This window comes from Rattus rattus, chromosome 1 (genome assembly GCF_011064425.1).
Source record: "Rattus rattus isolate New Zealand chromosome 1, Rrattus_CSIRO_v1, whole genome shotgun sequence".
In the NCBI taxonomy this organism is placed as follows: domain Eukaryota; kingdom Metazoa; phylum Chordata; class Mammalia; order Rodentia; family Muridae; genus Rattus; species Rattus rattus.
Window position 1 is genome coordinate 207644538 of NC_046154.1, and position 130743 is coordinate 207775280.

Here is a 130743-nt window from a genome sequence, read left to right on the forward strand (position 1 = left end):
CTGGCTGTCAACTCCTGATTCTGGTTCCTAGAGCAGGTCCTTGACTGGGGCCTGAGGAGTCTGGCAGGAGGCACAGTCTGTGATTACCTGATCAAATATGTGTGTTAAGTCAAGTATTTTGTACCTGTCCCTCACAGAAGTCCCTTCAGTCTTTGGAGATCCAGGCATGAAGATTGATGAATCTAATGGATGAGTTCCTTAGCAAACTCCTTAGAGAGGTTGGTGCAGAGATCAGCAACCACCTTTCCCTTCCGTAAACTCCTTGGCTTTTCATTTGATGTTGTTTGTCTTCAGTATATTCAGTGATGGCTGAGAGCATAGATGGCAGCAAAGCTACCAGTATGTTGGCATCGGAAGCTTGGGCAGCCTGCAGTTGGGTTTTATTAGTTAGCCTGTTCCCTCAGGCTACTTCTGATGCCCTTGCTGATGCCTGGGGCAATGAATTATGGCCACTTTGAGAGGAAGCCATATTGCCTCCGATAAAGCAAGCATTCCTTCCTTATTTTTGATGGTTTTTCCTTCAGCAGTCAATAATCCCATCTGCTGTCAGTGAAATGTTAGCTATGGCTCCTTTTCCCAGTTTGAAAGCCTGGGTTAGAGCCTTTAGTCAGCTTTCTGAACTAAAGTTCCCAGTGGCAAAGTAGTTTCCCAAATAGCAGATCCAAGTCCATTACCACTGCCCCTGCATACCTGATTCCACTCTGGATGAAGCAGCTCTCCTGTCCTTGAAGCAGATCCATTCTGTATCTGGCAAGAATATGTCAATCAAGTCCAGTCTGATATATTGGATGCGCCCCAGAACTATGGAGCAATCATGCTGCATATCTGAGAATGCGTCAGGCAGTGAGGTGGCTTGGTTTAGGGCAGATGATGGGTTATCTCATATGCAAGGAGGGATCCAAAGTAGAGCCTGAAAGTACACCAGTCTGGCATCAGATAGTCACCAGCTAGGTGGTTTATTCAGGGTCCCCTCAATAGCATGGGAGGTGGTGATAACAAGTTCCTGCCCCATGGTTATTTTGTCAACATCCTTGACTGGTCAGTGGCAGCTCTGATCTGGAGGCAAGCTGGCTATCCTTAGACCACCAAATCCAGCTTCTAGATAAGTAACCCAAAGGTCTTTTTATGGTCCCAAAGTTTAGGTGAACACCCTCTTTGCTATCTTTTTTCTCTGACCCACATATAGGTGGAAAGGTTTGTGAATATCCAGCAAGGCCAAGGCTGGCACCTCCAATAAGGTTTTTCTTAGAGTCTTAAAAGCCATGTCCATCTCAGGGGTCCATTCTATTTTGTCTTCTTGGCCCCTGGAGGCCTAATATAAGGGTTTGACTATCTCAGTAAACCCTGCACCCAAAGTCTACAAAACCAGGGAGATCCCAGAAATTCCCATACTTGCCTTTGGGTTGATGGAACTGGGATGCTAAGGATGGTCTGCTTCTAGTCCATCCCACAGCATATGTTGCCCAGACAACCCCCGCTTTAATATGTACCCTAGATAGGTGACTTCAAGTTGACAAAGTTGAGCCTTCTTGAAAGACACTTGGTAGCTAAGTTGACTCAGCTCCTGTAGCAGTTCTTGTGTTGCCTCCTGGCACATCTCCAAGTCAGGGGCCAGCAATACATACTGGAACACAGTTATTTGGAAGTGGGCCCACCAGCACTCACCCCAGTCCTCGTGCAGTACCTCCTCAAAAGTGGTGGGTGAGTTCTTGCATCTTTGAGGTAGGTACGTCCAAGTCAGTTGTCCCTTGAAGCCTCGCTCCAAATCTTGCCATTCAAAGGTGAATAGAAACTGACTTTTGCCTCAAAGCCATTCAGTGGCTAAAGTTTCAAATGGATGTCAGAGGCAGCTTGGTTAATAAAAGCCATGTTCCGAGCTGACTAGTGCTCTCTGGCTTCTGGGTTGGAAGGAGTATAAGTTCTATAGACTTCAAAAAGTCTTTGTAGACATTCCCCGGGGCTCTCATTCTTTCCCTGTACCACCTGGCTTACCTTAGATAAATTTGTGGGCTGTCTGGCAGCCTCTTTGAGGCCCCACATCAGAATCTTGTTGTATAATGACAGTCAATAAGGGTGGGAACAGGTATATTTGCATATTAAAGGTTATTTGGCATGAAGATAACATTTCCTTGGATTTAATTCAATTGCATCAGGAAATTTTTAATCTAAAATATGCTAAACCCCTGCAATTCAACAATGCAAATGCTACCTCTGAATAGTTAGAGCAATTAAGAAAGAACACACCTTCCTGGTCTTCATTTACTCATTTGGCCATTTCAGTATTTGCCTTGGGTACTCCAATGGTTATACCTATTATCACGTATAGTTAAGTGTGCCCTCTGGTCCTTTTTTAACATCTGTGCATATCTCTATCATATACAGTTCAAAACTATAACCTAATACGTTACATCCCATATTTCAGAAGCTGGTAGTCAAAGACAGGTAAGATTCTCTCAGAGGTGGATCAACCTAAGACAGGGCATGAATGCCAGAATTCATGTACCAAAGACAGGTAAGAGCCACACTTCTTGAGGGGACACATAAGACATGCAGAGTCTTTCAGTACCAATATCTAAGACAGCTTTGGCTTATATAAAATAAAAAAGGGGGACCCATTTGCCTGCTTCTGGGAAGCAGGGAGAGGAAAAAGAAGAAAAGTCTGCTGTCAAGGCAGATCAGCGTCTCCTGGCAGATTTCCTGGCCTTCTGAGGTATACTTAAGGCTCAAGTTGAGGAGCTGAACTCTCTATTGACATTGGTGGAAGGAACAGAGAGTCCTGTGGACAAGAACACATGTCCTGTGTATATTTCTGAGCTTGTGGCTTTGCTTCTCATAGTACTGTGGGGTATAAAAAGGCTATGAAAAATAAACTCAAGGCTGCTGCAGTATTGACTGGCAGTCCTCCCAAGTATATCTCTTGTCTCTGCATCTTTTTTCTGCCTTTCCTATCTTTAATCCTTGCCCCCCCACTCAGAGTCTGTTAAACTCATGCCAGTGGGTTCTGGTGTAAGGCACTAACAGAAATAATTAATAAATGGGACCTCAAGAAACTGAAAAGCTTCTGTAAGGCTAAGGACACAATCAATAGGACAAAAAAAGCAGCTTAAAGAATGGGAAAGGGGGCTGAAGAGATGGCTCAGCTAACTGCTGACTGCTATTCCAGAGGTCTTGACTTCAATTCCCACAACCACATGGTGGTTCATGGCCATCTGCAATGGGATCTGATGCCCTCTTCTGGTGTCTGAAGACAGCTACAGTGTACTCACTTATATAAAATGAGTAAGTAATATGAGAATTGTTTTAGGAAAAGATCTTCACCAAACCTAATTTTGACACAGGGCCAACTTCCAAAATATATAAAGAACTCAAGAAAGTAGACATCAATAAACCAAATAAACTAATCAAAAAAAAAAAAAAAACAATCTAAACAGAATTCTCAACAGAGGAATCTCAAAAAGCTGAAAAACACTAAAGAAATGTTCGACATCCTTAGCCGTCAGAGAAATGTAAATCAAAATGACTCTGAGGTTTCATCTTAAAGCCATCAGAATGGCTAGAATCAAATATACAAGTGCCAGTTCATGCTGGCAAGAGAACTCCCCCATTGCTGGTGGGAGCATAAATGCATGCAGCCACTTTGGAAATCAATATGGCAGTTTCTCAGAAATTCGGAAATCAACCTACTTCAAGACCTAGATATGCCACTCCTGGGCATATACCCAAAGGATGCTCTATCATACCACAATGGCACCTGTTCAACTATACTCATAGAAGCTTTATTCATAATAGCCAGAAACTGGAAACAATCTAGATGTCCCTCAAATGAAGAAAAAATGTGGTTCGTTTACACATCAGCATATTATTCAGCTATTTAAAAGAATGACATTATGAGGTTTGCAGGCAAATGGATGGAACTAGAAAATATCATGCTGAGTGAGGTAACTCAAACCCAGAAAGACAAACATGGTATATATGCACTTATAAGTAGATATTAGCTGTAACAGATAGCCATGCTACAATCCACAGACCCAGAGAAGCTAAATAACAGGGAGGACACAAGATATGGGCATATTAATCTCCCTGAAAAGGGGAAATAGAATACACATGAGTGGAAGAGATTCATGGGAGGAAACAGGAAGCATCATGGTTGGGGTGGGAGAAGGGTAGGATGGAGGAAGAGAGTACAGAGAGAAACAACTGGAATTGGAGGGGGAGGGTATCTTGAGGATAAGATAGAAACCTAGTCCAATGAAAATTCCCAGGAATCTACAAGGGTGTTCCTGGCTAAGAATCTTAGCAATGGGGGATATGAAGCCTAAATCAGCCATTTTCTGTAATCAGATAAGACTTGCAGTGAAGGGATTGAGACACCAACCCAGCCACAAAACCTTCAGCCTACAATTTGCCCTGCCTACAAGATGTGATGGTGTAAAGGTAGTGCAGAAATTGTGGGAGTAGCCAACCAATGACTGGTCTAGCCTGAGATCTCAACTCAAAAACAAGCACACCCTGACACTGCCTAGAGGGCCTGTAAAAGAAGTGCTTTGTGCAATGTATGGAAGCATTCACCTATCAATAAAAAGCCTGTCAGCCTGTAAGCTTAGGCAGAAAATAGAAGGTGGGACATCCAGGAAAAAGATTGGATTCTGGGAGAGAGTCAAGCCTGACAGGATTCACCCCAGGGACCCAAAGGAGGACAGACATATAGAACCTGACCAGAGGTAACCAGCCATGTGACTTAACAAAGAATAGGATAAATAGGTTATTAAGATAGTCAGGGAACATGCTTAGCTATATGGCCTAGATATTTGTAAACATATTTATATCTCAGAGTCTTTATTCCAGGAGCTTGGAGCTGGAAGGAAAAAAACATGAGCTTACAGAAAACAAGGGTCAGGACCCAGAGGCTGGACATCCCAGAGACCTAGACTAGAACCAAACATGACTGGCAAAAATAAGAAAAGTCAATGAATTGATGCCTAATGATATTCTGCTATATTCATAGATTAGTGTCTGGTCATCGGAGAAGCTTCATCCAGAAAATGATGATACACAAATTAGATGGAGCTCAAGGAAGGATTGTAGGAGCCAGAGGGGCCAAGGACACCACAAGAAAAAACACAGAATCAACTAATCTGGGCTCATGGTGTCTCACAGAGACTGAATCAACAACCGGGAAGCCTGCATGGGTCTGACATAGATCCTCTGCATATACGTTACAGATGTGTAGCTTGGTCTTATGGGACTCCTAACAGTGGGAGCAGGAGCTGTTTCTCTTTCGTGTTGCGGTATGAAAAAATAACCACAAACCCTCACTAGCCAGCACCGTAGGGCCACATGGCATTAGAGAGATACATTCATCTCAGAGGTGGCCGGTTCCAGGGCACCATGCCACGACACCTCTAGCCATTGTCTGCTCCAGGCCATCTCTTTCACCCCTCTTGCTAGCTGCCTTCTCCTGGCTTTCTCTCTGCCAGCCGGGAACTCTTTGGTCCCAGCAACCTAGTAAATCAGGACTCTAGAGGTCCCGGCAGTGACTGCCCTTCACAGCTCCCTGCCTCGGACTCTGCCCACAGTCCCAGCATCGGACCCCTGGTCCCAGCATCTCGCAGCTCTCTGCTGATGCTCTGTTTACATTCCCAGCATCTGCCCCCTAGTGGTTATAGAATCAACTCCCAACAACCCGTTAAAATCAAAACTCCAGGTGCTTGTAATTTAGCAATCAGATCTATATGTTAAATTCTCAATCCACAAAATGCCCACACAATAAACTGACGACAGATTGATAATGATAGAATCTTCCCACCTAGATAAGATAAATTGACCTATAAAAAAAATCCATTGAGTTGAGAAATATTCACAACTACCTGTGGCCATTTAAGGTCGTCCTTCTCTGCCTCCATCTTGGTTCCTCTTTTATTTTTCTCTTCTCTCCCGCCTTACAAAAACTTTGTCCCCGCCTTACTTTTTACTGTCCAATCACAGGCCTCGCCTTAACTTGTGCCAGCCCTCAACTGCATATAGACATCGACCTACACTTTGTATGCCTTGGGCCCTTTTGGTCCTACTGAATTGCCTTGTCCAGCCTTAATATTCAAGCAAAGACTAGTCTTGCTGAAGCTTGATGTGGCATATTTGGTTGATATCCATGGGAAGCTTGCCCTTTTCTGAAGAGAAATGGAGGCAGGCAGAGGGAGGTGGTGGGAGGGACTAGGGAGAAGGGTAAGGTGTGTGTGTGTGTGTGTGTGTGTGTGTGTGTGTGTGTGTGTGTGTGTGTGTGTGTGTGTGTAAAGGCAACAACAATGACAAACAAACAAACAAAAGACCCTTGGAACAGTTACCAGAGTCCATATACAGGGCACCCTGACAACTGGGGGATGGCAGAGAGCATCTCTGGCTGGTGGCCGAGAGCAGGAAGAACAGAAGGTTAGAAGAGCAAGTAGGAAAGAAGAAAGAGCTAGAAAGAAGCAGGCTGAGTCTGTGAACAGCTGTGGATGTGGTGCAGGTTTTACATTTTTCTTTAATGATTTTTCCTTGCATTCAGCTTCCAGTGTTGTGTTTTCTTTCTCTGCTGACCTCAGACCTCTCCATAGCATACTAGTCAGTTGCATAAACATTCTTTAAAAGGTTAATGATATAAATTTCCATTCTCCTTTCCAGTGTTTTTGCTCCCCTGAAGGAGGGTATCCAGCTGCAGGGAATCCATCTCTGATGCTCAACACTGACTCACTCCTGGATCAGGCTTGAGCCTCACAACTTTTCCCTTGGGCTTCAGAAACCAAGAAACAATCAGCTGGTGACCCAGGAACCAGCAGCAGCTGTGAGGTGGAGAGCCACATCTCCCACTCCGTGGGAGGCTTTCTGGTTAGTCATCCAGCTCAGAAGCTTTGAAGGAGGCATGAGAAGAAAGCTGCTACTGAGAGAGGCAGGAAGTGAGGCAGGGTGAGAATCCCACAGGCTTGGTTTGTTATCCTGGGAAGGGCTCACATGCCTGAGGATGATGACTGCTCAACCCACAGGGACAACATAACATTCTACAGTCTTCGGGTCAAACCAATTACCATTTAATAGACATTTACACGGTTAGGATTAAATCCTTTACCTCATCTTCTGCTAAAAGCCAATCGGAATGCTCTGCTATCAGTAACGAGAGCATAAACTCTCTCCACACATCTTATTTTCATTTACAGCCTCAAGTACGTCTATATTTTATTAAATGTCCCACATCCATCTGTGCATTGTGTCTTTGGTGAGTTTGTAGTAGAGATAGCTTCCTGTTCCCCTCATATCTTCTTTTATCTAATTTTACTCATTCATCAATATCCAATTCACGCTCACCTTATTTTGTTCATCTAGTAAATGCCAATTAAGTACCAATTATAAGGAAGGCTGTCTGGCTTTCCATCACGTTCTAAGGGCGAAACAAATGTCAGTTGTTAAATACAACCCTTAACTTTGTTTCAAGCATAAAATCTCTATTTGAATCCCCCCCAAGTATAGTCCCAAGTATAGTCTATTCCTGGGTACCAATATGTTCTAATTAAAGCCCAAATACTTGCCTGTATAATAAAGAATTTGGCTGAACTTCATTCCAGTCCTAGAAAGTAACCTATAAACTCTAAATTTCCCAAGCAACAGTAGTGACTTTGTTCTTTGGGATAGGCTCCCGGATGGAAGTTTGTAATAGTAAAGTAACCTATGTAAGCTCCTAGACACCTTTGATAACAAGGTAATTTGGAACTGGGACTAGCCATGTGAAAGGTCACCATATCATAGAGATTTGGTATCCCGGACTGAAGCGTTAATATTGAATTCAGTCATGACAGTAATGGTTCGATGAGTTGTGTATACATAATGATGGTAGATTAAAAAAATCTAGACACCGAGGGTGGATAATTCCCTGGTAAAGGTATTCTGTATATTGTCACACGGTGATGGGCTGAAAGATACATCCTGCCTCCACAGCTGGAGAGATTGGAAACTGTTTGGAGCCTCCTTAGACCTTGCCCTCTGTATCTTTTTGCTTCTTGACAAATTCTAATTTGTGTGTGTGTGTGTGTGTGTATGTGTGTGTGTGTGTGTGTGTGTGTGTGTGAGAGCTTTCTGGAAAAGCGTCACCCCTGACTCCCAGATCCATAGGCAGTTGGTCACAAATGAGTATGGCCTAAACCTGCAGTAAGTATCTGAAGTGAAAAATCTTTATTTTTAAAGTTCTGCCTCTAGTCTGTGACGGGGGACTTAGCTGGGAAGTTATTGTAAATGGTCATAGCACTGCTCTCCTACTTGAGCTGCACGTCAGGATTGCCAGGTGTGAGCTTCATTCACTCAGCCAATTAACAAAATCACATAGAGCCTCCGCTGCATGCCCAAACTGAAATACGGGTTGGGTAAACATAGAGAAAACCACTCATCCTTGCCCTTAAGGATCTTAAAATCTGATATAGGAGAAATTACATCATCATGATAAGAATCCCAAATATCAAAAAGATGAGCAAATGCTATCCAAGAGAGCATTTCCATTTCTCAAAGGAAGACATTTAAGGAAATGAGGGTTGGTAACGGCTTATAGCCTAAGGAGAAAGTGGTGGGAAAGGCTGGTATCAGAAACCATGGAGGTCGTATTACACTGACAGTCAGAAATCAGAGAGCCAACAGGAAGTGGGGCCAAGAAACAGAACCTCAAAGTCCACCACTAATGAAAAACCTCAAGTGAGGGTTGACAGCATGAAGATCCCACAGCCGCCAAGCTGGGACTGCCATCTGGGAAGTAAAGCACCACCTGGAGCCCAGCCAGAGTTGACTTTTTAACAGGCAGGCCTTTGGAGAAGACCGCGAGTGTGCTGAGGACAAATGCACATGTACCTGCAGTTTTCAAACCTCTGTGGACTTCTAGGATCTGGGGGAAATGGACAAAGTCAGTAAAGTTAGCATTCTAGTGGAAATCAAATAAAAATGGTGAGGAATGTTTAAGAAAATAAAATAAAAACAACTTTAAAACTCTGGTATATACAGTGGAAGGGGAAGCCTTTGGTCCTGCCAAGACTGAACCCCCAGTGAACGTGATTTTGGGGGGGAGGGGGGTAAGGGGGGGGGGATGGGGAGGGGAACACCCATATAGAAGGGGAGGGGGAGGGGTTAGGGGGATGTTGGCCCAGAAACCAGGAAAGGGAATAACAATCGAAATATAAATAAGAAATACTCAAGTTAATAAAGATGGGGAAAAAAAAACCTCTGGTATATAGGTTATATAGGTCAGTAGCTAAGTGACTGCATGGCATCTAAAGACTGTGTAATAATAATAATAATTTTTTTAAAAAGAGAGAACTGAAATAACAAACAACTTCCAATGCTAATTTTTTTTCAGGAAATCCTACAAATCTGCCTATGATCTAAAAGCAAACTTTTAATAAAGCATGTGTGTGTGTGTGTGTGTGTATGTGTGTGTGTGTGTGTGTGTGTGTGTGTGTGTGTGTGTGTGTGTGTGTGTTCAGATGGCCAGCTGCAGACAGATAGACAGAAACCACACTTATGCCAACTGAGGGAGAAGAGTCTTGGGAGACCTAAGGCCCCAAAGGGCTAAGCTCTGAAGCCAGGAACAAGTTCACCACAGCATCTGCCTCTGCACAGAGCACTGTTGTGTTGGTGACGATTGGTGGAACACTGTTGTGTTGGTGACGATTGGTGGTACAGTGTTGCGTTGGTACACGATTGGTGGTAAAGTACATAGAGATGCATCCTTGTGGCAGGAATGGCCTCCTTACAAATTCGTACTCTCTCCATGGAGTCTAGGTCATGAGCTAGAACTCTCAAACCTTGAATTGATTCCGAAATGTCTCTGTTAACAGTGGGTCTCAGGAGGATGCCCGTCTCTCTTCTGCCTCACGGAACTCTTGGGAGTTTTTCAAAAGCCTTGATCGACAGTCGGAGGTTATCAGACAGACCAGATGTCAACCTCGTAACAACTCACATTCAGCTTTACTGACTTCACAGTCACCTGGGAGACGGTTGAGCTATGCGGCTCGGTGTTATCGGTAAGGATATTTTCCGGGCAGAATTCACTAAGGTAACAAAGGCCCACCAAAGCTGTGGGCAATGTCATTCACAGACTGTGTACACTGAATGAAATAAAAGGGGAAGAAGAAAGTCCTCAGCGCACAGGTGTTCCCCTTTCTCTGCTTCCCGGTTACCATGGTGTGAATTACTCTTCTCCCTGCATCCCGCAATGGTGAATTGAAATCATGAGTCAAAATAAACTCTTCTTCCCTTGTTGTCAGTGCCAGTGATGTTTTAATGTAATTTTAATTACCATGTTAACAAAGTGGATCATAAATATATGCACAGGCAAGGAAACATTATCATCAAACAAAGTTCCAAAATAACAAAACACATTTAATAAAAACATTTGATACATCAGAAGAGGAAATTAATAAACTATAAGACATGTGGTGATTCTGGACCAAAAAGAATCTCATTTTCTAGTTCTTTAAGGACAAACCTGACTAACATTGTTTCTATTGTATTTTGGTATATTTCCACATGTTCAGTCATTTTTATGGGCCTTCCAGACTTCCTGGATTATAATTTCCTCTGCTTCCTCAGAGTGGCTGCAGTTCTTGAAATGTTTAACGTAGTGATTGAGAGCACTCATACCTTCCATCAGCAGCTCCATGAATGCCTCAATTCTCCTTCCCATTAAGTAGACAACCATTCACATCACCCAGCCAAGTAGTCAAAAGATGGAAATTTGCATATCAGACAGGGGGAACTATCAGGAAACATTTGATTAATACCTAATAGGTAAAGTTGATAATGTTTCTCTTTTTTCATTAAAAATGACATTCTTTGTTGGTCTGTATCACCAGCATCCTTTGTCGGGGATTTCTGTGGTTATACAAGTCAACAGCCCTCCTTCAATTTTATAAAGTTATGTGTGGTTGGGAGATTCCATGGCATCTACAGGGCTGTAGGGTAGGGAGAAGTTATCTAAAGTTTCCATGAACAAAATTATGGTAAAGACCTCTTTGCCTTTTGCTAATTAAAACTAAACTGCTCTCCTTTGGAGAGGGCCTCAGCCCTCTGAGGGCTGCCATGGAAACAAGCTCACTAGAGGCTCTAGCGTCTGCTCAGACATTTAATTTCAACCACAGAAAAACGCACTCTGTAAGTGCTCATAATATCAAATATATATTAGCAAGAAACTGTGTGTGTATTCTGCCAGGTACAGGTCTCCTCTTCCTTCTTTCTGAAGACAGCCATATGGAATGTTTAGCAGGGAGGGGACCTAAGTAGCATCACCACAAATAGCCGTGAAGACTGACCAAGAAGACTATGAATTATATCTTCAAGAAAAGAAAAAAATGGCTTTTCTGCCCGCTCCCCACCACCACCACCACCAGCGCCGCTCTGGCTGCACCGCGCTCGCTCTGCTCTGTCAGGCTAGCGCAGCTGTCCCCAACATGAGGGAGATCACGGACAGACTGTGCCTGGAGGTGGAGGGCAAGATGGTCAGTAGAACAGAGGGTACCATCAATGATTCGCTCATTGGTGGAAATGCTTACACTGAAGGTCCGGAGGGCGAAGGTATGGAAAGTCCAGCAGTCACCAGTGTTGACATTGTCAGGAACCATCACTTACGAGAATCCAGCTTCACAGAAGAGGCCTACAAAAGGTACATCAAAGACTACATGAAGTCACTCGAAGGCAAACTTGAAGGACAGAAACCAGAAAAAGTAAAGCCTTTTATGACTGGAGCTGCAGAGCAAATTAAGCACATCCTTGCTAATTTCAATAACTATCAGTTTTTGTTAGTGAAAACATGAATCCAGATTTTCTGGTTACTCTCCTGGACTACTGTGAAGATGGTCTGACTCCATTCATGATTTTCTTTAAGGATGGCTTAGAGATGGAAAAATGTTAACAAATTGGATCTATCACCTGTCACCATAATTGGTAGCTGCTTACCATCCATACAACACCAGGACTTAGGACAAGTGGGACTGATATCATCTTGAGCTTTTATTTTGACCTTGATTTATTTGGAGTAGAGGCATTTTTTTTTAAAGAAAAACATGTCATGTGGGTTGTCTAAAAATAAAGTACATTTAAATTCAAAAAAAGAAAAGAAAAAATGGTAAATCTGTACAAGCATGTGGGGGATCACACACACACACACACACACACACACACACACACACACACACACACACACACACACCGCAACAAAATGGAGAAATATCTAGAGGACTCCAGAAGAATGTTACACCTTGACTTACCCTTGTCCTATTCACCAAACCCCGCCCTGATGCTGAGGTAACCCAGCCATTTGTCCAAAACAAAACAAAGCAATGATGTTTCCAGTCGGGATGGAAAACAAAGGAAAGAGTAACAACAAGCTGTCTCGGAACAGAAAGGGAGATCTGGTCATTGTCTCCTCCTCTCAGTTTCTAAACCTCCTAGATGTTTAGCACAGCCTTTCGGACTGGAAAGGAATGAGCAATCATAGTCTAACACCTTTGCATGCTAAAAGAGGAAATCATACCCAAGAGCACGAGCAGTGTGTCCATAGCAACTGGTGGCAAAGGCAAACGCAGACCCCTCTGCTGACTGACTCCTCAGCAACACACTTCCCTACCTGCTCATCGCACCTACCCTATCAACCCTAAAGTCTGTGTCTCAGTTCCCACACTTTCCTTGCCAGTGCTTCTACGAAAGCTCTAGCCCTCATCACCTCGATTCAACACAAAAGAAAATATAGGTCAATTTCTGTGCCAAGCCCTGGGCAAACATCTTTTTCCTTGGAACAATCTATAAGATGAATAATAATGTCCGTCTCACAGATGAAGGAAAGAAGGCATGAGGGTTAAGAGGAGTCACACTGATGTCAAGGAGCAGAACCAAGATTCAACCATCTATCTGTCTGATGCTGGATCTGTGCTCATTGTCATACTATACCCATAAACCATTGCAATAACTCTCAGGCTTATTCTCCACACACTGTAGATCCATTCTCTGAAGTCAGATTCATCTTTAAACCATATTTTCACTATATCACTGCCTTCTTCAGAAATCTAACTCTCATCTTGTCATTGAGAACCTTCACAGTCTTGTCCCACTGACAGGTCCAGCTTTGTCTCTAGAATCTTATTTGCTGCGTGGTTGATGCATCTTGCAGCCTCGCTTCCTCTCTGACCTTGTCTTTCTCCCCCTTTTCTTCTCTCTAAAACCCTCAGCACTGCTTCTTCTGTGTACTATCTAGCCAACTGACTGTCTATTAATTTCTCTGCACTTTCTATTACCTGATTGGAATTATAACTCTGTGTAACCCTTGGTAAGTTTCTCAACCTTTCTGTACTTCTGTTTCTGAAAACATAACATGAGGCCAATTATAACTCCTAAGTTAAAAAAAAAGTGTTGGGAGGATTACATCAGTTAATAATGAAAAAAACCCCACTTTGAACAGTGTATGGAACAGAGTGATAACTCAAGATGCATGAATTAGTCACAATAGTCACTGTAGACATCTAATGCTAAGAGCAGAGAGGGGCAGTGCAGAGATGAGTAAGCCACAACTGGTCAATTTCCTCCTATCCCAGTGAAGAACACAAGCATGTCAATCAACAATCCCTGCCCAGCACTTTAATGCTAGAACAGAGGCAGGGGCACAGAGCAGCAGCAGGAGAAAGTAACAAATTCCTAGAATGAAGTAAGGTACAGTAAAGAGTGTATTACTTCAAGGTAAGAAGATCCTGGCTTCCTTCCAGTGGAACCTGAGTGCATCTGGCAGTGTCACACAGGGGTCGCTGGGTAATCGAGTGGTTAAAGTCAGTGTCTGTGTAAAGTGAATCTGGGAGATAACCAAGTGGCACTCAGGAGCTTCTTGAGAGCGTAGGCGGAAGAATTCTCTCCCCAGACTATAATGAGCTGAGTCTCTTCTGGTCCCCTTGCACATTTCACCAGTGAAACACTCAAAAGCTCTTCAGTATTTTCCTGAGTCCCCAGAAGTCCCATGCAAGGATCTCTGAAACACTTCCTCCAAAACCCTCCAGCAGCTCTTTTCTGGAGCATCTTAGCCTAGACTGACAGACTGCACCCCAGTAGCTCTGCTACTTTAGCAGACTAACTATGTAGGGCATTACCGCCTGGTCTAAAGACGACCATCTCATCTTTGGCAAGGGTTCTATAGGAGGTGCCCAGAGCAAAGGCCTGACTGTGTGGTAACCCTCTGTCCTAGAAGTCAACTGTCTGTACAACCAAATGTCTCTCTCTGGAAGCCTGAACATGGGACACGAGGGGAGGAAAACAGAGAGAGGCAATGAAAGCAAAAAAGCTCACCTTGAAGGAAGCACTGGACAGAAGGCATTAACCAAACCTGCAAGGGAGACCATCTGCAGCCCCAGAGAGTAAAAGCTTAGACATAGAACCCTACTGGCTGAAAGAGAAGAGAGAAGCTGTTATTCATCCCAGCCATGTCCTTCTCAGTCTCCAGTGCAGTGATATTTAAAGCAATTTTCTTTTCTTTTGCCTTTTTCCTTATTTCTCCGGACATCCTCAAAATGAAACCCAAGTTTATTGTACTTGCAACCAGAATGAGTCTGGACAATTTAACAGGCACTTGACCTTTCTGTTCTACTTCAGAGTAAGGCCCACAAGTGTTTTCTCATGGATGGTCAAGCAATGACTGAAAAGCAAGAATGAGCACGGCTTACTTATTCTAAGAGATTTCCCAGCTTTTGACAGAGAGAAGATAGGTGGCTTGTGAGAGAGAATGGAAAGACTTGAGGCAGTAGAAGGGAGGAACCTGCCATGATATGGAATCTAGACTTTATCCTACGATTGCAACATCGTATAAGAGATTAGAAAAATTTAAGCTGGGGATAGTGGTACTTCCCTGTAACTCCAGCACCTAGAAGGTGACAGCAGAAAGATCAGGAGTTCAAGACCAACCTGTGTCACATGAGACTGTCTCAAAGAACAAGACAGAGAGTCTTGGAAGAGACAGGAAGGTGGGAAAGAACACAAAGACAGGGAGGGAAGATCAGGTTTGACATTGCTAGATAAAATGTAACTTCATCCAAAATATATTGTTGACTCCAATGTGTTTTCTCTTTTGTTACTATTATAAAACACCTAAGACTAGGTTCTTATGAAGAAAATAAGTTTATTTGGTTTGTTATTCATTTCAAGGCTAAAACAAACAGCAAAGCTAATGCTTTGAAGGCTCTTCGGGTGCACCACCTCAGCGACTCCATCCCACAGCAGATGTAGAATCTCAAGGCAGGGAGTGGAAGAAAGGGGAGAGGCCAGGCTTGCCCTGTCATCAGGCCTCACTTACTAAAATTACCACCACCTCTGAAGCATCACTCTGAGGACCACCTCAGCAGCATGTGAACCACTGGGGAACAAATTGTAAACAGTCACAGCATTGTCTCAATGATAAAAGTTGATGCAAATTTGGAGACTCAAACCAAGTCCCTTTAGCAAAAATTACTGACCAAAGAGAAAATCCATTTCTCAAGAAGCATTTACCCTACCAAAAATATAAGTAGTTCAGAAGAGTAGGACACTCTACAGGTGTGTCCAACCTTTTACTACTGTAGCATGAGCTGTCATTTACAAATGTTAGACCACACGCACAGCATGGGATTCATGTAACCCATGGGCCACAGATTTGACACACCTTCTTGTGCCTAAATGGAGGACCCCACCACCAAGAGCAACTTCTTCAACCATTATTTCGCTAAGACAGATCACATGCACACACTGGAAGATGGAGCTGGGGTGGCTTTTCAAAAATGTGTGTATGGTAGAGTACATCAAGCCTCTATCTCAAAAAAAAAAAAAAAGAAAAGAAAGAAAAGGAAGGAATGAAGGGAGAAAAAAGAAAGAAAGAAAACTATCTCTACAGAGATTGTCCATGAACAGTCTCTACTTTACTTTATCTGGCCCAAATTTCACAAATATTAGCTTCCACTCCCCAAAGATGGGCACTGAGAATTGTCCAATAAGAATCATGAGCTGAGATCCTCAGAGTTTCAGAACATAACAAATTGCAATGGGAATCCAGATCCTGGCCTCCAAAGCTTCCTCTGCTTACATTTATCTTTTGTTTCTTCTTAATTGATGTGGTTATGCTGCCAATTCAAAGACCAGAGACTTCAAAGGAAGGAATCTCATGTGTACCCCCATCCCACTCCTAGATCCCCACTGGCTGTTCTATCAGCTCTTCACAAGAAGAAAAGAAAAGGTCTTCAAGTGTGATTCCTACTCAGAACACTGTGGGGTTAACCAGGGTTCCTAGGCAGCTCCTAACACCATCTGCTCAAACTGCCTTCTCCCAGACTGTCAGGCGAATTCATGCTGCTTTTCATCCTGACTTAAAGGCACAGAGATTCCTGCACAGGAACCTGGGCAAGTGGTGAAAAGGATCCTTCTGGGATGTGAGCAGACAGAAAGTCAGTGGAGACATCCTTCAGGGATGACACTAATGTCCCAGGTGCTATGCCAGGGATGGCACTTAGAATAGAGAGTTCAGTTGTCTTCTAAAAGCCTGCTGAATTCCAATTCCAACCCACATTTCTGTAAGATAAAATGATCAGTTCCTTAGCTGCAGCTGGTGGCAATCTCATTTCGAGATAGACCATAAGAAGCAGGAGAGTCTTAAGGACAATGTCTCAGACTCACTGTTTGTGACTTCCTCTGGTCTTGCCCCTACTGAATCTTTTCCTTCCTTCTTAGATCTTTCCAGTTTCGAGCCATGTGAAACTCACTTTTCAGGCGTTGGATCTCCTTGCTTTCTGGAGGTCTTGTCTGTTCCTGCCTCTCGCCTCTTGTTTCTCTGGTTTTTCTTCCATCTTCTTGTCTCCTCTCCATCTTAATGTAGAAGAAGAACCACAATGTCAGAGTTGGAGTGGCATTCAAGAATGCTAACAGGGACCACACAACCTTTTGCTCATAGAACTACTGGCTGAACTGGCGTTAGGAATATAAGGTTCTCTGCTTTCCTGGATAATAAGGGATATAAAGAAGTATGAGAGAGATCACGAGAGCAGACACATGGCAAAGCCCTCAGCAGATTCATGACTATGCAAAATTACTAATCAGCACAGAATGCTCATCTTTTGATCATGAATACAGCTCCATAAAACTGTACAGATTAAGGAGGGGAAACAGTCTCAACATCTGAGAATTAATCTGGGACTATAGTGTTTCTAGGAACCCATGCTAGCACTCTGAGCTGAGCCTTACTGAACAAACAATTCAATAACAAACCAGGCCACCTTAGGACAAAGCAGTTACACTCGGTCATGAACAAAAATGGACAACACTATCCAAAGCACAAAAATGTCCAAACATTCCCGTTAGACCAACTTCTGCTTCTTTGCCAGTTAAAACCACCTCCTTATTTAGTCCTTCCTCATTACAAAGAATTTTTGTGGTATTCAACCACAAGAATTCCCTGCTTCCTGAAAGCCTCCAACTCCAGTTCCTCAATTCTCCTCCAAACTATCAAACAAGCCAAAATCCTTCTAAAAGCCTGTCTTTCTGCTGCTATAACTGAAAGGCACAAGTTCATGGTTCTGACGCTAGTTCATTAGTTCATTATTTACTTCAATAGTTCAAGAAGCTAGTGTAGCATCATCTGGTAAGGGTCTTGTAGGGCCATGTCACAGCAGAGAGTACAGCCTAGGAAGATAAGACACAGAGGTGCTTACTTAAGTGTCTCCTTATTTAGAGACAAGGTCTCACTTGCAGCCCCAGCACACCTGGAATTCGTGGTCTGCCTTAGCCTCCTATGTGCTGGGATTACAGGTGCACACCACACACAGCTCTTTTCTTATACACCCATGAACGCATGATGAAGAACCACTCTGATGATCTCGTCAATCCTAATTATCTCTCAAAGGAACTACCTCCCAGCATGACTTCAAGAATTGATTTTAACATGTGAATTCTTCCATAGCAAGTCCTTCCTAACTCCTTTCAATCTCTGCCATTCACCAATCTTCTTCGTTCAACCAGCAATAAAGAAACTTGTTCAACCCTAGTGTGCTCTGGTCTTTGGCTATGGGTCAACAATAAGCTATGGATTTGTGTCCTTCCCAAAGCCTTGATGTTACTTAAGGATGGCCAGAAAGGCCCTCACACCTTCAATGAAGATAGCTGGTCAAGCGGGAGCTTGAGTAAGGGAGATCCTGTTCTCCATGTTATCCATCCCCTTCTCGGAAGCTTAATCCTGGAAAACTTCAAAGATAGGAACATAACAAAGAATATAACTCCTAGCAACAGAATAATGACTTCTGGATGTAGCAGGTGAGACCCTGACCTTATCAAGAGAGCCACTCCTGTGTGCAGGAGTGGGTGAGTGAGTGGAGGAGCACCCACACAAAGGCAAAGGCGAGGGAAGAGAGGGAGAATGGGATGGGAGGGCTGTGGAGGGGTAACTAGGAAGAGGGATATCATTTGAAATGTAAATGAATAAAATGATTAACAAAAAAGGAAGTTTTCCTTAATCAGAGAGAAAACAGACAAGTTAAAGATAATTGCCTCTTCGGGAGTGTGTATGACCACAGAAGACAGCTCTCTGGAGTCCTAGTATGCTTTGAAGCTGTGTTATTGCTGCTTGTTTGCTACCTCAGGCTACTCCTAACCCAGAACTAGTTGACAAATTGATAGACAGAGGGAGATTCTAGATTCTGGGGTGGTAGGGAACTAGTGAAGAAAATGAACCCATTTCCCTTCCGCTGATCTGTTTTCAAGTCTGATTCAGTCTTTATTCCAGAATAACAGTAAGCATTCTTTTCCCTGTCAAGATTGTCTTCAACTAACATGAAGGGGAGACTTGGAACAAACAAACATGAGCTAAGCCGTCAATGCTCTGTTGCATGATAGAACCAGTGCCTGCTCCTCAGAACATCTTCACCTTTACATAAGTATCAGTTTCCAGGAGCCTGGCTGTCTATATGATATGCCCATAGAAGATTCTTCCCATAGAGTAGTTCTTTCCTGATTCCAGCGACTTATATACAACATACTATCTCCAGGGGATGCATGATTGCCAGACAACAAATTACTCACGAACCAAAACTGAAGATTGCCCTTAAATTATTCAAGATGTTGGGAAAATAATTACACAAAACAGATCAATCAAAGGAATCAAATATATACCCTGCAGCTTTGAGACAATTACACGAGACAAATTCTGCAATCAAACACTGGCAAGTATTCCCTCCAATGAGGGGTACTAGAAAACTTAGAAAAATTAAATCATGGTTTCATATCACAGAATAGAAGGCTGCATTGTGAGCACCGGATATCAGTAAACAGAATTAGAAAGGTTAATAGAATCATAATGTAAACCTCAGAGAATCACCATCTTGAAAAATAAAATAACGGGTTTCATCTTATCCTCAGTGTCATCTTATCCCTGGACCAGGAGATTAGCTGTGGTAAGGGGAACCACTAATGGTTTCAAAGTTCTTTTGGGTATTACAGCTGGATCCTAGGATCAGACTGATTTCCAGAATGGTTGTAGCAGTCTGCAACCCTTCTGTGGATGCTGGGACAGAATGGATACAGAAAATGTGGTACATCTACACAATGGAATATTACTCAGCTATCAAAAACCCCAATACCTGTGGTTCAGAAAGTTTTAGCCCAAAGAGAACAAAGAAGAAACTCAAGACGGATGATCAAGTGTTGAGAGGGATACAAAATACAGGAGCATGCAGGAAACCAAACTGAGAAGGAATCAGAGAAAGAACTGGAAGAGCTTGAAGGAGCTCGTGACCCCATTTGTGCTCATTAAAAGATATATTAATTAGAGTACCTAAGCTGCTCTAAGAAACCCAAAACTTCTAGAACATTACTAAAATGAAAGTTTCTCAAATAAAGTGTAAGCATTGTGACAAGTGAGTGGCTTTCTTCCAACTTAGGACTCCACCACCCTATCTATCCCTAGCACCAGACCTCTGACTTCAGTATCTAGATTCATTTCATCCTGATCCCTTCAGATCAGTTAAATTATTTTAAGGGATGAGCTCTGAATGAGGAGTGGCCAGCCCACTTGGAGCTCACAGAACAAGAAAGAGGCAGGAATCATACCAGCTCTTCAAAGCCCTGGCTGGGAACTGGTCGAAGTGACCTCAAATAAAACTGCAATTGATTGTTCCCTGGCCAAGAACTACATTTATAATGTAAAACTGGGTGCAGAACTTTTATTTTTTATGTTTTTCCTATTATGGAAACTTTAAGAATGAAAGAACAGAAACTGACTGTATCTCCATATACCCCTCACTCTTCTTCATAAACCTCTCCCAGTTGCAAGTCCACTACATAGAAGGAGAGCTGGTGAACAACTGTCTTAGCAGAATCGTGGAAAGGCTAAGTAGTAGAAATGAAACAAAGAAATTAGGGTAAAAGTAGACTGAAAGGAGTGGAAAGACCCATGACAGTTAGAAAGTCAAGTGTCACTCAGGTCCCTCTCTTACTGGTACTATCACTCACCATTCACCAAGGAATATGAGCTCCAACCCCCATCCTGCCCTATCCAGTTTGTAACCACTGACTTCTTTCTTTCCTGGATATATGTAGCAGAATCGTGGAAAGGCTATATTGCAGGTGAAACAAAGAAATTTTGTATATTGAAAGACCCATGACAGTTAGAAAGTCAAGTGTCTCAGGTCTCTCTCTCTCATTCTCTCTCTATCAGTTTCTCTCTCTCTCTATATTCTCTCTCTCTCTCTCTGTGTGTGTGTGTGTGTGTGTGTGTGTGTGTGTGTGTGTGTGTGTGTGTGTGTGTTGGCATGCACAGGTATATACCTTTCCATGTGTATGTGGGTGCCTGTGTGTAGGGATGCATATATCCACATATATGTGTGCATATTTCTGCCTGTTTTTTGAGACAGGGCCTCTTATTTGGCGAGGAACTAAGCAAGTAGTCTAGGCTGGCTGACTAGTAAGACACAGAGACCGTTTTTCTCAGTTCCTCAACACTAGGATTACAAGTGCATGCCACCATGTATAGCTGATTTACATGGGTCTGAGAATGAGACCAGGGTTCTCGTCCTTAAATGGCAAGCACTTTACCATCTGAGCTGTCTCCTTAAGCCCAGAGTTCATAAGCAAGATCTCATTGAACAAAACGTTGTTTCTGAAATCAGCATCAAATAGAAAGCCAAACCCTGGTAGGTGTTCTGATCCTGCCAACTCACTTGAAGATCATGTTACAAAACCATGCATAGCCATTTCCTCTCTCCTTCAAGTGAGCAGTGCTTCGGGGTGTCTTTGGTGCTTCATACTGAGAATACATATGTGGTCAGCAAGCAGTAAGCTGAGAACTCTGAGAACATGAATGAAACAACACTGGTGGAACCCCACTAGCTAGGAAATCTATGCTGTCTCTGATTAAAGCTGAAGAGAAGCCCATCTTGTTTGTCTTCAATCTATAAATTACCCTTTTTACCAAAGCAAGCCAAACCAACAGCCTCTTGCTAATGCCATACTACAGGACAAAACACAGAAACAGACCTAGACACAGTATACCTGAGTGCAACTGTTCAGACCAGGAGGGAAAGCAGGTCCAAGGGTCTTGGAAAAAAACCAAAACCCTCTGATGACTGAGATCACTGGGAAGTACATAATTGCTAAGCCTGTTGTGGGACATCAGCCTCTTAAATATCATCAACATACATTCTAGGCTGAAAATGAACTGGGAGCAACAATAGAGCTAGACTCAAAATGTTCTACACATGCTAACAAGAGTCAGACACAGCCAAAGCTTGACTGGGTCAAGAACAGCAAATATCAAGTGAGCAAAGACCAGCCAGATGAGGACAGTGTGAAGAGAGAAGACTGACCAGACCACAACGGCCACCCTTCAGCCATACTTTGTAAAGTTTTCACCAAAAGGTAACAAGTAGAAATCAATCTCAAAATCCTGCTGGTAGCTGTTAATGATGACTGCTGCCAAAAATCAAGTGTGAATTACGCTGAGGAATTTGAAGTATTTGATTCCTCACTTAAGATTTAATCATTGCCAGCATACCATTTTTCTTTTTTCAGCATATTAGTTTTTACCTGGTATGGTATGGTATGGTATGGTGTGGTGTGCTAGGCTAGGCTAGGCTATGCTAGGCTATGCTATGCTATAATGTGGCATGATATGGCATGCTCTGCAATTGCCATACAACAGTATGGTATACTATGATGTTCCCTGTACTTGCCCTAACTTATTTATACAGCTACTCAAACCAGTAGTGCTCTGTCAAGATCAAGATAATCCAGACATAACCCCAGTGTCTAGTGTGAGGTATCAGAATGGCATTTCTTCCAGAGTAAAAATACCATCAGTAGCATTAAAGACACAAAGGGTGTGACAAGAGGAGAAGAGAGATGCAAAGAAGGAGAATAAGGTGAAGAAGGGAATGGAAAGTGAGGAAAGGATAATTTAAGAGATTCAATTCTTGGCTTTCGATAGATGTAAGATAACAGGCCCAAGCTTGAAGAAGTATGTGACTTAGTACAGGTTCTGGGAAAAAAAACTAAACTTTATGATCTTAAATAAGTTCTTTATTCATGCTTTCATGCCTTCTTGTAAGATGAAAATGATAGCCCAGAGGATCACAAGGATCTGACTTTGTGATTGGCTAGTCGATGCTGGAGATGACTGTGGAATAAAATAATCTATAACAACCAACTTGGCATCTTTTAAGAAAAAACTTATGAGGGGCTGGAGAGATGGCTCAGTGGTTAAGAGCACTGACTGCTCTTCCAGAGGTCCTGAGTTCAAATCCCAGCAACCACATGGTGGCTCATAACCATCTGTAATGAGATCTGGTGCCCTCTTCTGGTGTGTCTGAAGACGGCTACAGTGTACTTATATACATAAAGTAAATAAATAAAATCTTAAAAAAAAAAAAAAAAAAAAAACTTATGAAATCTCTAAACTCTTCTAAGTTCCTAAGTTCCAAAGGGATCAGATTAGAAGTCCTGCAGCTTTCTCTTCTGCCTGCTCCTTTCTGTCCTGCCAACCTTACCCTTCACCTGTTTATTGATGCTCTCTCAATAACACAGACTTAGTGTGTAATTTCCCATTAAATATCTGGTCCTTTCATTCATACAAATTTGTAGTTTCATTCTACTTACTCTGTCCCACAATGCACAGAGGAAGGTGATTGTGTGAATTTGGCATTTTCAAATACCAAGTTCAGTCATATGGTATGCTCTGGTGGAGAGGTCATCTCTCAAACTTTTGAGTTCATAAGATTTTTGGTATTGCCCTTCTTTTCTTAGCTTTATTGTATTCCTTGATGTATATTGAAAACTAGCCCAGAACAACAAATGAACAGCATTAAACTGAGGCCTGTATCTAATCAAATCTTCACTTGGTCTTAAGTGAAGGTCAGCTTAGTTACCCTTACATATAACTGCAAAGACACGGTAGTCTCCTTTAGCAGTTTTGCATCTGACAGATTCTATTTGCCGTCGATAGTGGTTAACACCGACAGGAACAAGATACAGAGACTAATCGACTATAGAATGCTCAGCCCCAAAGGGAATACTGCGTGCACACAACCAAGGGTCAGGTATCATTGTAGAAGAGTTGATATGAGTGTAAGAGCCACAGGTAGTGGGTGAACACATGGAAACATCTTCTGGACACAGCAGGGCAGCTGCACATATGAACTCATACCAGTTGTGACAGCAGCCACAAGACTTGTACAAGCCTAAGCCAGACCAAATCCCAGCATATGCAAGAGTTGAGCATGCATGCTCACTCCTAGCCATAGAACAGCTGTCAACAGTTAAGTTAAGAAGGAGGGGTCAGTTTTCTCTAAGAGTGTAGCCCTGGTGAGCTGACAACACTCCCATGGAAGAACACGTATCCAAGACTATTTTGAGTAGCACAAATTGGTCTTACAGGATTTTTAAAAAGAAAAGGACACAAAGTTGGATGGAGCTAGGAACTGTTGAAGGGGGTTTTAAATAGGCTAAAAAACATGCAGAAACAGGCAAAGAACTAATTTTGAAAAGAAACATTTTTAAAGATTTGGCATCCAGCAGAACAAAACCTTTTTTTCTCCTACAATAGTTGAAGCCGCCCACGTTGACAATGGCTCTGCCTCTTTGAGAAGTCAGGTGCCAAGTGCTCCCTGGGAAGCATACATAACTCACCAGGAAAGGAAAGAAACAAATAAACAAAAAATCCTGGGAGGGTTTTTTATGAGCTAGGCGCTACAGTGTTTATATTATTTCCACCCACTTCCTATTGGGGCTAATACCTAAACACACAAAGGCCCCGTTGTGACATCATACCAACGCCCATTGGATGAGATTCATTTCACCCTAAAACATGTACTGAGTGTCTGATCTGTGCTAGACACCACACGAGAGGCTGGACGTAGATCGCTATGCAAATGATCAATGTCACTGCCAGGTAGAAAGATAAACAGATGATGAGAGAATGGGAGAAACATTATTTTTTTTTTTTTTATTAACTTGAATATTTCTTATATACATTTCGAGTGTTATTCCTTTCCGGTTTTCGGGCAAACATCCCTCCCCCTCCCCCTTCCTTATGGGTGTTCCCTCCCCACCCCCCCCCATTGCCGCCCCCCCCAACAGTCTAGTTCACTGGGGGTTCAGTATTAGCAGGACCCAGGGCTTCCCCTTCCACTGGTGCTCTTACTAGGATATTCATTGCTACCTATGAGGTCAGAGTCCAGGGTCAGTCCATGTATAGTCTTTAGGTAGTGGCTTAGTCTCTGGAAGCTCTGGTTGCTTGGCATTGTTGTACATATGGGGTCTCGAGCCCCTTCAAGCTCTTCCAGTTCTTTCTCTGATTCCTTCAACGGGGGTCCTATTCTCAGTTCAGTGGTTTGCTGCTGACATTCGACTCTGTATTTGCTGTATTCTGGCTGTGTCTCTCAGGAGCGATCTACACTTCTGCACTTCTTTGCTTCATCCATCTTGTCTAATTGGGTGGCTGTATATATATGGGCCACATGTGGGGCAGGCTCTGAATGGGTGTTCCTTCAGTCTCTGTTTTAATCTTTGCCTCTCTCTTCCCTGCCAAGGGTATTCTTGTTCCCCTTTTAAAGAAGGAGTGAAGCATTCACATTTTGATCATCCGTCTTGAGTTTCATTTGTTCTAGGCATCTAGGGTAATTCAGGCATTTGGGCTAATAGCCACTTATCAATGAGTGCATACCATGTATGTCTTTCTGTGATTGGGTTAGCTCACTCAGGATGATATTTTCCAGTTCCAACCATTTGCCTACAAATTTCATAAACTCGTTGTTTTTTGATAGCTGAGTAATATTCCATTGTGTAGATGTACCACATTTTCTGTATCCATTCCTCTGTTGAAGGGCATCTGGGTTCTTTCCAGCTTCTGGCTATTATAAATAAGGCTGCTATGAACATAGTGGAGCACGTGTCTTTTTTTTTTTATATGTTGGGGCATCTTTTGGGTATATGCCCAAGAGAGGTATAGCTGGATCCTCAGGCAGTTTCAATGTCCAATTTTCTGAGGAACCTCCAGACTGATTTCCAGAATGGTTGTACCAGTCTGCAATCCCACCAACAATGGAGGAGTGTTCCTCTTTCTCCACATCCCGCCAGCATTTGCTGTCACCTGAGTTTTTGATCTTAGCCATTCTCACTGGTGTGAGGTGAAATCTCAGGGTTGTTTTGATTTGCATTTCCCTGATGACTAAAGATGTTGAACATTTCTTTAGGTGTTTCTCAGCCATTCGGCATTCCTCAGCTGTGAATTCTTTGTTTAGCTCTGAACCCCATTTTTTAATAGGGTTATTTGTCTCCCCTAGCGGTCTAACTTTTGAGTTCTTTGTATATTTTGGTTATAAGGCCTCTATCTGTTGTAGGTTTGGTAAAGATCTTTTCCCAATATGTTGGTTGCCATTTTGTCCTAACCACAGTGTCCTTTGCCTTACAGAAGCTTTGCAGTTTTATGAGATCCCATTTGTGATTCTTGATCTTAGAGCATAAGCCATTGGTGTTTTGTTCAGGAAATTTTTCCAGTGCCCATGTGTTCCAGATGCTTCCCTAGTTTTTCTTCTATTAGTTTGAGTGTGTCTGGTTTGATGTGGAGGTCCTTGATCCACTTGGACTTAAGCTTTGTACAGGGTGATAAGCATGGATCGATCTGCATTCTTCTACATGTTGACCTCCAGTTGAACCAGCACCATTTGCTGAAAATGCTATCTTTTTCCATTGGATGGATTTGGCTCCTTTGTCAAAAAATCAAGTGACCATAGGTGTGTGGGTTCATTTCTGGGTCTTCAATTCTGTTCCATTGGTCTATCTGTCTGTCTCTGTACCAATACCATGCAGTTTTTTTATCACTATTGCTCTGTAATACTGCTTGAGTTCAGGGATAGTGATTCCCCCTGAAGTCCTTTTTTATTGTTGAGGATAGTTTTAGCTATCCTGGGTTTTTTTTGTTATTCCAGATGAATTTGCAAATTGTTCTGTCTAACTCTTTGAAGAATTGGATTGGTATTTTGATGGGGATTGCATTGAATCTGTAGATCGCTTTTGGTAAAATGGCCATTTTTACTATATTAATCCTGCCAATCCATGAGCATGGGAGATCTTTCCACCTTCTGAGGTCTTCTTCAATTTCTTTCTTCAATGTCTTGAAGTTCTTATTGTACAGATCTTTTACTTGCTTGGTTAAAGTCACACCGAGGTATTTTATATTATTTGGGTCTATTATGAAGGGTGTCGTTTCCCTAATTTCTTTCTCGCTTGTTTCTCTTTTGTGTAGAGGAAGGCTACTGATTTATTTGAGTTAATTTTATACCCAGCCACTTTGCTGAAGTTGTTTATCAGCTTTAGTAGTTCTCTGGTGGAACTTTTGGGATCACTTAAATATACTATCATATCATCTGCAAATAGTAATATTTTGACTTCTTCTTTTCCGATCTGTATCCCTTGACCTCCTTTTTTTGTTGTCTGATTGCTCTGGCTAGAACTTCAAGAACTATATTGAATAAGTAGGGAGAGTGGGCAGCCTTGTCTAGTCCCTGATTTTAGTGGGATTGCTTCAAGTTTCTCTCCATTTAGTTTAATGTTAGCCACTGGTTTGCTGTATATGGCTTTTACTATGTTTAGGTATGGACCTTGAATTCCTATTCTTTCCAGGACTTTTATCATGAAGGGGTGTTGAATTTTGTCAAATGCTTTCTCAGCATCTAATGAAATGATCATGTGGTTTTGTTCTTTCAGTTTGTTTATATAATGGATCACGTTGATGGTTTTTCCGTATATTAAACCATCCCTGCATGCCTGGGATGAAGCCTACTTGATCATGGTGGATGATTGTTTTGATGTGCTCTTGGATTCGGTTTGCCAGAATTTTGTTGAGTATTTTTGCGTCAATGTTCATAAGGGAAATTGGTCTGAAGTTCTCTTTCTTTGTTGGGTCTTTGTGTGGTTTAGGCATAAGAGTAATTGTGGCTTCATAGAAGGAATTCGGTAGTGCTCCATCTGTTTCAATTTTGTGGAATAGTTTGGATAATATTGGTATGAGGTCTTCTATGAACGTCTGATAGAATTCTGCACTAAACCCGTCTGGACCTGGGCTCTTTTTGGTTGGGAGACCTTTAATGACTGCTTCTATTTTCTTAGGAGTTATGGGGTTGTTTAACTGGTTTATCTGTTCCTGATTTAACTTCGGTACCTGGTATCTGTCTAGGAAATTGTCCATTTCCTGCAGATTTTCAAGTTTTGTTGAATATAGGCTTTTATAGTAAGATCTGATGATTTTTTGAATTTCCTCTGAATCTGTAGTTATGTCTCCCTTTTCATTTCTGATTTTGTTAATTTGGACACACTCTCTGTGTCCTCTCGTTAGTCTGGCTAGGGGTTTATCTATCTTGTTGATTTTCTCAAAGAACCAACTTTTGGTTCTGTTGATTCTTTCTATGGTCCTTTTTGTTTCTACTTGGTTGATTTCAGCTCTGAGTTTGATTATTTCCTGCCTTCTACTCCTCCTGGGTGTATTTGCTTCTTTTTTGTTCTAGAGCTTTTAGGTGTGCTGTCAAGCTGCTGACATATGCTCTTTCCTGTTTTTTCTGCAGGCACTCAGCGCTATGAGTTTTCCTCTTAGCACAGCTTTCATTGTGTCCCATAAGTTTGGGTATGTTGTACCTTCATTTTCATTAAATTCTAAAAGTTTTTAATTTCTTTCTTTATTTCTTCCTTGACCAGGTTATCATTGAGTAGAGCATTGTTCAATTTCCACGTATATGTGGGCATTCTTCCCTTATTGTTATTGAAGACCAGCTTTAGGCCGTGGTGGTCCGATAGCACGCATGGGATTATTTCTATCTTTCTGTATCTGTTGAGGCCTGTTTTTTGACCAATTATATGGTCAATTTTGGAGAAAGTACCATGAGGAGCTGAGAAGAAGGTATATCCTTTTGCTTTAGGGTAGAACGTTCTATAAATATCTGTTAAGTCCATTTGGCTCATGACTTCTCTTAGTCTGTCTACGTCTCTGTTTAATTTCTGTTTCCATGATCTGTCCATTGATGAGAGTGGGGTGTTGAAATCTCCTACTATTATTGTGTGAGGTGCAATGTGTGTTTTGAGCTTTAGTAAGGTTTCTTTTTACGTATGTAGGTGCCCTTGTATTTGGGGCATAGATATTTAGGATTGAGAGTTCATCTTGGTGGATTTTTCCTTTGATGAATATAAAGTGTCCTTCTTATTTTTTTTGATGACTTTTAGTTGGAAATTGATTTTATTTGATATTAGAATGGCTACTCCAGCTTGCTTCTTCTGACCATTTGCTTGGAAAGTTGTTTCCCAGCCTTTCACTCTGAGGTAGTGTCTGTCTTTGTCTCTGAGGTGTGTTTCCTGTAGGCAGCAGAATGCAGGGTCCTCGTTGCGTATCCAGTTTGTTAATCTATGTCTTTTTATTGGGGAGTTGAGGCCATTGATGTTGAGAGATATTAAGGAATAGTGATTATTGCTTCCTGTTATATTCATATTTGGATGTGGGGTTGTGTTTGTGTGCTTTTCTTCTCTTTGTTTTGTTGCCAAGACGATTAGTTTCTTGCCTCTTCTTGGGTATAGCTTGCCTCCTTATGTTGGGCTTTACCATTTATTATCCTTTGTAGTGCTGGATTTGTAGAAAGATATTGTGTAAATTTGGTTTTGTCATGGAATATCTTGGTTTCTCCATCTATGTTAATTGAGAGTTTTGCAGGATACAGTAGCCTGGGCTGGCATTTGTGTTCTCTTAGGGTCTGTATGACATCAGTCCAGGATCTTCTGGCCTTCATAGTTTCTGGCGAAAAGTCTGGTGTGATTCTGATAGGTCTGCCTTTATATGTTACTTGACCTTTTTCCCTTTTAATATTCTTTTAATATTCTTTCTTTATTTTGTGCGTTTGGTGTTTTGACTATTATGTGACGGGAGGTGTTTCTTTTCTGGTCCAATCTATTTGGAGTTCTGTAGGCTTCTTTGTATGCCTATGGGTATCTCTTTTTTAGGTTAGGGAAGTTTTCTTCTATGATTTTGTTGAAGATATTTACTGGTCCTTTGAGCTGGGAGTCTTCACTCTTTCTATACCTATTATCCTTAGGTTTGATCTTCTCATTGAGTCCTGGATTTCCTGTATGTTTTGGACCAGTAGCTTTTTCCGCTTTACATTATCTTTGACAGTTGAGTCAATGATTTCTATGGAATCTTCTGCTCCTGAGATTCTCTCTTCCATCTCTTGTATTCTGTTGGTGAAGCTTGTATCTACAGCTCCTTGTCTCTTCTTTTGGTTTTCTATATCCAGGGTTATTTCCATGTGTTCTTTCTTGATTGCTTCTATTTCCATTTTTAATTCCTTCAACTGTTTGATTGTGTTTTCCTGGAATTCTTTCAGGGATTTTTGCGATTCCTCTCTGTAGGCTTCTACTTGTTCTCTAAGGGAGTTCTTCATGTCTTTCTTGAAGTCCTCCAGCATCATGATCAAATCTGATTTTGAAACTAGATCTTGCTTTTCTGGTGTGTTTGGATATTCCATGTTTGTTTTGGTGGGAGAATTGGGCTCCGATGATGCCATGTAGTCTTGGTTTCTGTTGCTTGTGTTCCTGCGCTTGCCTCTCGCCATCAGATTATCTCTAGTGTTACTTTGTTCTGCTAATTCTGACAGTGGCTAGACTGTCCTATAAGCCTGTGTGTCAGGAGTGCTGTAGACCTGTTTTACGGTTTTCTTTCAGCCAGTTATGGGGACAGAGTGTTCTGCTTTCGTGTGTGTAGTTTTGCCCCTCTACAGGTCTTCAGCTGTGCCTGTGGGCCTGTGTCTTGAGTTCACCAGGCAGGTCACTTGCAGCAGAAAAGTTGGTCTTACCTGTGGTCCCGAGGCTCAAGTTCGCTCGAGGGGTGCTGCCCACGGGTTCTCTGCCGTGGCAGCAACCGGGAAGATCTGCGCCGCCCCTTCTGGGAGCCTCCGTGCACCAGGGTTCCAGATGGCCTCCGGTGTTTTCCTCTGGAATCAGCAATGTGTGCAGAGAGCAGTCTCTTCTGGTTTCGCAGGCGTGTCTGCCTCTCTGAAGGTTTAGCTCTCCCTCCCACGGGATTTGGGGTAGAGAACTGTTTATCCGGTCTGTTTCCTTCAGGTTCGGGGGTGTTTCAGGCAGGGGTCCTGCGCTTCCTGGGCCCTCTCCCACGGGAGCCCAGAGGCCTTATACAGTTTCCTCTTGGGCCAGGGATGTGGGCAGGGGTGGGCAGTGTTGGTGGTCTCTTCCTTCTACAGCCTCAGGAGTGCCCACCTGACCAGGCGGTGAGGTCTCTCCCTCGGGTTTTGGGAGCAGAGAGCTGCTGCGGGCCGGGATCCGCGGGTGTGGGACTTCCGGTAAACACAGGACGTGCCCGGTCCTAGAGGAATTCTGCCTCCGTGTGTCCCGAGATCACCAGGCTGCTTTCTTGCAGCAGAAAAGTTGGTCTTACCTGTGGTCCCGAGGCTCAAGTTCGCTTGCGGGGTGCTGCCCACGGGCTCTCTGCGGTGGCAGCAACCGGGAAGATCTGCGCCCGAGAAACATTATCTTAACCTTTTAGTGCCTCTACTTTCTCACAAAAGGCTGTTGCACAATGCATACCTAGAGGAATGTGAGCGTGCTTTGCGTCTCATCCTGGAGGAAGTGCTGTAAGTTTGTTTCCTCAGCAACCACTTGCTAAACTCTGGCCTTAAGCCTATGAACCTACTAAGGCCATAGACTAGTTATTAACCAACCAAACAACCCTGTTATGGAGCAGCTTCCTGGTGCTATTTATTAAACTATGTCTCCAGAAAGAAAAGTTAAAGTTCTAGTCCCAAAAAACCTTAATAAGGGATCTTATGGAGGCAAAGGCTTCACAGAAATATCCAAGGTAAAGTTAATAGAATCAGCTGTAACGCCCTCTGGCTTCTAAAGAGGTATTCATTGAAAAGGAGGGAAATTTGGACACAAACGTGCACAAGGAAAGAAAGACACATAAAGACGAAGCTAGCATCGCATCCAAGGGGCTGGGCAGGTGGCTTAACCGGTAAAGCGCTTCCCTTGCAAGTGACTGGACCTGACTTCAGTCTCCAGAACCCACTCTAAAAAGCCTCTGTTTGGTGGTCTGCATTTGTAATCCCAGAAACATGGAGGTGAGCATGAGGATCCCTGGGATTTGCTGACCAGCTCACCTAGCCTACCTGGCAGATTCTAAGTCAATGACAGACCCTGTCCTTTAACAACAACAACAACAAAAAAAAAAAAAAAAAAAAAAAAACTGGACAACATCAGAAGGGTTATCCCTGGCCTCACACACACACACACACACACACACACACACACACACACACACACAGGGGGGTGGCAGGGGGTAGGGGCTGGAGGGAATTCACGTATAGATTGGAGAATTCAAAAGACTGCAGTAAAGCAGAGGGGGCTGGAATGATTAGAGCAGACTGCCCCTCAAGATTTCCGGAAGGAACACTCCTACCAGGACCTTGATCTCAGGCTTCAGCCTCAAGAGCTGCAAGAGGACAGTTTCTACTCTCAAGGCACCTAGCATGGGATCCCTGCCTACACAGACCCAGCAATCCAATACACATGGGGAGCAAGGGCTGGGGGACGACACCAAGAATTCAGACCACTCTACAGCAGGGCCTACTTCAATAGGGTTCAAGGTGAACTGCTGAATGAAAAAATAAATAAATAAATAAATAAAAATGACAGCCATTTTCATCAAATTCTCCTCATTCGCTTTCTTCTCAGCAGTGGCTGTAAGAGAGGAGTCATAAACTAGATGCCATGCCATTATTAACATCATTATCAGCAACTCACTTATACAGGTCACAGTGAGAATTAGACTTTAATGTTTCCTCCCAATGCAGGCAGGGTGCTGGCTACACCCAGATAATGCAGGACGACAAAGCTGGTTAAGCTCTTGTGTGATTTATTTTTGCTCCTATGGGAAGTTGACGCTTTATTCATTAAACTACTCCCTTTGCCCACATTTCTAAATCATTGCTTTCCATTCTGATTCCATCTAGTTTTCATTTCGGAGTTTCAGCTAGAATGGCTTTCATAATGAATTCTTTTTTTACCTGACAAGGCAAGTTAAACCCCCACCACACTGAACATTTAAAAGGGAAACCCGGCCCCTTTCTGTCAGGCTGTTTATCATATCTCGCAAATACTCGAATCCATTTGCCTTGGAGAAGGTTTGTCTTTCTATGACAGCCATATAAAAGGGTTTATTACAGTCCTCTATTCATTGGGGCTGCTCTGCCTGAAGATAAAAAGGAATTCATTTTCTGGGTTTTTCCTTGAATGTCAGCTCTATAGTTTGCTTCTATTATCAAAGTTCTTAACCCAAGAAGAATGGAGACGAGGGAGAGTTTAAGCTGATACACAATATCAGGCTAGAGTATGGAGTAGCATAGAAATTGAAAATTTCCAAAATAAAATCTGACTTTAAATGTAAATTATATATAAAGACAAAGATCACTGCGGGTTATAATAACCATTACTGAATATACATGGAATACAGAACTCTCCAATATCAAACTAATGTCAGCATTAATCTTTATGAATACTCCAACCTGTCTGGTATGGAGTGGTGCTTTCACGGACATCACCTGGAATTTGGAAGCAGATGGCCTTTGGCAGGTCTAGGTAGTGCCTGAGGCTGTACATTCCTAGCAGATCACTGATTGTGGGGATGCTTCAAGTCAAAGAGAAGCCATTGAGTGGCAAAGGGAAACAGCTAAAATGACCAAAGTATGTGCTCCAGGCCTTGGAAACATTAGCTTCTCTCAAACCCCTAAGTAACAGTCTGAAAATAATAGGAGAAACTGAGGTCCTGGTACCGTACCAACTACACACACTCCCGGCATTCACTGTTGGGCAGGGCATGTCTGACAGGCTAATGCAGATTAGGAAGTATTAGGAGACTGTACCAGTTATTAACGAGCTGCCCTCATACCATAGACATTGACGAAAGAGCACGAAATGGGAACAGGAAGGCCCAGAGGCTCTCAGCAACAACTTAGTAGAGACATGAACAGGGCTAGAGATTATTCATTACACACCTGGAGGCACGAGCAGAGGAACTCAAGTTCCCAATTGATATATACTCAGGAGGTTTAAAGAAATTTGGATTACACATGGGGTGCTAGACAGTGAAATATGGATGAGTCATTCGAGCCCATCTCTTTGGCCAGGAAACAATGCAAATACAAACGCTTTTAAATGCAAGTCATCTTTCAGTCCTCTTTTGTTTCATAAACCAGTGAGCCCCAGGTGTGGAAATTAATATTCTATAGAGAAAACAGGAGACGGGCATGGAATTGGGGGGTGGGGGGATATACTCAGTGTCTATAGAACAAAAATTCGAGGAGCACTGAATAATTTCAAGCCCAACAAATGATAAATAATAGAAATCACCCTCCATCTTTCTTACTAAAGACATTTCTAACAACTTTATTTTTTGTATCATAATTATAATTTGATTATTTTTATTTTCTACATTTGTCTTTGTACTGGAGAATTTCATTTGTATAGACGATGACCATATCTACCTTCACATTCCTCCACTCCAGTTCTCCCTGTACTTCTTCAGCACATCCCCCTCCCAATTTCGTGTCTAATCAATATATTACATGTTGTATTAACATATTATATATTAATTATATATTGTTATTATATGTTGCATAATATGTTGTTGTATGGTATGTTATTATGTATTATATAATACACACACACACTCTTGTGCTCATATACGTCCATGGGTAAACGGTCATACACTAGAGCATATGTTGTATGACAGACTTTTCCTGGGGAGATGCTACACACACATCTACTCAGTCCAGATATGACGCCAAGGACAGAACAAAGTGCTAATGCCACCAAAGTCTAATTTAGTGAAGCAATGAGTTGTGTTGAGATTATATACAGGAATCCATGTAAGGGCAGCTTACAGGAACAGAAATGACTCAGAGACGCCTGTATCACCAAAGCCCACCCCAGCTCACAAAAGACGGGAGCCTAGAGCACACTGCACACCCTGGAGCCTAGAGCACACTGCACACCCTGGAGCCTAGAGCACACTGCACATCCTGGAGCCTAGAGCACACTGCACATCCTGGAGCCTAGAGCACACTGCTCATCCTGGAGCCTAGAACACTGCACATCCTGGAGACTAGAGCACACTGCACACCCTGGAACCTGGGCACACTGCTCACCCCTGCACACTGCACCCTGGAGCCTGGAGCCTAGAGCACACTGCACACCCTGGAGCCTAGAGCACACTGCACACCCTGGAGCCTAGAGCACACTACTCATCCTGGAGCCAGAGCACACTGCACCTCCTGGAGCCTAGAGCACACTGCACATCCTGGAGCCTAGAGCACACTGCACACCCTGGAGCCTGGAGCACACTGACACCCTGGAGCTTAGAGCACACTGCACCCTGGAGCCTAGAGCACACTGCTCACCCTGGAGCCTAGAGCACACTGCACACCTGGAGCCTAGAGCACACTGTACACCCTGGAGCCTAGGAGCACACTGCACACCCTGGAGCCTAGAGCACACTGCACACTACTCATCCTGGAGCCTAGAGCACACTGCACATCCTGGAGCCTAGAGCACACTGCACATCCTGGAGCCTAGAGCACACTGCACATCCTGGAGCCTAGAGCACACTGCCTGGAGCCTAGAGCACACTGCACATCCTGGAGCCTAGAGCACACTGCACATCCTGGAGCCTAGAGCACACTGCACATCCTGGAGCCTAGAGCACACTGCACATCCTGGAGCCTAGAGCACAATGCACATCCTGGAGCCTAGAGCACACTGCACATCCTGGAGCCTAGAGCACACTGCACACCCTGGAGCCTAGAGCACACTGCACACATCCTGGAGCCTAGAGCACACTGCACACTGCACACCCTGGAGCCTAGAGCACACTGCACACCCTGGAGCCTAGAGCACACTGCACACCCTGGAGCCTAGAGCACACTGCACACCCTGGAGCCTAGAGCACACTGCACACCCTGGAGCCTAGAGCACACTGCACATCCTGGAGCCTAGAGCACACTGCACATCCTGGAGCCTAGAGCACACTGCACATCCTGGAGCCTAGAGCACACTGCACATCCTGGAGCCTAGAGCACACTGCACACCCTGGAGCCTAGAGCACACTGCACACCCTGGAGCCTAGAGCACACTGCACACCCTGGAGCCTAGAGCACACTGCACACCCTGGAGCCTAGAGCACACTGCACACCCTGGAGCCTAGAGCACACTGCACAGCCTGCAGCATAGAGCACCTGAAGCCTAGAGCACACTGCACCTCCTGGAGCCTAGAGCACTGGAGCCTAGAGCACACTGCACACCCTGGAGCCTAGAGCACACTGCACACCCTGGAGCCTAGAGCACACTGCTCATCCTGGAGCCTAGAGCACACTGCACACCCTGGAGCCTAGAGCACACTGCACATCCTGGAGCCTAGAGCACACTGCACATCCTGGAGCCTAGAGCACACTGCACATCCTGGAGACAACGCAACAAGTTAGAGAGTAGGTTTTCCAAATGACTTAGTTGGACTAAACCTCTTTTTCTTTAATTGCATATTTTATTTGTTTACATTTCAAGTGGTTTTTTTTTGTTTTATCATACTTTATTAGAAATCCACGCTCTTCCACAGGAGGCCTACACGCCGCCGCTTGTGCGGCCGTCATGTCCCTAGTGATCCCCGAGAAGTTTCAGCACATCCTGCGAGTACTCAACACCAACATCGATGGGCAGCGGAAAACAGCCTTCGCTATCATTGCCATTAAGGGTGTGGGGCGGAGATACGCTCATGTGGTGTTGAGGAAAGCAGACATTGACCTCACCAAGAGGGCTGGGGAGCACGGAGGACGAGGTGGAGCGTGTGATCACCATCATACAGAACCCACGACAGTACAAGATCCCCGACTGGTTCTTGAACAGACAGAAGGATGTGAAGGATGGGAAGTACAGCCAGGTTCGCCAAGGGTCTAGACAACAAGCGCGTGAGGACCTGGAGCGGGCTGAAGAAAATCTGACCCCATAGGGGCTGCGCCACTTTGGGACCTTCGTGTCCGGGTCAGCACACAAGACCACTGGCAATGAGGGGCCATACTGTGGGTGTGTCCAAGAAGAAATGGGTCTTTGAGCCTTTGCTGTTAATAAATAATTTATATACCAGAAGAAAAAAAAAAGAAAAAGAAATCCACATATGCTTACATAATGTATATAATTGATTTATGTGTTTTTTGGGTTTTTTATTTATATTTCAAATGTTATCCCATTTCCCGGTTTCCCCTCAGCAAACCCACTATCCCATCCCCCTTCCCTGCTTCTATAAGGGTACTCCCCCACCCACCCACCTATTCATGCCTCGCCACCCTAGCATTCCTCTACATGGGGCATCAAGCCTTCACAGGACCAAGGGCCTCCCCTCCCATTAAAGCCAGATAAAGCCCCTTCAGTTCCTTCAGTCCTTCCTCTAACTCCTCCATTGGGGTCCTTGTGATCATTCCAAAGGTTGACTTCAAGCATCTGCATCTGTATAGGTCAGGATCTGTCAGAGCCTCTCAGGAGACAGCTGTATCAGGCTCCTATCAGCAAGCACTTCTTGACATCAGCAATAGTGACCGGGTTTGGTACCTGCATATGGGATGGATCCCCAGATGGGGATTCTCTGGATGACCTTTCCTTCAGTCTCTGCTCCACTCCTTGCCCCTGTATTTTCTTTAGACAGGAGCAATTCTGGATTAAAATTTTGGAGATGGGTAGGTGGCCCCATCCCTCAACCAGGGGGTCATGCCTAACCTCTGGATATGATCTCAGCAAGCTCTCCCTCCCCTTTATGGGGTATTTCAGCTAATGTCATCCCCATGGGGTCCTGGGAGACTCCTGCTTTCCTGGCATCTGGAACTAAACCTCTTCAAAACAGCTTCTCTAGTCCCAAAATCTTCTTTGCCTGTCTGAGTATGACTCTCAGCAGCTTTTATTGTTTATTATTGGGAGGAAGGGGCTAATGAATCTGATCAGTTTCAGGGACTTCCTAAAGCTATTTTGAGTTGTTTATTTTCTGACTTAAGAATCTTTTCTGCAGGATTAAATGTTTCAATCTGGGAAGAAACTACTACCCAACAGCACGGGAAGCATACCAATGACCACACGCCAAAGAATGATTTTCCCTCCCCAAAAAGCTATCACCTGGCAATAGCTCCTCCAGAAGAGAAGGGGCTAGAGAGTACCTCCACAACGTATGCTAGAATTTTGGCTTGCTTGAACTTGTGCAAGTAATCACAACTGCTATGAATTCAGAAGTAAAACAGCTAGGACACCTCCAGAAGACAAGATTTCACAGCATCCTTTTTATACTCCACATCTTAATCTTTCCCTAACATGGATCTAACATGTGGGCTTCTTTGTAGCCTTGAAGTTTTGCTTTTAGTGACTTTTAAATTCCATTGTTTGCTTTCACACCTGAAAAAGATGAAGAATTATATAAGCAACAAGAGTTGAGTTATAGGTTATAATGTTTCATTTTGATTGTCAACTTGATTGCATTAGGAAACATCTACGGCATTAGAGAGGCATACTTCTGGGTACATCTCTGAGCATTTTTCCAGAGAGCATTAACCGTGTCAAGGTTGGGGCAGAACCACCCTGAATTCTCTTAGGCTGGGGTTCTAGCCTAAACAAAAAGAGAAAATGGAAAAAGATAACTGCGGACTAGTCTTCATCCCCTCTGTTTCCTGAACAGTCAAGATATGAGCAAGCATCTTCATGCAGGAATCTACTTCCACAATCCTGCCTTCCCCTCTATGGTAGACTGTACCCTCAAATTCTAAGTCTGACATTGTTTCTTTTCAAGTATCAAGTCACAGTAGGAAGAAAAGAAACTAACAGATAGTTAAATCTAAAATGAACAACAAATAGTCTAACCTATCTACCTGCCTTACCACAGTCAAAAAAACCAGAAGACTCTGCCATCATAACCCTGAAAGGCTGTCATTAAAGTAGTGATATGTTCAGAGTAGTGACAAGCAGGGTCTTGCCAAAAGGCAGTGTGGCCAATAGTTGCTGTATAAACAGATCCACAACCTCATGGCTATATCAAGGCCATCCCTCAAAGTAATGAAACCCATGTGCATGGTCAAAGCATCCTTATAACCAGTTTACAATACTGGTTATAAGAATGCCCCTGCTCCCAACAACAACATATTAGCTGTGTACTGTTTGCCTCAACTGACTCTTCTATAAAATAGGAACACAGAAGTACTAAGCTCTTGGTGTTGTCAAGAAAATAAGTAAATAATGCATGGAGAAGATTTAACTCAATGTTTGGCATGTGGTAACTGTATTCCTGCCCATACATATTCACACAGAAAGACACACAGACACAGATGCAAAGAAAAGAGGAGATGGAGGGAGAGGGGAAGAAGAAGAGAAAATTTTTAAACTCCTATTAACAAAACATTTTTAAGTATCTGGAGTCCCCATCCCCACCCACCTTCTGGTTTCTTACAGTTTATCTAAAGTACAAAGGTATATGCTTCAGTGTATGTGTTGAGACAGGGTCTCATTATAAAGTCCTGGCTTTTCTGGAACTGGCTATGTAGATCAGGATGTCCTTGACCCACAAAGATCCTCCCATCTCTGCCTCCCAAGTAGTGGGATTAAAAGCATGCTCCATCATGCTCAGCCCAAGTAAATGGAAAAAAAATTATATATATATATATATATATATATATATATATAAATGAATGATTGGGAGCTGGCTTCTCCATAATGACTCAGCACCTTAATGAAAACAAAGTCATAACCAGAAACAAAGCACAGAAGTATGTTGGACCAAAAGGTAAGTCGGCTGTGATAGAAAAGAAAGAAGGCAAAAAGAGGATAGGACATAAGGTATTATTTATCTGCTTTTTTCAAGGCAGATAATGTCCTTGACTATACAGAACTGTGTTAGAGTCTAGGTCATATAAAAAGGAAGCTAAAAAGAATTGGGACTCAGCCTCTGTCATTTCTCAGTTCTGCTCAGCTCCTGCACAGTGCTGGGTCTTAAACAGAGTAATTAGGTGGAAAATCCTCTTTTCTGACTAATTAATTTCCTCCTACTGCCTTACCCACATCGGCGTCCCCTTCTCCTCTAGCCCATAAACATCTGCCTAAATAACCAATGTGTGCACTTTTCAAAGGACAGTAACATGGATGCTCAAGCAATATTCTGAGAGATATGGTTTGGTGGGAAGGTGAAGACCTTTCAATGGACCACTTCAAATCACTACCGTGTGTGTGTGTGTGTGTGTGTGTGTGTGTGTGTGTGTGTGTGTGTGTGTGTGTGTGTAAGAGAGAGAGGGAGAGGAGAAAGAGAGCTTGTTTCATTATATATAAGAATGGGTTGGTTGGTTTTATTCTGATTTTGTCATTGAGGAGACTAAGCATCGTCCCTTCATTTATAAGTTAAGAATACCTATCAGATGCCAGGCACTGTTAGGCTCCAGAGATCCAAAAAGAAAGTTTTTGGAAAAGAATATTTTGAAGACCTGTATACTGGCAAGCTAACACAAAAGTAAAAAGATAAAGACAGACAGACAGAAAGACAGAGAGAAAAAGAAAGACAGAAAGAGAAAATGAGGAGGAAGAAGAGCAGCAACTTTGATTTGGGCATTTGTCAAATTCCATAATTCTTGCTATGGCCAATATAAAGCCACCTACAGCATGCTGACCAGCCAGCAGCATTCCTAAACACGTACCACCAGCTCTCACCAGGTGAAATGCTACAGCTCCTGTACAAACACACCTCACAGTGTGGCAAGGGAAACAGGTATACCTGTAAACTCCAGAAGCAAGAGCAGCGTGCTACAGAACCAGAAGCATAGGAGGCAAAGGCAGCCTTCCTAGCGCCAAAGAGAAACTGGAAGGTTTGGCCACTAAAACTGCAAGTTTAATTTTCACAACGTCCCTGGACAGAAGGCTATCTGAGTGTCCTCAGATATTACTTTCTCTCACCATCTAGCCCTTAGTGGCCTTTTCAGTCCCTAATACAGTTGTACCTTATAGCTCCTACATAAAGATTCTGAAAGACAGGAGACCAAGATGAATGGCTTGTCCTTATTACTAGTGGCTGATTAGTGGTTCTGGGATTTTACGAAAGGAAACCTTGCCATTACTAAGTACAGCCTGAAGACTCATTTTATCATTTTTGACTTCTGTTTTAATTAACTGTACATATGGCTGTTCACTCATTAGGGTCAGGCAGTCCAGCCGGGATGAATCTTCCTGGCATCTGGGCTGAGTTAGCAAGTGCCTCTGGGATTTGGGACTGTGACAAGAAGTCATGCAGGAAAAATTCAGGGAAGGTTACAAACTCAGGTGCCAAAAGCAAACAGACTAAAGAACAGACAGCTACAGAAAAATGTCCCAAGGTAACCGACCATTCATACCTAATCCCCAGCATGGGCTGAATGAGGTCTGTGTGAGCCTGCAGAGGGCCTGAAGGCTCTAAAGTGCATGCGGGCTTTAGACTAGGCCATTTCCCAAATAAGAACTCCACAACCAACCACTGAACTCAACAGCAAAAAATACCAGTGACCCAAAAACCATCACGGTGCAAAGACGCAAGTCACCGTGACAACCACTTTTGTTTTCCCTCCTTCCTCATTTTTTAATATAAAATCCAAAAGACACTCAGCAGAAAACAAGATAGGCCACATGGCATGCTGCCTCCCAAAAGGGACTTTCCTTTCCACAAGAGTGTGTACCACGTACTTACTTAAAATTAAAAACTGAAGCCGTGTCTGCCAGTGCTCAAAAGAAACCCAGCTCGTCCAGTTGTTTTTGTTGTGAAAAATCCACAATTAATAATAGTGTAGAGCCAAACAGCTGAAACAGTAAATTTTCACATGGCTGCCTAAAGCGCCTGGAATGGGCATACACCTCCAAACATAGAAGAGGAGGGAGAAAGAAAGGGGGGATGGAGGGAGGGAGGAAGGAAGGGGAAGGAAGGAAGGAAGGAAGGAAGGAAGGAAGGGGAGAGGAGGGAGGGGGAGGGAGGGAGGGAGGGAGGGAGGGAGGGAGGAAGGAAGGAAGGAAGGAAGGGAAGAGAGGAAGGAAAGAAAGAGAAGGAAAGAAAGGGAAGGAAGGGAAGGAAAGAAGGAAGAAGGAATGAAAACAGGAGTTGATTTTTTTTAATAAGCTATGGAAATCAGTAGGAAGTCTCCTCAAAAGTCTGCTGTAATAGCCAGGCATGATGGTGTGCACCTTTAATCCCCACACTCAGAAGGCAGAGAAAGGCAGACTCTGAGCCTAAGGCCAGCCTGGTCTGCAGATCCAGTTCCAGTACAGCCAGAGCTACATAGAGAAACCCTGTCTCAAAAACACAAACAACAAACAAAAAGCTCTGCAAATGGAACTAACTACACAATTTCTGGGGACGCGTACAGACTCTAAGCTCACACAACACAGAGACACTCACGCATCCGTGTATACTGCTGCAGTATTCACAGTAGCAAAGATGTAGAGCCAGCCAACAAGTCCACCAACAGATCAGTAAGTAAAGAAAACACAGCACATCGGCATAATGGGATGCTATGCAGACACGAGACAGGGCTATGAAGTATGGATCATGTCGTACAAAGCCAAGGAAGAAGAGAAGCGGCCAGCCGGTGGCAGAGTGCACTGGGAGAACAATGGGCAGGAGGACAAAGCATAAACATGCACAGGAGGACATCATGGTGAAACTCATTGCTTTGCAAAACAATCTAAAAAGTGAGCAAATAAGGAAATAAAAAAGAAAGTGGCAACTGTGGGAGATATTAAACTAAAATTGGCCCGAAGGTGATTCCGTAACTTGTGCCCATAATGACCTTCGCTTTAACTTAATAAGTAAACTATCTGAAAGCTCAAGTCAGGAGTATGGTTGTGACAGTAACTGAGTTTTTGCAGTCATGAGCGGCTAAGAGATCAGACCAAGCTCAAATAAGGAAAGGTCAACACTGTATCCCAAGCCAGTTAAGCCTTCCCCACAAGCCCACTTGGGCTTGCTCACATTTCCTCAGAGCTGCCTGTCAGCCGTACCAGCGGGCGTGCCATTCCTGTCCTGGGAGATGCCCAATTCACAAACATTTCTCTGCTCAATTCAATTCTGCTAAATTTAATTTGTCGAAAGTCTTTATTTTAATACAAGTGGTTTACATGTTAATTAGTTTGATGGTAGCAAGTCTTTCCCAGTGCATAAACTTGAAATGTATATAGTTTTTTATTTGCCAATTATATATCCATAAAGATGAAAGAAGAAACCAAAAAATGGACAAAACTGCACAACATAAACTAAAAATGGAGACACAAGGAAAGACTTTAAAAATAACTAGTGAAACTAGTAGCCCAAAATATCACTTATGAAGACTAGCTGTTACCAAGTTTTCTTTGATTCCTTTATTGAGATGAAGAACTCTTCACCAGTGACTACCCCCTTCTCTCCTCTCTTTTTCAATAAAAATCTTTGCCTGGATTCTCTTAAATCCAAACCATCTACAACATAAATATGTCATCAAATTGTCCCAGGGCTCCTGAAGACATATTCTTAGTGGCAGAAGCTCAGTGGTAACTAATATATCACTTACCACACATTTTAACACATTTTGTCTATCACTAGTCTGGAGATCCCTGTAACATCTGAAATTTCCCTAAAATCATTACCATTTTCCCTACTAAGCAACAGTATTAGCAGTATATATTGAACCATATTTATTGTTTGCAGCATGGCTATTTTAAAACATTATTGAGGTTGTTTAGACAACAGACATATAGAATTTTCAATCATGAAAATAAAAATAAAACTCAAAAGCATGTAATTGAGAGATTTTATGCCAAAAATCTGAAGAAAGTTGTAATTAAGTCCTAGAATTCAGCTTAAATTTTTCTAGTGAGAAAATAGAAAATTTGATAAGTTTTATAAGTCTCATTCATTAAAATATAAACAAAGGTTTTTAAATATTTATTTATTTACTATGTGTATATCATACAGCTTTCTGCCTGCATGTACGCCTGCAGGCCAGAAAAGGGCACCAGATCCCATTACAGATGGTCGTGAGCCACCATGTGGCTGCTGGGAATTGAACTCAGGACCTCTGGAAGAGTAGTCAGAGCTCTTCACTCCTGAACCATCCCTCTTCTGCTCTAAAAATATTAAAGAAAAATATTGGAGAGACTGATATAAAGAATAGTAATTAACATTTCAAAACATTTCTAAAGATGCAAACAGGTTCTTTGTGTAAGCATTTCCATATTACCATATGGTATGTTACCATAATCTTATGAATTCTATGAATGCCCTCCAGATATGTGGGGTTTTAGGGACTGGAACCTGAGGAGGAGATAGAGTTCAGTCTTGGTGCACACCTGAGTAGCCTTTGCTAAAAGGGTTGTTGCTGTTATGGGCCGATTTTTCCTAACTGAGACATTCTCAGCAGAGGGGGAAGGGAGGAAGAGGGATGTTTCCAAGAATTAGGAAGTAAAGGAAATTTACAAAGCTCAGGGAGCACTTCAAAGTTGCAAGATTCCTAAGTCCCCTCCCCAAGACTGTAAGGTGCTGGGAAGAGGAGACTTTCCAAAGCCAGCCAAGCTGCCTGCAAGTTCCGATGGTTTGTCACTCACGCTGGAGGAGCCTTTCGGTGATGTGACTACTTTTGACTCACCCACACTCCTTTAAGTCACCCACAACTCACTGTGTCATCAAGCTAGACTTGACTGGAACTGCTTCCTTTGTCTCTTGTGCACTAAGGTATTTGCTCGTCTTACCCAGGAAAAGACACACAACACTGACTGGGCAATGCTAATTGGACTAGGGGCAATTGCTCGACCACAATTAAAACCTTAAAATATAGTCAGAAAAGGAAAAACAGTCCTTTTTTTTCTTCACCTATTTCAAGGTTTATGGCTAAGTACTTCATTAAAAAAAAAACAAACAAAGACAGATGTACAAAAGTATACCATGATCTAACAGTATGATTACAGATGGACAGCACTTTAGGGACAGTATCCAAGGTTGCTCTTTGGCCTTCACACATATACACACATGTGTACAGGCACATATACATGTGCACCCGTATGGACACACAATACATTATATGTATGTCTTAGTCAGGGTTTGTATTATATCATGAGGACAAAAAGGTTTATTCAGCTTACACTTCCACATTGCTAATCACCACCAAAGGAAGTCGGGGCTGGAACTCTGACAGGTCAGGAAGCAGGAACTGATGCTGAGGCCATGTAGAGATCTTACTTACTGACTTGTGTCCCCTGCTCAGCTTGCTTATAGAATCCAAGACAACCAGCCCAGGGATGGCCCCACCCACGATGGGCCCTCTTACCCTGATCACTAATTGAGAAAATGCCTGGCAGCTGGATCTCATGGAGGCATTTCCTCAAGGAAGGCTCCTTTCTCTGTGATAACTCCAGCTTGTGCCAAATTGACAAACCAGCCAGTACAATGTAATAGTGTGTGTGTGTGTGTGTGTGTGAGAGAGAGAGAGAGAGAGAGAGAGAGAGAGAGAGAGAGAGATTTTATCCATGAACAGTGCTTTTTATGTCTGCTAGATAGGTTGGTTTCAGGGATAAATTTAGCCAAAACACATCTTCTTAGGGTACTAGATAACTCAAACAAGTTGAATTCTACCTATTTTTACCAGGAAGTATGGAAATGTATTTCTGATCTTACAGAAATTTTAAGAGTAAACATGTATTGCCAGTCATTGCCTCTGTGGGAGAAAGAAATAGGGAACAATACTACACAGTTCTTGAATGGCTACATTCAAGCCTTGTGCTTCCAGGGCAGAGCTACCAGGGGATGAGAAGATGCCAATAGGTCAGCTCTTAGCCGACAAAGACATTTCATAGTAAAGTTCACCTGAATGTTAAAACTAACCCAAAACCACTTGGTTGATGATTTTGTAGAATTAATGGAAGAGAAAGAGATGATAAAATTGACAGATGTGTTGTCAGGGGAAAGACAGGCTGGGTTTCAATTTGCCAGCTGAAGAATCCTGGGCAAGCTTCTGTGCCTTCGTTTCCTCATCTGTAACATGAGGTTGTCACAGACTCGTCTTGAGTTTTGAACAAAATGACCTGTGAAGAATACTGAGCACAGTGCTTGGAATAGAGTAGACCCACAGGGAATGGCAGTTATCCTGCATCCATTACTCCAGCCACCATATGACCACAGTGTGCTCAAGAGTCATCTGGGGGTTTGGCCAGACTCCGGGGCCGGCGGATCCCTGCCCTCAGCAGCTCTCTGCTCCCAGGCCACCTGGAGAGGAGTTCTCGCCGCCTGGTGGTGGGCACTCCTGAGGCAGGCGGAGGAGACCAACGCGCTGCCCACCTGCCCACATCCCCTGGCCCAGGAGGGAAACTGTATAACGGCCTCTGGGTACCCGTGGGAGGGCCCAGGGCAGCAGGTCCACCTGCCTGAGACACACGCACCTGAAGGACCGACCGGATAAACAGTTCTCTGCACCCAAATCCCGTGGGAGGAGAGCTAAACCTTCAGAGGCAGACACGCCTGGGAAACCAGAAGAGACTGCACGCTGCACACAGTACTGAGCCCAGAGGAAAACACCAAAAGCTATCTGGAACCCTGGTGCTGGAACCTCCCGGAAGGGTGGCGCAGATCTTCCTGGTTGCTGCCGCCATGGAGAGCCCGTGGGCAGCACCCATAAGCGAACTTGAGCCTGAGCCCACAGGTCAACTTTTCTGCTCAAAGTGTTGCCTGGTGAACTCAAGACACAGGTCCACAGGAACAGCTGAAGACCTGTAGAGAGGAAAAACACGCCCGAAAGCAGAACACTCTGTCCCGATAACTGGCAGAAAGAAAACAGGAAAACAGGTCTACAGCACTCCCTGACACACAGGCTTATAGGACAGTTTAGCCACTGTCAGAAATAGCAGAACAAAGTAACACTAGAGATAATCTGATGGCGAGAGGCAAGCAGGAACCCAACAACAGAAACCAAGACTACCTGGCACCATCGGAGCCCAATTCTCCCATCAAAACAAACATGGAATATCCAAACACACCAGAAAAGCAAGATCTAGATTCAAAATCATATTTGACCATGATGCTGGAGGACTTCAAGAAAGGCGTGAAGAACTCCCTTAGAGAACAAGTAGAAGCCTACAGAGAGGAATCAAAAAAATGCCTGAAAGAATTCAGGAAAATATAAATAAACAAGTAGAAGCCCATAGAGAGGAGACACAAAAATCCCTGAAAAGAATTCAGGAAAACATAAATAAACAAGTAGAAGCCCATAGAGGAACACAAAAATCCTGAAAAGAATTCCAGGAAAACACAATCAAACAGTTGAAGGAATTAAAAATGGAAATAGAAGCAATCAAGAAAGAACACATGGAAACAACCCTGGATATAGAAAACCAAAAAGAAGAGACAAGGGCTGTAGATACAAGCTTCACCAACAGAATACAAAGAGATGGAAGAGAATCTCAGGAGCAGAAGATTCCATAGAAATCATTGACTCAACTGTCAAAGATAATGTAAAAAGCGGAAAAAGCTACTGGTCCAAAACATACAGGAAATCCAGGACTCAATGAGAAGATCAAACCTAAGGATAATAGGTATAGAAAGAGTGAAGACTCCCAGCTCAAAGGACCAGTAAATATCTTCAACAAAATCATGAAAAACTTCCCTAACCTAAAAAAAGATACCCATAGGCATACAAAAGCCTACAGAACTCCAAATAGATTGGACCAGAAAAAAAAACACCTCCGTCACATAATAGTCAAAACACCAAACGCACAAAATAAAAAAAAGAATATTAAAAGCAGTAAAGGAAAAAGGCCAAGTAACATATAAAGGCAGACCTATCAGAATCACACCAGACTTTTCGCCAGAAACTATGAAGGCCAGAAGATCCTGGACTGATGTCATACAGACCCTAAGAGAACACAAATGCCAGCCCAGGTTACTGTATCCTGCAAAACTCTCAATCAACATAGATGGAGAAACCAAGATATTCCATGACAAAACCAAATTTACACAATATCTTTCTACAAATCCAGCACTACAAAGGATAATAAATGGTAAAAAGCCCAACATAAGAGGCAAGCTATACCTAGAAGAAGCAAGAAACTAATAAATCTTGGCAACAAAACAAAAAGAAGAAAAGCACACAAACATAACCTCACATCCAAATATGAATACAACCGGAAGCAATAATCACTATTCCTTAATATCTCTCAACATCAATGGCCTCAACTCTCCAATAAAAAGACATAGATTAACAAACTGGATACGCAACGAGGACCCTGCATTCTGCTGCCTACAGGAAACACCTCAGAGACAAAGACAGACACTACCTCAGAGTGAAAGGCTGGAAAACAACTTTCCAAGCAAATGGTCAGAAAAAGCAAGCTGGAGTAGCCATTCTAATATCAGATAAAATCAATTTTCAACTAAAAGTCATCAAAAAAGATAAGGAAGGACACTTCATATTCATCAAAGGAAAAATCCACCAAGATGAACTCTCAATCCTAAATATCTATGCCCCAAATACAAGGGCACCTACATACGTAAAAGAAACCTTACTAAAGCTCCAAACACACATTGCACCTCACACAATAATAGTGGGAGATTTCAACACCCCACTCTCATCAATGGACAGATCATGGAAACAGAAATTAAACAGAGATGTAGACAGACTAAGAGAAGTCATGAGCCAAATGGACTTAACGGATATTTATAGAACATTCTATCCTAAAGTAAAAGGATATACCTTCTTCTCAGCTCCTCATGGCACTTTCTCCAAAATTGACCATATAATTGGTCAAAAAACGGGCCTCAACAGGTACAGAAAGATAGAAATAATCCCATGCGTGCTATATCAGACCACCATTTGCCTAAAACTGGTCTTCAATAACAATAAGGGAAGAATGCCCACATATACGTGGAAATTGAACAATGCTCTACTCAATGATAACCTGGTCAAGGAAGAAATAAAGAAAAGAAATTAAAACTTTTTAGAATTTAATGAAAATGAAGGTACAACATACCCAAACTTATGGGACACAATGAAAGCTGTGCTAAGAGGAAAACTCATAGCTGAGTGCCTGCAAAAGAAACAGGAAAAGAGCATATGTCAGCAGCTTGACAGCACACCTAAAAGCTCTAGAACAAAAAGAAGCAAATACACCCAGGAGGGTAGAAGGCAGGAAATAATCAAACTCAGAGCCAAAATCAACCAAGTAGAAACAAAAAGGACCATAGAAAGAATCAACAGAACCAAAAGTTGGTTCTTTGAGAAAATCAACAAGATAGATAAACCCTTAGCCAGACTAACAAGAGGACACGGAGAGTGTGTCCAAATTAACAAAATCAGAAATGAAAAGGGAGACATAACTACAGATTCAGAGGAAATTCAAAAAATCATCAGATCTTACTATAAAAGCCTATATTCAACAAAACTTGAAAATCTGCAGGAAATGGACAATTTCCTAGACAGATACCAGGTACCGAAGTTAAATCAGGAACAGATAAACCAGTTAAACAACCCCATAACTCCTAAGGAAATAGAAGAAGTCATTAAAGGTCTCCCAACCAAAAAGAGCCCAGGTCCAGACGGGTTTAGTGCAGAATTCTATCAGACCTTCATAGAAGACCTCGTACCAATATTATCCAAACTATTCCACAAAATTGAAACAGATGGAGCACTACCGAATTCCTTCTATGAAGCCACAATTACTCTTATACCTAAACCACACAAAGACCCAACAAAGAAAAGAGAACTTCAGACCAATTTCCTTATGAATATCGTAAAAAATACTCAATAAAATTCTGGCAAACCGAATCCAAGAGCACATCAAAACAATCATCCACCATGATCAAGTAGGCTTCATCCCAGGCATGCAGGGATGGTTTAATATCTGAAAACCATCAACGTGATCCATTATATAAACAAACTGAAAGAACAAAACCACATGATCATTTCATTAGATGCTGAGAAAGCATTTGACAAAATTCAACACCCCTTCATGATAAAAGTCCTGGAAAGAATAGGAATTCAAGGCCCATACCTAAACATAGTAAAAGCCATATACAGCAAACCAGTTGCTAACATTAAACTAAATGGAGAGAAACTTGAAGCAATCCCACTAAAATCAGGGACTAGACAAGGCTGCCCTCTCTCCCTACTTATTCAATATAGTTCTTGAAGTTCTAGCCAGAGCAATCAGACAACAAAAAAGGAGGTCAAGGGATACAGATCGGAAAAGAAGAAGTCAAAATATCACTATTTGCAGATGATATGATAGTATATTTAAGTGATCCCAAAAGTTCCACCAGAGAACTACTAAAGCTGATAGACAACTTCAGCAAAGTGGCTGGGTATAAAATTAACTCAAATAAATCAGTAGCCTTCCTCTACACAAAAGAGAAACAGGCGAGAAAGAAATTAGGGAAATGACACCCTTCATAATAGACCCAAATAATATAAAAAGTACCTCGGTGTGACTTTAACCAAGCAAGGAAAGATCTGTACAATAAGAACTTCAAGACACTGAAGAAAGAAATTGAAGAAGATCTCAGAAGATGGAAAGATCTCCCATGCTCATGGATTGGCATTATTAATAATTAATAATTAATAATTAGTAAAAATGGCCATTCTACCAAAAGCGATCTACAGATTCAATGCAATCCCCATCAAAATACCAATCCAATTCTTCAAAGAGTTAGACAGAACAATTTGCAAATTCATCTGGAATAACAAAAAACCCAGGATAGCTAAAACTATCCTCAACAATAAAAGGACTTCAGGGGGAATCACTATCCCAGAACTCAAGCAGTATTATAGAGCAATAGTGATAAAAACTGCATGGAATTGATACAGAGACAGACAGATAGACCAATGGAACAGAATTGAAGACCCAGAAATGAACCCACACACCTATGGGCACTTGATTTTTGACAAAGGAGCCAAAACCATCCAATGGAAAAAAGATAGCATTTTCAGCAAATGGTGCTGGTTCAACTGGAGGTCAACATGTAGAAGAATGCAGATCGATCCATGCTTATCACCCTGTACAAAGCTTAAGTCCAAGTGGATAAAGGACCTCCCATCAAACCAGATACCTCAAACTAATAGAAGAAAAACTAGGAAGCATTTGGAACACATGGGCACTGGAAAAATTTCCTGAACAAAACACCAATGGCTTATGCTTTAAGATCAAGAATCGACAAATGGGATCTCATAAAACTGCAAAGCTTCTGTAAGGCAAAGGACACTGTGGTTAGGACAAAACGACAACCAACAGATTGGGAAAAGATCTTTACCAATCCTACAACAGATAGAGGGCTTATATCCAAAATATACAAAGAACTCAAGAAGTTAGACCGCAGGGAGACAAATAACCCTATTCAAAAATGGGGTTCAGAGCTAAACAAAGAATTCACAGCTGAGGAATGCCGAATGGCTGAGAAACACCTAAAGAAATGTTCAACATCGTTAGTCATAAGGGAAATGCAAATCAAAACAACCCTGAGATTTCACCTCACACCAGTGAGAATGGCTAAGATCAAAAACTCAGGTGACAGCAAATGCTGGCGAGGATGTGGAGAAAGGGAACACTCCTCCATTGTTGGTGGGGTTGCAGACTGCTACAACCATTCTGGAAATCAGTCTGGAGGTTCCTCAGAAAATTGGACATTGAACTGCCTGAGGATCCAGCTATACCTCTCCTGGGCATATACCCAAAAGATGCCCCAACATATAAAAAAGACACGTGCTCCACTATGTTCATCGCAGCCTTATTTATAATAGCCAGAAGCTGGAAAGAACCCAGATGCCCTTCAACAGAGGAATGGATACAGAAAATGTGGTACATCTACACAATGGAATATTACTCAGCTATCAAAAACAATGACTTTATGAAATTCGTAGGCAAATGGTTGGAACTGGAAAATATCATCCTGAGTGAGCTAACCCAATCACAGAAAGACATACATGGTATGTACTCATTGATAAGTGGCTATTAGCCCAAATGCTCGAATTACCCTAGATGCCTAGAACAAATGAAACTCAAGACGGATGATCAAAAAGTGAATGCATATCGCTCCTGAGAGACACAGCCAGAATACAGCAAATACAGAGGCGTATGCCAGCAGGAAACCACTGAACTGAGAACAGGACCCCCGTTGAAGGAATCAGAGAAAGAACTGGAAGAGCTTGAAGGAGCTCGAGACCCCATATGTACAGCAATGCCAACCAAACAGAGCTTCCAGGGACTAAGCCACTACCCAAAGACTATACATGGACTGACCCTGGACTCTGACCTCATAGGTAGCAATGAATATCCTAGTAAGAGCACCAGTGGAAGGGAAGCCCTGGGTCCTGCTAAGACTGAACCCCAGTGAACTAGACTGTTGGGGAGAGGGAAGTAAGGGGGAGGGTTGGGAGGGAACACCCATAAGGAAAGGGGAGGGGGATGTTTTGCCCGGAAACCGGGAAAGGGAATAACACTGAAATGTATATAAGAAATACTCAAGTTAATAAAAAAAAAAAAGAGTCATCTGGGGAAATTTCAAAAGAGAAGAATCAAAAATCAAAATATATTCACAGAAGCAGTCCATGCTACTATTGTGAAATGAGGATATTATGATTAAACCTGTGGCTCTAAAGAACTAAAATCCCAAGGGCTTAGCTAATAATGAAGTAGCCATATTATCACAGTGAAGGTGTAGCACCCTGCAGAAAAATACTTCTAAATTCTATTTTTAAAATACAGCCAGATGTACTCTGGTATCAGCATGCAGATGGATAGAAGTTGAAGAATAAGGAGTTCAAGGGCAACCTGGGACACATGACAAGTTCAAGGCCATGGAGATTACAAGAGACCCTAACTCAAAAATAAGAAATATGGAAAGAAAAACATAGAAATAGAGGGAGGCAAGAAAGTAAAGGAAGAAGAAAGTATGGAAGGGAGGAAGAGAGGGAAAGGGGGAGGGGGGAAAGGGTAGGGAGGAGAAAGGAGGGAGAGAGAGAACAGACCGAAATAACTAAAAGGGATTTTTAAATTTTGGTTTTTATTATTTTGGCACTCAGTATCAATACTGCTGGTGTCAGCTGCTTGTGTAAATTGTCCCTAATTTCCCCAAATAAATCCCCATTATGAACACCTGTAGCAGAATATCAGCACCCCACCTAGTCTTCATCCACAGCCATCTGCATCCCTGTCTTTTGTAGAAGCCAAAGGCATGACCACTCTGTGTGACAGAACAGAACTGCTAAGAGGAACTCCTAGGAGGAAATACTCTTGGGAGTACCTTTCAGCTAGACTAGAAGTTCATAGGTCCCTCCCTCTCCAACTGCTCCTCAGAGACAAGTATTTTGCCCATCTTCTCAAATATACCTTTATCAGTTGCCTTGTTTTCTCAGTATTACCCATTCCTTAATGTTCCCAAGGACTCTCAAATAAACCAGCTGTCTTAAACCTGTGTCTCAAACTCTGTCCCTATCAGGAACAGATATTTGTTAAAACCTTTTCCTTCGGAGCAATCTGGCTTGTTCAAGAGGGCTGTTAAAGCTCTCACCCAGCCCTCTGTGCTGAGTTTTCCTCTTCTTGCCTATAGATTTTCCAAGACATCTTCTCTGAGCCAAGGCCTTAAAAGTCTCCAGTGGTTTCCTGATGAAAACACCAGTTGACCCTGCCAGGGGCAGCTCCGCTTATCATGGAAACTGCACTGTCTTGGGAAGCAGCAATGGATCTCTGTGGCTGCCTTTCATCTTGGCTCTCTAGTACAAAGTGGCTAGGTCACCCTTGCTAAGGTATCGGTTTTCCCATGGTGAACTCCACCAGGCAATTAGATTCTTGCTCTCTCCACAAAAATCAGCAGGAGAACATGAGCTTTATTTTTAACTATGCAGGAAAGCATTGCTATGGTAACATAACTAACTCCAAGAACAATTTGATTGATGTTGTGAGATAGGAGGATTGGTGTGCCTGACAGTAGGGGGAGATTTCATACGACTTTGGACCAAGTATATAGATTTTGGTCATTAAACAATAACAGCATGTAATAGTTATTACCATATGCAATGGGAACCATGAGCCCCAAAGCAAGATGATAAACTAATGAACTGACCTCCAGGGAAGTGAGCTGCTCTCACGATTTAAGAGATAGGTGTGTGATAAATATAGATGAAAGAATATCATTTCAGACAGAGTTTTCAGAGACGTCATCCACCAGGCAAGAGATAGCAACCATGCAGCTACTGCTCACTCTGAGAACATTTAATTGTCACCTCGCTTCAGTTAGTATTGTCTTCAAATTGCCCAAATCCCAGACTCTCTATTCTTGATCCCTGGAAGATAAGAGAAAATCCAAGCAGGGAAGGAAGGGATGGGGTATGATTCAAGGCAAATCCCATCTGGCAACAAAGGTATTTGGAAAGCCCTCTAGCTGGGAAGGAAGAATGTTCTAAAGGAACTGTTCTGCTCCTGTCCTAGTAATTACCTAAGGAGTCTGTAGGTCAAAGCTACTTGCATGACCCTACTAAGGCACTGATGCCTTACCCATGTTCACTCAGGAAAGTACACCAGAGTATTCTAACGTCCAAGATCTCAAGAAAGTTCGAATGCAGAAGGACATAGCTTCTCCTACCAGATTCATGCACCTAAATAGAGGCCATCTTCTATGACATTGGCTCGCAACAAGAATCTGTGGGGGACCATAAACAATGCTACTTCTAAAAGTATTTTTTGCTTCAGAAAAAAACTGTCTAGTTTTTAAATATTATTTTGTTGACAAAGAATGAGTTTGTTATTTTAAACAAATTTGAAAACTCTTAACGTTTTTTCTTTTATTTACAATACAACAAGCAAAATAGGTGACTTGCTTAAAAAGAAGCTCTTTAGGATTCCGGTAATTTATCAGAGTATTTAGAGATCTGCATTGTTACTTTCTCTGCTGCTATGACAAAATCATAGCCAAGAGATGATAAAAAAAAAAATCTCAAGGGAAGAGGGATTGGCTCACAGTTTGAGAAGGTTCAGTCCATCGTGGTGTAGAAGGCACAGAAGAGGTGATAGAAACAAGCATCTGATTCTTCACATCTCCAAAGATCAGGAAGCAGACACTCCTGCTAGACACAGACCCATTGCAAACATTCAATTCCAGCCTGATAGCCCAGAATCGGCCAGCAAGTCCCCATACACAAAAGGGTCGACAACCTCTGCACATAGCACCACCATCTAGAGCAGCGCTTCTCAACCCCTTTGAAAGGTAGAAGGACTCTCCACGGAGGTCACCTAAGACCATCAGAAAACATGGATATTTACGTTAGGATTCAAAACAGTAGCAAAGTTATAGTTACGAAGTAGTAACAGAGGTAATTTTATTGTTGGGGGTCAACCACACAAGGAACAGTATTAAAGGGCCACAGCATTAGGAAAGTTGAGAGCCACTGTGCCTAGAAAATGAGTGTTCAAACACGTAAGCCTATAAGCACCACTTAACATGCAAACAGTGTCCTAAGACTGAAATGTTGACATTGCATTACATTCAGAGTAGCAACTAAGATAAACACATGACAAAGCTCCCTGAGAAAGGACTCAGAAGCCCGAGTCTGCAGGGCTTAGCACATCACCCAAACTGGGTTAAGGGGGACTTGCACACTATCCTGCCTATCTTGAGTAATGCCAGGAAGTTCTGGGACCCTTTAGGAGAAGTCTCCAATTTACTCAGCACCATGATCAACTGGATCAAAACCAGGAGAGCAGTAGCAGAGGACAAATTCAAGTAGGACTAAACTGATATTTCTATTTCTAGATGCCAGTATTAGCGTGCAGTGCGAAGATTTTTCAGAAGCTACAAAATTCTTGCGTGGGGTCAAAAGTAAAGATAATGTGGTGGTTTAAATGAGAATGGCCTGCACAGGCTTGAATGCTTTGCCATTAGGAAGTGTCATTAATTGAGACGGATTAGGAAGTACGGCCTTGCCAAAGGAAATGTCACTAATGATGTGCTGTGCGGTTTCTAAAGCCCAAGCCAGGCCAGGTACCACCCTCTCCTGCTTCCTCCAGATCTGGATGTAGAACTCTCAGCTCATTCTCCAGCACTACGTCTGCCTGTATGGTACCATGATTCCCACCATGAGAGAATGGATAATCTCCAAAACTATAAGCAAGTTCCAATTAAATGTTTTCTTTTATAAGAGTTGCCATGGTCATCTTCACATTCCAATTAAATGTTTTCTTTTATAAGAGTTGCCATGGTCATCTTCACAGTAATAGGATAATGACAAAAACAAACATGCAAACTGTAGTGCTCATCCCCAAAGGGGACCAGCTACTCAGCAGTACCCAGAACAACAGCATCAGACCTGCAAAGTAGATGACTCAAGGCCCAAAGAGACAGAGTCCTTGTTACATTCCAGCCTCATCCAGGCACCACTGTGAAAAGGAGGAAGTAAAATAAAGCACTTCAGGGAGCTGCTGCATGCTGTGGGAAAAGACATTTACAGTTTCTTTCCACAACAGTTGAATTCATTGCTCAGGACCATATGAGATCAACATCATTGATGTACTTGAGTCATAGTTTTAACAGTTTTACTTCAATTCTCTCTCTCTTTCTCTCTTAAAAGATTTTCTTTAGGGCTGGAGAGGTAGCACAGTGATTAGGAAGATTGGCAATTCCCACAGTGGGCTGGGCCTTTCCTCATCAATCATAAATCAAAAAAATGCCCCTACAGACTTGCATGCTGACCAATCTGATTGAGGCAATTTTTTTTTCCAACTGAGGTTCCATCTTCCCAGATGATGATAGTTTTTGTCAAGTTGTCAAAAATCTAACCAGCACACGTGGGTTGCAGAGATTAAACTCAGTGGTCTGGCTTGTACAGCAGGGGCCTTTACCCACTGAACCATCCTGCCAGCCCCTGAAGGCTTATCAGACCGCAGCACTTGAGCCTTCTTTACCAAGCAGTCTGCACAGCACGGTATTAACAAGTTATAGTGGAGACCCACTGCACCCCAATTTCCTGTCCTCTCTCACATGTCCTTTATGGTGTAGGCTCCTCCCGTATCCCTGCTCTTCATGAGTCCATGACTAGTGACAAGAAGTGGGAATAATCACATACAGCATTATACCTGGATTTCATCTAAGGCAAGTACAGACTGAGGGTGCACATCTATGTGAGGATGCCTGTGGAAGCTAGAGTTCAACCTGTTGTTTTTCAGAGCCGTCTGTCTTATTTTCCTTTTGTTTTTCTGGCTTTGTTTGCCTGCCTGCCTGCCTGCCTGCCTGCTGTCTGCCTGCCTGCCTGCCTGCTTGCTTGATGCAGGATCTCTCACTGGTCTGAAACTCACCAAGTACGTTAGCTACCAGGCAAGTGGGCCTCCCCAACACTGAGATTACAGGTTTGTCACCATGCCTGCTTTTTTTTTTTTTTTTTTAATGTGGACTCTGAGCAAAAATTCAGGTTCCTGGGCTTGCACATGGAACACTTCACAAGCTGAGTTCTCTTCACCCCCTATAATCAAATAGCCCATGAGAGATAATGTGCTGGTATCATGCCGAAGCCCAATAACCGCCAAATGATATTAGGTAGAACTTAAAGTATCCTTACCTGAGCATTGACTATGTACCAGGCACATAGTTACTTTCAGTGAATTATCTCCTTCAATTCACCAGACATGGCCGATTTTGTTAACTCTCTTTTCCACGTGAGGAGACTGAAGTCCCAAGGATTTAAATATACTTCCTTATGGAGTCACAGCTTGTAAATGGAAGCTCATGTCTGTCTGACTCCAAAGCATAAGTTCTTTCTATTCTTTACAAAGATCATATTTCACAGAAATGTTACAGTCCCGCTGCTTGCATATAACTTGGAATTATTAGATTTTTTTTTTTTCATTTTGGTATAAACCTTTCAGATTCTATTTGTCACCTCAGGCAGAAAACTGCCACATAGAACTGATGCATTGTCCCAGAAAATCAAAAAGCAAAATCAATTTATCTGCTTTTATATTTCGTGGGTGTCTCTCTTCCTCTTAAAATTGTCTGAAGTGGTGGGAGCCTCTCAAATGGCATTTTGTAAGCTACCTTGCTTGATCACCCAGCTGCTAACTTTGGCCTCTCTCTTCTTTCTCCTTTGTTCTAATTTTCATTTTGGTTTGAGGAAATAGTAAAACAGCTTGGCTATTAAACCATATATTGTATTCAAAGTGCAAGTAACAATGGAAATTTTATAGTTTGTTTGGAAGGGAGCAGGGGATGACAGAAAACAGGGGTACCGTTTCTGCATGTGCCTAAGTAGTACTCCCACCAGCAGGCTCTATTTTAACAGAGCATCCACCACTCTAGAGCTGAAGAACAGAAAGCAATACAGAAGGGGGGAAGAACAACTCTGAATAGAGGACCACTATGGTATCTCGGTCTTAGTGCTCTTGGACCCTTTGCCATGGAGATATCAGTGATTTCACCACAGACCTTTCCAGTGACCAATTCCTTGATGCCTAATGACCTCCAGCCATCCACCTACTACCACTCTCCTTGAGGCCCTATTTCTAACAAGTGTCCTGGTTAGTTTTGTTGTCAACTCTAATATGTGGTCCCCACTGGTGCTCTCAGAAATAAGCATCTTTCACAAGCCATCAGTACAGGCCACTCTATGCGCAGCTGCCTTACCTTTTTCTGTTGTCAGGTCACCTGGCCAGGACAGTCATGTGGACTATTGGCTTTTTTAGGACCTCCAAACTCTACAGTCTGCAGAGCTATGATACCCCCAACTTATTACTTGCTTTCTAACCAGGATACACTTTCAAGGTAGTATCAGTTAGTCATTGCTGTATAACAAATCAAGAACCACATGTTTAAGTAAAACACAATTACTATAGGTCGCGTGTCTACAGGTAAAATTGACTTCTTCACTTTGTCAGTTTGTCTAGGCCAGGTTAACAGGCCTCCATTGAATTTATATATGCACACGCAGCCGAGTGCCTGATCAACTGAGAGCTGGCTGGTCAAAGGCGTTCTACTCTCATCACTCACAAGTAAACTGGGATTTGATCAGAGGGCAGAAGCAAGAGTCCAAGAAACAAGCATGGGTTCATGAAGCCTAGACCTAACAGTAATGCAGCCATGTGCATCATATTCTACTCAGAACAAAGCAAAATGTAAGGCCTGCTTCAGAGGATAGAGAAATAAACTTGGTGAAGCTACTCTGGGAGTTGCTGCAAACTCAAACTGCAAACGTGTTTGGAAACAAGGAGAGAGATGAAATGCTGGGAACATTTTTAGGATCAATCTACTGCAGAACAATTCCCTGGTGTTTGTCTTTATAATTAACTCTCACTCACATGAGTCCCACTTAGAACTCTCTCCATTAAGATGTGAAGATATCCATACATAAGAGAAGCCTTTATAAAAAGCCTTCACTCACACTAAATTCGTTTTGTTTTGTTTCCTCTTCTTGTCCCCATGCTGCCAAGGCAGCCTAACTCACACATCACATTTGTTAGATTCTTTTTTTTTTTTTTTTTGCCAGCTTTTGCTTTTATTTTCCAAGAGAAACCTAAGGACATTCATAAACATTTTACTTTTTTAAATTGTGATTCATGCTATAATTTCTTGGGTGACAATTTAAAGTTTAAATTCAAGAAAAAGGATTGGCGAAAGAGAATCAAAACACACCCACAAAGCAATGAATCTGAGGTGGAGAGACAGGGAGAACAGTGTAGAAGATGGAATGGAAATTTAAGTTCAAATATCTCTGTAGTTACTCATGCAAATGGGTAATTGTTTTGCTGAACAATCAAACTGCCAGTTTGAATTAAAAATGTGAAGCACATTTGTTAGATTCTTAACTCCTAACCATATATACATCCCTGCCAATTTTCACTTTGTTATTTTACAGGTTTTCTTCATTCACCTTGAATCCCTTGGAGTTCTTGGTCAAACAGCCTGAGAAAACGATTCAAGCTGTTTCCTGTCAGAAAGTCCAGAAAACCTAGGTCCAATCAAAACTCAAAGTTCTTAGTCAAGTCAGCACTTCCCTTCCCACATAGAAGAACACTTAGCTCTGCTTCACTTCAAGAGGGAAGTTAGACTTGTCCCCGTGTTCTTTGCAGTTTGCGGCAGGAAAATTATGACTGGTGTTAAAAAGGGCTCTCCTTGTGCAGCACGGATGTGTGGTGCCAAGTTAATCCTGCATCCCTCTGTGGTTACAACCCTGAAATAATTCAGAAAGCAAAAGGAAAGGGGGACTCAAACAGCCTGACAGTTAGAAGAATAAATCAAAAGGAGAATCCAGGGAAAGGAAAAATGAAAAGAAATTAGCCACTGGCAAAATTTATGTTGGTGGGGTGGGTGGAACATGAAGGAATATGAGAGGGAGGAAAGGAAGTGAAACAAATCCCTGATGTGTTGCCAGCTCTTTGCACTGCAAAAGCTATTGCCTATTTGGCAGATCTCTTTTAAAAGACTCTCTTCATTCCAGGCCCAGCAGGGAGAGGTTTAAAGGGTGAGGCTGACTGATCAGCTTGGGAAAGTAGGCAATAGTTGAAGGCTTCCAGGGAGCCATTTCCACCTCCCTTCAAAGGACTCAGTTACAATTCTATCACCACAAAGATGCATCTTAAGACCCACGCCACACATCGCTGAAGGGCCTCTTCCCAGAGCTCTGCTCCAAGCCTCCTAAAAACCAAAGCTGTTAGAATGCATCTTACTGATTGCTCTGGTAGATGAATACATTAGCCGACTTGAGAACCATGTTGGCTCCTGCTTCTGAACTTCTCCATGTGAAAATCACAGTTCTCCCATACTATGTAAGGATTTCTTTCATTAAAGATTTCTGACTAGGAAACGTGTATGCTCTTATATGTAGGCTAAACAGTTTTGAAACAAGACATAAAAATAAGAGAAAAATAAAAGCAAAATCCTGAAGTGTTCATATGTGTCAGAGGCAGACAACAATGGGTGATGGGGAAATAATAATTGTTTTCAAATCTATGAGATAACTGGGGTCTCAGAATTGCCAAGTAGTATATAGGATGTGAGGGAAGAGTTGGAGGTTGTATTCTGGGAGACTTCCAGAATAAGTTGCTATGAATTAATGGCTTAAAATAACAAAAATTTGTTCTCTTATGTCCTAGAGTCAAGACATCAAAATCAAGAGTTTGTCAGGTCCATGGGCACTCTGAGACCTTAGATAGGGCTTGTGCTTACCTCTTCTGGCTTCTGCTGTTGTCAACAATCCTTAGTGCTGCTTGGCTTGTGACAGAGAAACTGTGCCTGGCTTGGTCTTTATGTGGCCTTCTTTCATGGATGTCTGTGTCTTTGTCAAACTCCCCTTACTGTGAGTGCATACCTTACATTGGACTGAGAACCCTCTCTAATTCAGTATTGTCTTGTAATAAGTTGATCAAATCAACAAAGACCAAATATCCCAGATTCTGCATAAATGTGAATTTTTTGATAGACAGTATTTAACTTAGTACAGGAGTCAACATCTGTCCACCAGCCTTTATGGTTGGGATAAGAGAATGAAGAGGGGAAAGCAAAAAAGGAAGGAGAGGAAGATGTTTTTAAAAATAGTAGTAAAAGATTAAGTTCTGAACCAAAACTTAACAACCCACACTGGGCACTTTCGGAAAATAAGAAAAACTAAAATAAGTCACACTGTCTAAGGTAGCATCCACTGGGTCTGTGGACCACTATCTGTGAGAAAGGTTCATATATTCCTGAGGAAGAGAGAAAAATGTCTCCAATACTTGAGCAAACACCAAGAACAGCTATGATGTACACATGAACACTTCCTGCATGTTCAGCTTATGCCTGACATGACAAAAAGTGAACGAACCACACAAAAATCTAGTGGGTAGTAAGGTAATAACTGAAATTTTTTAATTAAAATGTATTTGATAATAATAGTACTGTGGGTTAAATAAGAAGGGAAAGGGGGCCTAAATATTGCCACTTTGGGATAGAGATGTTTGTTGTCACTGATAAGCCTATCTGTAATGACAAGTTCATAATGACACGTATAAGAAAAGCAATACAGACTTGGGGAATAGGTGGCAAGGCTGTGGACAGAAGCCATCTTGCCATGTTTCAGAACTGCAGTCAAACTACTATGGACAAAGTGGCCTGGTGAGACAGGTGGCAGAAACTAGATTAAGAGCCACCAAGCTTTGAACCCAGAAAGCTACAATAACAACTGATCTGACAAGATATTCCTTTTGATACAACGGTGGTATGAATACTAATGGAGGTAACCAACCACTTCCTGACAGGCTTGAAGGCCCACTCTGAGATTAGTCAATGAGGAGGAAAAGAAGAATTAAAAAAAGAGGAGGAGGAGGAGGAAGAGGACTTGAAGTTAGTAGGAGGAAGGTGAGAGGATTCAGGAGGTGTTGGAGCAGAGGAGGTGAATATGGTCAAAATACATTGAGTGAAATTCTCAAATAATTGTTTTTTTTTAAAAAAATAACTTCAGATTTGACTCTGCATGATATAATAAGCCACAGGATGGTACTAAGCAGAGTCAAATGACCTGACCTGAATTTTAACCAGTTCATGGTGACTGCTATGTTAAGAATATATTGAGAATTCTGGACAGCAATGGCACATACCTTTAATCCAGCATTTGGGAGTCAGAAGCTGGCAGATCTCAGAACTTGAGACTAGTATGGTCTATGGAGCAAGTTCTAGAACATCCAGGGCTACTGAAAACTCTGCCTTCAAAAACCAAGAACCAAAATAAATATATTGAGAGCTAGAAGCTGGGAATCCTAGCACATACCTTTAATCCCACCACTTGGAAGGCAGAGGTAGGTGAATTTCTGTGAGTTCCAGGCCAACCTGATCTCCACAGGACAATCAGGACTGCATAGAAAGACACTCAAAAAAAAAGAAAGAAAGAAAAGAAAAAAGAATATATAATATAAAAGGCTAATGAGATAACTTAGTAAACATCACTTGTCATACAAGCTTGATGACTTGAGTTCAATCCCAGGTACTAACAGTGAAAGGAGAAAATTACACACACACACACACACACACACACACACACACACACACACACACACACACCTAATTCATTAAATAAAATCGTGCTTGCTTTGGCAGCGTATATACTGTACTATAAATGAAACAGAGAAGATAAGCATGGCTTCTGTGCAAGAATGACATGAAAATCTGTGAACCGTTTCACAATTATTTTAAAAAGAATAGGTTGCAGGTAACAAGGATAGATGCATGTATGCCAGCTAGAAATATAATCCAAAATGAGAATCGGAAGATAGTGGCTTATTATGATGTTTACAGTGAGAAGAGTGATAAACGGTCATGGATGCATTTTGAAGGTAGAGTCAATACAATTTGCTGGCAGAGAGAGAGAGAGAGACAGAGAGAGAGAGAGAGAGAGAGAGAGAGAGAGAGAGAGAGAGAGAGGAAGAAGGGTGGAAAGAAAAAGAGAAAGGGGGAGAGGATGGATCATTTTAAGTTGGACAACTAAAATAAGAGTGAACATTTACTGAAGTGAAAAGAAATAATAAAGAGACTTAGAGGAGATCAGAAATTAAATGTTGAATATAAGATTTTATATCAAAGCATAGATTTTAAATTTGTGTGGAACCAAAGTTCAAAGAAAGACTCCACAGTCATGAATTATGGAAATATTTAAAGCCACAAGAGTCATGACATCCACTACACTGAGTTGCTTACATTGTACAGAGAATCATTATATCCACCTTTTAGTTTTTAGAAGTAGTGTTTCCTACCCAAAGACTATACATGGACTGACCCTGGATTCCAACTGCATATGTAGCAATGAATAGCCTAGTAAGGGCACCAGTGGAAGGGGAAGCCCTTGGTCCTGCCAAGACTGAACCCCCAGTGAACGTGATTGTTGGGGGGAGGATGGCCAGGGGGGGAGGATGGGGAGGGGAACACCCATAGAGAAGGGGAAGGGGAGGGGTTAGAGGAATGTTTAAAAAAAAAAGAAGTAGTGTTTCCCTGAAGTTAGGTACACCATGATACACATACGACATTTTATGATAACCCATAAACCACCTGGAATATGAGTATTGATAGAGTGCTAAGCTCTAGGAGTCTCCGTTATTCAGAAGCAAAGAGATGCAGTGGAATGAACAAAGACTAAGAAGAGATGAGGTTAGTGAGAAACCAGGAACTTGGACTCTCAAAAGTTAGGAGACTTAGGGCCACAGAAGCCAAGTGAAGAAAATGTTCAATGAAAGAAGTAATCAACTGTGCCAAACACTTCTGAAAAGTCAATGATGATAGCGAAGGTTGGTCATTCCAGTCCTGCCACACAGAAATAGGCTAATGCTCACCCCAGGCTCTGCATCTTAGTGCTGTCCTCAAACTTCCCCACATCCTCCTCCAGTTCTTGGTCTAGCCGTGGCCATTAATGCCATCAAGCAAGATGTCCAACTTTGGTCCTAGTACCCTGGAGACAACAGTTACTTTAAATTTCCCCAAGTATCCAGGCTCCATGCCTTTTGCGTCCCAGGCTCAAGGGCAGTATAGTGAGTGGTTCCTTCCCACTCACCACCAAAGTATTTCTTTCTTAGAATTCTGCAAGATCAAGCCATAAAAAATGGTTCTGACCCATTAATCTCAATACAGGATGAACTGTGGCTTACTATCAACTACTCCTGGGAGTGACAGACTGTAGGATCTCTACGACCCATCTTTATTCAAATACAGTGTTGTATCTAGCAATTAAACAGCGCTCCCTTCTCCTGTGTGATTCTTCCCTGGAACCCAGGATGGCCACCCATCCTCCTCTACAATGTTCACTCCATGTGTCAAGTGATCCTCAAGAAAACACATGACTTTCTTCTCTAAGGAATTTTTGAAATCATTGCTCTACAGTACAGTAGACCCTCTCAACTAATATCCTCTCTGGCCCCCAATAAATGTGGCAATGCCATATCCTCCCGTAGTGGTTTAAAGCCGTGATGGAGTATGTCCCCAATGTGGCTACCAATACCATTCCACATATAGGCTTATCTTCTAGCCTTGCTCCTTGGTGGCAGTATAAACAAGTTCAACGTTGATATTAGTCACAACCTAGGAATGTCATGATTATAGATGAAAAAATAGTCAAAAAAGACTATTTTTAACCCTCTTACAGTAAGCTTCTGAATGGTTCATTTAACAGACTTGTAACCATGTGTTACATTGCCAATTTCTGCATGCTTTGCATCTGTGGTGGAAGCTTACATCTGCGGTAGTCAGCAAGAAAGCCAAAGGTAATGATTCAGAGTTATTAGAAACTATTGCTCATGGGTTGTGAACCATAACCAACATTCAGTAACATTAAGGAAGTCTAGAATTAAAAAATCAATACTGTTTTTATACAAGTCATGAAGAATCACAGCTAAATAACAGCTTTGCTATCTCTGTCTTGTAACAGGAAATAAGAAATTAGAAGTATCACTTTTCGTAATAAAAAACCTAGTAAGATCTGAACAAGAAGAAAAACATAGGTCATGTACACCATTGAGAATCTTTATACTGATAGTAATAAATGACTACGCAATAAACTACCTAACCATTATCCTACATGTTCATAAATAAGTAAATATAGCTCATATGGGCCTGTGAATTTTGTGGCACATCTTTTTTAAATTTTTAAACTACATTTCACATTTATGTGGTGATGCACAGGCAGAGATGAAAGGGTAACTTGTTAGAGTCGGGTCTTCCCTTTCACTGTGTGGGTCACTGGGGATCAAGCTCAAGCTATCAGCGATCTTCACCTGCTGGGCCATCTCACTGGTCCTGTGATACTTTTTTTTCTTTTGTTGAGACAAGATACTGCTATGAACCCTTAGCTGGCTTGGAACTCTCTATATAGACTGGTCTAACCTTAAACTTACAAGGATCCACATGCTTCTTCCTCCTAGGGGTTGGATTTCAAACATGTATTACCATGCCAGGCTCTATAGTACATCTTTTTTATTAATTTACTTATTTATTCATTTTACATCCTGATCAATGCCTCCCTCTCCCAGGACCCCCTCCTCTTTTAACCAAATTTTTTGTGTGGACAGGCCTCAAGAGCATACCTGCACACACATGCATGCACTCATGCACACACACACACACACACACACACACACACACAATGCACCCGAGTAGCTAAGTTACATGAGAGGATATGGGAACTCTAGCAAAATGGAGGTTGTTTTCAGGTAGAGATGGATAGTTCATCCTTACAGGAAGGTAGGCAGCTTGCATGGACACAGGTACAGTGAGGTTGGACATGATAATTGCTTCTGCTTTTTCAGTTAAGATGAGCAGCAGCAAGCAGTGGGTAAAGATTGTGGGAAAGGCTTGAGAAGAGCAGAACAATGTGAAATTCCAGATCAGAGGAGTGAGATTCAAATGGATAAAAAAAAAATATGAGGATGTCAGCAACAAAAAGACCTGCTTAAAGTTAGTAACAATGCATTTAAAAGTGCTCCAGCCAGCGTGATTATGAGTTTTTTCTCCAGCTATGCCTTGTCAGACAGATGCAAAGTCAGCAGAATCAGATTTATACAGGATTTTCTAATGGAGTATTTTGAAGAATGACAAATCAGGAAACTAAGATGTTCTGTGTATGCAGAAGAATGGTATAACTTAAAACATGGACTCTAAGTGAAGTAAGGAGGGATGAAGTCGTGTGGGTTGGTACACTGTATGTGTTGGTGCTTAAGATGTTTTGTCACTGAGGCAAGAAGAAGGTTGCAGACAGAGATTATGAGAGTGTGATGAAGCAGTACCTACTAGTAATAGTGTGCTAGAGGATGACCTTGAATAGAAGGCTAAGGTGGGGTGAAAAGCAAGGTCATTGGAGGCACAAACTGAGAAGTTGGGTGACAGAATATCATTGATGTTGATATTAAAGACTTCTTAGCTACAGAAAAAGATCACGTGCCTTAAAGAACACATAAATGGCGGGTAGATGGAGGCAGAAGCTAGAAGGTAAGAGAAATCATAGGGACTACAATCTGATTGGACTTCAAATGTGCTTGCGAAGGGAAGGTAAAAAGAGTGATCTAGAAGTGGCAATGAAGAATAAGGAAAACACTAAATCCATCTACTGGCTGCATAGTGTGGAAAGCGTAAAAAATGAGGAGAGTGGATGACAGGGAGGCAAAGAGAGGAAGTGACAGCTGTTAGAGCAAGAGATGAAGGTGAATTTCAGGGGAAAAAAAGGATAGAGATACACAGTCATCTATTGGTCATGAGTCCCAGAGGGGACAGTTTAAGAGATATGAGAATTGGAGGTCTGAAGGGTGGGGACATTAGGCCAGAGAAGATGATAGGCAGAGCCTCATTGACCTTAGAGTCCTGAGACGTGAGGACAAGCCTGAAGATGGAGGTAGGGTGGCTGCAGGAAATTCATTCTGAGAGTTTTACGGCAAGGAGCTTTCAGTGTTAACGAAAGGAGTAATGAGGGGAATTCAGAGTTCTTGGGACCCTTCTCTACTACAACAGAAATGGAAGTGAGGGAGGAGCTGATTCCCCGTGTGTTTCCTGACGGCTGCATTGTTCACTGGGTTGAAAATTATACACAATTTCAATTAAGTTCTCTCTCTCTCTCTCTCTCTCTCTCTCTCTCTCTCTCTCTCTCTCTCTCTCTCTCTCTCTGCTCTAAACTTTCTATCACTTAAAAAATATTTTTCCCTAATCCCAAAAACTTCCAATTTCTTCAGCAACCACATGACTTTGCATCAATCCCTTTAAAAATATAGACATTGTTTCCATCTATTTATAAAGGTGTGAAGGAAGGCTAAAGTACTTGCTACGTGACAACCATAGGAAAGTATCCTCTTGCTCACATGCAGAAAACTTTCATGTCTGGAATCATCAAGAACTTTAAAACTCAGTCTCTCCATGCAGTTGCTGGCAGTTACTCTTAGAACCGTAATGTTCTACCTACTTTCTATCTATGTTTGAAAAGTTGAAAATCAAGACAGCATGAGCCAGCACACAATCAAAGGAGGAAACTATTATACTTAAATCAACCTCAGAAGGTGTCTATAGAAAGTCACCTAAGTATCTATGCTCGAGTTCTAGCAAAGATTGTCTCTTCATTTGTGAGAAGCCAGCATACGCTTACCCAAATTATCCTTAAAGCATTATGAGGCAGATTGTTACTAATGTCAAGAGAAGCTAGATGTACAGCCCCAGCCCTGTTAAACCAGGAAGAACATGTTCTTCTCTGCAAATAGCAAAAAAGTGTACTGGGTTGTCTTGTCCCCTTGTGAATTGTTCCCACCAAGAAATCTCAGCAGCACTTCCATAAAATTCATTCCTTTATAACCAACAGACTATTCTACACTCCAGATTGCAACCAAGACTTCAAAATGGATCATTTAGAATAAAAGATGTTTCTTGAAGATGAGGTTGAAATGGCTGCTTGGAGTGTTGAAAGCTTGCATTTAACCAGGGAACAGAAACTTCAGAAGTTTCTGTTCTCTAGAATGATCAATCTTACTGTTATATTGAAAGAAAGAAAAAGAAGGGGAAGAAAGGATGGGTGGAAGGAAGGAAGGAAGGAAGGAAGGAAAGAAGGAAGGAAGGGAGAAATAAAGGAAATGTTGAAGTTGGTCCTGGTTCTTCCTCCCAGCCTCATGCTGGGAATAAGACTGAGTCCCAGAACTAAGACACATTCAAAATTATTTAGAAATACCGTGGCCATGTAGCTAGGTGCTTCGCTGACTAGATATAACTTAAAATATCTCATTTATTCTAGCCTACATTCTGCCACAGGTCTGGTTACCTGCACTCAGGTACCATGTGTCTGCCTCCTCACATCTTCCCAGTAAATCTCCCTGCCTCTTTCTCTCTCCGAATTCTTATGTCTCACCATTTTTTTCTTTTTTTGGATTTTTTTATTTACATTTATACTCCTTCCCAGTTTCCCCTCCAGAAACCTGCTGCTATCTCATCCCCCTCCCCCAGCTTCTACAAGGATGCTCCTGCACCCACTCACCTACTGCCACCTCCTGACCCTGACACTCCCCTACACTGGGGCATCAAGCCTTGACAGGACCAAGGGCCTCTCCTCCCATGGATGCACAAAAGGCAATCCTCTGCTACACATGTGGATGGAGCTATAGGTCTATCCCTGTGTACTCTTGGGATGGTGGTTTAGTCGCTGGGAGTTCGGGGTCGGGGGGGGTCTGGTTGGTTGATACTGTTGTTCTTCTTATGGGGTTGCAAACCCCTTCAGCTCCTTCTGCTCCTCTAAGTCTTCCATTGGGGACCCTGTTCTCACTTCAGTGGTTGGCTGTAAGCATCCACCTCTGCATTTGTCATGCTCTGGCAGAGCCCTCAGGAGACAGCTATATCAGGCTCCTGCCAGCATGCACTTCTTGGCATCAGCAATATTGTCTGGGTTTGGTGTCTGTATATGAGATGGATCCCCAAGTGGGGCAGGCACTGGATTGCCTTTCCTTCAGTCTTTGCTCCACACTTTGTCTCCATATTTCCTTCTATAAGTATTTTTGTTCTCCCTTCTAAGGACTGAAGCATCCACACATTGGTCTTCCCTCTTCTTGAATTGTATCTTGGGTATTCCAAGCTGTTGGGCTAATATCCACTTGTCACTGAGTACATACCATGTGTATTCTTTTGGGGTTACCTCACTAAGGATGATATTTTTCTAGTTCCATCCATTTGCCTAAGAATTTCATGAAGTCATTGTTTTTAACAGAATAATATTTCATTGTTTAAATGTACCACATTTTCTGTATTCTTTCCTCTGTTGAAGGACATCTGGGTAGTTCTGGCTATAAATAAGGCTGCTATGAACATAGTGGAGCATGTGTCTTTGTTGTATGTTGGAGCATCTTTTGGGTATATGCCCAGGAGAGGTATAGCTGGATCCTCAGGTAGTACTATGTCCAATTTTTTGATGAACCTCCCAACTGATTTCCAGAGTGGTTGTACCAGCTTGCAATCCCACCAACAATGGAGGAGTGTTCCTCTTTCTCCACATCCCCACCAGCATCTGCTGTCACCTGAGTTTTTTTATCTTAGCCATTCTCACTGGTGTGACATGAAATCTCAGGGTTGTTACGATTTGCATTTCTCTGATTACTAAAGATGTTCAACATTTCTTTAGGTGCTTCTTGGCCATTTGATATTCCTCAGCTGTGAATTCTTTGTTAGTTCTGTACCCCATTTTTAGTAGGGCTATTTGATTCTCTGGGGTCTAACTTCTTGAGTTCTTTGTATATATTAGATATCAGCCCTCTATAAGTTGTAGGATTGGTAAAGATCTTTTCCCAATCTGTTGGTTGCTGTATGTCCCACCTTTTATTTCCTGCCTAAGCCATAGGCTTTTTAATTGACAGGTGAGGATGCATCTATACAACACACAGACGTGCTCTATACAAGGAAGGAAGGAGAGGGGAAGGAAAGGGAAGTGGAGAGGAGGGCAGAGGAGGGGAGTGAAGGGAAGGGAAAGAAGTCTAGCTTTCAGTCAGCCCAGTATTTACTAATCTTCCTGAGCGTTCAGCAACAACAGCTGTGAGCCCTCTACATGGACCAGCAATCCACATCCAGCAACAGTCTCATAAAGGATACCATCTTTAAAAAGATCAACCCAACTTTCCTCCAATTCTTTACTGACCTAAAACCTGTTAAATTAGACTCCCGGTCCATTCTGTTTTGGCTTTATGTCTTACTTGGAAGAACTCTGCTCTCAGTCAAGAAATTATTTTCAATATTTCATATTTTAAGTTCTCTAAAATACACAGCCTACTTTAATTACTCAACAGGAAGATCACTGGGGCAAGAATAGATGTCCATCTGCCTAATGAGATTTAGAAACTCAACTTTGCCAGCATGTTGATTCCACCCTCACAGAAAGATGCCCAGAAGTTCTATTTATGATGTTTTTGTGTTCTCTTATTCGGTGAAATTTTAAAGAATCAGAACATGGGCCCCAATGGCTTTCTCAGAATACATTAAAAAGGCATTTTCTTCCCCAACTTAAAAAGAGTTTGTTGCTCAGCATGGAGGCATTTTTCTAGATGTTTCCTCTTGTACATCTATAAAACATTTGCCTCATTCTGGATGTTTATACTTCGAATAGTTGTAATTGGTTCGTTAAGCTTCTCCTTGTTCATTTGCGTCTACTATCCACAAACCTAGACAGTCACACCTTACTTGCTCTCATACGTATACTTTGCCCATGATAAGTCAGTGTTCAGAAGCTGTTGCCTTTCTGAATTTTATATTTCAAGTTTTCTGGCCTTTAATAAAGCATAATTGCATGACTCTTTACTCCTGATTACAAATAATCACCATACCTTAGCATCCGTGTAACTTACACATTGACAGGCCACAGGCAAACGAGGTTTCTAGGTGGGGTAGATTCAACTGGGTTGGGTCTGCATAACTGTTACTCTCTTCCTAGGACCAGAGGGCTAAGTCAGACATGTTCCCCTCACAACAATGGCAGAATACTGGGGGACCTTGAAAGGCACCCTGGTTCCTGGATGAGCAAAGGCTTGAAACCCCAGTGACCCTGAAAGGCACAGTAGGTGTTTTGCCTGACTTCCAGGAAACCAGGCTGATCACTAGCCCCAGACCTCCACAGGTTTGTGACCATCAGTCACATAAGGGCAACTCTCCAACCTCCTCCACAGTTAGAGGATGAGATCACAGGCAAAGACTGAAGACAGATCTCCATTTTAATGAGGTACCTAAAGGCCTGGATGCCTAGACAATGAACGTTCCTTACCAGACACTCCTCCCTATAAAAGGTATTTATTTAATCTCAGGCGCACTCTGAGAAGTGGGTTATGGTTTTACTTCTCCACCTTCCCCTAAAACAATAAATGCTTAAAACCATGAACTGTCTTTTCATCAGGATCCACCGTGGGGGGCCATAGAGAAGCCCTTTGCCTACAGAGCTGCCTTCTTTTTTTTTCCCCATCTTTATTAAATTGGGTATTTCTCATTTACATTTCAAATGTTATTCCCCTTCCTGGTTTCCATGCCAACATCCCCCTAGTCCCTCCCCCTCCCATTCTATATGGGTGTCCACCTCCCAATCCTCCCCCCATTACCGCCCTCCCCCCAACAATCACGTTCACTGGGGGTCCAGCCTTGGCAAGTCCCTGGAAGCTCTGGTTGCTTGGCATTGTTGTTCATATGGGGTCTCAAGCCCCTTCAGTTCTTTCAGTCCTTTCTCTGATTCCTTCAACAGGGGTCCCATTCTCAGTTCAGTGGTTTGCTGCTAGCATTCGCCTATGTATTTGCTGTATTCTGGCTGTGTCTCTCAGGAGAGATCTACATCTGGTTCCTGTCGGCCTGTACTTCTTTGTTTCATCCATCTTATCTAGTTTGGTGGCTGTATATGTATGGGCCACATGTGGGGCAGGCTCTGGATGGGTGTTCCTTCAGCCTCTGTTCTAAACTTTGCCTCCCTGTCCCCTCCCAAGGGTATTCTTGTTCCCCTTTTAAAGAAGGAGTGAAGCATTCGCATTTTGGTCATCCTTCTTGAGTTTCATGTGTTCTGTGCATCTAGGGTAATTCGAGCATTTGGGCTAATAGCCACTTATCAATGAGTGCATACCATGTGTGTTTTTCTGGGATTGGGTTACCTCACTCAGGATGATAGTTTCCAGTTCCATCCATTTGCCTATGAATTTCATAAAGTCATTGTTTTTGATAGCTGAGTAATATTCCATTGTGTAGATGTACCACATTTTCTGTATCCATTCCTCTGATGAAGGGCATCTGGGTTCTTTCCAGCTTCTGACTATTATAAATAAGGCTGCTATGAACATAGTGGAGCACGTGTCTTTGTTATATGTTGGAGCATCTTTTGGGTATATGTCCAAGAGAGGTATAGCTGGGTCCTCAGGTAGTGCAATGTCCAATTTTCTGAGGAACCTCCAGACTGATTTCCAGAATGGTTGTAGCAGTCTGCAACCCCACCAACAATGGAGGAGTGTTCCTCTTTCTCCACATCTTCACCAGCATCTGCGGTCACCTGAGTTTTTGATCTTAGCCATTCTCACTGGTGTGAGGTGAAATCTCAGGGTTGTTTTGATTTGCATTTCCCTTATGACTAAAGATGTTGAACATTTCTTTAGGTGTTTCTCAGCCATTCAGCATTCCTCAGCTGTGAATTCTTTGTTTAGCCCTGAACCCCATTTTTAATAGGAGCATTTGTCTCCCTGCGGTCTAACTTCATGAGTTAATCTTCAATAGAAAGCCTCTCTGCACTCCCAGCCACAACCACCAAGCCTGCAGCCTGCCACTGTCAAGTCAAGGACTACCCTTGAGGGACCAGCCAGAGCTCCCTCTCTTCCCCCTTGACCAGTTTGCTAGATCCAGTTTGCACCTCCCACTCCATTCTCAGCACTTCCACAACGTCCAGCAGTTCCTGAATGCCCAAGAGCCTGAGAACCCTTCAGCTCCAGGCTCCTTGCAGACCTGAGGGCCTCCAAGCCAGCTCTGGCTGAGTCCAATGACCCAGACTGTGCTTCGTCCCACAGCTTCTCTTCAGCCTGATACCCACCCAGCAGTGATATGAGTTAAGCACAGTCAACTTCCCCCATCCTGCTTCACAGAGTGGCCAAGCACTATAGCAGAGGACACAGGATTCATCATAACCATACAGAAAATCACCCCACAGAAAAAGGCTCAGCAATGAAGCACTTTTACATTGTGTCTACCTCTTTCTTTTTTTTTTTCTTTTATTGAATATTTTTATTTACATTTTAAATGTTATTCCCTTTCGGATTTCCCCTCCAGAAACTCGCTTTGATATCTACTCTCCTCCTGTTTCCATGAGGGTGCTTCCTCACCCACTCACCCACTCCCTCCCATCTCCCTACCCTGACATTCCCCTACACAGGGGCATCAAGCCTTGACAAGAAGAAGGATCACTCCTCCCAGTGATGTCAGACAAGGGCATTCTCTGCTACATATGCAGCTAGAGTCATGGGTCTGGCCATGTGTACTATTTGGATGGTGATTTAGTACCTAGGAGCTCTGGTTGGTTGTTATTGTTGTTCTTAAGGGGTTGCAAACCCCTTCAGTTCCTTCAATCCTTTCTCTAACTCCTCCATTGGTGTCCCCATTCTAAGTCCAATGGTTGGCTGCAAGCATCTACCTCTGTATTTGTCAGGATCTGGCAAAGCCTCTCAGGAGACAGCTACATCAGGTTACTGTCAGCACACTCTTCTTGGAATCAGCAATATTGTCTGGTTTGGTAGTTGTATATGAGATGAATCCTGCAGGTGAGCCAGTCTATGGATTGCCTTTCCTTCAGTCTTCTCCACACGTTGTCTCCATATTTCCTCCTGTATTTTTGTTCCCCCTTCTAAGAAGGACTGAAGCATCCATATTTTGGTCTTCCTTCTTCTTGAGCTTCATATGGTCTATGAATTGTATCTTGGGTATTCCGAGATTTCGGGCTAATATCCACTTGTCACTGAGTGCATACCATGTGTGTTCTTTTGTAACTGGGTTACCTCATTCAGGACGATATTTTTCTAGTTCCATTCATTTGCCTAAGAATTTCATGAAGTCATGGTTTTTAACAGCTGACTAGTACTTCATTGTGTAAATGTACCACATTTTCTGTATCCATTCCTCTGTTGAAAGACATCTGGGCTCTTTCCAGCTGTTCTTTCAGTTCTGGCTATTATAAATAAGCTACTATGAACATAGTGGAGCACATTTCCTTGTTATGTGTTGGGAAATCTTTAGGGTATATGCCCAGGGGTGGTATAGCTGGGTCCTCAGGTAATAATTACTATGACCAATTGTCTGAGGAAACTCCAGACTGATTTCCACAGTGGTTGTACCAGCTTACAATCCCACCAACAATGGAGGAGTCTTCCTCTTTCTCCACATCCTCACCAGCATCTTCTGTCACCTGAGTTTTTGATCTTACACATTCTGACTGGTGTGAGGTGGAATCTCAGGGATGTTTTGATTTGCATTTCCCTGATGACTAAAGATGTTGAAAATTTCTTTAGGTGCTTCTCATCCATTTGATATTCCTCAGTTGAGAATTCTGTGTTTAGCTCTGTACCACATTTATTAACATGATTATTTGGTTGTCTGAAGTCTAACTTCTTGAGTTCTTTGTACATATTAGATATTAGCCCTCTATCAGATGTACGATTGATAAAAATCTTTTCCCAATCTGTGTGTTGCCATTTTGTCCTATTGGCACTGTTCTTTGCCTTACAGAAGCTTTGCAATTTTATGAAGCCCATTTGTTGATTCTTGATATTAGAGCATAAGTCATTGGTGTTCTGTTTAGGAAATTTTCCCCTGTGCCCAGGTGTTCAAGGATCTTCCCCACTTTTTCTTCCATTCGGTTCAGCATATCTGGTTTTATGTGGAGATCCTTGATCCACTTGGACTTGAGCTTTGTTCAAGGAGATAAGAATGGGTCCATTTGCATTCTTCTACATGCTGACTTCCAGTTGAACCAGCACTGTTTGTTGAAAATGCTGTATTTTTTCCACTGGATGGTTTTAGGTCCTTTGCGAAACATCAAGTGACCATAGGTGTGTGGGTTCATTTCTGGATTTTCAATTCTATTTCATTGGTCTATCTGCCTGTCTCTGTACCAATACCCCAGTAATTCCCCTAGAACTTCTTTTATGGTTGAGAATAGTTTTTGCTCTCCTGGGTTTTTGTTATTCCAAATGAATTTGCTAAGTGCTCTTTCTAACTCTGTAAAGAATTGACTTGGAATTTTGATGGAAATTGCATTGAATCTGTAGATTGTTTTCAGCAAGATGGCCATTTTTACTATATTTATCCTGCCCATCCATGAGCATGGGAAGTCTTTCCATCTTCTGAGATCTTCTTCAATTTCTTTCTTCAGAGACTTGAAGTTCTTGTCATACAGATCTTTTCCTTGTTTGGTTAAAGTCACACCAAGGTATTTTATATTATTTGTGACTATTATGAAGGGTATTATTTCCCTAATTTCTTACTCAGCCTGTTTATCCTTTGAGTAGAGGAAGGCTATTGATTTCTTTGAGTTGATTTTATATTCAGGTACTTTGCTAAAATTGTTTATCAGGTTTAGGAGTTCTCTGGTGGAATTTTTGGGGTCACTTAAGATAATATATCATCTACAAATAGTGATATTTCAACTTATTTTCAAATTTGTAAGTTTCTTTCTATTTAACTTGATTTTGGCTACTGATTTGCTGTATATTGCTTTTATTACATTTAGGTATAGGCCTTGAATTCCTCATCTTTCCAAGACTTTCATTATGAAGGGTTATTGAATTTTGCAAATGCTTTCTCAGCATCTAATGGGATGATCATGTGGGTTTTTTTCTTTGAGTTTGTTTATATAGTGGATTACATTGATGGATTCTCGTATATTGAACCATCCCTGCATCCCTGCATCCCTTCCTGGGATGAAGCCTACTTGATCATGATAGATGATCGTTTTGATGTATTCTGGATTTGGTTTGCAAGAATCTTAGTGAGTATTTTGGCATTGATATTCATAAAGGAAATTGATCCGAAATTCTCTTTCTTTGTTGGTTCTTCCTATGGTTTGGGTAATGTGTAATTGTGGCTTCATAGAACGAATTGGGTAGTGTTCCTTCTGTTTCTATTTTGTGGAATAGTTTGGAAAGCATTGGTATTAGATCTTCTCTGAAGGTCTGAGAGAACTCAGCACCAAACCATCTGGTCCTGAGCTTTTTGGGGTTGGGAGACTTTTAATGACTGCTTCTATTTCTTTAGGAGCTATGGGACTGTTTAGAGGTTTCTCTGACACTGATTTAACTTTGGTACCTGATACCTTTCTAGAAAAATGTCCATTTTGTCCAGATTTTCCAGTTTTTTTTTTCAGTATAGACTTTCGTAGTAGGATCTGATGAATTTTTTGATTTCTTCAGTTTCTGTTGTTATGTCTCTCTTTTCATTTCTGCTTTTATTAATTTGGATACACTCTCTGTGCCCTCTAGTTAGTATGGCTAAGAGTTTATCTACCTTATTGACTTTCTCAAAGAACCAGCTCCTGGTTTCATTGATTCTTTGTATAGTGTTTTGTTTGTTTGTTTCTACTTGGTTCATTTCAGCTCTGAGCTTGATTTTATTTCCTGCTATAGACTCCTCTTGGGTATATATGCTTCTTTTTGTTCTAGAACTTTTAGGCATGCTGTCAAGCTGCTAATGTATGCTCTCTCCTGTTTCTTTTTGGAGGCACTCAGAGCTATGAGTTTTCCGCTTAGCACTGCTTTCATTGTGTACCATAGGTTTGGGTATGTTGTGCCTTTATTTTTATTATATTCTAAAAAGGGTATAATTTCTTTATTTATTTCTTCCTTGACCAAATTAAAGTGCTGTTCAATTTCCATGTATATATGGGCTTTCTGTTGTTTTTGTTGATATTGAAGACCAGCCTTAGTCTGTGGTGATCTGATAGGATGCATGGGATCATTTCAATCTTCTTGTATCTGTTGAGGCCTGTTTTGTGACCGATTATATGGTTAGTTTTGGAGCAGGTACCATGAGGTTCTGAGATGAAGGTAGATTCTTTTATTTTAGGATGAAATGTTCTATAGATATCTTTTAAATCCATTTGGTTCATAACTTCTGTTAGTTTCACTGTGTCTCTGATTAGTTTCTGTTTCCATGATCTGGACATTGATGAGAGAGGGGTGTTGAAGGCACCTACTATTATTGTGTGAGTTGCAATGTGTGCTTTGAGCTTTAGTAAGGTTTCTTTTATGAATGTGGATGCCCTTGCATTTGGAGCACAGATATTCAGAGTTGAGAGTTCATTTTTGGTGGATTTTTTTTTCTTTTTCTTTTTTTCGGAGCTGGGGACCAAACCCAGGGCCTTGCGCTTGCTAGGCAAGCGCTCTACCACTGAGCTAAATCCCCAACCCCGGTGGATTTTTTTTTTTTTGAGGAGTAGGAAGTGTCCTTCCTTACCTTTTTGATAACTTTTGGTTGAAAGTTAATTTTATTCAATACTAGAATGGCTAATCTAGCTTGTTTCTAAAAAGTATATGCTTGAAAATTTGTTTTCCGGCCTTTTACTCTGAGGAAGTGTCTGTCTTTGTCAGGAAGGTGCATTTCCTATATGCAGCAAAAATGCTGAGTCCTGTTTATATATTCAGTCTGTTAATCTATGTCTTTTTATTGGGGAATTGAGTCCATTGATGTTGAGAGATATTAGGGACCATTGATCGCTGTTTCCTATTATTTTTGTTGTTAGAGGTGGAATTATGTTTGTGTGGCTCTGTTCTTTTGGTTTAGTTGAAAGAAGATTACTTTCTTGCTTTTTCTAGGGTGTAGTTTCCCTCCTTGTGTTGGTGTTTTCCTTCTATTATCCTTTGTAGGGCTGGGTTTGTAGAAATATATTGTGTAAATTTGGTTTTGTCATGGAATAGCTTGGCTTCTCCCTCTATGGTAGTAGAAAATTTTGCTGGACATAGGAGCCTGGGTTGGCACTTGTATGCAATTAGGATCTGTCTGACATCTACCCAGGATTTTCTAGCCTTCATAGTCTCTGTTAAGAAGGTCTGGTATAATTTTGATAGGCCTTCCTTTATATGTTACTTGACTTTCTCTCTTACTGCTTGTAACATTCTTTATTTTGTGCGTTTGGTGTTTTGACTATTATGTGACAGGAGGAATTTCTTTTCTGGTCCAACCTATTTGGAGTTCTGTAGGCTTCTTGTTTGCTTATGGGCATCTCTTTCTTTAGGTTAGGGAAGTTTTCTTTTAGAATTTTGTTGAGGATATTTACTGACTGACTTCAAATTGGGAGTCTTCACTCTTTTTTATACCTATTATCCTTAGGTTTGATCTTCTCATTGTGTCCTGGATTTCCTGGATGTTTTAGGTTAGAGGTTTTTTGTGTTTTGCATTTTCTTTGACTGTTCTGTCAATGTTTTCTATGGTATCTTCTGCCCCTGAGCTTCTCTCTTCTGTCTCTTGTATTCTGTTGGTGATGCTTGCATCTATGACTTCTGATCTCTTTCCTAGGTTTTCTATCTCCAGGGTTGTCTCCCTTTGTGGTTTCTTTATTATTTCTATTTCCATTTTAGATCTTACATGGTTTTGTTCAATTCCTTCACCTGTTTGGTTTTGTTTTTCTGTAATTCTTTAAGGGATTTTTGTGTTTCCTTTCTAAAGGCTTCTATCTGTTTACCTGTGTTGTCCTGTGTTTCTTTAAGGAAGTTATTTATGTCCTTCTTGAAGTCCTCTAACATCATCATGAGATGTAATTTTAAATAGTAATATTCCTTTCCCGGTGTGTTGGGGTATCCAGGACTTGCTGTGGTGGGAGAACTGGGTTCTGAAGATGCCAAGTGGCCTTGGTTTCTGTTGCTTAGATTCTTGCACTTGCCTCTTGCATCTGGTTATCTCGTACTAGCTGGTCTTGCTGTCTCTGACAGTGGCTTGACCCTCCTGTAGGTCTGTGTGTTAGCACTCCTCAGATACCAGCTCTCTCCCAGCAGGATTTAGGTACTGAGAGCTGTGGCACAGGGTCATTTTTGTGCACAGACAGAAACTAGAAGGGTCCTGTCCCAGACTGCTCCTCGGTTCCCATGTTCTAGGTACAAAGAGTTTTGGCACAGGGTCAGCTCTGGGTGCAGATGAAAACTAGAATGATCCTGTCCCAGACTGTTCCTTGGCTCCTGAATCCCAAGAGCTCCAAGTCTGTCCCTCAAAGCAGAAGTGTTTGTCCTACCTGTGCTTTCCTGGAAGACCAGCTATCCCCCTGTGTCTACCTCTTTCTGATGGCCAAAGGAAATAATATAGCCCGACCCAAAGTAAAGGAAAAGAACACACACTTCCCCCTTCCCTGCCAGGTGAACTACAGAGTCACAGAACAAATGTTGTGGATGACAAGCTAGTATTTTCCATTGTTCCATTTGGGCCACCACAAACTGGCATTTTATTATCATTGCTCATGTTTATCAATCAGATCTGTGAGTCCTTTAAGGTAACCTGTTGAGCCTGACTTACAAAGGCTGTTTAGCAGAATAGACAGAGCCTGTTTAGGAAATAAACTTAACTCCTGCCCAACCCTAGAAACTGATCAAGATGATTATAGGAATACTAAAAGCAACCAATGTCATTCTAAGTTCTAGTGACTAAATAATAACTATGGACACTGTCTATTTTCTATCGTTTATAACAAAATATCCTAGTATAAGTACTTTATTAAGAAGTTTATTTAGCTCCCAGGTTTAGAGTCTGAAATTCTAACATTGAGTAGACTCATTCATTTAATATCTACTGCAATCCTCACCATGAATAGAATCCAAATGACATAAGCATGTATTTGGTTCATTGTTTTAAATCTTAGATAAGGACTAGAGAGATAGGTCAGCAGTTAAGAGCTCTGACTGCCCTTGCAGGACAGTTGGGGTCCCCGTGTTCACATCAGGCATCTCATAACTGACTATAACCACAGCTACAGACGGTTTTTAATGGCTTCTTCCGGCCTCCCTGGGAATTGCACTCACATGGCGCACATACCCACATATGAACACATATACACATAATTTAAAATAAAAACAGAAGAGAGAGACCTGCCATGTCAGAAGCCATGACATGTAGTGCAGGCAGAAAAGGATGCCCACACACCTGACCCACCCCCAGCACACACAGGGCCATAGACACACAGTACCCTGCCTACCACAACACAACCTGGTGGAAGAGAGGAAAGATGTCCACAGACCACCCCCACCTGCTGCCATATCATACAAGCATGGCTGTAAACACCCAGAGGCTCAAAAGCCACCATGCCATGCATCACAGACAGAGGACGTCACGCAGAGGCCTGCCAGCCATGAGGCCCGCCTGCCCCAGGAGCCATTAGTGCAACAGTTTGAGCACTATGAAGAGAGATGAAACTGGAGACAGAGGGATGGAGAGGAGGAGCCTGTAATGAGTAGCCAGCCCTGCCATCTGAGGCCATGGTGAAGTTCCAACCAGTGCTGCTGCTGAGAGCCAAGTCTGGGTCTGTGGCTATGCAACAGCAGGGGTTGATGTCGATGTCAGTGCTAGCACATGTTACCACTAGAGATCACAAAATATCCTGGGCTGTGCAGCTGCTAAGGATCATGTGAATGTCCAAGAACTGAGCAGAACTGACCCTCACCCCCTCACCGCCTTCTGTGCTCTAGAGAGGTGCCACTCAAATCCAGGGCTTTGAATTGGCCCACCTCAAAATCTATTTCTGCCAATCCAAAACTGTAGGATCTCCATGACACAGGATAACCAGGAGGAATCCCAGTGAGGATCCAATATTGATGGTGTCACAGAAGCCAGAGATCTCGAATTAAACCAATGACTCATTACAAAGAACATTTGCAAGTGGAGATGTGTGAGCAAAAGGGTATATTGTGAGATAGACACACTGTGACACACTACAGCTTCCACAACAAGATAATCCTATGCTTTGTTTTGGTTGTTTGGTTATTTGGTAGCTTGCATGCTTAGTTTTTGGTCTGTTTGTGTGTTTTCTATTTCCTGGTGGAGGGAGGTTGCAAGAGTGGAGGGTGGGTAGAAGGGGAGATAAGTGGGACTGGGGTACATGATGATTTCACAAAAAGTTAACAAAAAGTTTTTTAAAAGTCAAAACAGTCATTTATTTTAGATCTCAAATAATAGATCATGTCCAAATTGTTTAGTAAATAACAAGACATTACAAAAGTTTACATACATTTACATCTGGTTAACTTCAGATTTGATTAGCAGCCACAAAGCAATTGTATAGACAAGAATTTTCATACATATTGTCAAAAGTCATCACATTAGCCACACAGTGAAGTAGTATTTTCATTTTACAAGTGAAGACACTGAGACTCTAGTAACCTAAAAACAAGTTCTACATCCCTAGCAGGGTTCAGATCTACCTGTGCTGACCCAGTATGCCCAATGGTCCCTTCTCAACGCACTAGTACACTGAATTATCCTCAACAAACTTCAAACATCCCCACCATGAGCAAATCTTCATCCAAGCATTCAAAAATCATACAAGGATCACATGATGTCATCAAGAAGATCATCTATTTTATTCATCCAAAACTAAAATGACAACACACTGATCTTTATGTGAATTATAGAAATTCTTCCAAAATAAGACTTACAGCAATATTTCTGACAGCATCAGGTCACATGCACAGAGGAGAAGAGAAACTTTCGGAGGAGCATGACAGTCATGCATACTATTTTTACAATCTAAGTATTCCTTCTAAGTCTGGTGCCTGGCCACAAGGGAGACACTGAACAGCTACAGCAGCAGCTGAGCTGAAAGGTGTGTGGCTCCAAGGAAAGGACAAAGAAAGGATTCTCAATAACTTGCTGGCTCATTTTGTATTCAGAGAGAACACTCATCTCACAAATGGGAAATCCTTCAGAAGGATATCAGAAATATATTCAAAATTAAATTCTATGTAGGAAAGTGAAGAAGGAGATTTCAGATAATTGAAGCAAAGCTTTTTTTAATCCCACACTGTTTCCAACTTGAGAACTATTTGTACAAGAGGAAGCCTAAATATATTTTCAGTCATTTGGAGAAAAACATTATGATTATGTGTAAAAAGGCAGGATTTCAAGTTTCCAAGAAAGTAATCCCTCCTCTCAAATAAAAAGAGTTTTAACAAGAAAATATCTGTTCATAAAGTATTAGCCTCCACATAATTTTGAAAAACTGGAAATAAATTTTTAATATAGTTTATTCATTATTTACTGACTCAGTTGGCAAATATTTAAGGAGTGAATACTGAAAATAAACTGAACCCAAACTGTTGGGAACAAAAAGCATCCATTCAGCAGCCATCAGTCTAACTGGGAGATAATGCAACAGGAATTGCTGAACATCCTACCGAAGGGAATGACATCAAAGGTAGAAAGGATCTTGCAACAGAAGGGTGCGCTCTAGGTCATGTAGGAGTAGGTCTGAAAGTCTCCAAAAGCAATGTTTGAACTAAGAGCTGATGCATAGCATCCTGGTTTCCAAGGCCTACCAGAGCAGATCACACAAATTGGTTGTGTGACACAACATATGTTTATTCTGTTGTGGAAGGTATTCACAAGGCCATTTTTTTTCTTGTAGAAAACATCTTGCCTCTCTCTTCCTAGCTCTCATGGATGGCTTCCAGTCCTTGGTGTTCCCCAGCTTGTAGCTATATCATCATTCCTTCCTTTGATGTCACATAGTGTTCACAACTTGATGCTCATGACCATAAAGTCAGGATTTTAATATACCTTTTTAGGGACCAAAGTCCTTCATTAAAGATGATGGGGCATTATCCAGAGGATAATAAAAGCACTTGTTTTTTTTTTCCTGACCTCAATCTCAAATCCACAGAAAGAAAGAAAAAAAACTCCACAAGGCTGTCCTTTGACCTCTACACATGTGCCTCTCTCTCTCTCTCTCTCTCTCTCTCTCTCTCTCTCTCTCTCTCTCTCTCTCTCTCACACACACACACACACACACACACACACACACACACACACACGATGATAATGGTGGTGGTAGTGATGATGGGGGTGATGATGGTGATGTAGTAGAACAGAAGGAAAAGCCTGCCAAAGGCCCTGCGGCAAGCGCATAGCATACCTGAGGGTAACTGACTGTCCTGTGGTCTCCCTTCTTGATTTACCTTGATGTTCTGATTTTTTTGTCATGATAATTATTCAACAAAACAATGACAGTGGCCTAGATCAGAATCAGAGAGTGCATCTAGCACTTACATTTCATTGCCTGTTTCTGCAAGTCCTCTCGGGCCTATCCTTAAAGGTGGAGCATGGAGATCTTCCTGGACATTATTGCTATTGCTAGCCATGAACGAAATGAAGTTTAAAACAGTTTGCCCTTCGTTCCTTCACATCCTGGGGGATTGTGCATGTAGTTTGAAGTCTCAGAATAAATTACTAAACCAAGCCTCATTTTAAAAAAACAAACAAACAAGCAAAGAAGAACACCTTGATAGTCTCTCTCATTATAGAACAAAATCTCCTTCCTGGAAGGCTGCATCTCAATGAGTGCTGCCCTCATTTAAGGCTAGTTCACACACTGATGCTGTGGTCATTTGTTTCTTTGAATCCAGAGCAACTACACAACCAACTGTGAGACCACAAATAAAGATACAAAGCTTGATTATGTGATTCCTATAAACCATTCTTCCTAAGACACTGAAGGTTGCAACAGATCCCAAAGGATGGGGAAACTCGACAGTTCATGCTGGGCTGACTGAACAGTGCCAGGGCATCAAGGAAACCATACAGCAGCCCTGAAGGGCTGGATCCAATTTGGTATGGTTGTCCTGGAAAGAGCAGAAAAGTAAGGGTGTATATGTTGTTGTAGTCCAAAATACAGTCTACTTTGGAACAAGTTCTCCTAAGAAACTTCATGGGACCCCGAGAACATTGAGCCTCCCCAAGTATTCTGGAATACAATACAAGTTGCTTGAAATCCATCAAGTAAAACATTTGTCTCCCATTTACAAGTTTTATTTGACTTCTGAGAGCCCAGACACATATGCAACACTAGGATTATTGTTAATATAAGGTTCAAAACTAAATACCCCTTGATTATATCACCTTAGTTGCACTTCAAGGAGCTAAAGGCAAACATGGATAATGCAATATGGAGCAGAAATGATCACACTGATTTTCCCTCAGCCTTTCCTATCCTGTTTATATCTTTTCTTTTCTTTGGGGATGGGGTTGTTTGTTTGTTTGCTTGTTTGTTTGTTGGGGGTTTTGTTGGGGTTTGGGGGGGTTGTTTTTTTTACTTTAAGGCATGTATTGTCATGGTGGAAAATGGATGTGGAGAACCATACCTCACACCTCAGGGTGGACCTGAGGTTGAATACCTAATACAGGAAGGAGTGTCGGGAAGGAAAACTTATTAACTAAGTCCAACAAGCCTTTAGGTACCTCATTAAAATGGAGATCTGTCTTGAGCCTATGTGACCTAATGGCCACAAATATATGGAGGGCTGTGACTAGTGATAGGGTCACTGGGGTTTCTAGCCTTAGCTCACCCGGGAACCAGGCTGCCTTTCACGGTACCACAAGAACTTTAATAGTATTCTAAAATAACACTTATGTCATTTTCTTATTGCAGGAGTAATTTTTTGGTAGGCAGCTAACTTTACCCTACTGCTTGCTGCTTAGATCTCTAAAGACAAGAATTACACAGCCTTCCTTTCTATTTCAAATGGGAAGAAGGAAAACTTTTAGGGGAAAAATGTTAGTAAAACCTGCTACTTGGTACAGTTAGTACATGTTGATAAAGCGGGGGGGGGGTGAACTACTATTTCAGCAAAATGCTTTTTGTGCTGCTGTACAGAAATGAGATTGAACTATACAAATGAAGAGACTGGTGTTGCTGTATAATTAAAAAAGTGCACAACCAGTTCCTGCGAGTTCCAACCCCATGCTGATCTAGCTGTTTCTCTGTCAGCCACTTTCACACACTGTCCCCTTGACAGGTTGTTACCATGCCTGACACACATGTCGTATTCTGCGGGCCATGCCAGCCCCAAGCATTTTATAGCCTAGCACAGCTTCCTCTCACAGACTTTGCTCATACTCCTAATAACTCAGTGAAGGAATGACTCAACAAACTGTAATCCAACAACCAGATTTATATGTTAACTACTCAATGTACAATACATCCACACAATTAACTTACAACCAATGGATAAAAATATAAACCGCCACCTAGACAAAAGATGGTTTGCTTATCTAGACACACAAAATCCTGTACACATCCATCCCTTAAGAATAGTTACAACAACCTGTAAATGTGTAGAGAGAAATCTTAACATCTGCCTCCATGTTCTCTTGGCTGCTCCCCCATGCTCCAGTTTCCTCTGCCTTTCTAAAACTTTTCTCCCTCCCATCCTTCCATCTTGTCCAATGACAAGCCTCATTCTATCCTGTACCTGCCTTCACCTGCATAATGACATCAACCTACAGACTTGTGTCTACAGCCACATAAAAATATAGGCACAATGTGCTTTAATTATTCTCCCATTGTTGACCTTTAAGATTATGTACTCTTTTGAATTATGCTAACTAGCATGGTGATGGACACCTTTGAATATGCATCTTGGTCTGCACATCAGATCATCCCATCTGCATAAGTAACAATGATCATCAACAGAAAGCTCAGCACAGCGTATTTTAATGAGATACCCCCTGTCAGTCTCCACGACCTCTAGCTATCCACATTCATGTATTATTTGTGACCTTTCCTTGTTTGGTGCCTTTAGCAGTTTCTGGCTATGCCTCTAGGCTTCTGTTCTATTTTGTTTTCAACGACTCTTCTGAGGATGCTATTTTCATCCAGTTGTGCCAGGTGTCCTGGCCATCAGATCTGAGCTCCTAATTAAAGCGGACTCTCCTTGTTGATGCATTCTTTAATCCCCTTGAATCCTATTATGCTGCTTTAGAAACCATTCCCCAGCACCTTCGAGGACGTGACTCTGCTCTTCTAATACCCGTGTTTTCAAAGTATATATTAAGATTAGCAGAAAACAACCTTTCTGACACAAGCCTGCACTTTGTGAACTCTATTTTTTTTCCTGTAAGAAATCCCTTATGCTTAGAGGTTGTAGCTTTGGGTAATTCTTTAGATCAGAGGTTCACAGGGAAATGTGGCTGGAATTTGCACTCATTGGCATTCAAATTGTAGTCAAACACCTTTCTATATTCTGTGCCTAAGCAGAATAGGCCCAGAAAACTATACCAGCCATCTCCTACAGCTAAACAAAAGGGAACCACATTTTAAAATCTAGAAACACAGAGAAAGCTTCAAGCATGTCCAAGTGTCTTTGTTCCTTAGTAATTTCACACTTTGGTACCTGTGACTGAAGACTGTTTGGATTTGTTCTTCTCAGGTTCTTGAACAGTCCTATGTCTGCCACCATGTCCCACTGTGGCTTCTCCAAGCCGTCTTCTTTCTGAGAGCCCGAGGATTGTCCAATGCTGCAGCAGCATAGACAACTCTGCTATGTGGGCTCCATGAATCCTTTCTGTCAAGCAATTGGTACAGACAGTTCTAGACAACATCAATGCTTTTCCACTCAGCTATTCAGCCTATGCAAAAAGTTCATCCTACTTCCCAACATCCACCCTCCCACCTCCACCCCCACTCCCTGACCTCCACCCTCCACTACCACCCCCTACCTCCACCCTCCCACCTCCACCCTTCACCCTCAGCCCCCACCCTTCTAGCACTTTAGTTTCATTTTCTCATTTATTCTCATGTCCACTTATTCAATAGATATTTATTAAGCTTCTTTATACTCAGTGGTATTCAGGGAATAGTCATACTGCAAGGAATATTATAACACAGGAATAAAGATAGCTAAATAAATTGTTTCAATACTGTGTGATAAATACTCCAATGTGGCAAAGTCAACTTTGTGAGATCTCAGAGATGGAGTAAGTTACAGGAACAGCCAATAGTGAAGGTGAAACTTTAGTGTCATTCATGGTAGATGCCTACAGAAAGGTCCAGAAACCCAGTGAAAGCAGTAACTAGTTCATGAAATTGAGTATAAAGGACACACACTCCACTATGTTCATAGCAGCCTTATTTGTAAGAGCAAGAACCCAGATATCCCTCAACAGAGGAATGGATACAGAAAATGTGGTGCATTTACACAATGGAGTACTACTCAGCTATTAAAAACAATGACTTCATGAAATTCATAGGCAAAAGGATGGAACTAGAAAATATTATCCTGAGTAAGGTAACCCAATCACAAAAGAACACACATGGTATGCACTCACTGATAAGTGGATATTAACCCAAAAGCTCGTATTATCCAAGATACAATTCATAGACTACATGAAGCTTCAGAAGAAGGACAACCAAAGTATGGATGCTTCAGTCCTTCTTAGAAGGGAGAACAAAAATATTCATAGGAGGAAATTTGGAGATAAAGTGTGGAGCAGAGACTGAAGGAAAGGCCATCCAGAGACCGCGCCACCTGGTGATCCAGCCCATATACATATAGTCACCAAACCCAAACAATATTGCTGATGCTAATGCCAAGAAGGGCATGTTGACAGAAGCCTGATAGCTGTCTCCTGAGAGACTCTGTCAAAACATGACAAATTCAGAGGCAAATGCTTACAGCCAACCATTGAACTGAGAATGGGGTCCCCATTGGAGGAGTTAGAGAAAGGACTAAAGAATTTGCAACCCCATAAGAACAACAATGCCAACCAACCATAGTTCCTAAGTACTAAACCACCATCCAAAAAGTACATAGGGACAGATCCATGGCTCCAGCTGCATATGTAACAGAAGATGTCCTTGTTTGGCATCAATGAGAGGAGAAGCCCCTTGTTCCTGCCATGGCTGGACCCCCCTCAGTGTAGGGGAATGTGAGGAGACGAGAAGGGGTGGGTGGATGGGTATGAGAGTACCCTCACAGAAGAAGGGAGAAGGGGGACAGGATAGGAGATTTATGGATGGGAAACCAGGAAAGGGGATAACATTTGAAACATAAATAAAAAAATATCCAATAAGAAAGGAAGAAAGAAAGAGAGAGAGAAAGAAAGAAAAGAAAGAAATGGAAGGAACACATGGATTAGATGCCAAAAAGGAGGAAATGATAATGTCTATTTTCTGTAAAAAGGTAAAATAGGATTTTAAATAAAAAGATTATTTTTGTTATTGTAATAAAAAAACTAGAAGCAGATAAAAAAGAAAACATAAGAGGTAAGGATCTTTGTGAGTCCTCTCTTTCATTAAGGCAGAAGTCCTCATTTGAGTATATTCTGTAACTGGAAACCTGAGATGAAAGAAAGCAAAAGCTTGTTTGCACAGAAAAGCCAGGTGTCAGACAGGACTGAACAAGGAGAGACAGGAATAGCACATATGGCTACTGTGCTGATCACACAGCAGAATTATAGAAACAAAGAAATTAAGCAAAACTACTGTAGATACTGTCCACTGGTGTTCATTAACTATAGATATTGTTTTAGTTTCTTGTTGACAAATAAAATAACTGATGAAAAGGATTCTACATGGGGGAAGGTTGATTGTGGCTCACAGGCTGAGGAGATACAGTCATGGCAGAACAGGCAGGTGGCAGGAGCAATAGACAGCATCTATAGTCAAGAAGCACAGAGAGATGGATGGTGATGCTCTGCTCACTTCTCCCTTTTTCCTTTATTCAGCATGGAACCCCATTCAATGGCATAGCCGTACCAACATTCAAGATGAGTCTTCCTTCCTTAGTTAAACCTCTTTGGGCAATTCCCTCAAAGTCACATATCCTGATTTTTGTATTATCATTTTCTTATGTGTATGGGTGTTTGGCCTGCATGTTTGTCTCTGTACCGTGTGCATATAGTGTCTACGGAGGCCATAAGAGGGCATCAGATCCCCTGGAGCTGGAGTTACAGATTGTTGTGGGCCACCATGTGGCTCTGGGAATCAAATGAATGCGAAAAATCAAACCAGGTTTTCTGGAAGAGCATCCAGTGCTCTCACCCACTGACTGAGCAGTCTAGACCCTAACATCCTGATTTATATCAGGCATTGGAAAAGAAAACTCTCCCTTACACACACACACACACACACACACACACACACACACACACACACGCATAATAATACATGCAAATTATTGAAGGGAATAAAATTCTTCTAGAAAGACAAGCAACTCAAAGTAAATTGAGGATCATTTGATAAAAAGAAAATGGTGGCAGACGACAGTGTTGAAGAAGCAGGCATTTGCAATCACGAAGGGGCTGATAGGCTCTGCACAGAGCAGAGGGCTACAGCCTAGAACTGAGGCAGCCCAGTCAAAAGTTTCAAGCATAGAATGCTTGAGTCCCAGATGGAATTCTCTGTCAATCATCTCTGTCAAAGTTAGAAGTGACCATGTGTCTTGTTTTGGTCATCTGAATGTGAATAAAAAGGACATGGCTCACCTCCCTGTGTACATTTAAGAACCAGTGAGAGATCTGCCATGACTCATTCACTTTGAGCCAATGACCAAGAATATTAAGATATTTTCTGAGTGAGTGACTACCATGGGCAGATCCCTCCTGCGGAGTGACAGTGGCCTTGTTTGACTGAGTCACTTTGATTTTTGGGTTGTTTTATTGCTGCAATAAAACTACAGGCTGTTCTGACTAAACATAGGAGGAGAATAGCAGCATTGGATTTTTTTTTTCAGTAATAAATGACAATACAAAAGATGGAGTAGAAGTAAGGGAGGAAGTTAATTGCAGGCAAGAAAACCAATAGGGAGTTTCCAGACTGCAGTAGTCTGGAAACAAGGTGATAAAGGTCTAAGAGCAAGAACAGTGTAGGTACAGAAAAAGTAGTAATAAGTTGCTGTCTTAGGGTTTTATTTCTGTGAACAGACACCATGGTCAATGCAAGTTTTATAAAAGACATTTATACTGGGGCTGGCTTACAAGTTCAGAGGTTCAATCCATTATCATCAAGGTGGGAGCATGGCAGCATCTAGGCAGGCATGGCGCAGGAGGAGCTGAGTTCTACATTTTCATCCGAAGGAAGCCAGAAACAGACTGAGCATCCTCAGGCAGCTAGGAGGAGGGTCTCCAAGCCTAACTTCCTCCAACAAGGCCGCGCCTTCTAATAGTGCCACTCCCTGGGCCAAAAATATGCAAACCATCACAGTTGCCAAATACTTTAACTAAAGAATCAACAAATCTTACTGACACAATGTAACAGAGATGTTTCATCCATCTTCTCCTACAAGCAAGTTACTTCTAAAACTTACCAAACTAGAGCAAAGACAGATGTATTTGTCTGATGGTGGACAGGAGATTCAGGACAGCTTAACCAATGAGTCTCACTCAACAGTTTCTTTAGGTTGCATAGTCAAGAAGTTGAAGGTTTGGCTTCCTAACAAAGATCCCAGAGTGACTGCAAACATATCCAAGCCAAAGACAGCTGGACTGACTGTGGTAGGACCCCATGTTAACCCACTCAGATTCTCAGGAACCAGTAACCCAAAAATGATCTGAAACCTACAGTGATCTGATGATCTGAAAAGAACCAAATCTAATGAGATTCTCAAGTGATGGTGTTGGCCATGTTCTACAGTACCATTGAGCCTCTTCTATACCTAAATGTCTTGCCAAGAAACTACAGAAGCACCCTCAATCACAATAAAAGACCCTGCTATGAGGAGCCAACCCTATGGATATACTCTCTTTTAGTCATGCATTCAATTCACACAGTAAACTTTCTTTGAGTAGATGTTACAGTCATTCAATGCTAGGCTAAGCTAAAATCTTTCTGGAATAGTATCTGCTAAAGTTTCTGTCCAACCATGATAGCTATTCTTGTTACAATCTTCACAATAGCTGTGCAAAGCTAGAGGCATGGGAAGCATCCATGGGAACCTGGGGAAAGGTATCTAGGTGTCCTGGACTTATTTTCATACCAAATGATGACACTTCTGTAGCAGCAACTTAGCTCACAACCACCACCAAGTTGTTTTATCCTAAGGATTAAACTCTCCATTCCTTTTATGTGAGTCATGAGAGTGACAGAAAGCATTTGTCTTATTTCAGATGGCAGGTTTTGTCTTCCTACACTGTCAATCATCCTCCAGCTATAATTTAATAATGAGAATCCTGTAAGCCCTCAGGGGGGTGATGGGCAAATGGAAACTGGGGGCATCAAATCTTCATTTTCATTCTAAAATCTTGATTCTGGTATCTACCACCTTCCAGCTTCTTGCAGGATCTGTTACAATACGTTGTGTTACACCAGGAACTACATAGGAGCTAACAAGGTGCCAATTACTGCCATGTACACCTAGGAATAGTCTTGGTGGCACATGGAAAGTCAAGGTATCAGACTTTAGCTACGGTCTCCAAAGGCCTTCTGGTTCAGTCAGTAAAACACTTCTCTTACACTTGAATTCTAACCCCCAACACCCTCGTAAAAGCCAGGCATGATACACACTTTATAACCAGTTCTGGAACAGGCAGAAAGAGGGAGATCCCAGAGACTCTCTGGCAAGTCAGTCTAGCCAAAATAGTGCTGGTACGATTGCCCGTGTTCGTGAATGGCCCTACGTTCATGAACATACAGACATCACCAAATGGAAGAGTTGGGGAATAATTGGAGGGGATAAGGACTCCACAAGAAGACCAACAGAGTCAACTAACCTGGACCCTTGGGGGATCCCAGAGACTGAGTTATCAACCAAAGAATGAGCACAGGTTGGACCTAGGCTCCCTGCACATATGTAGCAAATATACAGCTTGGTCTTCTTGTGAGTCCCCCAACAGCTGGAGCAGGGACTGTCCCTGAACCTGTTGCCTGTCTATGGATCCAGTTCTCCTAACTGGGCAGGCTGACTTGTCTGTCCTCGGTAGGAAAGGATGTGCCTAGTCCTGCAGTGACTTGATGTGCCAGAGTGGGTTGGTGCCTAGGGGAGCCTCACCTTCTCAGAGGAGAGGGGGAGAGGCTGGGGAAGGGACTTTATGAGGGAGAAGACTGGTAGAATATATGGGGCGTTGATCATGATGTAAAGTGAATAAATTAATTAACAGGGAAAAAAAAGAATTTGCCTTGCTAAATTCTGGCAAGATACCCATAGAGTCATATCTTTCTGTTTGGCCCTCACCAAAAAAGTCCTTAGAATCTTGCCTTCCTCACAAATCTCCTTAGGCCTCCCCTAAATTGCCCGTTGATTCAAAAAGTTCTCAATGCAATGCCTTAATTTCCTTGGGTTGCTGTAGCAAATGACTCTGAGCTGGATATTAGGAGATATCAGTGTTTCTAAGATGTATTTATTTATTTTATATATGTGAGTACACTGTGTCTGTCTTCAGACACACCAGAAAAGGGCATCAGATCTCACTACAAATGGTTGTGAGCCACCATGTGGTTGCTGGGAATTGAACTCAAGACCTCTGGAAGAGCAGTCAGTGCTCTTAAACTCTGAGACATCTCTCCAGCCCAGTATCGGTGTTCCTAAAAATAGATTTAGTCTATCACAGCTCTAAAGACTAGAAGTAAGAAAGCAATGTAACTACAGGGCCATTCTCTCTCAAGGCTCCAAGAAAGAATCCTTCCTTGCTACTTTCAGATCTAATGTTGCCAACAAGGCCTGGCATTCCTTGCAGGTTGTCGCTTCAACACTTTAATTTCCATCTTTATCTCATTCGGATAGCTGGTCACCCTTCCTCTGTGTGCCTGTGCCTGCCTAGGTCTCCCTCTCCTCACAATGCCAGCCACTGGGTCCACACTCCATTCTAATCCAAGATGGCCTCATCCATAAATGCTGAAATAAAGCCACACTGTCAGAAGCTGCTTTTGAAGACACAATTCAACCCAAAGCCATTCCCAAATGGTAAGTGTTGTACATCGGAAAACGCACTCCCAAATTGTGTCTCACCTCCCTGGCCTTCTCTGTGAAGCTGGAATGCTGTCCCCCTGTCTTCTTCAAAGGCTGACAGCCACTTAAAGCAACCTCTTCCCCACTACCCTTTCCATCACTGATGAGTAATTTCTCCACTGGTGAAACGAGTCAATTCAAGCCAGATTAATATACACATATGTGTGTGTTGTGTATGTATATATGTATTCTGCATGCATATATATGTACACACACACACACACACACACACACACACACACAGGTTTATTGGGTACCCGCTCTCCAGTGGGCAAGTTCACTGGTCCCCAAGAAAGGAGGCCAGGAAAGTCACCAATGGAAGGGAGAGGGGAGGGGGAAGAGAAAAGGAGTATGCCAACAGAGAGGGAAGAGAGAGAAAGAGGAGACCAAAATGGGCTGGAAAGTTCAGGTTTTCGGGGAGGGTATGCCAAATAAGGACTAAGGGATGCTGGGAGAACCTGGAGACCAGGTCTGCTTTGATGTGTGAAATGTGCACCTCAGCCTCTTGTCCCAAAACCAATCACTCCTGCTTTTCTTTTCTCTTCTTTCTCCCTCCCTATACAAATACTAAGAGTTGGAGGCAAGATTAGCATTCCAAGTTCATCCCTGGCTACACAGTGAGTTCAAGGCCAGCCTGGGAAATGTGAGACCTTGTGTCAACACTAAACAAATAAATAAAAATAAACTTGGGGGCGGGAGGGATGGCTCAGAGGCTAAGAGCGCTGACTGCTCTTCCAGAGGTCCTGAGTTCAATTCCCAGCAACCACATGGTAGCTCACAACCATCTGTAATGGAATCCGATGCCCTCTTCTGATGTGTCTGAAGACAGCCACAGTGTACTTGTATACAATAAATAAATAAAAATTTAAAAAATAAAAATAAAATAATAAGTAGAAATCAGACACTCAAAATTTAGACTCAGACACGATGGTGCATAAAAATCACAATATAAAGCACAAGGAAGTCAATGCCATAAGAGAGCTGCAGGGACGGTGGAACCAAACAGAGAGAATGGACTGATTTCTGCTGGGAAGACTCCAACAAGACATTTGAGCTCAGCTTTCTCAAAAAACAAAAAAGTGTGTAGGAGTTGGATTATCAGAAATGTTTTCAGAGAGATTTCCCAGTTGTGCTATGAGAAAGGGAGGGGAAGATGAACTCCCAGCATAAGCATGCCTATCTCTTTGCTACAAATACATCTGAGAAACTTTAACACCAAACACTGCGGCAGCCAAAAGAGCACGTGACTCCAGCGGCAGCCATTGTGTCTGCAGCCACCCTTTCTCAGCCACTATTTCTCTTAACGTGCTTTTTCTGTTCTGTATCTTTGAACTTTTTCTTTAATGGTCATGCATTATTTTTAATGAGAAAAAAATTGTGTTTTGTTTAAATTGTTTAATTAAATATTTCACCTCCAAATTATTGCAATATAAAAATCTTCAAGCTAATTGCCAGCTAATCTTCAAGTATTGTAACTGAGCCTGACTGTGTTGTGACAGCAGAGGACAGACCCCAGCCACCAGCCACCAGCCACGGATGGTTCCCAGTTTTGTTCTGGCTTTCTAGAGGTCTGCAGCTTGAGGTTTTCCTTTAGGTAAGCATTGCCTGCCCTCTGCTGGTGACTCAAAAGTCACCAAATGTAAGGGTTTGCCTTTCCTGTCTCCCAAGACAAAATGATTAAAAGGCCAAAAATGTAAAACCATCCTTCCTATATTAAAAGCATTAGTTATGTGGCTGTGATGTGTTTTCACCTTCTTTCTGCACATCCCCACATCAGAAGGGAACGTCCACACATTCACTGCCCTTCTTGTGCAGGTCCCAGGACTTCAGATCATCACTCAGACAGGAGAAAAGGCCGGGGCCCATAGTATGCAAGGCAGGTTTTGTTTGGTTTGTAAGCTACAGGAGATCAGAGGTGAGCAACTGTAAAGTGACTGGGGTCAAGGAAGGGGCTTGAAGTCAGAAAACAGTCAGATGGGGCTACATTCTCAACCTCATCACTGCTGGCTTTCAAGTAGGCAGAGCCTGACTGTGGGGATGTCCTATGTAATGCAGGATATCTCTAAGCATCCCTTGACTTCTACCCGCCAGCCATCAGTACCCCTCCTCCCCTCAGTGATGGCAGCCAAACATACCTCTGGGCATTGCCAAATACCTCTATACCATGGAGATGTGTGTGTGTCTGTCTGTCTGTGTGTGTGTGTCTGTCTGTCTGTCTGTCTGTCTGTGTCTGTGTGAGTGTCCATGTGCGTTTGTGAGTATGTGTGTGTCTGTCTGTGTCTGTGTGAGTGTCCGTGTGTGTTATGCATGCCTACTTCTGTATGTTTGTTCCTTTGAGACAGGGTCTCCCCCTGAACCTTGGTTAGAGTTTTCTCAGTGAGCCCCAGTGACTGACCCTCCTGTCTCTGCTCGCCTCAGAGCTGGGGTTATGAGTGTGCGTGCCATGCTTGACTCTCAGAACTGGGGTTATGAGTGTGCATGCCATGCTTGACTCTCATTGCCTGGGTTCTGGAACCCAACTTTCATCTTCATTCCTCAGCAAGTGCTCTTGATAACTGAACCACCTCTACAACAGAGATCGCCGTCTCCAGACCTGCCTTCAGTTTCCTCTTAAACCATCGATTTTTATTGTTGTTTGTTTTGGCAGTGGTGGGGGGTGGGGGGTGGTAACAGTGGTGGTGGTGGTGACACTGGCAGTAGCAGTGGTGGCTCTGGCAGGGGTGGTGTTGCTGGGACTCATATTGCCTTGGGTTTCAGGAGAGCAAAACTATGTCCCTGATGTACATGATGCATCCTGTTCCCTGCACCTCGGGCTGACTTCATAGTTGCCATGTAATCGGTGATGCTCTTGAACTTTTTTTAGCATTTATTTGAGTGTGTGTGTGTGTGTGTGTGAGAGAGAGAGAGAGAGAGAGAGAGAGAGAGAGAGAGAGAGAGAGAGTGTGTAAAGGCATTTTAATCCAGCAACATGGCTGCTCTGGCAAGAGATCACATCCAAAGACTTAGGTCTGTGTGATTCAGCTGGAATGACACACATTTAATCCCTTTCTAGTTCTTTCTGGACTCTGGTTGGCTGTTTTAACTCAGCTGTTCTGGCTCCAAATTCCTCTCCAAGCTGACTGATTCAAACTGACTTCTTTCAGCTATTCGCTGAACTGCTCTGCTGGGAAAAAACTGCCTCTGGATTCCACAAACTGAACTGCACCAACTGCACAAACTGAATGGCCTGAACTCAACTGCACTCACTGAACTGCCCTCCAGTCCTGAATCACTTTGTGCTGATTCTAAGTAGCCTCTCCATCTTACCTCTGAGTCATTCTGTCAAATCTTTCTCTGATTTGTCACTTTGTCTTCCCCCTCAGTTAGACACCATGTTCAAACATGACTACATCCTTCTTCAAACTAACTTTGCCTTCATTGTTTGAAATTAAAGATGTGTACTAAGGACATGTCTATTTTACAGCCACAGGGATTAAACGTGTGTCATTCCGGCTGAATCACACAGACCTAAGTCTTTGGATGTGATCTCTTGCCAGAGCAGCCATGTTGCTGGATTAAAATGCCTTTACACTCACGCTCATACACACACACATGCAAATAAATGCCAAAAATTCAAAAATTTTAACTTATATCTTGTTATAACAATATAATTGTCTGTGGAGTTAACCAAAACATATGAAGCAGCCAGCATGTATAAGGCAGTGTGCTGAGTGTCCTCACAATGAACAACCAGTGAGATCCCTGAGAATGGGTGCAGGAAGCAGAACTCACATAATCTGCAGAAATGAGTCATAGGGCTGGGATGAAGCACCTTAGAGAAGACTAAAAACAGCTCCTCAACCTTTTATTCCCTTTTTTTTATAACTAAAAAAACTCTGACAACTTCTCTTCCTTCTCTTCTTCAGCTTTTTTTCTTGTCTCATTTGTTTGTTTGTTGTTTGTTTGTTTTTGCATTTGACATCAAAATTTATTTGGGACCTTGGACAGGTATGGTCACACACACCTTTAATTCCAGAACTCAGAAGCCAGGGGCAGGCTATTCTCTGAGTTTGAGGCCAGTGTGGTCTACACAGTAAGTTCCGACCAACGAGGGCTACATTATGTATGAGACACAGTCTCAAAAATTGTTTTCACTTAGATACCCAAAATCCCTATTTAAAGAAGCTGAGGCAGAAAGACTTCGAGTTCAAGGGAACCCTAGGCTGTGTATTAAAAACTCGTCTCAGCAAAACAATTTTTAAAAAACTGTCTGGTGTAGGCCTTGACTTATGGTGAGTGAGGTTGTTTATGCAGCATCTGTTCTGAGAGTGTTTTGGGTTTTTTTCTGTACAGATATTGAGGTCCAAGGATGCTTCTCTGAACTGTTTTAGCTCTGTCCCATAGCTACATGGAAAGTTTACATGTATAAACTTTCTAGAACCTAACACATATGGCCCCAAGGCCTTTTTGGACAATGGACTATAGATAAATACATTGAAGTTAAGAGAAGACTAAGCAATATGGGAGGCAATTTTTCACTACAGGTATGTGTTCATGTCTCGTTTTCATCTTGTGCCATATAAAAATGTGTCTACAATAAGTGGGGAAGATGGGTGTGTGACCTGCAGGTGGGGCCTTATCCAGAGGCCAATCACTATTTACATCCATTGCCCTAGACAGAAGTCATATCTCATTACAGAAGCAGCCAGGTCCCTCTCCTCCATACTCAAAACAGGCCCCTACCACAGACGATGTTTCCCTCCAGCTCCTGACAGCAAGGGTGTGCTTCAGCTTCCCCCATGCATGCTGCACTCAATAGCTTTCTTCTTTCCCCATCGGCTGGCTCAGCAGGCTGAGGCCAAGACCAGCACCTCAGCCTCAGCCTCAGCCTCAGCCTCTGCCTCAGCCTCAGCCTCAGCCTCTGCCTCAGCCTCAGCCTCAGCCTCAGCCTCAGCCTCTGCCTCAGCCTCAGCCTCAGCCTCTGCCTCAGCCTCTGCCTCAGCCCTGCTCTTCCCTGAGTGGATGTGTAAGATATTTTTGAATATCCAACATGTGCTTAGGCATCATGCTTGCTAGTGTAGCCTTTCTTTCTGCCTCTTTTTGGGCAAGAAGGGCAAGGGGCAGAGCTATATCAACCTTTTTTCGTGTCCTTACTTTGCAGGCAGTAGGATCCAAGCAGCAGAACAATTACTTAGCATGTGTAGATTCCTGAATAGACTCCAGCACTAGAAACTAGAAGTAAACACCTGATAATATAAAAATACTTTTAATAGGTCATAAAAATCTATTTGCTTATTCCATAATCAATAGTCATGAATTTCTTTTTCCTACTATGTGCATAGGTCAGCAACTCTCATTGCCTATAGCACGGTGTACCTTCACAAACGGCCTGGGTGAAAGCAGTCTGTGTTATTGTTGTGTTAATAGAATCTAAGTCTCCAAGTGCCCATCCGCTATTCTATTTACTTGTGCACCTCAATTCCCCTCTGGATATTGTATATGCTAACTGCAGGTGCCTAATAAGTGTTTGATGAAGAAGTGAAAATGCTCTTCTAACACTGTGTTAGGATTCCTTGCCTTTCTCATGGGGTTTCTCTTGTTCCCTGCAGACAGCATAAGAGTGATTTAAATAAGTCAAACTATACAACTTTCTGAAAGAGTTCATGCATATTAAAAAGGAATTTTAAAGCTGATAGGTGGCTGGTTTCTGCCTGCACTTGGAACAGAACTGAACCGTTCCCACAGCTCCCTGCACCCAAATCCAGTAGGGAAAAGAGCAGGACCTTCAGAAGTGCAGACAACCCTGAGAACTCAGAGGAAACAACTACTTTCTGCCCACATTCCTGACCCAAGAGGAAACCGATTAGTGCCATCTGTGCCCACTCGGCACAGGGACCTAGGAGCAGTCAGGGGCAGGATCCTTCGAGTTTCTGCCTGCACTGAGAGCTGAAAGCCAGTTGTCAAGAGTGTCTACATACCTGAGAGCAAAAGTAAGACCATCTCTTCTGCTCCAAGCAACCCACCTGGAGGAGTCAGGTCACACAAACCCAGGAGCAGCTCTCTGTTCTCAGATCCAGCTGGAAGAAAACAGGTCTACAGGAGTGCTGACATATAGGCCTACAGGACCGTCAAGTCACTGTCAGAGACAGCAAAATAAGCTAACACCAGAGACAGCCTGATGGCAAGAGTCAAGTGCAGGAACCTAAGCAATAGAAATCAAGACTACTTGGCATCATCAGAGCCCAGTTCTCCCACCAAATCAAATACTGCTTAACGAAACACACCAGAAAAGCAAGATTTGGATTTAAAATGACATCTCATGATGATGATAGAGGACTTTAAGAGGGACATAAATAACTCACTTTAAGAAATACAGGACAGGGGTTGGGGATTTAGCTCAGTGGTAGAGCGCTTGCCTAGCAAGGGCAAGGCCCTGGGTTCGGTCCCCAGCTCTGAAAAAAAGAAAAAAAAGAAATACAGGACAACACAGGTAAACAAGTAGAAGCCCTTAAAAAAGAAACACGGGGTTGGGGATTTAGCTCAGTAGAGCTAAAGTAGAAGTAAGTAGAGCACTTGCCTAGCAAGCACAAGGCCCTGGGTTCAGTCCCCAGCTCCAAAACAAAAGAAAAGGAAAAAAAAAGTAAAAAAGAAACACAAAAATCCCTTAGAGAATTACAGGGAAACACAACCAATCAGGTGAAGGAACTGATTGATCAAAACCAGCCAAGATTTAAAAATGGAAATACAAGAAAGCACAAAGGGAGACAACCCTGGATATAGAAAAACTAAGAAAGAAACCAGGAGTCATAGACTCAAATATCACCAACATAATACAAGAGATAGAAGAGAGAATCTCAGGGGCAGAAGATTCCATAGAAATCATCGACTCAACCGTCGAAGATAATGTAAAACACCAAAAGCTCCTAGCCCAAAATATCCAGAAAATCCAGGACACAATGAGAAGATCAAACCTAAGGATAATAGGTATAGAATAGAGGGAAGACTCCCAACTTAAAGGGCCAGTAAATATATTCAACAAAATCATAGAAGAAAACTTCCCTAACCTAAAGAAAGAGATGCTCATAAACATACAAGAAGTCTACAGAACTCCAAATAGATTGGACCAGAAGAGAAATTTCTCCCATCACGTAATGGTCAAAACACCAAACGCACAAATAAAGAAAGAATATAAAAAGCAGTAAGGGAAATAGGTCAAGTAATATATAAAGGCAGACCTATCAGAATTACACCAGACTTCTCACCAGAGACTATGAAAACCAGAAGATCCTGGGCAGAAGTTATATAGATCCTAAGAGAACACAAATGCCAGCCCAGGCTACTATATCCAGCAAAACTCTCAATTAACATATATGAAGAAACAAAGATATTCCATGTCAAAACCAAATTTACACAATATCTTTCTACAAATCCAGCCCTACAAAGACTAATAGATGGAAAACTCCAACACAAGGAGGGAAACTACACCCTAGAAAAAGCAAGAAAGGGGGTTGGGGATTTGGCTCAGTGGTAGAGTGCTTGCCTAGGAAGCGCAAGGCCCTGGGTTCGGTCCCCAGCTCCGAAAAAAAGAATTAAAAAAAAAAAAGAAAAAAAAAGAAAAAGCAAGAAAGTAATTTCCTCATAAAAAAAACAAAAGAAGAGAGTCACACAAACATAATTCCACATCTAACAATGAAAATAACAGGGAACAAAAATCACTATTCCTTAATATCTCTTAACATCAATGGACTCAATTCACCAATAAAAAGACATAGACTAACAGACAGGATATGTAAAGAGGATCCAGAATTTCACTGCCTACAGGAAACACACCTCAGTGACAAAGAAAGACACTACCTCAGAGTAAAAGGCTGGAAAACAATTTTCTAAGCAAATGGTCTGAAGAAACAAGCTGGAGTAGCCATTCTAATATCAAATAAAATTGACTTTCAACCAAAAGTTATCAAAAAAGAAAAGGAAGGACACTTCATATTCATCCAAGGAAAAATCCACCAAGATGAACTCTCAATCCTAAATATCTATGCTCTAAATGCAAGAGCACCTATATTCATAAAAGAAACCTAAAGCTCAAAGCACACATTGTACCTTGGAAAATAATAGTGGGAGATTTGAATACCCCACACTCATCAATGGACAGATCATGGAAACAGAAACTAAACAGAGACATAGAGAAACTAACAGAAGTTATGAACCAAATGGATTTAACAGATGTTTATAGAATGTTTCATCTGAAACAAAAGAATGTACCTTCTTCTCAGCACCTCATGGTACCTTCTCCAAATTTGACCTTATAATTGGTCACAAAACAGGCCTCAACAGATACAAGAAGATTGAAATAATCCCATGGATCCTATCAGATCACCATAGACTAAGGCTGCTCTTCAATAACAACAAGAATGACAGAAAGACCACATACACATGGAAGTTGAACAACACTCTACTCAATGATAACTTGGTCAAGGAAGAAATAAAGAAAGAAATTAAAGAGTTCTTAGAATTTAATGAAAATGAAGGCACTATGTACCCAGACTTATGGAACACAATGAAAGCAGTGCTGAGAGGAAAACTCATAGCTCTGAATGGCTCCAAAAAGAAACAGGAGAGAGCATACACTAGCAGCTTGACAGCACACCTAAAAGCTCTAGAACAAAAAGAAGTAAATACACCCAAGAAGAGTAGGAACAGGAAATAATCAAACTAAGGGCTGAAATCAACCAAGTAGAAACAAAAAGAATCAGCAAAACCAGAAGCTGGTTCTTTGAGAAAATCTACAAGATAGATAAACCCTTAGCCAGACTAACTAGAGGGCACAGAGAATATATCCAAATTAATAAAATCAGAAATGAAAAGGGAGACATAACAACAGAATCTGAGGAAACTCAAAAAATCATCAGAGAAGTAACAAAAGTCTATTCAACAAAACTGGAAAATCTGGAGGAAATGGACAATTTTCTAGACAAATACCAGGGACCAAAGTTAAATCAGGATCAGATAAACCATCTAAACAACACCATAACTCCTAAAGAAATAGAAACAGTTATTAAAAATCTCCCAACCAAAAAGAGCCCAGGACCAGATGGGTTTAGTGCAGGATTCTATCAGACCTTCATAGAAGACTTGTCTTAGTTAGGGTCTTATTGCTGTGAACAGACACCATGACCAATGTAAATTTTCTAAAGGACATTTAATTGGGGCTGGCTTACAGGTTCAAAGGTTCAGTCCATTATCATCAAGGTAGGAACATGGCAGCATCCAGGCAGGCATGATTCAGGAGGAGCTGAGAGTTCTATATCTTCATCGGAAGGAAGCCAGGAACAGACCAAGCATCCTCAGGCAGCTAGGAGGAGGGTCTCCAAGCCCACCCCCACAGCGACACACTTCCTCCAACAAGGTCACACCTTCTAATAGTGGCCCTCCCTGGGCCAAGCATTTGCAAACCATCACAAGACCTCATACCAATACTGTCCAAACTATTCCACAAAATAGAAACAGAGGGAGCACTACCGAATTCCTTCTATGAAGCCACAATTACCCTTATACCTAAACCATTCAAAAACCCAACAAACAAAGATAATTTCAGACTCATTTCCTTTATGAATATTGCCACAAAAATACTCAATAAAATTCTTGCAAACTGAATCCAAGAACACATCAAAACAATCATCCGTCATGATCACGTAGGCATCATCCCAGGGATGCAGGGATGGTTCAATATACAGAAATCCATCATCATAATCCACTATATAAACAAACTCAAAGAAAAAAAACACATGATCATTTCATTAGATGCTGAGAAAGCATTTGACAAAATTCAACACCCTTTCATGATAAAAGTCCTGGAAAGATCAGGAATTCAAGGCCCTAAACATAGTAAAAGCAATACACAGCAAACCAGTAGCCAGCATTAAACTAAATAGAGAGAAACTTGAAGCAATCCCTCTAAAATCAGAGACTAGACAAGGCTGCCCACACCAATGGCTTATTCTCTAAGATCAAGAATCGACAAATGGGACCTCATAAAACTGCAAAGCTTCTGTAAGGCAAAGGACACTGTCATTAAAAAAAAAAAAAAAAAGACTTCCGGTGTTTGGCCAGAGTCCCGGACCAGCAGAGGATCCCTGCCTTCAGCAGCTCTCTGCTCCCAGGCCCCCTGGAGGGGAGTTCTCGCCGCCTGGTCGGGCGGGCACTCCTGAGGCAGCAGAGCGGAGGAGACCACCAACGCTGGGCGTGCCTGGAGACCACACTGGTGCAGTAGGAAACTGCCTAGAACCCCTGAGTAACCGTAGAGAAGGGCCCAGGAGCAGCAGGTCCACTGCGTCTGAGACACCGCACCTGAAGGGACCGACCGGATAAACAGTTCTCTGCACCCAAATCCCGTGGGAGGGAGAGCTAAACCTTCAGAGAGGCGGACACGCCTGGGAAACCAGAAGAGACTGCACGCTGCACACAGTACTGATCCCAGAGGAAAACAAAAGCTATCTGGAACCCTGGTGCATGGAACCTCCCTGAAAGGGCGGCGCAGACCTTCCTGGTTGCTGAGGCCGCGGAGAGCTCATAGGCAACACCCCGCGAGCAAACTTGAGCCTGGGGACCACAGGTAAGACAAACTTTTCTGCTACAAACGACTTGCCTGGTGAACTCAAGACACAGGCTCACAGGAACAGCTGAAGACCTGTAGAGAGGAAAAACTACACGCCCGAAAGCAGAACACTCTGTCCCCATAACTGGCTGAAAGAAAACAGGAAAACAGGTCTACAGCACTCCTGAAACACAGGCTTATAAGACAGTCTAGCCACTGTCAGAAATAGCAGAACAAAGTAACACTAGAGATAATCTGATGGCGAGAGGCAAGCGCAGGAACCCAAGCAACAGAAACCAAGACAACATGGCATCATCGGAGCCCAATTCTCCCACCAAAGCAAACACGGAATATCCAAACACACCAGAAAAGCAAGATCTAGTTTCAAAATCATATTTGATCATGATGTTGGAGGACTTCAAGAAAGACATGAAGAACTCCCTTAGAGAAACACAGGAAAACATAAATAAACAAGTAGAAGCCTATAGAGAGGAGTCACAAAAATCCCTGAAAGAATTCCAGGAAAACACAATCAAACAGTTGAAGGAATTAAAAATGGAAATAGAAGCAATCAAGAAAGAACACATGGAAACAACCCTGGATATAGAAAACCAAAAGAAGAGACAAGGAGCTGTAGATACAAGCTTCACCAACAGAATACAAGAGATGGAAGAGAGAATCTCAGGAGCAGAAGATTCCATAGAAATCATTGACTCAACTGTCAAAGATAAGGTAAAGCGGAAAAAGCTACTGGTCCAAAACATACAGGAAATCCAGGACTCAATGAGAAGATCAAACCTAAGGATAATAGGTATAGAAGAGAGTGAAGACTCCCAGCTCAAAGGACCAGTAAATATCTTCAACAAAATCATAGAAGAAAACTTCCTAACCTAAAAAAAAAAGAGATACCCATAGGCATACAAGAAGCCTACAGAACTCCAAATAGATTGGACCAGAAAAAGAAACACCTCCCATCACATAATAGTCAAAACACCAAACGACAAAAAATAAAGAAAGAATATTAAAAGCAGTAAGGGAAAAAGGTCAAGTAACATATAAAGGCAGACCTATCAGAATCACACCAGACTTTTCCAGAAACTATGAAGGCCAGAAGATCCTGGACTGATGTCATACAGACCCTAAGAGAACACAAATGCCAGCCCAGGTTACTGTATCCTGCAAAACTCTCAATCAACATAGATGGAGAAACCAAGATATTCCATGACAAAACCAAATTTATACAATATCTTTCTACAAATCCAGCACTACAAAGGATAATAAATGGTAAAGCCCAACATAAGGAGGCAAGCTATACCCTAGAAGAAGCAAGAAACTAATCGTCTTGGCAACAAAACAAAGAGAAGAAAAGCACACAAACATAACCTCACATCCAAATATGAATACAACCGGAAGCAATAATCACTATTCCTTAATATCTCTCAACATCAATGGCCTCAACTCCCCAATAAAAAGACATAGATTAACAAACTGGATACGCAACGAGGACCCTGCATTCTGCTGCCTACAGGAAACACACCTCAGAGACAAAGACAGACACTACCTCAGAATGAAAGGCTGGAAAACAACTTTCCAAGCAAATGGTCAGAAGAAGCAAGCTGGAGTAGCCATTCTAATATCAGATAAAATCAATTTTCAACTAAAAGTCATCAAAAAAGATAAGGAAGGACACTTCATATTCATTAAAGGAAAAATCCACCAAGATGAACTCTCAATCCTAAATATCTATGCCCCAAATACAAGGGCACCTACATACGTAAAAGAAACCTTACTAAAGCTCAAAACACACATTACACCTCACACAATAATAGTAGGAGATTTCAACACCCCACTCTCATCAATGGACAGATCATGGAAACAGAAATTAAATAGAGACGTAGACAGACTAAGAGAAGTCATGAGCCAAATGGACTTAACAGATATTTATAGAACATTCTATCCTAAAGCAAAAGGATATACCTTCTTCTCAGCTCCTCATGGTACTTTCTCCAAAATTGACCATATAATTGGTAAAAAAAACAGGCCTCAACAGGTACAGAAAGATAGAAATAATCCCATGCGTGCTATCGGACCACCACGGCCAAAAACTGGTCTTCAATAACAATAAGGGAAGAACGCCTACATATACGTGGAAATTGAACAATGCTCTACTCAATGATAACCTTGTCAAGGAAGAAATAAAGAAAGAAATTAAAAACTTTTAGAATTTAATGAAAATGAAATACAACATACCCAAACTTATGGGACACAATGAAAGCTGTGCTAAGAGGAAAACTCATAGCGCTGAGTGCCTGCAGAAAGAAACAGGAAAGAGCATATGTCAGCAGCTTGACAGCACACCTAAAAGCTCTAGAACAAAAAGAAGCAAATACACCCAGGAGGAGTAGAAGGCAGGAAATAATCAAACTCAGAGCCGAAATCAACCAAGTAGAAACAAAAAGGACCATAGAAAGAATCAACAGAACCAAAAGTTGGTTCTTTGAGAAAATCAACAAGATAGATAAACCATTAGCCAGACTAACGAGAGGACACAGAGAGTGTGTCCAAATTAACAAAATCAGAAATGAAAAGGGAGACATAACTACAGATTCAGAGGAAATTCAAAAAATCATCAGATCTTACTATAAAAGTCTATATTCAACAAAACTTGAAAATCTGCAGGAAATGGACAATTTCCTAGACAGATACCAGGTACCGAAGTTAAATCAGGAACAGATAAACCAGTTAAACAACCCCATAACTCCTAAGGAAATAGAAGTCATTAAAGGTCTCCCAACCAAAAAGAGCCCAGGTCCAGACGGGTTTAGTGCAGAATTCTATCAGACCTTCATAGAAGACCCGTACCAATATTATCCAAACTATTCCACAAAATTGAAACAGATGGAGCACTACCGAATTCCTTCTATGAAGCCACAATTACTCTTATACCTAAACCACACAAAGACCCAACAAAGAAAGAGAACTTCAGACCAATTTCCCTTATGAATATCGATTAAAAAATACTCAACAAAATTTGGCAAACCGAATCCAAGAGCACATCAAAACAATCATCCACTATGATCAAGTAGGCTTCATCCCAGGCATGCAGGATGGTTTAATATACGGAAAACCATCAACGTGATCCATTATATAAACAAACTGAAAGAACAAAACCACATGATCATTTCATTAGATGCTGAGAAAGCATTTGACAAAATTCAACACCCCTTCATGATAAAAGTCCTGGAAAGAATAGGAATTCAAGGCCCATACCTAAACATAGTAAAAGCCATATACAGCAAACCAGTTGCTAACATTAAACTAAATGGAGAGAAACTTGAAGCAATCCCACTAAAATCAGGGACTAGACAAGGCTGCCCACTCTCTCCTACTTATTCAATATAGTTCTTGAAGTTCTAGCCAGAGCAATCAGACAACAAAAAGGAGGTCAAGGGGATACAGATCGAAAAGAAGAAGTCAAAATATCACTATTTGCAGATGATATGATAGTATATTTAAGTGATCCCAAAAGTTCCACCAGAGAACTACTAAAGCTGATAAACAACTTCAGCAAAGTGGCTGGGTATAAAATTAACTCAAATAAATCAGTAGCCTTCCTCTACACAAAAGAGAAAAAGTTTAGAAAGAAATTAGGGAAACGACACCTTCATAATAGATCCAAATAATATAAAGTACCTCGGTGTGACTTTAACCAAGCAAGGGAAAGATCTATACAATAAGAACTTCAAGACTCTGAAGAAAGAAATTGAAGAAGATCTCAGAAGATGGAAAGATCTCCCATGCTCATGGATTGGCAGGATTAATATAGTAAAAATGGCCATTCTGCCAAAAAGCATCTACAGATTCAATGCAATCCCCATCAAAATACCAATCCAATTCTTCAAAGAGTTAGACAGAACAATTTGCAAAATTCACCTGAATAATAAAAACCCAGGATAGCTAAAACTATCCTCAACAATAAAAGGACTTCAGGGGGAATCACTATCCCTGAACTCAAGCAGTATTACAGAGCAATAGTGATAAAAACTGCATGGTATTGGTACAGAGACAGACAGATAGACCAATGGAACAGAATTGAAGACCCAGAAATGAACCCACACACCTATGGGCACTTGATTTTTGACAAAGGAGCCAAAACCATCCAATGGAAAAAAGATAGCATTTTCAGCAAATGGTGCTGGTTCAACTGGAGGTCAACATGTAGAAGAATGCAGATCGATCCATGCTTATCACCCTGTACAAAGCTTAAGTCCAAGTGGATCAAGGACCTCCACATCAAACCAGATACACTCAAACTAATAGAAGAAAAACTAGGGAAGCATTTGGAACACATGGGCACTGGAAAAAATTTCCTGAACAAAACACCCATGGATTATGCTCTAAGATCAAGAATCGACAAATGGGATCTCATAAAACTGCAAAGCTTCTGTAAGGCAAAGGACACTGTGGTTAGGACAAAACGGCAACCAACAGATTGGGAAAAGATCTTTACCAATCCTACAACAGATAGAGGGCTTATATCCAAAATATACAAAGAACTCAAGAAGTTAGACAGCAGGGAGACAAATAACCCTATTAAAAAATGGGGTTCAGAGCTAAACAAAGAATTCACAGCTGAGGAATGCCGAATGGCCGAGAAACACCTAAAGAAATGTTCAACATCGTTAGTCATAAGGAAATGCAAATCAAAACAACCCTGAGATTTCACCTCACACCAGTGAGAATGGCTAAGATCAAAACTCAGGTGACAGCAAATGCTGGCGAGGATGTGGAGAAAGGGGAACACTCCTCCATTGTTGGTGGGATTGCAGACTGGTACAACCATTCTGGAAATCAGTCTGGAGGTTCCTCAGAAAATTGGACATTGAACTGCCTGAGGATCCAGCTATACCTCTCCCTGGGCATATACCCAAAAGATGCCCCAACATAAACCAAAGACACGTGCTCCACTATGTTCATAGCAGCCTTATTTATAATAGCCAGAAGCTGGAAAGAACCCAGATGCCCTTCAACAGAGGAATGGATACAGAAAATGTGGTACATCTACACAATGGAATGTTACTCAGCTATCAAAAAAACAATGACTTTATGAAATTCAGAGGCAAATGGTTGGAACTGAAAATATCATCCTGAGTGAGCTAACCTAATCACAGAAAGACATACATGGTATGTACTCATTGATAAGTGGCTATTAGCCCAAATGCTTGAATTACCCTAGATGCCTAGAACAAATGAAACTCAAGACGGATGATCAAAATGTGAATGCAGATCGCCCTGAGAGACACAGCCAGAATACAGCAAATACAGAGGCGATGCCAGCAGGAAACCACTGAACTGAGAACAGGACCCCTGTTGAAGGAATCAGAGAAAGAACTGGAAGAGCTTGAAGGAGCTCGAGACCCCATATGTACAGCAATGCCAACCAACCACAGCTTCCAGGGACTAAGCCACTACCCAAAGACTATACATGGACTGACCCTGGACTCTTACCTCGTAGGTAGCAATGAATATCCTAGTAGGAGCACCAGTGGAGGGGGAAGCCCTGGGTCCTGCTAAGACTGAACCCCCAGTGAACTAGACTTATGGGGGGAGGGCAGCAATGGGGGGAGGATGGGGGGGGAACACCCAAAGGGAAGGGGAGGGGGAAGGGGGATGTTTGCCCGGAAACCGGGAAAGGGAATAACACTCGAAATGTATATAAGAAATACTCAAGTTAATAATAAAAAAAAATAAATAGAAAAAAAACTTTTACCAATCCTACATCTGATAGAGGACTAATATCTCATATATATATATATATATATATGTATATATATATGGAAGTTAGACTCCAGAGAGTCAAATAACCCTATTAAAAAATGGGATAGAGATAAAGACTATACATGGACTGACCCTGGACTCTGACCTCATAGGTAGCAATGAATATCCTAGTAAGAGCACCAGTGGAAGGGGAAGCCCTGGGTCCTGCTAAGACTGAACCCCCAGTGAACTAGATTGTTGGGGGGAGAGCAGCAATGGGGGAGGATGGGAGGGGAACACCCATAAAGAAGGGAGGGGAAGGATTAGGGGATGTTTGCCCGAAACCAGGGAAAGGAATAACACTCAAAATGTATATAAGAAAAACTCAAATTAATAAAAAAAAAAATGGGGTAGAGAGCTAAACAAAGAATTATCAGCTGAGGAATATCGAATGGCTGAGAAAATAAAAAAAATATATAAGAAATGCAAATCAAAACAACCCTGAGATTAACAAAAAAAAGACCAAAATATCAAGGACAACAGTAGAGAGCTATTGTTGGTGGGATTTTTTTTTTTTTTTTTTTATTAACTTGAGTAAAAGAATTATCAGGGGTTCTGAGGAATATCAAATGGCTGAGAAACACCTAAAAAAATATTCAACATCTTTAGTCATCAGGGAAATGCAAATCAAAACAACCCTGAGATTGCACCTCACACCAGTCAGAATGACTAAGACCAAAATATCAAGTGACAACAGATGCTAGCAAGGATGTGAAGAAAGAGGAACACAGAATGGTTGCAGCAGTCTGCAACCCCATGTTGGTGGGATTTTTAAACTGGTTCAACCACTCTGGATATCTGACTTGAAGTTCCTCAGAAAATTGGACATTGTACTACCTGAGGACCCAGTTATACCTCTTCTGGGCATATACCCAAAAAATGCTCCAACATACAACAAACACACATGCTCCACTATGTTCATAGCAACCTTATTTATAATAGTCAGAAACTGGAAAGAACCCAGATGCCCTTCATCAGAGGAATGGATACAGAAAATGTGGTACATCTACACAATGGAATATTACTCTGCTATCAAAAACAATGACTTCATGAAATTTTAGGCAAATGGATTGAACTAGAAAATATCATCCTGAGTGAGGTAACCCAATCACAGAAAAACACACATGGTATGCACTCACTGATAAGTGGATATTAGCCCAAAAGCTTGAATTACTCAAGACCACATGAAGCTCAAGAAGAAGGATGACCAAAATGCAGATGCTTCACTCCTTCGTAAAAGGGGGAACAAAAATATTCATAGGAGAGAATATGGAGGCAAAGTTTAGAGCAGAGTCTACCCCACATGAGTATGTAGCCCACATACACACACACACACACACACACACACACACACACACACACACACACACACACACACACACATTCATATCCACCAAACTAGATAAGATTGGTGAAGCTAAGAAGTGCATGCTGACAGGAACCTGATATAGCTGTCTCCTGAGAGGCACAGTCAGAGCATGACAAATACAGAGGCGAATGCTAGCAGCAAACCATTGAACTGAGAATGGGAGCCATGGGTCAGTCCATGACTCCAGCTGCATATGTAGCAGAAGATGTCCTTGTTGGGCACCAATGGAAGGAGAAGTCCTTGGTCCTGCCAAGGTTGGACCCCACCCCCCGCCCCGTGAGGGAGGTGGAGGAAAAGGGAGTGCTTGGGGAGGGGAACACTCTTAGAGAAGAAGGGGAGGTGGATGGGATAGGAGGCTTATGTCTGGGAAAATGGGAAATGGAATAGCATTTGAAATGTAAATAAAAATCCACTAAAAACAAAACAAAAAAAAAGTCGATAGGTGGTGTTGCTAATGTTTAATCCCAGCACTCAGAAGGCAGAGGCAACTGTGTCCCTGAGTTCGAGGCCAGCCTGGTCTACAGAGTGAGTTACAGCACAGCCAGAGCTGCACAGAGAAAGCCTGTCTCAAAAAAAATTCATTTTAAAATTAAATCAAATTAATACAAAAAATGCACTTTGACCACAAGAGTGGCACCAACTTTCCATTTTACACTGAACGGAGTTAAGGAGACAATGTTACCTTCCCTCCCTTTAAAGACAGAAATTGGCAAGAGGTAGAAAAACTTAAAAAGTTAAACCTCATCAAAAGGAATCCAAGAGCTCGATGCGGCAGCGCATGCCTAGAATCACATCTCTTGGGAGAGTAGTATGTAGGATTTTGAGTTCCAGGCCAGGCAGGACGACAAGGCGACATCCTGTTTCAAAGACACTAAAAGTGAAAAGAAAGAAATACAGGATCCTACTGAAGTTTACCTAATATAAAAAGAAGAAAGAATCACCACAAACAAGGCAAACACTAATTCCTAAATGCGTTATGTAAAGACATTTTGGTTCAACTTCCTGTGGAAAAATCCACAAGAAAACAATTGGCCACCAGGGGGTGCTGTACTAAAGTCCAATGGAACCGTTTGCTGGTAAAGCATGTGAACGGTGGTCTCAAAGCCCAGAGGTGTCAAGTGATTTCCAAACCAACTCTAAGTGAACCACCACCTTCCATGGAAAAGCACTACATGAAGATTTTGTGGCAGGACACCAATTCCTAAAAACAATCGTATGAGCTCAATGACTTCTGAGCCTGCAATGGTTTAGGCTACAATCTAGTACTCTCTCAGTGGAGCCTCTCCTATTCTTACATCTGCTGGTGACTATAGAAATTTACACAGGCTTGATCTACAATTTCCATTTCCCTTATGTATACTGATAAAAAGCAAATCAGGTCTATGAGAACATGTGAGGCTGTTGCATTCAATTTAGCAGTTAATAATTAGCACTAAAAGAACCTTTTAGCACTAGAAACTCAAGGATCATTTAGAGTTCCTGTAACTTGTTTACTTTCTCTCAGAAGCCCTGAAATTGTGCTTGACAGATGCTGAGCTGGTCACCTCATCATAAACAAAATACAGAGCCAGTACTTGAATCACCTTGGCAGTGAAGACAGCATGGGACAAGGTAGAGACCTGCCTGTCAACCCATCAGCCACCAACTACGTGTCCCTGCATGTCCCCAGCTTCAGAGAGAAGCTTGGAATGGAAAAGAGGATTTTGTGTCACTTTTGGGGTCACTTAAGTATACTATATATCATCTGAAAATAGCGATATTTTGACTTCTTCCTTTCCAATTTGTATCCCTTTGACCTCCTTTTGTTGTCTGATTGCTCTGACTAAGACTTCGAGAACAATATTTTATAAGTAGGGAGAGAGTGGGCAGCCTTGTCTAGTCTCTGATTTTAGAGGGATTGCTTCAAGTTTCTCTCTATTTAGTTTGATGTTAGCTACTGGTTTGCTGTATATGGCTTTTACTATGTTAAATATGGGCCTTGAATTCCTGATCTTTCCAGGACTTTTTTCATGGAGAGCTGTTGAAGTTTGTCAAATGCTTTCTCAGCATCTAATGAAATGATCATGTGGTTCTAATCTTTGAGTTTGTTTTTATAGTGGATTACGTTGATGAATTTTCATATATTATACCATCCCTGCATCCCTGGGATGAAGCTACTTGATCATGGTGGATGACTGTTTTGATGTGCTCTTGGATTCGGTTTGCAAGAATTTTATTGAGTATTTTTGCGTCAATATTCATAAGGGAAATTGGTCTGAAGTTCTCTTTCTTTGTTGGGTCTTTGTGTGGTTTCAGTATAAGAGTAATTGTGGCTTCATAGAAGGAGTTCGGTAGTGCTCCATCTGTTTCAATTTTGTGGAATACTTTGGACAGTATTGGTATGAGGTCTTCTATGAAGGTCTGATAGAATTCTGCACTGAACCCATCTGGACCTGGGCTCTTTTTGGCTGGGAGACCTTTAATGACTGCTTCTATTTCCTTAGGAGTTATGGGGTTGTTTAACTGGTTTATCTGTTCCTGATTTAACTTCGGTACCTGGTATCTGTCTAGGAAATTGTCCATTTCCTGCAGATTTTCAAGTTTTGTTGAATATAGGCTTTTATAGTAAGATCTGATGATTTTTTGAATTTCCTCTGAATCTGTAGTTATGTCTCCTTTTCATTTCTGATTTTGTTAATTTGGACACACTCTCTGTGTCCTCTCGTTAGTCTGGTTAAGGGTTTATCTATCTTGTTGATTTTCTCAAAGAACCAACTTTTGGTTCTGTTGATTCTTTCTATGGTCCTTTTTGTTTCTACTTGGTTGATCTCAGCTCTGAGTTTGATTATTTCCTGCCTTCTACTCCTCTTGGGTTTATTTATTTCTTTTTGTTCTAGTGCTTTAAGGTGTGCTGTCAAGCTGCTGACATATGCTCTCTCCTCTTTCTTTTGCAGGCACTCAGAGCTATGTTCAAGAAGTGGGATAGAACACTGAGGTGGGGAAGTGTCAGTACACAGCTTAGGGAAGGAAAGGGGGAGAGAATGGGCAGAACCTTATAGGTTGTCACATTGACTGAAGCCATGGAGGCGCTCAGATAGAAGACTGAGAAATAGTGAAGAAAAAAAAAAAGTAACAAAATGCCTGAGTATCTTGGTTAGTGTTTCTAGTGTTGTGATAAAACACCATGACCAAAAGCAACTTGGAGAGGAAAAGGTGATTTTAGCTTACAACTCCCATGTCATACTCCATCACCTCTGAGGGAAGTAAGAGCAGGGACTGAGACAGAGGCCATGGAGGAACACTGCTTACCGCCTGCTTTCTTTTAGCATCCAGTACCACCAGTGCATGGTGATCTAGGCCCTCCAACATTGAACAAGAAAATCCACTACAAGCTTCTCCACAGGCCTGAAGGACACTAGGGGCTTTCGCCAGCCTTATACCCACCCGCCTAAAGTCAAGATTAGGCCAAGTTCCATTTTCCACCCACAGTTCTTGGGAGGAGCAGGAACATTCTTGAAAAACCACAGAATATACTGACTGATAGTCACCTAACACTCTGGTCCCAGAGAGAGTTCAAATGCATGTCATATCTGCCCATGCTTGCTCACCAAAAGATTCAAAAGTCAATACACTTAGCTAATAAGTTTAAACTGTAACCTTGCTGATGTAACCTGTACCCCTAAAAGTATAAAAACTACTTGTTATAGCCATTCGGGGTCTCCTTCTAGTCACTCGCCTTGAGAGACTAATTGAAGGTCAAACCCGATGCACCAGAAAATAAACCTCTTGCATTTGTATTGAACTCCATTCTCAGGTCTCACTTGGTGGGGAGGGATTCTCCCAGTAGTTAAGTAAGACTTCAAGTCTTACAGGCCAACCTGGTTAGAGGCATTTTTTAACAGTTTCCTCTTCCCAGATCACTAGTTATATTGAGTTGACATATTTCCAACCAGTACACCAAGACTGGGTAGTTTTTTTTAAAAAAAAAATTTTCTTACAATTTAAGTGGCTGGGAAGTTCAGGAGCACAACATGAGCATCTGCTCAACATGGAAAGGACCTTGCTCTGCACTGCAGCACAGTAGAGCGGACCGCTAGCAATGCCCTGGCTCAAGTCCCTTCCTCTGCTTGAACAGTAACATGTGCCACCACCAGAGCTCAGCCTCAGAATCTTTCAAGTCCTGATTTTCTCTCCAAGCCCCACTTCTAACTACCATTAGCATGTGGACTTTGTGGCTAAGTTTCCACAAAGAAGGCAGGGTGTAGAGACCACCTTCAATCCCCAGCAAGTGGCATGATCCAGCCATGTCTTTCCAACATCTTTTGGGCTGTTGTCACAGAGGACTAGAGTCCATCCGTCCAATAGCCTCTACCTCCAAGGGTGCAGCCACTTGCAGTGTGTCCCATTTACTCTGGCAATGTCGTCTGGCAATGATCACACTTTAATCCCACTCTGAAAAAGCGAGGAAAGGATGGGGGGAAAAAACAATAAAACGAGAGTGGATATGATAGTCAATTAGTTTCCTAATAAATAAGAAAGATGTAAGACTATAATCTGCGTTTCCATCAGGGAAATTGAGTGGATCCCTGTCACTTTAAGACTAAAACAGCTAAAGCTGGTAAGTTAAGAGTAACACTACAGTGGTACTAATTAGCCTTGGAGGGTGGGTGGCCCCAGCATTCTTATTATGTTTCCTCAAGTGACTTCCACAGCTACAGCAGATGAGTAACTGGGAGCACTTGGTCACCAGGAACAATAGCCTCATTTTAAAATTCTATCACTTAACCTTGCCATAAATGGTAGAGTGCAAAAACATCAGTATCAATTCAGGTCATTAAGAAAGGGCAAAATTCTGTTGTCCTGGAAACAGATCTCTCTGATGTACCATCATGTGTTCACTGTGTAGCATGACCGTTAACTGCCAGTGTCCTGGACACCTACAAGATGAACAGAAGAGAAGCTGTGGCATTTAGGTTGTACTGCACTGCTCAATGTATACTTAAAAAAGAGGGTTCTTTTCTTAAACTGTACTAAGAAAAGCCAATGCCCGCTGCTTAGAGGACAAAGCTTTGCAGCAGGCGGTAATCTTTTTTCTCTGACCCTGTCTTGAGTGAGCTGAAACAAAAACCAATTACCCTCCAAGATCGAGAACTGTTTTAACTAGGTTTTAGAATTCTGGGCTGCCTTTCTACCAGCCTCCCTACTGGTGTGGGATGTAGCCAAATTTAAAACATCACCAAGTAATGGAAAATTGCTCAACTCTTTCTCTAACAAGCATGTTCTATTTACAATCATTACAGCCATTTTGGGGTGAGTCTCAGACAGTTTTTAATGGAATGCCCCATGGCTCATTTTGAACCATTTTTCTCACTCTCCTTATTGACCTCCATCCAATCACCTCATTCTCTTGGGAACCTGAAACTCAACCCCATAAATACAATAAAAATTCAAACTGACCCCATTTGGAGCGAGGTCCTATTGTTGAACATGCTCTTTGATTATGTCATTACTCAAACACTCCTGATCAGCTCTGCAGTATAACTAGGGTCCACATGGGATTAGATCTCAAGATCTTGGTGTTACTGTGGTCACAGTGAACCACTCAAGCTGCATAAGTCCTTCCCACACTTGAGCTGATTGCTGATCCTGCCTGGACTTTGGGGTGGACTGTCCTACCACATCTCAGCATCTGGCCCAGCCCTTGTCCATTTAGTGGCTATAAGCAGTAGCCAAGAATGATTCTGCTTCCACCCTGAGAACCCATCTAATTTGAGGTCTCAGAAGCTAATTCTCTGCAGAAAGACGGTCTCTGCCTTAATGTGAGACCTTAGCTGTTTGAAGAAAAGGGAAGAAGACCATGTCAAGACAAAAGCATAGGGATAGACCTTACAGAAAGACACTAGTCAATCAGGAAATAGCAAAAACTGTCAGATGAGATGATATAAAAGTATTTGCACAGCAGAGCAGAGGAGACAGCTCAGTGGATGAAGCATCTACACAGAAGTGTGAGAACTAAAGTTTGGATCCCCAGGACCCACATCGAAGACAGACATGGTGGTGCTCATCTGTAATCCCAGGATTCCTGTGGTGAGATGGAAGGCAGAGACAGGAGAGTCCCCATACAAACCATCTAGATTGGATCCAAGGTGGCCCAATACAAAAATCATAAACTTACTTAAAATACTGTGAGGTTTTTGTGATTTTTTTTTAGTAACTTGATTGTGCCATTCATAAGCATAAACCTTGAAAATTACGATGTAATATCACAATGTCAAAAGGAGGGAAAACAGGTAACTTTTGGTGACATTTCCTCAGTGACTAGAGTCCCTTTCAGAAAATCCTTCCCTAAGCCTCTGCCTTTTACCCCTAAAAGTTGCAGAGTTTCAACCTTACATTAATGTAGAAGCCACTTTTTTGCAGAGGATGGCTTCTGAAATGGTGAACTGGCCAGTCCACAAAGCACGAACACAATTGATAATTAGTGTAGTATTGAGTGAGCAGGGTCCAGGCCAGAGGCAGAGATAAGGCAGGACAGTGCCCCCTAGAAACAAGGCAGGCTCAAAGCAACAATAAAGATCACTAAAGGGAGAGGGAGCCGTAACAGCAGAGGGGAGGTGGAATTGTACGCTAGAGAGGCCCACAGAATCAACTAAGCAGGGTTCAGAGTTTCACAGAAACTGAAGCGCAAAACATGGACCAGTCTGAGCTGGGTCCTCTGCATGTACTTATGGTTGTATAGCTTGGTGTTCTTATGGGACCCCGAACAATGAAAGTTAGGGTTGTGCGTCTCCGAAACTTTTGCTTATGCTTGGAACTATTTTCTTCCTCTAGGTTGCCTCATCCAGCCTTGATCTGAGTGTCTGTGGCCAACCCCACTGTGTCTTCTTAGGCCGTGCTGGCGAATATCCCTGGGATTGCTGTTCTTTTGTATTTTTTATTTTATGTTTGAAGGGAAAGGGAAGAGGAGTTGATCTGAGGGAGAGTAGAGGTTGGGGGATGGACTGGAGTTGTGAAGGGAGGAGAGATGAATAAAAGTTTGAAAAAAACAAAACAGAAAAAAACAGAACAGAAGGAAGAATATGAGGATACTGTACTTAATATTCTTATATGAATATGCAATATTTCATATAATATACTTGTGTGAAAATGTCCTCATGTAACATAGTACCATATGTATGTATGGTACTATTGTGCCAGGAAACGTTCATGAACCTCAAAAGGCCACCAAGGAGCCATTTCCAATGTAGGGTCTTTTTATTGAAAACTTGAGTTTGGGCTCACTACTGACCCACAGGATGGTTTGTTGAAACAGTCCCCAAACTCTCATTGAGACAAGGTTTTCTAGGAAATGGAAGTAAGTGGGGGGGGGGGTGGGGGGGGTTGTGTCCATCCTCACAAGCATCTAACTCAATGTCTATTGTAAGCTGACAGGTGGGTACTCTGAAGCAAAGCCTTATATAGTCATAAACAGTCTGAAAGTGCATCTGAAACAATCTGGCTAATATTTGATTAACTGTTGCTATGAAGTAGCTAGGGAGTAACTCTGGCCAAGGACAAGCCTTGAGGTCCTTCCTGGTACTTGGGTGCAGCTTGAGTCAGCGGCAGGCCAAGTTCTCAGGCCTTTTTTCCATTTTTTTTTTTTTTAATGATAGAGGCCGGTTCCAAGATGGAGTAGGTTTGGCCTCTCAGTACTATGTTACATGTATAATAAATAAACACAATAAATTTTTAAATCATTGATTTTAATGAAGAATGGTATCTTAGTTTTACTGCTGTGAACAGACACCATGACCAAAGCAACTCTTATAAGGACAACATTCACTGGGGCTGGCTTACAGGTTCAGAGGTTCAGTCCATTATCATCAAGGCAGGAGCATGGCAGCATCCAGGCTGATGTGGGGCTGGAGGAGCTGAGAGTTCTACATCTTCATCTGAAGGCAGCTAGCAGAATTCTGACTTCTAGACAGCTAGAGTAAGAGACTTAACACCCACATTCACAGTGACGCACTTATTCCAACAAGGTCACATGTCCTAATAGTGCCACTGCCTGGACCAAGCATATTCAAACCATGACAGTTGGTCTTTAGTCTGGACAGATACATTAGTGCTAGTCAATAATGCTTCCACATATATTATTTATTAACTCAAATCACTGAATTCGGTGCCTACTAGGAGCAAGGCATTGTGTCAAATGGAAAAGTCAATGGGTTGCCCACAGCTGCATCTCTTACTGTTCTTACAGCTGTTTCCTAACCTATACTGTTCTTGGGAAACCCAGATTTCTAACTCTCCCTCGTTTCTCTTACTGGTGACCTATCCTGACTCAACTTTCTACAGCTCCTTCCCACCTCCTGTCCCTCTCACCCTCCCCTCCCCCATCCTCACCCTCTCACCCCTTGTCCTTCTCTTCCTCCCATCTTTCTCACCTTCCCATCTCCTTCAGCAGGATAGCACCTCTTCCTTGCCAGTGGTTCTTTTTCAATTATACTTTAATTCTCTTTTAGATTTACTTATTATTTTGTATCAATGAATGGTTTGCCTTCATGTATGTATGTGTAACACATGTGTAGCTGGTGTCCATGGAGTTCAGAAGAGAGTATCAGATCCCTTGGAGTTGGGGATATAGAAGGTAGTGCCAACATATGGGAACTGAGAACTGAACCCAGATCCTCTGCAAGAGCAGTAAATGCTTTTAATCACTGAGCCAATTCCTCAGTCTCTTCAACATTTTTTTAATATTTAGGTTGATCCTGAATTCAAACTAAATGACCTAAGTCTTTCTCAAATATCTTCCTCCTCATGGTCAACCTTCTGGAAAGAGAAATCTTCACATTCTATCCCTGTATACAGCCCAAAACAATGGAGCACATGTGCTCCCTGCAGGCAGGTCCCCAAAGTGAAAGCAATGGAAGGGTCTCTTCTACCCCCATCCCCAGACTTGCTCCACAGGGGAGGTAACATGCTAAGAAAGTGCTTTCTTCCAGGAAATCAGGGGAATGGGAGGAAACGTTCCCTCTAATACTCAATATATGATTTTAGGAACAAGAACTATGAATAAATTACAATGGGGATCTAAGACACATAGTAGAGACTAGAGAGATGGCTCAGTGGGCAAAGTGTTTGCTATGCAAGCATGAGGATGTGAGTTTGGATCTTCAGCGTGCACATAAAAATTTAGTCATGGGGGTACATATTTGTAACCCCTGCACTGGCTGGCAGAAAAGCAACCCCTGGCCAGCCAGTCTAGCTGTTTCTGCACCAGTGTTGACCTCTGGCCTCACACACAGAGAAAAATATAATACACGTGAGAAGGAAATAATAAAGGAAGGAAGGAAGGAAGGGAGAGAGAGTACCCACTGTGATGCAAGACAGTAGGGGAGAGGGCTGTGTCTCTTCAGTGAAATGCTCAAAGAAGGTCTCACCTGAGATGCATTTGTACAAGTCAGTGAGTAGGAAGGACGTTCAGGCTGAAGGAAAAATAGAGAGATACCAGGAAAGGGAATAACATTCGAAATGTAAATAAGAAATACTCAAGTTAATAAAGAAAAAACGGAAAAAAAAGAAAAATAGAGAGACAAGATCTCAAAAAAGTGAATTAATTGGGTGGGACTGAGATTTTAAACGGTCAGTGAGGCTGGAGCCATGGTTGAGAAATACCCTCACAAAAGATACCCACACCATAGTTCCTAAGGCCTAAGAATGCTACCTTAATGGAATTTCACAGATATGGTTAAATTCAGGATCTTGACATGGATTAATTATCCTGATCTATCTGGACCTTATGGAAACATATGTCCTTACAAGACGGAGACAGGAGAGTCACAGAGATTAAAGACTCTACACTGTTGACTTTGAAGAGGTAAGATGAATTCATGAGCTAAAGATTATTGGTGGCCTTCAAAAACTAGAAATGGTAACTGGAGCCTCCACAAAGTACACAGTTCTACCTTGACGTAGGGCTTCTGACCTTGAAGACTGTCCAGGAACAGGGTTGTTGAAGTCTGATCATTCTCTCTAGTAGCAATACAAAACTAATGCAAGCCAAGTGAGTAAGAGGAGAGTGGCAGACCGGCAGACAGAAATGGGGCCCTTCCTGGAGGCGGTGGCCCACCTGCCATCCTTCAATTGCCTTGGGTCCCCAGTGTTCACGCCCATCAAGGCAGACATAAGCGATAACATTACCAAAATCAAAGCCGCCTATGACACTGACCCAGCCAAGTTCAAGACCCTTTAGAACATCCTGGAGGTGGAAAAGGGGATGTATGGAGTGGAGTGCCAAGTTGGGGCCACGATGGCACTGCTGTGACTGAAAAGGGGCCTGCGTTTCATCCAGGTGTTCCTGCAGAGCATCTGCGATGGGGAACGGGATAAGAACCACCCCAACCTCATGTGAGTAAACACCAACAAGGCCTCTGAGGTGGCCCTTAAGAAGCAAGGCCCGCTGGTGCAGATCTTCAAGGCCTCACTGTATGCAGCACCGTACAAGTCTGACTTCCTAAAGGCTCTCCAAGGGACAGAACGTGACGGAGGAGGAGTGCCCGGAGAAAATCTGCCTCTTCCTGGTCAACTACCCGGCCACCATCAACGCCGTCTATGACATGTATACCAAGATGAACAAGGAGCTTGAATACACCATGTAGGTGCCCAGACACACAGCCCACATGGGCACAAGCAGCCCCATCTCTGTGAAACAAGCTAGGATCCCCAGCTCAGCGCCTGGCCAGCCTGGGTCTGCAGGGGGCGGCCTTAGCTTGTCAGAGGTCTTTTGTTTTCTTGTTTTTGTTATCTTGGCCTATTCTAATGGAGCAATAAACGCCTTCCACTCACCCCAGCTTCTCAGGCTGAGCCACCCTCCTTCCAATGTGGTTAAAACCAATTAATGTTGCTAATGATGAATTCCTAGGGTTTTGTCTTTCCCTCCCCTACCTAGCTCTGGAGGAGACCAGCTCAAGGGAGACTTACACCTCACCCAGCAAAGAAGCCTGGTCCATCTGGCCCAAAGATGTCTTGGATGTTTGAAGGACAATGGAGTCTGATTGGAAGTTCAGAAGGGGCCCTACTGTGGTGTGTGTTTAAAAGGTGAGCTGACAGGAGCCTCACAAGGTTGCACATCTGGTATTACGAGCCCCCCCTCCCCCCTTTGTCTTTTGTCAGATAGGGTTTTTGCTTTTCCTGAAATGCACCAGCAAGGCTCGCACAGGTGACCATAAGTGACTGAATTTGCATTCTTCTGCATAATTACTTTCTTCAGGGTTGGCTTTTCCAACCTAAGAAACTGCCTGTCGTGGGAGTCCTTCAGCTGCAGAGACCCAAGAAACTGCCTTGCTGCCATAGCCGTTCTTCTGGAGCTAAAAGAGCTATATTTTTTAAAGTATTGGGGTTAAACACACCCTGAAAGAATTGATATAAGTTAAAAAAAATGAGGAACAATTGGTGATTTTTATGCAGAAACTAAATAATCCTTCATAAATAAATCTACATTTTGAAATCACAAAAAAAAAAGGAAAGAAAAGGATGCTGCGGTCATTAGGCAGACACACGGTAAAAATGATAAGGTATCAATGTTCGTAACAAAAGAGAAAGGCTTTGGTGGTGAGAAGAACCCATCTTGCAGAATTTGTGGTGCTACAAGCTCCTCAGACTCTCGATTGGAAACAATTTAAGATGTGGATATTTAAGTTTGGAGAACAGAAGAGAAATTTAGGTTGGCAATTAAAATTTGGATTCCTGGCTCTTTAGCCACGAGCTGAAGGAAACTACAGATCAGAGGTGTAGGTGGAGGGGGAGGATTGAGTTCTGGAATGTTCTTCCCTTTTAATGTGCTGCTGGAGGAGGAGGCATGCACAAGGGAAATTAAGTTGGTGATTGGTGAGAAATGGGGAGATCAGTAGGTGGGTGTTTCAGAATCTAGAGGGAAACACTGTTTCCCAGCAGAAGCAGTCCACTCAGGAACTCGGAGTTGTTTCCAGCCATGGTTCAGTCAAATTTAATGAGTGACAGAGAGCTGAGTCATAGTCTCACAAACTTAACAAGGGAGACGATACATAATTCTCCCTAACAGATGCCACCCTGAGAACTGGGCACAGGGTGGGTGAGACAGCTCAACAGGTAGGGAGGGCGTGTGAAGACAAGACTGATGGTCTGAATTCAGTCCCTGAAACCTACATGGTAGAAAAAGAGAACAAGTTGTCCTCTAACCTCCTCCACATGCATGCCCACACCTAGAAAATACATACATACATACATACATACATAGATACATACATACATAGATGATAGATAATTATAAAAAATAAAATTCTCCTCCACCTTTCCTCCCACCTTCATCAAACCTGTGGCTCTGGAACCATATGGTCTAAAGATAAGCATCAGAGGCTGCTACACCAGGACCATGGAGGTCCACTCCCCCCCCCCCGCCAACACCTAACAAGAACATGGTCAAAGGCCCTCAAAAGAACATAATCAACAAAAGCCACGATAATATGTCACCTCCAGAGCACAGCCACCCCACTACAGCAAGCCCTGAATTTCCTAACACAACTGAAACACAAGAAAATGAACTTAAATCCAATCTTATAAAGATGATGGAGGCCTTTAAAGAAGAAATTAATAAACCTCTTAAAGAAATACAGGAAAATAAAATCAAATAGATAGAGGTATTTAAAGAGTAAATGAATAAATCCCTTAAAAACATACATGGAGGCTCAGTGGTCAAGAGCACTGACTGCTCTTCCAGAGGTCAAATCCCAGCAACCACATGGTGGCTCACAACCATCTGTAATGAGATCTGATGCCCCCTTCTGGTGTGTCTGAAGACAGCTACAGTGTGTTTATATATAATAAATAAATAAATCTTTTTTTAAAAAGACATACAGGAAAACAATTAAACAGGTGAAGGAAGTAAATAAATCTGTGCAAGGCACGAAAGTGGAAATAGAAGCAACAAAGAAAACATGAACTAAGGAAATCCTGGGGACGAAAGTCCTGGGGAAGAGAACAGGAACAACAGATGCAAGCATCACCAACAGAACACAGGAGATGGAAGAGAGAACCCCAGGGGCAGAAGATAGAAGAAACTGATACATCAGCAGAAGAAAAGGTTAAATCTAAAAAATTCCTGACACGAAACATCCAGGAAATCTGGGATACCATGAAAAGACCTAACCTAAGAATTATAGTAATAGAAGAAGGTGAAGAGTCCCAGCTCCAAGACCACACACACACACACACACACACACACACACACACACACGCACACACACACACACACACACACACACACATACACACAACATACATACACATACACACATAACACACACAACATACACACACATACAAACACACACAATACAAACACACACACACACATGACACATACACACACACACACCACACACATACACACACACACACACACACACACACACACACACACACACACACACACATTACACAACAACACCACCATACACAAAACAACACACAACATTAAAACCACCATCAAAATAACAGGAAATAATCACTGGTTATTAATATCTCACAACACCAATGGACTCAATTCCCCAGTAAAAGGACACAGACTAACAGAATGGATGTGAAAACAGGATCCATCTTTCTGCTGCATACAAGAAAGGAACCCCAGCAATAAAGATAGTCTTTACCTCAGAGTAAAGGGCTGGAACAAAGTTCTCTAAGCAAATCGACCCAAAAAGCAAGCTAGAGTAGCCATTGTAATGTCTAATGAAGTAGACTTTCAACCAAAATTAACCAAAAAAGACAGGGAAGGACACTTTATACTCATCAAAGGAAAAATCCACTAAGATGATGCCTCAATTCTGAGCAACTATGCCCCAAACACAAGAGTGACCATATTTGTAAAAAGAATCATTGCTACAGCTTAAATCACACATCAAACCCCACACATTAATAGTGGGAGACTTGGACACACTACTCTAACCAATCGACAGGTCATCCAGACAAAAACTAAACAGAGAAACAATGAAACTAACAGACATTGTAAATGAAATGGACCTAGCAGACATCTATAGAATATTTCACCCAAAACCAGAAGAATATACTTTCGTCTCAGCACCTCATGGATCCTTCTCCAAAACTGACCATATAGTCAGTCAGTCACAAAGCAAGCCTCAACAGACACAAGAGAATTTAAACAGCACCTTGTGTTTTATCAGACCACCATGGATTAAAGCTGGGCTTCAACAACAACAGAAACACCAGAAAGCCTACATACTCATGGAAACTCAACAACTCTCTACTCAATGATCTATGGGGTCAGGGAAGAAATAAAAAAAGAAATTAAAGACTTTCCAAAATTCAAAGAAAATTAAGACACAACATACCCAAATTTATGGGACACAACAAAAGCAGTGCTGAGGGGAAAGTTCATAGCCCTGAGTGCCTCCATAAAGAAATTGGAGAGTTCTCACACCAGCAATTTAAAAGTACACCTGAAAGTTCTAGAAAGAAAGAGAGAGAAGCAATCACACCAAAGAGGAGTAGTAGCCAAGAAATAATCAAAATTAGGGCTGAAATCAGTTAAAAACAAAGAAAATAATACAAAGAATCAACAAAACCAAAAGCTGGTTCTTTGAAAAAAAATCAACAAGATAGACAAACCCTTAGCCAAAGTAACTGAAAGACTGAGAGACAATACCCAAATTAACAAAATCAGAAATGAAAGGGAGAAATAAAAACAGAATCTGAGGAAATTCAAAGAATCATTAAGTCTTACTTCAAAAGCCTATACTCCACAAAATTGGAAAAAATCTTAATGATTTTTCTAGATAGATACCACTTGCCAAAGTTAAATCAAGATCTTAAAAAAAATAGAAGCAGTCATTAAAATCTCCCAATCAAAAGAAAATCCAAGGCCAGATGGTTTTAGTGCAGAATTCTATCAGACTTTCAAAGAACTAAATCCAATACTCTTCGACTAGTCCACAAAACAGAAACAGAAGGGGCACTGCCAAAGTCATTCTATGAGACCACAGTCACCCTGATACCTAAACTACACAAAGACTCAACAGTGAGTCGACCAGGAGTAGAGCTCAGGACTCAGGTGGTCTCACTGAACCTTCTCCCCATTCTGACTGGCCAGATAAAGGCTAGAGCTGATGATTGAGCTGTGGAAGGGAAAGGTGCGATAGGAGGTCTCAGGGAGGAAGATGAGGTAGACCGGAGATGGAGCAGAACCATGTGACCGGGAGAAACCACAAGTAGCTAGGGGTCTCATAGCTGGGGATAAATTAGTATAGTGATAGATCTGCCCGATCTAGGCATATAGCTTATAAATATAACAACTGAGTTGTGTGTTTTTATACGGGCTTATTGGGGTAAGTACCACAACATTTGGCATATCAGTATAGGTGAACCCAACTAACCTGAGATAAAAGTTCACCCCACCACCACCCAATAAATGGCTGAGGCTTCCATCTAGAGCTGCGGCCACGTGTGGGTTGAAAGCTGAGTAGGTCTGAGGGGTCTTCAGAGAACTGGGTCCCCAAGCCCCAGGCAGACCTTGACAGCTAGAGGCAGCACCACCCCAGCCCAAGCTAGGACTTGGGCAGTGCTGGTGTTGCAACATTGTTGGGGATTCCCGGAGCCTAAAAGGACCACCAAGTACTCTAGGGCGAAATTGCCTTCCTGTACTGCAATTGAACAGCTGAAGAAACAGTAATTGACCTTCTAAAGCCTTCTCGCAGGCATAGCTGGCTGATCTGGGCATCTCTGCCGGAGGGAGCCTCCGGTACTTGATTACCCTGCATCCCCCAAGTCTAAACAGGACGCAAACCAGCCAGATCGGCTCTACCAATTTAGATTAGCAAGCAAACGCTCAGGCTGCCAAACGACCGCAGGACAGTCCAGAAGTGAACTGCAGTGTCCCGAATCGAACAGCAGAGGGAGACAAAGGTACAACAAGCTCCGGATCAGGTAACAAGATAATTTTTACTTAAAGAGAAAGGACGGTTCAGTGGTTAAGAGCACTGCCTGCAGCATTGACTGCTCTTCCAGAGGTCCTGAGTTCCAGCAACCACGTGGTGGCTCACAGCCATCTGTAATGAGGTCAGATGCCCTCCTCTGGTGTGTCTTAAGACAGCTATGGTGTACTTATATATAATAAATAAATAAATAAGTAAGTAAATAAATAAATAAATAAATCTTTTTTAAAAAAAGACGAGAAACAATAAATAACTTTTAGATTTTATGGAATGATATTTTGATGGTGTGACAGGGATGTATTTAAAGGAAATTGACACCTTGTCCAGTTATAATTATTACAATATTGAGTAGCTTGATTTACTATGTCTTCTCAAGAAACGTGGCCCTAGATGAAGAATAACGAGCCTTAGAAAAGGGGTTAGAGGAAACACTGGGACTAGAGGCACAGGAATTTATAGTCAAGATAAGAGACAGAGAGAGGAAAGTGAAGGTTACAGAAAACACTGGAAAAGATGCTAGAACAAAAGCTGCAGAAGTTCATAGATCAGACTGAACGGCAAAGAGGTAGCAATAAAATTTGGAAGCAGCATCTAGAGGATAATTTACTTAAACTAGAAAATCAAAATAAGATAGAGGCTACAATATCAGAATTACAACAAAAAGAAAAATAGAATTATGGAAGCAGGGCCTATGACAGAAGACACAGGAATTTATAGAGGGGCATGAACAACAGAGAAAAATTTACGACTTGGCAACATGACCTAGGGGAAACACTGGAACTAAAGATACAGGAATTTATAGGTCAAGATGAGTGAAAGGGTGAGGAAAATGAAGGTTATAGATACCAGCTGGAGAAGATGCTAGAGCGGAGGATGCAGAAATTCATAGGTGAGACTGAGTAACAGAGACAAACTGAAGACATGGCCTAGAGGAAACCCTGGAACCAATGGTACAGAGACTTATAGGTCCAGAAAAGCAACAGAGAGAGGAGAGTGAAGGTTGGAGACCAGAGCTGGAAAGACGCTAGAACAAAAGATGCAGAAGTTCACAGATCAGACTGCGCGACAGAGAGAAAATAATGAGCATTGGAAGCAAGGCTTGGTGGACAACCTTTTAAATCATTCAATCAAAATAAAATAGATAGCAGAATATCAGAATTACAGTATGAAAAGTCAAAATGTGGAAGCAGAACCTTGAACAGAGAATACAGCAAGGCATGGAAAAATGAGGAACGTAAAATATCAATTAGGGGAAAGGGGTTGTTAGAAAACAAACTTGAGTTTAATTGGTTAGTGTATAATAAAGACCTCCAGACAAAGATCATCCACAGGGTTAGCAGGACTTTGAATGGCAACCTGTGGATGTGTTAGAACTGAAAAAAAAAAAATGTAAGGAAAGTGTCACTAATTTGGGGATGCATTCACCATTTGTAAAACAAATCCTGACTTCTTGGGCTATTAAAAATGGAATAATCTCCCAGGACTGAAAGGATGTGGCAAAAGGAATACTAGATCCTGTGTCACATTTACAGTGGTTCTCATGGTGGAAAAAAGAGGTGAGGGTAGAGACAGTTCCAAGTATCAGCTGCTTGGTGAAGGTCGATTTACTGAGCTATAAGTACAGACACCAACCCACCCTCAAAACTGTCAACCCAAAATGTATCCTGTTTAAAAGAAACACAGGCAAAGGTGTTGGAGCAGAGACTGAGGGAATAACCAGCCCAACTTGAGCCCCATCCCATGCACAAGCACCAATCCCTGACATGATACTCAATTATGCTTTCGGGCATAATTGAATGGTTGGTCCTCTGAGAGGCTCCACCCACCAACTGACTCACACAAATGTAGATTCTCACAGACAAAATGGTGGAGCGCAGGGACTCTTACTGAAGAAGAGGAGGAGGAAGGATGGTAGCCCCTACAGGGATAGGAACTCCACAGGAGAACCAAGAGTCAACTAACCTGGACCCTTGGGGCTCTCAGAGTCTGACCCACCAACCCTAGAACATTACACGGGCTGGACCTAGGCCTCCCTGTTCATATGTAGCAGATGTGCAATTTGGCCTTCATGTGAGTTCCAAACAACTGGAGTAGGGGCTATGTCAAAAGCTGTTGCCTGTCTGTGGGGTTCTTCTAGCTGGGCCGCCTTTTTCTGGCCTCAGTGGGAGAAGCACCTAGCTTCGCATAGGCTTCAAGTGCCAGGGTTGGGAGCAAATCCCAGGGGACTCTCACCCACGAAGAGAAGGAAAGGGGGAATTGCGGAAGGATTGTGGTAGGAATTTACTGGGAAGGGGGCAGTGAGAGGGATATAAAATGAATACGTGAAAAATAAAATATTTAATGAATAAATAAAATATGTATACCATCTATAAATATTTACATCCATATACAAATAATAAAATAAGTATAAAACATTTTTAAATAATTAAGTCCAGGCAGTATAGTGTCTATAAATGTCTTATTGTCCACATGTTATGGTAATGTATAACATGAACCTTAATATTTTTTGGCTACTGCCTTCCTTCCGTCTGTCACATTCTTCAATTCTTTACACATCATTACTTATGGCATTCACATCACTTTAATTAAAATATAATTACATCACTTCTCTCCCCTTTCCTCCCCCCAACTCCTCCCATGTCTCTCCCCTAATCCCTCCCAAGTTCATCAAATTCACATGGCTTTTTATTTCTTCTTCTTTTTTTGGTTTTTGAAGCAGGGTTTCTCTGTGTAGCCCTGGCTGCCCTGGAATTCACTCTATAGACCAAAGTGTCCTCAAATCCAGACACCCACATACGTCTGCTGGGATTAAAGGTACCACCACACACACACACACACACACACACACACACACACACACACACACACACACACACACACAAAAATAAAATCTGCTGAGTCCATTTGGTGTTGCTTGTGTGTATATGATAAAATTAATACCTGGACATTTCTTTGGTAAATACATTTTAGACTCAGCATATCTTTATGTTGTATTCTCTAATTCTTCATGGGGCTGGGGCTGAGGCTCCATGGTAGAGTACTTGCAGCATAACAAGCTTCAGACCCTGGGATCCATCCCTAGTAATTTTCCAATCCCAATAAAAGGAGTTAATCTTCAAATTTTATCTTTTCAATTATTTTATGACATAAGATTAGAGTTAGAAAGTGGCTGGAGAGATGGCTCAGAGGTTAAGAGCGCTGACTGCTCTTCCAGAGGTCCTGAGTTCAATTCCCAGCATCCACATGGTGGCTCACAACCATCTGTAATGAGATCAGATGCCCTCTTCTGGTGTGTCTGAAGACAGCTATAGTGTAGTCACATACATAAAATAATAAATCTTAAAACAAAAGAAAAAAAACTTAAAATCATTTAAAAAACAAAAAGTTGGGTTGGGGATTTAGCTCAGTGGTAGAGCGCTTGCCTAGCAAGCGCAAGGCCCTGGGTTCAGTCCCCAGCTCCGAAAAAAAGAAAAAGAAAAAAAAAGTTGTATCCCAGCCCCTGCCCCAAAAAAGTCAACAGCAAAACCAAATTTCCCAATGTACATATGAGGGAAATGGGGGTGGGGGAAGAGGGGAAAGAGAAGGGGAGGGAAAGACTCTGACTGCAGTGTGCTTGACATGGCCCCCAGGATTTGATCCAGGCTGTGCATTATCTTGTCAGGAATAGCACAAAAACATCCCATGGCAGGCTCTATTGTGAGCGCTATTACCTTCTGTCACTTGACTGAGGCTGTTAAATTTCTCAGCACTTGTTAAATTTCTTCATTTTCTTATTTATAACCTATTGGTCCAAAAATTTTATTTTATTTTATTTAGGGATTTGGGGGATTGTTTGCTTTTTGATTTTGGGTTTTTTTGTTTTGTTTTGTTTTTGGGTTTCTTTTTTCCATTTGTTACTTTATTTGAGACAGAGTCTCAATAAATCCAGTCTCAGGATGGCCTCCAACTTACTTTATTGCCAATGATGACACTGAATGTTTGATTTACTTCCCACCTCCAAGTCCCAGATTACAGCTTGGGTCACCATGGCCAGTTATGTGTCATACTTAGAGTCAAGCCCAGGC

The 130743-nt window shown here is 42.1% G+C and overlaps 1 non-coding gene and 3 pseudogenes across 2 annotated transcripts; all 4 read left to right on the top strand.

The window, feature by feature from the left end:
- The first annotated feature begins 11456 nt into the window (after positions 1-11456).
- On the top strand, positions 11457-12116 carry LOC116890049 (annotated as a pseudogene). The gene has a single exon (XR_004386524.1). The product of XR_004386524.1 is annotated as a translationally-controlled tumor protein-like (transcript).
- A 24082-nt stretch (positions 12117-36198) lies between these two features.
- On the top strand, positions 36199-38384 carry LOC116883969 (annotated as a pseudogene).
- Positions 38385-42121: 3737 nt separating this feature from the next.
- On the top strand, positions 42122-121357 carry LOC116884054 (annotated as a pseudogene).
- On the top strand, positions 62659-62765 carry LOC116890378. The gene has a single exon (XR_004386590.1). It is a non-coding gene; the product is annotated as a U6 spliceosomal RNA (small nuclear RNA).
- Positions 121358-130743: the final 9386 nt, after the last annotated feature.